The sequence below is a fragment of the Neovison vison genome, chromosome 4 (genome assembly GCF_020171115.1).
Source record: "Neovison vison isolate M4711 chromosome 4, ASM_NN_V1, whole genome shotgun sequence".
Lineage (NCBI taxonomy): Eukaryota > Metazoa > Chordata > Mammalia > Carnivora > Mustelidae > Neogale > Neogale vison.
In genome coordinates, this window is record NC_058094.1 from 69,304,618 (window position 1) to 69,448,796 (window position 144,179).

General features: G+C 38.1%; 1 protein-coding gene across 1 annotated transcript; it reads right to left on the reverse strand.

The window, feature by feature from the left end:
- Positions 1-14,555: 14,555 nt before the first annotated feature.
- Positions 14,556-115,188, reverse strand: DNAJC5B (DnaJ heat shock protein family (Hsp40) member C5 beta). The gene is made up of 5 exons (XM_044244476.1): positions 115,074-115,188; positions 71,065-71,192; positions 33,038-33,251; positions 27,978-28,149; positions 14,556-15,218 (listed from the first exon to the last, which is right to left on the reverse strand). The coding sequence occupies exons 1-5, from the start codon at positions 115,092-115,094 to the stop codon at positions 15,124-15,126; spliced, it is 630 nt and encodes a 209-aa protein (XP_044100411.1). The 5' UTR covers positions 115,095-115,188; the 3' UTR covers positions 14,556-15,123.
- Positions 115,189-144,179: the final 28,991 nt, after the last annotated feature.

Below are 144,179 nucleotides of genomic sequence, written 5' to 3' on the forward strand. Positions count from 1 at the left end.
CCAGAACCTGATCATCCTGGCACTCTGGTCTTGGATTTCCAGCCTCCAAAACTGTGAGAAACAAAATATCTATTGTTTAACCGCTACCCAGTCTGTGGTATATTGTTACAGCAGCCTAAACAGACTAAACTGTCTATCAACCAGAGACTCACTTCTCTTTCTCAATCCTGACAGCAAAACGCTTCACTGTTCTGGTCTGTTAGATGCTCACTCTTTACCCCTGAACTGTGTCCGGGGGTCAGGAATACACGCACCCCTCAGGGTTGACTCACCTGTAGCCATATAGCTGGGCACATAATGCTTTCCTCCTTCCTGGGATCCCAATGAAAAGCTAATAAAGATAAAAAGAAAAAGTCTATGGATGGAAGACAACAGTAGTTGCAATGAGCAAACCTGAGATTTTAAATAATTTCTGGGATGTGGAATGCAAATGAGGTTATGTAGACACATAACCCAGAATGGAGAAAAACACAGCTCAAAGTACATATTTTAGAAACTGGCAGACAAAACTGTTCTCTCCGTGGAGCTCACAAGAGGCTCCAGGCACAGAGGCAACAGCACAAAGGTCAGAGGCCCACAATATTTTGCAGCTGCTGCTGCATTTGCCCCAGGTGGAGTTGCCTGGGGAACTGCCTAAGCAGAGTAGATTTGCCTAGGGAGAGCCCAGGGGGTGAATACAGGGCTGGAGAGAGAGGAAGAGCAGAGCCTAATAACAGACATGCAGAGAAAGAAAGGCCACCCACCCCACTCCCAGAGAATAACTCTTCTTGAGTTAGTAGTTTGGTGGGGTTGAGGGCAGCATGGCTGTTTTCTTCCAGGCACCAGTAATGTAAAAGCCTGCATGTCCCCAGGACCAGTCATTTTACAGACACAAATCAGTGTAGTCCTTTATTCATGAATGTGAACAAATGTCTACCAGACATATGAGATGAAACAACTTAAAGAAAGTCCAAAATAAACACACAACTGATTCAAGAGGAAACTGATAATGCAAGGAATATAGTACAGAACTGTTTTTTGAATTGCTAATTGATATCCTTAGGGACATCTAAGGGGCTATTGCAGTAACAAAAACCAGTAGGAGGTAATATTTAAAAAGGAGCAATGAGGGATGCCTGGGTGGCTCAGGTGGTTGGGCATCTGCCTTCCACTCAGGTCATGATCCTGGAGTCACAGGATCAGGTCCCACATCAGACTCCCTGCTTGGCTGGGGGTCTGCTTCTCCCTCTGTCTCTGCCCACCCCACCCCACCCCCACCCCGCCGCTTTCTCTCTCACTCAAATAAATAAAATCTTAAAAAAGAAAAAAAAAAAGGAGCAATGAGAAAATAGTTGAGTTCTTGCAAACTGAAAGAGTTTGCCAAAGTGAAAAATAACCTATTGGTCATGGCTAAAGATTAAATTTGGAGATACAGAAAATAGAATGGAAAATACCTCCTAGGAAACAAAATTATAGAGAGCAGAAAATAGAAAAGCCTGGGGGATAGGCCCAGAAGACACAAGGCTTTAGAGTTCCAGAAAGGTAAAGTAGAGAAAATGCATGGCAAGGCGTGGAAGAAAGACATTAGTCATCAGATCAAAAGTGCCATCCAGATATAATGAATGAAAAACAACCAGACCTGGACAGCCTGGTGAAATGTAAAAGTATTGAGGAAAGATGAAATCCTTAAAGCTTTCAGATTTGGGGAGAACAACAAACAAAAAACTGGCTAGCTACAAGAGAATGAGAAGCAGCACAGAGGCTGCTTCTATATATACCCAGTAGTACTGGATGTTGGAACACAGTAGAGCAAGACCCTTTAATTTCTGTGGGGAAATAATTTTGAACCCAGTGATGAAATCTTAGAATATAAGTGAAGTTCTGTGGGGTGAGGTCTGGAGCTGATGACCAAGAAAGAATTTCTTGAGACATCTTTGGTGCAAAATGGTGGTTTATTAAAGCACGGGGACAGGACCGTGGGTGGAAAGATCTGCTGCCCTGGGGTTGTGAGGAGTGGTCCATTATACACTTGCAAGTTGGGAGGGGGTCAGGATGACAGAAGTCTCTAAGAAATTTTGGAACCAAGGTTTCCAGGACCTTGAGGGGCTAGCTGTTGTTGGAAAAAGGTTATTCATTACTGGTAATAAAACCTTTGTCCTGAGACCCTTTAGATGTATATCAGTGGTCCATATGCTTGGAAATGATTGTCAACACGATCTTGGAAGGTTTAGAGATAAAGGAAGTTTCCAAAGGAATTGTTAGTAGACTTACAGGATCCTGGTTGGCGGTGGGGGTCTGTCAAACTAGAATTGCCCTTTGTCATTAGCAAAGTGTTAAGGTGGAAGCAGCAGAGTCCCTAGATGAAAGTCACTCTGCCTGTTTCAAGGGCTTGTCAGTGGATAAGGAAATTTAATAATTTTTCTTCTGCCTCTGTTTCCCACATCACCGGAATTATATAATCAAAGTTGCAATCACTTATGAGAACAGGTCACACTTGTGAGGCATCATAAAATTTAAATCCTATGATTCTTTTCTGAAACAAAAAAATAAACATTAATTGAAGATGTTATACTGATGATGTTCTTTAGGAAGCAAAAGCTGACACAGCTGGAATACAGAATTATAGTGGGGAGTAATGTCTTATGAATGGGAAAGTGGGGGGATGACACAATATTACATAGTATTAGGGCACAGCAATGCAGACCCAATAGTCTCTGCCTTGGTACCTGCAGAGCAAAGATTTTCTGAGTTGGGTAGGAATAACCAGGTTTTCATATAGTCACTTTGCTCAGTCATTGGTCAAAGGCTGAAAACCTCCTCTGGAAAGCTGAGGTGAACCCTAAAGGAGTTAACACCCGGAGGCTCTCAATTAACCATCCTCCTTGAAGATGGGCAGTCTCGAAAGGCAATCTAGCAATCTAGCAGCAAATCTCTGACTACCACAGATGTACTTCAGCACAACAGCAACGATGACGACAACGATGACCACAATGATGACAAAATGGGGGAGGGGGAGGGCATAGAAAATACAAGAAAGAGGAAAACCTAGAACTTAAGAAAAAAGGGAACCAACCAAGGAACTCAAATCCCAAGTTGGCAGTGATTCAGTAGGCCAAGAAAGAAATCAAGAAAAATTAAGAAAAAAAAAAAAAAAAAGGTCAAAAGGTTCTACAAAGATGATCTTTCAAAAAGAAACTGGATTCTTTCACAGTAATAATGTCATTAAGGACCAGGAAGACTGTAGAGATACTGTCAAGCATGTCACTTTTGCAAACCAAAGATAATTAGAAATTTCTGGAAAAAAAAAAAAAAAGGAAAGCACTTTATAAAGAATTCATTTTCCAAATATAAAGCAAACTAAAATATGGTACAATTTTGAGAGATTGATGGCATGTATTATGGACTAATTTTCCCCTATTCCTCTCCAAATTCTAATACTAAAGCCCTAAGCCCCAGTATCTCAGAATGTAACTATATTTGGAGATAGGGGCCTTTGAAAAGGTAATTAGATTTTAATGAGGTCATTAGGGTGGGCCCTTACCCAGAATGACTCTCGTTCTTATAGGAAGAGACTAGGACACAGAAACACCAGACATGTGCATTAATAGAGACAACCATGTGAACACACAGTAAGAAGGTGGCCATCTGCAAGCCAAGGAGAGAGTCCTTAGAAGAAATCAAACCTACTGAAACTTTGATCTTGGACTTCTAGCCTCCACAACTGTGAGAAAATTCATTTTATTTAAGCCACCCAGTCTATGGTATTTTTTGAGAAAACCCTAGGAAACTAAGATAGTATTGGTGAGGAAAAAGAAATTTGCTTTCTTTTTTGCTTTCTTTGGTATTATTTGCATTTTTTGTTTCACTATATGCAAGTTATTTTATATAAGTTTATGAAACAAACAGTTTCATAATTATCATCTAATAAAAATTGCTTAGAAGTGAAGGAACTGATGACCAAAGATATGAAATGACTTACCTTCAGGAACAGAGTTGAGTAATGGCAGATGAGAGCTCAGTCACCAGCCAGGATTCTCCTTAGCATTAGTTGGTTTCCCTGTCGTCAAATGGACATTTGAACTAGAGAGACTGGACTGCTGGACTGCTTCCCAGGAGGAAGGAGGTCGAAAGGCAGTTTCTGGTGTTAGGTAAGGTTAGACAACAACCGGGACATTCTGGGACTACCACTGTTCCATTTATTAAAGGGAACTCTCTTCTTACTTCTAGAATTCAAAGATCAAATCCCTAAGATTTGTTAATTAGCATGAATAACAAGTTATTCATGATACCCTGAGATCTGAAGGAAATAAACATTGTTCAACTTGAAAAATACCTTACGCATATGCACATGAAAGAACTTTCAAGTTCTTCTTTTCAGCTGAGGAACCCATTTCACAGTTCAGAAAGCTCTACTGAGAAATGTTAAGTAATTTCTTCAGGATGATTCTCAGATTGGGTGACCAGGGCTGAATTCAGGTTTACTCAGTGCTCATCCATGACTTTCTGTAAATGTGTACCATCTCCAAGGATTCCACAAGATTGGAATGAGAACATTTGCTTGTTGTGAGAAACCACAGAGATAGAGTTTCCAAAGTCAGAAAGGGAACCATTCCAGAGAACTCCAGGGGAGATACAATGTATTTATGTTATTCGTGGTGGTTATGTTCTATATAGTCACCACAAACAGTGGTTTAGTGAATACAGAACCATTGCTCCTATGGGAAATACAAGGTTAAGTTCCTTTGGGCCTCTGTTCACAACATTTTTCTGAAGTGATCAGTATGTGTTTTATGTGTTACTGTTTAGGAAACTTATTTAACATATATTATTGTGAATGACCATGAAATAAATTTTAGCAAGTAGGGAAATTTGCAAAATATGGAATCTGTGAATAATAATAATCTGTGAAAATTAATAGTATTATCAGGCCAAACTAAATGTTGAATTATATGATGAATCACTGTGTCAAAAGATCTCAGTGAGACAAGCCTGCAGCCCCTACCTCCATTAAGGAGGTTAACAGGAACCATTTGTACTACAGGGAGATTGCAAGACTGACCCATCCAATTCCAAGGCTCCATAAAACTTCAGGTTCATCTGCAGTCTTTCACACTCAGGAAAAGAAGAACTGTCATGTTGTTCATACAGTCTTTCCCAAAGGTATGATTTGGGAAGAGGGGGGCTGGGGCTGGGAAAAGATATTGCAGGGAGGTTTTCTTCAGAGATTCATATTTATTCCTTTACCAAACATTTATTCAGTCTCTACTATGTGCCATGTACCTATGTTCTAGTGCTGGGGAGCAATAGTAAGCAAAACAACACAAACTTCTGCTCTTATGGAATACACATTTTGAAGGACAGACAATAAGTTATTAATAATATAGATATCAATAAATGGTATCTATAGTAGGCTCATCTGTGGTGAGTGCCAAAGGAAAAATAAAAGCACAGGTAGATCTCCAGAGTATGGAGGGTACATGCTTTTCACAATGGCAGACTGACAAAGACTACCAGAAACAAAATAAATTGCTGCAAAACACACACACACACACACACACATTTATTTTATAGGGATTTTTTTAAAGATTTTATTTATATATTTGACAGAGAAAGATCACAAGTAGGCAGAGAGGCAGGCAGAGAGAGAGAGAGGGAAGCAGACTCCCTGCTGAGCAGAGAGCCTGATGTGGGACTCAATCCCAGGACCCTGAGACCATGACCTGAGCCAAAGGCAGGGGCTCAACCCACTGAGCCACCCAGGTGCCCCACACACACATTTATTTTAAATGGTGGGAGACAAAGTTCCAGTTCCTTTAGAAAAATTTGTTTACCAAGTTGTATTTCCTATATAGAAGTAATAAAGTATTTCTAGTTTAGACATCTAACTTAAATAATGGTACATTTTTACTAATAGGAACTTCATAATTTGTACCTTATTTTGTACAATGGAGAAAAATGGAGTATAATATCACTCTTATTATGAATAGATAATTAAAGTCATGAAAAGATCACACATCCTATTTTATGAGTGATATTGAGATGCCTTGTTTTTAGATATAATAGCAAATGTTCTCATCCCAATCTTATGGAATCAGAGAAATGAAATGGAATGTATTAACTTGGATTTATAGACCTATAGTATTCACTTTTAGTAGGGGAGAGACAAATTCAAGCATATTGAGTATAAGGACTGTTTTAATATTAAATAAGTAGCTGTAGCTAACTTTACAGAATTCAAATGTCATATAGTGCCAGGGTGGTATAATAATTAAGCAGATAGACCCTAGAGCTAGACTACCTGAGTCCAAATGCTGTTTCTCTTATTATTAAAGTTACAGGTTAATTAACAGCTCCAATTTTCTCATCTGCAAAATGAGAAATAATAGTACCAACTTCATAGGTTTGCTGTGAGGCTTGAATGAATTAACCTATACTTAGCACTTAGAAAGTGTCTGACACATAGTAAGTGCCCTATATATGTTTGCTATTTATAAATGTATTAAAAGTTTTCTTAACACTGTCTATAATTTTGGAAAATTATGGCAGGAACTTTACCAGAATTTTTAGTCAGGATTGTAATATCAACTATTCTAGAATCACTATAAATATATAGATATAAATATATAAATAAGACCAAAAAAGGTCTTATTTATTCATTTGAGAGAGAGAGGCAGAGCACAAGCAGGGGGAGAGGGAGAAGCAGGCTCCCTGCTGAGCTCAATTCCAGAACCTGGAGATCAGGACCCAAGCCAAAGGCAGACACTTACCCATCTAAGCCACCCAGGTGCCCCTGACTTTTAAAGTGAAAATCCAGCTTTTCACTCACTTGACCAACATTGCAGTTATTCATTGGTCAGACCAGGGAACGTGACAGACTGCTACCAAGGCCACATAGGTTTTCCAAGTAAAGAAATGCTGCAGGGAGGAGGAAGAGGTGAAGGGAAGAGGAAGAGGAAGCAGCAACAGAGGAAGTGTTGGGGAATTTGCTCTTTCAGATTCAGGGGTTTTGAGTCTAAGGATTTGCTTTTGAAGAAGGCACTGAGAATTAAGAACGGGTGATTACGTAGGGGAATCATAAGCTACAAAAGGCAGTTAAGGAGAAAGGTACAAAATAAACAGAGTGAATATTTTCTGAAAATAAGAGAACTCTGGAAAAGAGTTGGGCAGGAAGGTGGAAAGAGTTAATTTTCAGGAAGGATAAACATAGTTGGAAATATTAGACCATGGTGGAGAGGCAATATAGTGCAGCTATTAACACCATGGATTTGAGGACTGGCCTGTTCTACCCTTTAGTAGCTGGGTGATCTTGGTGGAGTTACTTAAACTTTCTGTGGTTTTGTTTGTCAGTCTGGAAATGGGGAATGGTAATGCTGATAGTGATTGTCCCTTAGATAGTGTATTTTTGTTTAAGATTTTATTTATTTATTTGACAGAGATTACAAGTAGGCAGAGAGAGAGGAGGAAGCAGGCTCCCCGCTGAGCAGAGAGCCCAATGTGGGGGCTTGATCCCAGGACACTGGGATCATGACCTGAGCCGAAGGCAGAGGTCATGCCTCCAGAAGACTGGAGCCACCCAGGTGCCCCCTTAGATAGTGTATTAAGTGCATATATAAATTTAATATATATAAAGTGAATAAAAAGCTCTTAGGGCAATGTCAAGTACTAAGTACTATGACTGTTATTATTGTTCATTTGACATATTTATTTTTAATTATGAAAGAATAAATCATCTTGCTCGAATACAAATGCTCCTGTGATCCTAAAAGCCACCGCTTCCCACCTCCTTTTAAATCCTTTAGTTTAGGGGATGGAATGTGCTAGAGAAGACTAAGCGAGAACAAAGAAAAGCAGAAGGCAAGCAGAGAAGTGAATCATTTTATTTTCTATTAAAACTTTACCCTCTTACTCAGAATAAACTGTATCTTTCAGGTTTTGGTAGCTAAAATTTTACTTTCTGAGTATGCTATATATTGAGTTTAAAAAATAAATCCCAGGAGCACCTGTATAACTCAGTTGGTTAAGCAGCTGCCTTTGGCCCAGGTCATGATGGGGAGGAGGGTGAAATCCTGGGATTGAGTTGCATGTCCTGTGTCCTACTCAGTGGGGAGTCTGCTTCTCCCTCTCCCTCTAACCCTCCTCCCTGCAAGTGTGTGCTCTCTCTCTCAAATGAATAAATAAAAAATCTTAAAAAGATAAATTCCATGCTAAATACATTAAAGAAACATTTAAAATAAAGGTATTTTATATAAAACTGTTATGCTAATGTTAATCTATATATTGATTATATGTTTCAATTCCTGATGGCTTTCATCTGGTTCTTTTAAACCTAGGTTAGATTTGAAATATTGCTTTCTGCAATTATAATACATAATCCTGAAAAATGCCAGTTTAATAAATAGCTAATGTATACATGCCTGAATAGATCATTCTAAGAAAAACAATGTCAGAATTTCATAACCAAAGTGAAAATCTGCACTAAAAATTTTCCCCCAATTATTTTTCACCAGAAAATTAAGTGCATTGTAGCTCTCTGAGAAGAGATGAATCTGGACACCATTTTAGGAGTGGAGATTACCTAGGTACCAGACCAGCTTCCTCAGAAGGATAAAACCTTCACCAGGTAGGATGCCTTCTTCCTGGACCTGGCAATGAGGATGTGCCTGAGGGGCTCTCAGGCCTTGGGGAAGTTGATAACAACATTTTCAGCTATTAGGAAACTGGGTCGGCAGCCCCAGCAACAAGCAGAATGTGTTAACAGCTGTCCTATTACTGTTGATTTGATTCTGGGAATTTAGTTTTGCTTCTTGGGGACAGCTCTGAACAGCATGAAAATTTCAGAAAGTTCTGTCACTCCCATTTATTTGACACTGAGCATGGTTAGGTCACTTTTTGGAGAAAGATTTTTCCTAGAAATGGCACATGTTGTAAGAATTAACCCATCGGGGCACCTGGGTGGCTCAGTGGGTTAAAGCCTCTGCCTTCGGCTCAGGTTGTGATCCCAGGGTCCTGGGATTGAGCCCTGCATCAGGCTCTCTGCTCTGCAGGGAGCCTGCTTCCACCTCTCTCTCTCTGCCTGCCTCTCTGCTTACTTGTGATCTCTGTCTGTCAAATAAATAAATAAAATCTTTAAAGAAAAAAAAAAAAGAATTAACCCATCAAACAATAGGCATTTGTTAGTTCCTATTTTGTTTTTAGTGCTGCGTAAAATAGAGGTAAACTCTTGCCTGTAAGTTGTCATTCTGCAAATCACTGCTAATTTGAGCCATCTACAGTCTAGAAATGGCTTCATTATACAGAAACTGGTTATACATGATATAATCTAAATTGCTGGCCCTTTGTAGTCTAGAACTGCTCAGAATGAATATACAGGTCAATGTTATTTAGTTGCTTAAGAGAGAGGGGTTTTGGAGAGGAGAACTTTGTTTCTCAAATAAAGGTTTTTCTTGAAAGAGGACTTTGCTCTGGAGGTAGATTTGCCTTCATATTAATGAGGAGTAAGGGAGGGCAGGTGCTGAAATTTTTTAGAAAGATAACACTGGAACTGGGTCAGATGCTTGATAGGGTGCCAAGCTACCATTAATTTTATATTGATTGAATTATTCATATTAATATGCCAAAAAAAAACCCACTAAACCTCTCTAAAAACTAAAGCTTTAGCAGCTTTTTCATTTCTAGCAGGTAGGAATTTCTCTATTCTATGACATAGGTTAAACATTTACTCATTTGACAACTATTCCCAGGCAGTCTATCATATGTCAGGCATTATTTTAAGCGCTAGAGATTCAGCAGGACATAAAAACAGCCAAAAATCTTTGTTTTCATGGTGTGGGAGACAGAAAATAAGCAAGATTAAAAAGTATGTTAGTGAAAGGTACTAAGTAAAAAAGTATAGAATAGGAAGCATGAGGTGGGGTACAGTTCTAGACAGGGTGGTCTGGGGAAGCCTATGAAGAAGTGACATTTGAGAAAAGATCTTGGGGAAGTCTCTTCATAGTCTAAATACATGACATGTTCTAAATTAATTCTCAGCTGAAGTTTAACAAGGTAATGAGAAATTTTACCTCAGTCATGTTTTTATTTATTTAACAGACAGAGATCACAAGTAAACAGATAGGCAGGCAGAGAGAAGTGGTGGGGGGGTGGGGGGGAAGCAGGCTCCCTGTTGAACAGAGAGCCTGAGGCAGGGCTCAATCCCAGGGCCCTGAGATCATGACCTGAGCTGAAGGAAGAGGCTTAACCCACTGAGCCACTCAAGTGCCCCCTCAGTCACGTTTTGAGAGTCTCCCCCTGACCCCCAATCCCTAGGGATGTATGGGATCCCCGTATTTCTGTCTTCCTCCGAGTATGTTTCTAGTCCCTCATCTTACTCGAGCCTGGTTGCTCTTGAGGTCTCTGTGTTCAACCCTACATGGTTTCTTTGAGGGGCCAGGTGTGGGTACAGGAATCCTTTGTTATGGTTAAGAAGCCAAGATTTAATTTTGTCACCCAGGCATCTAAGTGTTATCTCATCAAAGGAGCTCTCCCCTGTGGTCATGTTCACAGTGAACTGGGGAGACCCTGGCCCCTAAAGCCTTGATCCAGTCCATCACAAAGATGATGCTGACTGTTCTTAGCCTCCTCCTGAGGAAGAATTCAAGGACAGACACAGCACAGTAGGTGAGTGACACAGTGGGAAAGTTTATTAAAGCTCAAGTATATTCTCCAGATGTTAGAGCAGGCTACCCGAAGAGAGCACTGTGCACCCTGGGGGTTGGGTTTCTATCCTTTATTGACCCTTGCAAACTACAGGGTGGAATATTCCTTACTTGGGGAGGAATTTCTTGGAAGCAGGGTTTTGGCCTTTTCTTCCTTATTTGGTCAGGAGTTTCTTGTCCTGGCACCCACCATCTTGGGCCTGTATGGTTTGATATGACTTCTTGTGGAGTGCTGCTGGGACAGGCCTCTTACTTTCCTGATAGCTGGCCATGAATTCCCCATTGCTGGGCTCCATGTATTCTGTTAGAATCTAATAACTGCCTACTCTAACATACCCAGATATGGGGTACTCTGGGAATTCCCCCCAAACTCCCAAACCCATCTTTAGAGGACCCTCATGATAGGGCTCCTTCTCTTCCTCAGTTTCAGCATATTTCTTTCTAAAAGCCCTTCTCACAGTCCAAGCACCCAAAGCAACCAAGCAAAAGCCTGGGTGGTGGTTTTTCAGGTGTCTCTCTACCTTTGTTTTTAACCTCCAAGGTCACTGTAGCAAGGAAGTGACCTTTTTAAGAAGAATCTCAGAAGGAGAGCCCTCATTCCTTTGAGTCTTACTGAGGACAAAACAAAACAATGTCTCAAATTACCTGGTCATGCATTCAAATAATGAATGTGGTCAATATAAATTATTTCTATTTGTTAATATACTCGGAACTGTTTGAAAAATACTTGTTTCCCTCTGGTCTATTAGCATTAAGATTGTTTGGCTTGAATTTGGAGCCAGGGGTTGGGGGGTGGGGGAGTGGAGACATTCCTTTATAAGAATATTGTTTGCTCTCTCTCCCTGCCCCACTGGTTAGGGATAAATTTACAATAATTCAATTTTTGTAAAAGACCAGTAAATATGGAGATGTACTTGATAGCGGCCAGCAGAGAGATTAGGAGACTAAAACGGAGGGGGTAAGTGTCAAACCGAAGAAAGGTAGGAGTGGAAGAAGAGAGAACAGGAAAGGAGATGGAGTACTGAGGAACAGGGAATGGAAGGGACAGAGGAGAAAATGAAGCTGGACTCTCAGGATGAAGGAATGAAAAAAATAAATCTAGAATAAGGAACGAGGACAATAAAGAAACAAGTGAGAAGCATTGACTCAGTGTTGAACTCATACAATCTGAAGGTCAGAAGTTTGACATGGCTGTTACTGGGCAAAAATCAAGGTGGTAGCAGGACTTTTTTTTTTTTTTGGAGGCTCCAGAGCAGAATCCATATATTTTTTTTTAAATATTTTATTTATTTGACAGAGATCACAAGTAGGCAGAGAGGCAGGCAGAGAAAGAGAGGAGGAAGCAGGCTCCCCGCTGAGCAGAAAGCCTGATACGGGGCTCGATCCCAGGATCCTGGGATCATGACCTGAGCTGAAGGCAGAGGCTTAACCCACTGAGCCACCCAGGTGCCCCCAAAATCCATATCTTTAAGCTGATTTTCCAGCTTTTAGAGGTTGCCTGGTTACCTTGATTTATGGCCCCTTTCCTTCTCTAACTTCAAAGCTTAACTCTGATCATTCTTTTTTTTTTTTTTTAAGGGTTTTATTTATTTATTTGAGATAGAGAATGAGAGTTGGGAGACAGAGGGAGAAGCAGATTCCCCAGTGAGCAAGGAGCCCAGTGCAGGGCTCGATCCCAGGACTCTAAGATCTGAGCTACTCAGGCACCCTTCTAGAGTCCCATCTCTCTCATAACCAGGAAATATTCTCCATTTTTGAGAGCTATGTGATTAGACTGTGCCCACTTGGACAATTCAGGATAATCTCCCTATCTCGGAATCCTTGACAATGACTTCTTCTGCAAAGTGTCTTTTTCCATAAAAGGTGATATAGTCACTAGTTCTGGGAATTAGGATAAGTACATCTTGGAGGGGGCATCATTGTGCCAGCTACAAAGATTATGTAGCCCTAAGTGGAACCCTCTGTGTAGATAAAAAAAATCAAGCAGTGCACTATCAGGTGGGTGTATTTCCAGGCTAGGAAACATCAAATGTGATTTAACATTCATACCATTTAAAATGTAGAACTAGAATGTCATTTATTCTCAAAGAATTAAGACATATGTACTTTGGTAAAGAGAAATGCATACTTTAAAAAATTATGTTCTTATGTAAAACAGCAAAAAAAATAAATGGAGGAACTTTGAAAACTTACACAAATTTTTTTACCTGATAACCGGAAGCCCAGGACTAGGTGGTAAGCCATTGAAGTGCTTGTTCATAACGAGCATGTTTCTTCTTGGTGCTTCTCTGCTAAGATGCTTATGGATTCAGAATAACCGGTGACTCTGGGTGACAGCTTCTGATGACGCCCACATGATACTAAGTGGCCTCTCCTCAGATGAAGGGTTGATCCTCGTTTCTATGTAGCTAAGGGACATTCTGTAGATGCGTTTCCTCATTCATACACATTCATGTCCTTAACATTTACCACACATCGTTGTAACCAGTAATTAGCCCTTTGTGGGGAACATTAACAAGAACCCCTTTATGAATTTAATTCCACCATCTGACTCTGATTCTGATTCATGCCCTGTTCTCATCTTTCTACGCTTGTACCAGTGCTCTAGACAAACTGGGAATAGCAGTAAAAAATTCCACTTAAGAAAAATGATGTCTGGGAGAGAAAAAGGACCTTTGTGATTTACAGGTTGCAATTCAAAAATAGTCCTGACCTTTTTGCTTAAAAAGACTCCAGGAAGGAAATGTAGTGGCTCAAATTACCACAGACAGGGCTATTTATCCCATGTTCCCTTCAAATGGAAAGTAGCACTTGTTTGTTGAATACAGAGTTCCAAGCTCTTGCCAGTCACTGTTAGTACTACGCATCTTCATGAGTTTTTCTGGGTAAGAGTTTATCTGCATAAGAAGTCACATTATATTTGTCTGTGTATAAACTTATACAAATTCATGTAAAACCACCTCATATTTGTCAAACACTTGACTTTGTAGAGTTCTTTTACCTCAGACATTTCATCCTGTCTTACAGCAACTTGGAAGGTGGTCAGAGCAAGTAACGGAGTCATAAAGCCATATAATTAGCCATATAATTCTCATCTCACTTAGTCACGGGGCTAGGTAGTGAGAGTTTAGATTAGAACCGGGTTTCCTAACTTTCCAGCTAGGGCTTTTTGTACTTGATTGTCGATTAAAAAAAATTCCAGTAACTCAAGAGTTAAAGTAGAGGTTTAATGACTTCAGAATTGTCAGAGCTGTAACACCAGTTTTCACTTACAATGTATATTTTAGGCTCAGTTGACTGTAATTTGGTGGTGGTGGTGGGAAAAAGAAACAAAAAAGAAAATGGCATTTCATGCAATATTATATAAAAACATGACAAGATCTTGAAAGCTGCAATATTATATAAAAGACTGAGAAAAAAACAAACACTTTCTATACTATTTTAAAACATGGTTTAAGGACATGACTTTGACCACGTAATGAATATAAGGATCAAAGAGTAAATGCAGGCATGACCTTTGAGCTTCATTGTTCAACATGCACAGAACTGAGCATTTTCTGGTCAATGTAATTATTCTCACCAAAAATGGTATAAATGAAATGCCTTTAAATCTAAAGTTAGGCTGTAGAGTTTAGAATTCTACTTTTTACCCTACATGTTTCTTTTCCTGACTCTGTTTAATCTAGGTCAGTTGTGTAGTAATTGTTTTTACTTAAAAATGGTCAACATATTTTGGGCAGCTGTTTTGGTCTCGGTATGGTTTCCTGGGTCATTTATAACATTTGACCAGGTTGAAATTTTGTTTTTGTTTTTTATGCCAGTCTAAAAGTATACAAAACCTGTTTCTTCCTGGTTTTACTCATCAGTTTTCAGTAAATGACAACTTTTAATCTTTCAAAGATATACTTTAAAATTAAGTGATTTGTCTTTTTTACCTAATAATTTCTTCCTGCCTCTTGAAATATTTCTGTAGCCATATTAGATATCGACAGGGGAAAATCTCCACACACACAAAATTCCTTTTAAGTTTCCATGTATATTTTGCTGATATTTGTGGCAGATAGGAATATTGCATTCAGTTAAATAGATAAATTGTGGCTTCTGTTTGGAATGCTACTTTAGTCTGTAAGGAATTAGATCTGGGTCACAGAAAGGGCTGGCTCAGATGGCCTGTCCAGTGCCACCATCTTACCTCATGCAAGGAGCATAAAACAATTCTTCAGGCTTTTATTCATCAAAATGGAATGTGTTTCATTAGGAATTCTACTCAAAGAGTGAGACTGCATACTGAGAAAATTATGTAGCAATCATCTTTTCCTAACCTAAAAAATAAAATATGAATGTGGGAAAGTTCACAGCATTTCATGTCCCCTACCCTGCTCCACCCATGACCACCTGGAGACATGGCTGAATCAAGAGGGGATACTGTGGACCCCCAATGGTCTCAATATTAAGAGTCTGTGCAATAACTTCGAGGTCCTTCTCTGATTAGCTGTGTTTTCTCATTTGCATTTGTAGGCTGGAGAACAACTGGAAAGTCCACATCTAAAAATAAACAAAGCAAAGCAATAAACACCCTCTGATCATATTACATTTCCCTTAATGGGGCAAGTGGTGGATATTTTTGTTGAAATGATTATTGGCAAACTAATTCATTTCTTAAGATATTGAGGATGCCTGCCTTTTAAAGAGCTTCAAAAGGGAGAAGACACTTGTCTTTACTCTTAAGTTCTGTCCGTTATAGAATTATAAAATTAAAGCACTAAACCCTGCTTTCAACTTGAGGCAATTGCTGAACCAGGTGAACTGGAGCTTTAGTTTTCACCATATTGTGGGGGATAAGGACAGGTCCACCACATAGGTCATATAGACCCCAGTATATATCTGTATGAAAAATGCCCCCTAAAGTTGTTCAGTGTACAATTACATATGTGGTCCTGTTTGGGACAGAGGTCAAAGCCCAGAGCTTGCTTAGATGACAGTCTAATAGGAAGCTCCCCACATAGAGCTGGTATCCAAAATGGCATGCACTATCTAAATCACCATACCCCTTTATCTACAAGGAAATTTGTTAGTCTTGAGCTTTTTTGCTCAAGTGAAAGAGAAAAGAGCTTCCTTACAAATATTTAATGGTTAGACAATGAGCACACATATTGGCAGAACAAATTTAAATATCTATATGTACTAAGAAACCTCAGTTGATAGTTTAATTTTAAATGGTCCAATATAAGATGTAATCCCAAGTACCTACCAGAAAAGAATGGCCCCATCTTCAACCCAGACCTCAGAGAATCACTGAAGTATTCCTCACACACATGAACTCAAGATAAAAATGAATAGAAAGGGGAGATAGAGATAGAAAGAATTAGAGAAATAGAAACCCTCAAAAAATAACAAAAAAATTATAAGAAACATGAATTGAGTAAAAGACAGAAAGATTTAAATATTGAGAAGGAAAGAGTAAAAGATTACACACAAAAACAATGTACACTAAGAGCTAGTAGAAACAATGGAAGGCCAGATGAGACCCAAAAGGACTTCAAATCCTGCACTTTTAAGACACAGAATTTTTTTAAAAATTAGGTGAATTTCAGTGATCAAGTGGATTTTGAAACTAATGCAAAAGAACTTGAGTTCAAAATATCTGAAAATTTTAAACCTGATTAATGGGTTTAACAGCTAAAGAGACAATTAATGAAGGAGAGGACAGATCTGAGGAGATTAATCAGAATGTCACACAGAGAAACATTAAAAAAAATATGAGAGAGATTGACATGAAGAATAGAATGATATAGTCTAACATATCTGATAAAACTTCCATAAAGAAAGTAAAAGAAAAGATTACAGGCAATATTTAAAGATTTAGTGGCTGAGAATTTTCTAGAAAGGCAAAATCCACAGACTCAAGAATCAGGGTAAATTAAAGAAGAACTCATATTTATTTATTTGTTTATTTTAAAGATTTTATTTATTTATTTGACAGAGATCACAAGTAGGCAGAGAGGCAGACAGAGAGAGGAAGGGAAGCAGACTCCCTGCTGATCAGAGAGCCCGATGTGGGGCTCGACCCCAGGACTCTGGGATTATGACCTGAGCCGAAGGCAGAAGCTTTAACCCACTGAGCCACCCAGGTGCCCCAAGAACTCACATTTAAAACATCTTAGTGACTTTGAAAAACACTAAAGACAATTTTTTTTTTTTTTTTTGAGAGAGAGAGAGAGTGAGTGGGGAGAAGCAGAGAGATAGAATCTTAAGCAGGCTCCATGTCCCGCACAGATCCTTATGTGGAGCTCAGTGTGGGGCTCCACAGGGGGCTCTGTCTTACAACCCTGAGATCATGACCTGAGCCTAAATCCGTGAACCAAAATCAAGAGTTGGGTGCTTAACTGACACCCCTCAAAGACAATGGTTTTAACAGCAATCTTACTTCTCAATAGCAAATATGAAAGCCCAAAAACTATGGAATAATTTTAATATGCTAAAAGAAGATATCAACTTAAATTTGTTTACAAACTGTCTTATTGTTACTTTTTTAAAAACCATAATATAAAGGCATTTTCAGACAATAGATATGGAAATTGTGGCACCAACAGACTCAATTTAAAAGATGTAATTCAGGCACAAAGAAAGTGTTAGTAGATGGAAAATTTGTGTTGTAAAAGGAATGATTAGTAAAAAAATGTTGGATATATGAATAAAAATAAGTGATTGTTGACTATGTACAGCAATAATAATTAAAATTAAGATAAAACTAGAATACAAGAATAGTATATAACTCAAAAAGGAAGTGATCAGAGTTAAAATGCTACAAATTTCTTGTATTGTTCAGGAGGGGGGTGAAGATAAGAATTAATTTTGAACTTTGATAACAAGTATGCTTAATGAATGTTTAGGGTAACCCTAAAAGAACAGGGCAGAGAAAATAATTTCCAAACTAGAGGAGGGAAAGGAATTAAATATGAATTGTTATAAAAGAAAAAAGGAAAAAAAGTCAATTTAAAGTGATAATTAAATAATAAAGTAATAACTAATATAACTAATTATAAGTATCTAGACCTAGTTACTCAGGTAGTCAGTAATAGAGCTGGTATTCAAACCTAAACAGTATTTCTTAGAGTCTGTTCTCTTAAAAACTATGCTATACTAGCTCTCATAAAAGAGTAAGTTAGCAGGAAAAAAGTATCATTAATTATAATAAATACAAAAGGATTAATTATAATAAATACCTTATTTAAAAGAAAAATGTTCTCAAACTGAAATCCCACCCCCACCATATGTTGTTTATAAAATACACAACAAAAAACAGGGCAAAAAAAAAAAAGTTGAAAGTAAAAAGATGTAAACGTCTTTATCATACAAACACTACTAAAAAGAAAGCTAATCTAACTATACTTTAACAGACAAAAGACAGAACATTGATAGAGCTAAAGAGTAATATAAAATATAAATTCAATTCACCAAATAGCTATTAAAGTTCTAGGCTTGTATACACTAATATAGCCTCAAAATACATGAACCAAAATGGACAGAACCTTATAGAAAAATCGAGAAATTCATCATCACAGTGGAAGATTTGAACACTTCTTTCAGTAACTGATGAAACAAACAAATACTTAAGAATATAAAACATTTGAAAAGGATAATGTTGTGAACTAAATTGTGTTAAACACTCTGCCTCCCCACTCTAGTTCATATGTTGAAGTTCTAACCCCCAGTACCTCTAATGTGAATCATTATTTGGAGAGATGGTCTTTAAAGAGGTAATTAAGTTAAAAAGAGGTTCAGGGTAGGCATTCATTCAATATCACTGATGTCATCATAAGATGAGGATATTAAGACACAGATACAGGGAAGACTATGTGAAGACATGAGGAGAAAATGGCCATCTAATGTCAAGAAGAGTGGCCTCAGAGGGAGTCAACCCTGTTGACACCTTACTTTTTTTTTAAGATTTTATTTATTTGACAGAGATCACAAGTAGGCAGAGAGGCAGGCAGAGAGAGAGTGGGGGAAAAGGCTCCTCACCAAGCAGAGAGCCCAATGTGGGGCTCAATCCCATTACCTGAGCAACCCGATCATTACCTGAGCAACCCGAGCCAAAGGCAGAGGCTTAATTGACTGAGCCACCCAGGCACCCTGCCCCCGTGACACCTTAAAGTTTGACTTCTAACCTTGAGAATTATGAGAAAATAAATTTCTGTTGTTCAAGCCACCCTCTCTATGGTACTTTGTAAACAGCAGCCCTAGTGAACTAGTACATATAAAAATTGGGTTTATTTAATAGTTATAAATGGAACAGTGAACCTTAAAAAATGCAGAATGTATTATTTTGGAGCCATGTGGAACATTTATAAAAATTAAGTTCTAAGATGTAAAGCAAGCCTCAAGATATTTTCAAATATTGCATCATGTTTCCCATAATTTCTGATCACAATGCAGTTAAATTAGATATAAACAACAATAAAGAACCTGAAAAATCCCCATATGTTTACAAGTTAAGACCCATATAGGCCTAGGAGCACATGGGTGGCTCAGGGGGTTAAAGCCTCTGCCTTCAGCTAGGGTCCTGGGATTGAGCCCTGCATTTGGCTCTCTGCTTAGCGGGGAGACTGCTTTCTCTCCTCTCTCTCTGCCTGCCTCTCTGTTTACCTGTGATCTCTGTTAAATAAATAAATAAAATATTAAAAAAAAAAAAAGACACATATCGGCCCAATGTATATATCAAGGAAAAAATTATAATGGAAATTAGAAAATATTTAGAACTCATATTTTAAGAACAATATAAAAACACATGTGACACTAAAATGGTACTTATAGGAAAAATTACAACTGTAAATGCTTACTATCCTAAAAGGATGTTTGGAAATTAAGTAGTATAAAAATTAACAAGTTAGAAAACTAACAATAAATTAAGAGAAATAATAAAGAATAAAAATTAAAAAAATATATATATATATAAAAGAGAACCAAACCCAAAAGTTATTTGGGAAAACCAGTTAAATTTTCAAAAATCTGATAGAATGGCTAAAAAACAAAAAGCAGAAATAAGCAATATAAGGGATGAAAAATGGGATAGTAATACAGATCCTATAGATGCATGAAAGGTTATAAGAAATTTTGAAGAACTAATTTTTAAGTAAAGATAGCAAATCTAAATGGCCTATAAACATTAAATACATTGAATCAGTAATCTAAAGTTTGTACAACTGCACATTAGCCCAGAAAGTCCTACAAAATCCTGTAGAAAGAAAGAAATCCAGTAATATACAAACTCTTTAAGAAAAGTTTAAAAAGAAGGAATAGGTTCTAATTTATTTCATGAGGCATAATCTTGGTATAGAACTTTATAAAGAAAGTTCAAGAAAGGAAAATTGTAGAGCAATCTCAATCATTAACATAGATACAAAAATCTAAAGACATCAGCAAACCCATTTCATTAAAAAATAAAATAGTTTAAAAATTATGACTGCATTGGGTTATACTCAAGAGTATAAGACTTAACATTGGAAAAATAATTTATATAATTCTTCACATTAATAGATTAAGGGAGAAAAATCATGATCGTCTTAATTGAAGAAAAAATGTCTAAAAATATGAAGTGCTCAATTTATGTTTGCTGTGGAAAAGCTAGGTGGATAAGCCTGTCTAGTAAATTTGCTCACTGAACCTTGGTAGCCAAAACTTGAAGAAATGCCTCCACTTTGAGCCACTTTTGGGGTCACATTCTGAGCAGACTCACTCGTCCTGATCCCTGATGATGATGCTTACTGGTTGGTAAACAAAAGGAAGGTGAATTTAATCTCTTTCTTGTGCCCTTTTCCTGGGCAGCAATATGTGATGGATGCTGAAGAGGAAATGTAATAAATGTCTCAGTATCTTGGCTGAGAGCAAGAGTCTAATTACAAGCCATATGGCCTTTTCAACTCAGTGGCTGTGAATTTATTTGGGTTTTATCCAGGTGAGTATCAAGAACAGTTAAGTAATCAATTTTTTTTTCTATCACTGTATTTCATATTTTTAGATCCAAGGTTAACACTATAAATTATCCTCTTTACGTATCTTATTCCCTCTCCTTCAAAAAAAAAAGTGGGGGGGAATCATGATTGCCCCAAATCTTTAGGATTTAAATGGAAGTTTTCAGTCCATTGCCTTCAGTTTGGGGGGAAAAACAAACAAACCAACACCTGAATTTAGCTATTGTATTCTTGGTTTGTTTTCACCAGGGTGTTTAGAAATAACCGGTTCTCATTTATGCTCTTGCTACTGTATCTTGTTACACTATCTGTCTGTCTGTCTCTCTCACACACACAGACACAGAGTCCCAGGAAACAGGGTACCTCAAGATGGTTTACAAAGTTCTCTTGGCTAGGGAAATCAGCTGGTGTCCATAACCTTTAGTTTTCAAGTTTCAAATTTTCCAAGATAAAAAAAAGAGGGTGATGATCTCCCCCTAGACACTTTTTTCTATTTAATCCTTATTGATTCATAAGAATAATAGCATTTCCCTGTGTTCCTAGGATCCCACTGGGGGTATATCTTTATTTTGAGAAAGAGGAGGATAGCCAGTTACAAGTCCCATAGTTTCCAGTGAACATTGAGGATGCCACTGAACTTCCCCCCTTTATTTCCTAAGGGTAGAAGCTGGATTATACCCTTTCACATAGTTGAAAGAGAAACCATAATTAAAGTCGGCCTAATCCTATAACAATATTCTCAAACAGAAACTGGTACTATTTTACAGCATCAAAAGGTATCTTGGACTTTAACCAGTGTTGAGGAGTAGGCATATTTGAAATATGCACTTAATTAAAAAAATCTAAGAAAAATTATAGACTTTAGATATAAAACTAGAATTATTAAATATCTCAAGGTAGGTGAAAAATATTTCTAATGTTTTTTTAATAAGTCAGTTGTTTAAAAAGTTTGATATTTTAAATTTGGATTTTCATAAATTTAGAGGCATGTACAGTGTTCTATAATGTGTCCTTAAGAGTGAAGTTTGAGCAAATCAGAAATACTTTCCTCTAGTTAGCTCCTGTTCCTTCTTCTACTTTGTTAGTATAGTTAGACATAAGGAGGCCATAAGGACAAAGCAGCTCTAACTTTTATTCTGGAGAGAGGATAATCTCATATTAGTTTTATTATAGTTTTTATCTTGGCACTTCTGGAAATTAAATTCAGAATAATGTAAGAAATGTTAACCATACTTTTTCAAAAATTAATACTCACATATGAAAAATAAATGTTCAGTCATAATCTTAATATACAGGCCAAATCTCTAAGCACAGTATAATCTGTAGCATAGCATTTAGACTGATAATATAAAACCCATGCTCCACCTACTTCTCCCCACCCCACCTTATCATCTCAGTTAGCTTCAGTCTTCCCTAAAAACAGGGTATTATGCTGTGGAGGCATTTTATCCTTTTCCTTACCAGTGAGTATCAAGCTTGAAATAAGTATCTGTAGTCCATACAGGGAAATATTTCAGCAGTACTGGCTGAACCCAAAACTGGCTGAACTACAAAACCCAATGCAAAATGAAAATGTGGCCTACCCAATTCAAAAGCTAAGAATTTCAAGATGGTGACAGCAGAACAATAAACCAAATGTTGGAAATCCTAGTCAGTGCAATAAAGCAAGAAAAAGAAATAAAAGGCATGCAGACTGGAATGGAAGAAATAAGAACATTCCTTTTTGCAGATGACATAATTGTCATCATAGAAAACCCCAAAGAATTCACACACAAAAATACAAATTAGTAAGTGAACTTAACAAGAACACAAAATACAAAGTCAATACATGAAAATGATTGTAAATATTTGTGATGAACAATTGGAAACCCAAATTAAAACTAATGCCATTTCTAATAGTCCTCCCCAAAATGAAATACTTAGGTTCCCATTTAACAAAACATATACCATCTCTGTATGCTGAAAACTATACTACACTCATAAAAGAAATCAAATGAGACCTAGAAGTATAGACACATATTGTGTTGGGATTGGAAGATTCAACATAGTAATAAAGATTTCAATTTTTTCCAAATTAATACACAAATTTAATGCAATTCTAATTTTAAAAATTGGTATTTTTCTGTGGATTTAGACAAACTCATACCAAAATTTATATGGAAAGACAAACTAGAATTTCCAAAGCAGTTTTGAAAAAGAATGAGGCAGGAGGAATCACATTAGCTGATTTTAAGACTTACTTTAAAGTTTCAGAAAGCTAGATGGTGTTTTATTGGTGAAGGGATAGACACATAGCTCAATGGAACAGAATAGTGTCCATAAATAAACCATAGAAATATGAAATACGGCCAATTGATTTTTGACAGGAGCAAAACAATTCAATGGAGAAAGGATAATCTTTTCAACAAATGGTGTTAGAACAATTAAGCTCCATGTGCAAGAAAAAAAAGCTGACCTAAGTCTCACACCATAAACAAAAATGAACTCAAAATAGGTTATAGATCAAAATATTAGACATGAAACTGTAACACTTTTAGAAAACATTGGAGAAAAATCTTCATGACTTAGGGTTAGGCTAAAAGTTCTTAGACATGACATTAAAAGCATAATCCACTTAAAAATTTGACAGCTTATTCATCAGAATTTTTGCTCTGCAAAGAAGCAGAAAATATGTGTCGACATGATAACAGTTTTGTAAAACAAAACCCCATAAATATTTACATTAAAAAATTTAAAAAGTGTTGTTATCCTTGGGGAGCTGGTACCAGGATGTTGGTGTAAATTTGCTTTTGACTCTGTATTCTTCTGCAGTTATTGAATTTTTATGAATCTCTTACTTTTATACAAGGTCCCAAACCTCCCCACCATTGGCAACTTTCAAATGAGGCTAGGCAACAGTCTGCTAGAAAAGTTTTGGGGAGGTGAGGGTTGACTATTTGGATTTCTTCCAACTCGAAATTCCTAAGATTTTATGTTTACATTCAATGTAAGATAATTAAGAATTCCCTAAGTGAGAAAATGTTTGCCATATTTTTTTAAATTTCAGAATCATTGGGGAAAAAGTCTTAAAGCCCCAGGGCTCACCAATGCCTTCTAATGAACTCAAATCTTTTATTTATTTATTTATTTGTTTGTTTGTTTGTTTATTTTTAATTTTTTATTTCTTTTCAGTGTAACAGTATTCATTGTTTTTGCACCACAACCAGTGCTCCATGCAATCCATGCCCTCTCTAATACCCACCACCTGGATGTGTGCTGCTTATCATTTGTGTTGAGTAGATTGATATCTGAATGACTAGTAACTGCTTTCAAGTATATTTTCTGTTTTCTTAAAATTCATTTTAGAGAGAGAGCATGCACAAGCAGGGTGGAGCAGAGGGAGGGAATCTTAAGCACACTCACCACTGAGCTGACTTGGGGCTCAGTCTCAGGACCTTGAGATCATGACCTGAGCTGGAACCAAGAGCTGGGCGCTCAAGTGACTGAACTACCCAGACACGCCACCTCAAGTGCATTTTCTTAAACAACTCTAAGTGGGCCCCCTTCTTTTGTAGAACAGAAGAGCCCCCATTCCATTTATTGGATCACAGTCCAGAAATTTTCCCATGGAATCTGCTTTTTCATCTTTCTAAGACCTAACTTACACTAATTCTACCTGTAAACTACATTAAGTCTTGGAATTCATGGAGTAAAAATCTGAAACTAGTGTACCTAGCTGCAAATAAAGCATAAATTTTTATAATGAAATGTTAGACTAAAGAGCGGTGGTGAATTTACAATAAGGTCAATGAAATTGAACCTCCAGGGACCTCTATTTGTGCAGAGCTCTCTGAGGGTCCTTGGGGTCCTCAGAGATATAAGCAAATATAAGCAAAGTGCTTATATTTTTGTAGATTTGCAAAAGTAAGGTGTTTTAACCATAATAAGCCAAAACAGGGTCTTTTTCCACTTTGATTTTCCCTCCATCATACATTTCTTTTTGATGAGGGGCAACAGAGGGGGGATATTTGGGGGATGAGTTGAGAGTTGAGAGATAAGCTTCATTTGAGTTTAGTGGCATATGTTTTTGTGGTTTGCAGCAAATCTGTATATAGTTAGTTTTTGCTAGCCATACTGGCATAGGAATGGCTTGAGGAATACTCCTATAGCTCCCTATGCCAGTTCACTTGCTGGGGAGACATGAAAATCCATGGCAGAGGGGATGTCACCCTATATGGTTGTGCCCAGGGGGCTCTGATATCAGAGGGGTGATGGAGGGGAAACAAAGTTGGAAATGTGCAGACTGAAAAAGTGGCCTGTGAAAAATTCTTCGCAATCTTACACCTTATAGAAGGGGCGTTAGAGAGGAGTAGGGAATTTGGGTAAATTGGAAGGGGAGGTGAACCATGAGAGACTATGGACTCTGAAAAACAGTCTGAGGGGTTTGAAGTGGCAGGGGGGTGGGAGGTTGGGGTACCAGGTGGTGGGTATTATAGAGGGCACAGCTTGCATGGAGCACTGGGTGTGGTGAAAAAATAATGAATACTGTTTTTCTGAAAATAAATAAATTGGAAAAAAAAACCTGAAAGAAAAAAAAAAAAGAAATAGACTAGTCTTCCCAAATTTAATAGCTATCCCTAAAAATTTAGACATTATTACTAATGAGTTATAAAACCATGAGAGAAAACAAATTTTGATCAAACATGCTAGAGGAAAAACAGAATTTTCTATTCTTCCTATAGAAAATGATATTCCAAAATTATTGTTAAATGAAGAGGCAGTCAAAGAATAGTGCATCCAGAAAACATAGGGGGACAGTATTACAGAGGTGTGCCTGGCAGTTAACTATTGTTATTTTTCTAGATGTTGTGATATTTACGGTATCTTCAGTTTTTAAGCTTTGCAATTTGTTGTGATTTCCTTTCCTCATTACAAATATTTGCTTTCAGACCTAATTTTGTATTTGTAACTTTGTGCTTTTTCTTTTTCTTAAGGAGCACTGCCCAAGTTGTGTTAAGTGACTGGCCCTCTAAAACTTGGATCAACTCTGCATAGAGCTTTTAAATGTTTGGGCATGGAATAAAGCTTTTCCTTTTGCTTAAGGATTCTTAGTAACACAGTCAAGTGAAATCACGCTTTGCTTAGTCTAGAATATGACCTCTGCAATGGAATTGGTTAACTCTGGGGTGTCAGAACTGAGAACAGTGAGAGGCACACAGATTTATCACCAGTCATCCTGTAGGAAGAAAACCTGGGTGGAATTTGGCACCGACTATAAATTTCTGTTCCAGAAAAGAAAACTGCAAAGGAGGTCTGCTGAAATGGCCTGGTGGAGCTTTCATCTAATTTAAAAGAGGATAGACTTTGAGACTTTTCAGAGAAGTGTGAACCAGTGATTTGGGATATCTAGGTTCAATTCACCTAGTTTTGGTTTCTGCACTATGCAGGAAAAGTTAAGATAAGGTCGACCCAGTCGATGATGATGACTGTACTTTTCTATCTCACCATCCCTTCCTAACTTCTATTAGTAACTGAATATTGTACTGGATTGATGGATGTTATGGGAGATCCTGTAGACAACAGAACCAGCTAATGTGGTCTTATAATAATTTATCTCCCTTGCAAAGGCAGATGGGATTAATGAACTGGAGTCATCATTCTTAAGCAAGCTCTGCAAGGTCACTGGCCCTTCCATGGAGAAGTGCTTACATACATATATATTTCTGTTTAACCCAATTTTAAATAGTACTGCTTCTTGCTCTTTTTGATATGTATGTCCTCATTAAAAGATTAATTGTCCTTTTAGATCCTGAATTAGGCAAAATGCAATTATAATTATATTTCACCATGAGCCCATAATTTGTTTCCAGGGGCAGTAATAAAAAATTGTTAGGGGCGCCTGGGTGGCTCAAATGGTTGAGCCTCTGCCTTCGGCTCAGGTCATGATCCCAAGGTCCTGGGATCAAGTCCAGCATCGGGCTCCTTGCTCGGTGAAGAGCCTGCTTCTCCCTCTCCCTCTGCTTCTCCCCCTGTTTGTGTGTGCTTTCTCTCCCTTTCTCTCAAATGTATATATAAAGTCTTTTTTTAAAAAATTGTTAGAGTAACTCCCCTGTTTTCCAGAATGACCACCTGGTAGTCCCCATAGAAAGGGTCACAGGTTGCAAGAAAATCCATCAGTCCTCTCTGACACCCAATTCTAAAATGGTCTGGACTAGGTGTGATACATATAATGGAAGATTTCTTCCTTCAAGCTGGACTCAGGGTGGGTAATAACACTATTACTTAGCATCACATTTGGTAGGGAATAAAAAGTATATGGCAGATTTTAAATAGTCTCTGCTGTTTGATGTCATAGAAATTCTGTTTCCTTGTGATCAAAAGAATCAGAGTCCAGTCCAGTGCAGAGAAGTGTACCATTCTTAATATCAGCCATTCTGACAACAATGGGTCCCTGTCTGAATTATCAAGTAATTCTTGTATTTGGCTGTGCAGGGTTCTTAGTGATTTAGCGATGAAGTCTGTAATACAGAATAAAGAGGCATTGTATAGGAGAAAATGATAGGAGGATTATGGCTGCAAGACAGAAAGGACAATGACACGTTTGACTCCAGCTTCTTTACACAAAGGCAGTTCCCAGAGCATATGACGTATTCCTGGTGTTGTGAATTCTGTGAGGTTTCATCTTTCTTTATATATTTTTTTTATTTATCAATTGTGGGTGGAAGGAGCTTGATGAATCAAGTACTATGTCATAGCCATGTATACAAATAGACAAACATGTGGAGGTGATTTAGCAAAGCAAATAGTCCCATTTCCACAGGACAGTCTTCTTGATGCTGGCTGAGGCTAGATCTGGATGTGTGGATTTGTAAGAGAAGAAAGATCACCCTTCATCAGTCCTACCCAAAACTACCCAAAAAGTGATCAGAAAGAAGAAAAAGTCAAGGGTTGTTGACTTTTCCTGATGTCCGTTCCCTTCTATATAAATAGAGATCCCAAGGTAACAGGCTTGGCTTGGTTCTTGTGTACGGCTGAGCATTCCCACCCAAACCTCCCTGTACCTAGAGCTTATGCTCCTGTAACGAGATCATGAATTGTACCAGCTTTGCTTTGTGATCAGCATATTTTGTGATTTCTTTTTAATTGTGTCAGGTTCTGCTTTTTTCTGCAGCTGGGAAAGGGAACCGTCCCTTCATCCTTTTCAAAAGAGGTACCCAAAGTGACCATCTTTGGGATTCCCCTCATTGTGTTGTTGGATCTCTCTTACTTTAGTGATAATTGTCATCAGGGACCTCATGCTTGGTCAGGTCTGGGAAGGGACACCATTAGCTCTACTCTCATCTTACTCCACCTTTTTCCATGTCAGTTTTGATCTGCTCCTCAAGATCCTCTGGGGACACGTAGAAGTCCTCCTCTGGCACTGATGATTTGGGCCGGCAGTGTCCACAGCAACAGTTGCAACAGCAGCATAGGCAGCAGCAGAAATAACAGCCAGTCAAGAGGCCAATGATGACAAACAGGGTCTAAGGGAGACAGAGGCAAAACAAAATAGGGTTGAAGGGTGGTGGGGTATGGGAGAATCCCAGAAATTAAGTGTGACTCCATCTATCTTCAGAGACCTGAAGATAACACGGTTCACCCTGCAGACCCCATAGTCACCCTCATCCTTATTCCATACAAAAAATAGATTTTTAGTTACCTTGGAAACAAATTCCTTATATAGTTTCTTCTAACAAGTTCACAGGAAGTGACTTGTAGACTAAGTAATGAAGGGTGATGTTTTCTTCTTTATTCATAAACTATGGTGGTCATTAGCTTCTGCACAGCAAAGGAAACAGTGAACAAAGAGGCAACCCATGGAATGGGAGAAGATATTTGAAAATGACAGTGCAGACAAATGGCTGATATCCAGGATCTATAAAGAACTTCTCAAACTCAACACACACAAAACAGATAATCATGTCAAAAAATGGGCAGAAGACATGAACAGACACTTCTCCAATGAAGACATACAAATGGCTATCAGACACATGAAAAAATGTTCATCATCACTAGCCATCAGGGAGATTCAAATTAAAACCACATTGAGATACCACCTTACACCAGTTAGAATGGCCAAAATTAGCAAGACAAGAAACGACGTATGTTGGAGAGGATGTGGAGAAAGGGGAACCCTCTTGCACTGTTGGTGGGAATGCAAGTTGGTGCAGCCACTTCGGAGAACAGTGTGGAGATTCCTTAACAAATTAAAAATAGAGCTTCCTTATGACCCTGCAATTGCACTACTGGGTATTTACCCCAAGGATACAGTTGTAGTGAAAAGAAGGGCCATTTGTAACCCAATGTTTATAGCGGCAACGGCCACAGTCGCCAAACTGTGGAAAGAACCAAGATGCCCTTCAACGGACGAATGGATAAGGAAGATGTGGTCCATATACACTATGGAGTATTATTATGCCTCCATCAGAAAGGATGAATACCCAACTTTTGCAGCAACATGGACAGGACTGGAAGAGATTATGCTGAGTGAAATAAGTCAAGCAGAGAGAGTCGATTATCATATGGTTTCACTTATTTGTGGAGCATAACAAATAACATGGAGGACATAGGGAGATGGAGAGGAGAAGAGAGTTGAGGGAAATTGGAAGGGGATGTGAATCATGAGAGAGTATGGACTCTGAAAAACAATCTGAGGGTTTTGAAGGGGCAGGGGATGGGAGGTTGGGGGAGCCAGGTGGTGGGTATTATGGAGGGCACGTATTGCATGGAACACTGGGTGTGGTGCATAAACAATGAATTCTGTTATGTTGAAAAGAAATTTTAAAAAAATAGAGCAAACAAGGGGTGCCTGGGTGGCTCAGTGGGTTAAAGCCTTTGCCTTTGGCTCAGGTCATGATCCCAGGGTCCTGGGATTGAGCCCCGCATCTGGCTCTTGCTCAGCAGGGAGCCTGTTTCCTCCTCTCTCTCTTTCTCTCTGCCTACCTCTCTGCCTACTTGTGATCTCTGTCTGTCAAATAAATAATTTTTTAAAGTCCTTAAAAAAAAAAAAAGAATAGAGCAAACAAAACAACAAAAAACCTCTACAGTTCAAATGAGCTAACCAAGGGTACTGAATCATTCTCACCAAAGAAGAGTTTTGATAGCTTTCCCTCCCACCTCCACATTTCTCTTAGTCACCAAGTCCTGCCAGTTCTTCAAGATCTCTTACTCCCGCCCTCTTTGTCTCTATTCTGACCAGTAGGACTTTAGAAAGATCTCATTATATATGCCTTTAACATTTCACTAGCCTCCTAACTGGCCTCCCTGTTTCTATTCTTGCCTCCTATTCTATTCTGCATGTTGTAGTTGGAACTTTCTGAAATACACATTCTCTTGAACCTATGTAGCAACTTTCCGGCCTCTCAGGAAAGGCTCAAGCTCCTTATTAATATTCATCTGGCTTAAAACCCTTCAGTGAATTAGCACAGCCCCGTTCCTGCTGTACCTACCCTAGCTTTGCTTTCCCTGTGGATCCATCTGCCCATAGGGCTCCTTACCATTCCCCAGCCATCTAAAAAATGCCCACTCTGTGTTCAAGGTTCATCTCAAAGATCCTCTCTCTGACATCTTTTCTGATCCCCCCCACTCAAACAGTTTCTCCCTCCTTTGTGCCCCAACTATACATATAAATTTCTCCATTTTTGTTGTTGTTGTTGTTGTTGACACTTTAGGACATTGATCACTTTATATGTCTGTCTCACATTAGACTGAGGTTCTTGAAGCCTGGAACTATATGTTAGTCATCCTTCAGTCCCTCCTAACCTAAGGATTTAGTTCATGTCCTGTGGAAGATAATACTTATTGAATTAATGAATTGTGAAGTAATGGATAGATGAACAAATGTTTTGTTCCTCCTAATGAACATCCAGCACTAGGGTTTTCCCACAAGCATATAAAAGGTTTGCTTAAGGGTCCCTGGGTAGCTCAGTTAGTTAAGCATCTGCCTTCAGCTCAGGTCCTAATCCCAGAGTCCTGGGATTGAGTCCTGTATCAGGCTCCTTGCTCATCTGCCCCTCCCCATGCTCATTTTCTCTCTCTCAAAAATAAATAAATAAAAATACTTAAAAAAGATTAAGATAAAAAGTTTGCTTTACTAAGTCTGTCATAGTTTCAAATAAAAAGAACTTCCCCAACCTCCAATTTAAGTTAAAATATGCCAACTTTTGTTAATTGAGGAAAATAAATTTGATTTTTTAAAAAAATGTTATTTAATCTAGGAAGTGCTTTATACATCTTTGAATAAGAATGCAGATTTTATCTAAAAAAGAGGAAGTGGATGAAGATCGTCTTATTCGTACGCACTTCTTCAGAAACTTAGGGTAGAAATCTTTAATATTGATGAACCTCATCTGGCTCATTCCTGCTTCCTAGACCAGCTCTCTATCCCTGACCCTGGCCCCTATGATGGCATGGAGCCTACAGTGGCTTGGAGTGAGGTAGCTTTAGTCACACTTCTCATGTCGATCATCTTTTTGCCATGTATACTCTACATTTTCATAGACTTAAATAAATTACTCTGAAAACAGAACTATAACACCCTTCACCTGACCAATTGCCTCCAAAACCCTCCTGTGCAGTATTCCTGAGTTACTGTCCCAACCAGCTCCTCCTTTCTTTACCTACCTTTGTCCTTTTTTGTCTTTACCATGCAATTCCCGTATTTTTCCCTTCTCCAAAAATTTCCTTTAATCCATATACTGTTTTGTTCTTTAATTATTCCAACTAGATTGTGTACCTTTTGCAGAAATAACCTTGCTTTGTATACTTACAGTTCTTAGCACACTACTAGGCATAAGTAGGAGTCCAATATTTTGAAATACGTATTTTCAGTGGTACTGTAAATCATTCTTGCAGTGCATACTTAATACACAGTCATTACATGCCATCCCACTCTAATGGGCACTGCACAATGAGGTTTTTGACATAAACAGAAGAAGAACGTGGATTTTTTAAATAACCTTATCTTAAAGAGCCATATTAGGAATTATTTCACATACCTCTTATACTGCTGGACAGCTTCTGCTTTTCTATATGAATTTTGGTCAGTTTTGTCAACTTCCTCAGCAAGGAAGCCTATTCTTGTTTTTATGAAGGCTAGCCCCAATATACAACAAGGTGCTAGTGTGTAAATTATCTAGAAGGCCAGATGCACCTTCCCATGGAGAGAATGTCATACCTGGAGGTTAGATTCATAGGCAAGCCCACATTGTTATATGAACACACCATCTATCCTAAGTGACATTGTCATTATGTACACTCTCACTCCAAGGTCCAATTCACTCGGTGGGAACTTGTTTCCCTCCCAGGTCTTCAACAATAGGGAAAGGGGATTTCAGTGGGAATCCCAGTTATCTCTACAAAAAGAAATTTAGGAGACTGTAGAAGACAAGTGAGCCTTCAGGTTGCAGACTCTCCATGCTTATGTATAAAAATATATTCTCTCTCCTCCTGTGTATATAAAACTCTTCAATTTGGCAAGATTTATTCTAGTGGAAGAAAATAGCAGTCCCTCTTTTTGGAAATATGTAGTTTTTAAAATTATTAATTAGTACCCACATGAATGTGAGTTCATATGCTTTCACAAAATATATGAACTGTCCAAAAAATATGCTGATGGACCATATATATGGTTCACATGTAAATACACTTTTATCAGAAGATAAGGATATTAAAATTTATAACCAAATATGTAACCATCATCAAACACTAGGTATTCCTAGGAAAACACACAATAGTTACTGTCAAAAGTCAATTCTGATTGCACTAAATCCTTAAAAACATTGTCTTCTTCTTGACCAGATACAGTTTTTTTTCCCCTCCTTCTGTGTCTCTTCAACACCCTGTCCAGCACTACTTAATTCACACTTTTTCCAGCTCATTTCCTTCTCCACTACTTGAAGTCAGGTCCCTTGTGAGCCTATGACATAATTACCACACATTCTCCCAAGTACTATGTTTGCTCAGGTAGCTTATGCTATAGATAGTACAGTACATGGCTAAATTTGTCCTATAATGATTTACTAAGCACTTGTCTCACTAATAAATTATTTTTGTTTTTGAGCAGTGAGTCAGTTCTTAATTAGTCATTACAGGGAGAGGGAGGGCAGTCAGAATTAACCTAAAGCCTCAAATTCAATTATAATGTCTGTCTAGAGGTATTTTAAGTCGTGCTGTATTTTATAATTATTTGATGAGCTAAAACAAAACAAAAAGGATCCTCAAATAACAGCTTTTGGTCGAAACGGTATCTCTTTTTATTTACAAGAGTTTAGTAATACAGTGAAGGTTAGGTTTTCTCTGAAATGGAGTCTAAAGAGTGAATAACACCATGATTTTTCTAGGATATCATTTTTAAAGAAAAAACTGCTTTACCTTTGCCCACCAGCTTGACAGCATGAAGTAGGTATTAACATTTTCATCTCCAAATTGCTCAGCCACATAGAGTCCCAGAGAGCCATACTTGTCATATATGTTTCTCTTTGACATGTCAGTAAGTATTGTGTGGGCGTTGTTGATTTCTTTAAACTTCTCAGCAGCAGCTGGGTCATCTGGATTCTTGTCTGGGTGGTGTTTCAGGGCCAATTTTCTTTTAAAATTAAAAAAAAGTGAGGAAAAGGGTTATTTGACAACAAATTGCAGTGACATTTTAGGAGGGAAGCTATTCATTTGTACATTGTGTTTACAGGCAATTACTGTGAGGTGGTAAGTTTCACAAAAATGTTGGTGTAACTGAGCAAGTTTTCATCAGATGTTGTCTCTTGTTTCTAATGTGCAGGCACAGTAGGATTGTTTCTTTCCTCACATCCTCAAAGGAATTCTCAAAGTGCTGCATAGTTGTGGAGTCCATTTTTGCTGCTGGCAAATATGTGAACTTTATTTTTACCTGGGAGCTGATCAGTGGCCCACTTCAATATGCAGAGGCCTTTAAGAGTTCTGCAATAGGGTCAGTTTATATCAAAATTCCACTTAGAACTGGAACAAGTTTCTAGAATTAACAAAACTTCATACCACGTATTCAAAAAGTTAAACTCAGCTGTCAAAAAAAATCTGATTCATATTCCCTTGGATAAATAATATGACCCTTTTCACAAATCTCACACAAATCCTTAGTCCCTTTCATTTTAATGAGCAGCTACTATGACTTCCTTTGTTTTTGAATGTATATTTGACTTATTTTCAAATAGGTCTTTCCATTTTGAATAATCTGTAGGAATTTACTTGTGTAAAAAGTGCTCTCTTCTCTGTGATCACAAGTCATTTCCTGAAGGGTATGTGTATGTGTTATGTTACAGTTTGTGAGGGGGAGGGAGATATTTGAGGGTTATTTATTCTTCAGTTATACTCAAGTATAACCCTATGAAATGAATGTAAGAACTGAGCTGTGATCATCAGGGGAGTAACTGGTGGCCATTTCCTTCACTTCCCTTTACAGACAGATTTAAATAATGATTAAAACCATGTCAAAAAACTGAGCCTGTAGTAATTTTTCCACTACACACACTCAATGAATTTTATGACTCGGTACTGGAAATTTTGTATGACTTTTTCTCTCTACTGTGACCATGATATCTATATATGTAGGAATATACCCTAAGCTTTTGTTTTGGTTTAGATTAAACCATTTCATTTTAATGCAATAATAATGGACCATAAATAGAGCAGAAAAGTAAAGTGTACTTTATAAGTCAATCTACATAGTAAATTGGGAGAAAGAAATCTCACCTATTTTAGGAATTAAATTATTGCTGGTTAGAAAGTGGATGGTTAAGCAGCTCAGCATCATCGTGCTTAAAAAATAATGTGATTTAAAAATGGGCAGAGGGGGACACCCGGATGGCTCACTGGGTTAAAGCCTCTGCCTTCAGCTCAGGTCATGATCTCAGGGTCCTGGATCAAGCTTCCCTCCTCTCTGTCTCTGCCTGCCTCTCTGCCTGCTTGTGATCTCTCTCTGTCAAATAAATTTTTTTTAAATCTTTTTAAAAAATAAATAAATAATTTTTTAAAAATGGGCAGAGGACCTGTTATTTTTCCAAGCAAGACATACAGATGGCCAACAGACATGTTAAAAGATGCTCAACATCACTAATCATCAGGGAAGTGCAAATCAAACCCACAACGAGATATAATCACACACCAATCAGAATGGCCAGTATCAAAAGACAAGAAAAAATAAATGTTGGCAAGGATATGGAGAAAAGGAAACCCTGTGCACTGTTGGTGGAATGTGAATTCTTGTTGCCTCTATAAAAATCAGTATGGAGCTTCTTCCAAAAACTAAAAATAGAAGTACCATATGATTCAGTAATTCTACTTCTGGGTACTTACCCAAGGAAAACAAAAACACTAATTGGAAAAGATATATGCATCCATATGTTTATTGCAACATCATCTACAATAGCCAAGATACGGAAGCCTAAGTGTTCATTGATAGATGAATATGGGTATGGATATGGATAATATATAGTATATATGGATAATATATAGTATATTTATAGTATATATATATATATATATATATATATATAGCATAATGGAACATTACTGAGCAATAAAAAAGAACGAAATCTTGCCATTTGCATAACATGAGTGGACCTGGAGGGTATGAGGCTAAGTGAAATAAGTCAGACAGAGAAAGACAAATACTATATGACTTCACTTATGTGTAGAATATGAAAAATGAAACCAACCAACCCATGAACAAAACCAGAAACAGACTCATAAATACAGAGAACAAATTGGTTGCCAGAATGGAGGGGGAAAAAAAATGGGCACAAAAGGTATAGGGGATTAAGAGGTACAAACTTCATTATAAAATAAATGTCATGGGGATGAAAAGTATAGCATATAGAATATAGTCAATAATATTGGCATATTGTTGTATGGTGGTGGATGGTAGCTTCACTTACTGTGGTGAGCATTGACTAATAAATATAGTTATTCAAAAAAAAAAGTACCAAAGTACTTAAAAGTATAAATCATGGTATAAAATCTATTTCAACTCTTACTCAGAATAAACAAAAGCAATGATAGTTCATTTTAAAAATTTGTTTAACCAAAACATTTCACGCTTTTTTTCTTTTAGATTTTTTAAATTTATTTATTTGACGGACAGAGATCACAAGTAGTCAGAGAGGCAGGCAGAGAGAGAGAGAGGAGGAAGCAGGCTCCCCGCTGAGTAGAGAGCCCAATGCAGGGCTTGATCCCAGGACCCTGGGATCATGACCTGAGCCCAAGGCAGAGGCCCAACACACTGAGCCACCCAGGCGCCCCCATTTCATGCTTTTTGAGAAACATTTGTATTATCTATAAATTCTTATAGATAGGACCACTGGAGATGTTTTTGATGTGCAGAATTCATGATGAAATCATGCCAATAGCATAGATGCCTATTTTGTCATTTTAAAAATCTTTTATAATCTTTGCTATATAGGAGCACTATTATAAGCATGTTACAAATATTAATTTGTTAATATTCACAACTCTATGAAATAGTTATTATAATGATCCCATTTTACAGATGAGGAAAGTTAGCCACCAGAAAGTTAAGTAACTTGCCCAATATCATACAACTAATAATTAGAACCAGGCTTTGAATACAGGCAATCTGACCCTGAACACATGCTCTTAACCATCACCATGCTGCCTGTTTTATATTTTTTAATTAAAAAAGTAAGGCACATAGAATGTTAGTACACCATTTTTAAGGACTTCGGCTTTTGGTCTAGGTGGCTTGGGAAGCCATTGGGGTTTTTTGAGAAAAAGAGTGGTATGATCTGACTTTAGTTTTAGAAGGATTATTAACTGTTGGAGAGGACAAAACCCAAAGCAGTGACACTCTTTTTAGTGAAGTTCATGGTGGTTCTGGTCAGTGTGGTAGTGGAAAATATAATGAGAAGTCGTTGGTTTCTCAATGTATTTTGAGGGCTAGCTGATGGATTGGATGTGGGATATAAAAGAAAGAGAGAAATCAGAGATGGTGCTCGAGTTTGGGGCTGAGCAAACAAAAGTTTGTAGTTACTATTTAATGAGTTGGCAAGAGATTTTGTTTGTTCTTGCAGTAGGGCATGGTTTGCTAAAATTTAGAGTTGTATTTTAGACAACTTCGAGATGCCTATTGGACTTCCAAGTGGACATGGAGGTAAAAGAGATATAGGAGTCTGGAGTTTTGGCAAGAATTATTGTGGGAGATATATGTTTGAGAGTTCTCAGTGGGTAAATGGTATTTAGAGCCATGAAACTGGAAAAGACTCCCAAGGGAGTGGGTCCAAGAGAAGTCCAAAAACTGGGCTTCAGGAAAAACAAGCAGAGGGATTAAAACAGAAAGGCCAATGATACAGAAGAAAAAAATCTGGAGAATATGGAGTCTTGGGATCAAAGTGAACAAAGCATTTTGAGGAAGATAGTGGTCATTTCTGTCAAACACCATTAACAGGTCAAATATGATGAGGATAAAGAATTGATCACTTGGGTTTAGTGATATAGAAATCTTTAGTGACCTTGACACACGCACATACACACACACACACACACACACATTGGTATATATGTCTTTATATAAGGAAAAATAAAGCAGAAAAATCAGTAGAAAGAAGAACATGGAAGTTTATAACCACAATTAACAGTGCTTATAGCTGCACATTAGGATTATAGATGATTATTTTTTTTCTTGTTACAAAAAATATACAGATTACTTTGCACAGTTTCCTTCTGTAAGCATTTCCAACTTCATTATAAATGTTGTTCTCTTTTAGTAGCTGAATGTTTAGTTCTCTTAAGTGACCTACCACCAAATTAGAAGGGGTGAAAAAGAAAGAAAGAAGTCCTCTAACTTCAATGATACAGTGATCATCAAAAACACATCAAATGGATCCTTTAAACACATTAATTTTAATGGGATGATATTCCTGGAATTCTCACACGGTGCCCTGGGATACAATTGCCACATTTTTCCCTACTAGGCCCAGAAATCATTTCCAGGCCTATCAAATACAAGAGCCATTACTTCTGCCTTGAAAAAAGAAACCCCTGGAAAGTGTCTCTTTGCATAAATTTCCTTGTTTTTAGGTTTCAGTTGTAGACTGATACACACTGCCCGAGACTTAACCAGAGAAGCCTGGCTTCCTGTCATATTTTAAGCTGCTCAGCTCTTTGTCAGCTCACAAGGGCAGATGCACTCAACCATTTATCACACTCCTCTAACAATAGCTTTGGCAAATTCAGAGGGCTGGACCATCTCCATTTGTAACAAATCCAATTCCTGGTCGTCAGCAGCATTTTGACTCCTCTTGGCAGATACTCTTGGCTCTGAGGAATCCTTGGGAAATATGGCTAGCAGAGGCAGCTGCCAAAATTACACAACTGCTCAGGAAGTAGTTGGTCAATGACCCATCTTTGGGAATTGCCTATAGAGCAAGGAAGCACGTATGGAATTTAGAGTAAAAGGGAAGTGTCTAGAGTACACTTAAATATAAAATTTACCTAATTCATTTTAAAGATCTTATAATTTCTCATTTTATACTTTAGAGTGACATAATACTCAACTAGAATGTATGCCTTTTGTTCTAAATCTCTCTATAGCTAGTCATCTATTAATCTGGTATGGCAATTACTAATGTTAGAATAATAGCATCAATTCCTCTAACTTCCACTTCAAAATCCAATGACAACTGTCAACTGAAATGCATAGTGAATTCAATGAGTGGCAGATAAGATAAACATGGGATATATTGTTGTAATTACTTAATGCCCCCTATTCTGAGGCAGTAGCATAATTCTAATAGGAATTACAGTGTTCTGCCCAGTTTTCTTCTTCTTAATATCTAATCCTCTCAACATCAGATCTACCTACCACTGTCTACCAGGCTCTAAGTTATCCGAGACCTGATTCTGACCATGTTCCCTCACCTCTAGGCCAGATATACCTCCATGGGGTTGAAATGTCACAGGAAACCTTGGGGATCTAAGCTTCTGGGAACTAAGTCCCATCCTGGCATGGCTGTGTCTGTAAGTTGCCTTTCCCTGCTCAATACATTTCCAACTGGTTTCTCCAATGACCACATATTGTTTCCTATTTCAAAATTTCTCCATTATGGGGGGTGCCTGGGTAGCTTAGTTGGTTAAGCATCCTACTCTTGACTTAGGCTCAGGTCATGATCTCAGGGTCGGGAGATGGAGGCCTGTATTCCTGCTTATGATTCTCTCTCTCCCTCTTCCTCTGCCCTTTGCACCCACCCTCCTCTTAAAAAAAAAAAATTCTGGGGTGCCTGGGTGGCTCAGTGGGTTGAGCCGCTGCCTTCAGCTCGGGTCATGATCTTAGGGTCCTGGGATCGAGTCCCGCATCGGGCTCTCTGCTCAGCGGGGAGCCTGCTTCCCTCTCTTTCTCTCTGCCTGCCTCTCCGTCTACTTGTGATTTCTCTCTGTCAAATAAATAAATAAAATCTTAAAAAAAATTTCTCCATTGTGGTGTGACTTTCTGCTAAGTTTTCTCCGCCATAAAGTTTATTGCCCCTCTTCCAGTGTCCCAGAAGAAGCTACCTGCTGCCTAAGAGGAAAGAACAGAAACGGAAGAGTGATTTTTCCCCCATATCCTAGAGCCCTTAAAACTACCCTTGTGACAGAGTCAGCATCTACTGCAAAGATAGAAAAAAGAAAAAAGGCAAAATCTGAGTTTGAAAAAGCTCAGGCTGCAAAAGAAAGCAAAATCTGAGCTGAGACATAGACTATTCATTCTAGAAAAAATTGGCTATCATGGGAAGGAGACTGGTGATAAATAGGAAAATGAACTGCTATAAACCAGAGTTGAAGGTGAAAACAAACTCTAGATTAGCAACCCCAGGTGATGGCAAGTGTTGTGATAATGGGACTTGATAGTTGTCATAATATTGGAAGTTCAGTGGAACTCCTGTGCCCTCTTGGACTAAGCTAACACCCAAGTGAAAACATAATAAACCAATATAGGAGCCCCAGTGCACATCTCCCTGACATTTGGTATTGGTGGACATTGAGTGTTTGACAGTCTGGCGATACATCACCACCTTTGTGGCTTAATTTGCATTTTCCTAATTATTAATGAGGCTGATATATATACACACATATATATGCCATTTGGATAGCATCTATTTAAGTACATAGTCTTTTGACTGTTTTTAGTTTGATGTTTAAATTGTTGTATTTAAAAAAATACGTACTATATATGTGAATCTGTTGTTATTTATTTGTATTGCATATACAGTCTCCCTTTCTGGGAACTTGTTGTTAGTTTCTTTCTGGAATCTTTTGATGAACAGAAATTCTTAATTTAGTTTATGAGTTTTATCATGAATTCAGAAAGATATTGTCCTATAAATTCTAAACTCTAAAACCTTTATAGATTTGCCTTTCACATGGAAGTCAGGAATTGATTTGTCACTGATTTTTCAATGTAGTAGAATGTAGGTGTCCAGTCTCATCTTTAAAATGTTTATACAACTGTCCCAGCACCATTTATTTAAAAAATAAAACCCCTTCCTTATATGTCTAGATTGTCCAGCTTCATTGGTCTGCTTGACTATTTCTGGGCCAATAATAGTTTGGAATATGGTACTTTAAAGTATCTCTTAGTATCTTAAAGAGAAAGTTCTTCTGGGGAGTGTCTGGATAGCTCAGTTGTTTGAGTGTCCAACTCTTGACTTCAGCTAAGGTCATAATCTCAGGGTCATGAGATCAAGCCCTGAATTAGGCTCCATGCACAGCACAGAGTCGGCTTGAGATTCTCTCGATCCCTTTCCCTCTGCACCTCCCCAAGCTCATGCTCTCTTTTTCAAATAAATAAAGATATATATCTATAGATATAGATAGATAGATATAGATATATCTCTATAGATATAATATATCATTTTAAAAAGCAAGTTCTTCTCTTTTACTATTCACTAACAGTCAATTGATGTTGAATTTTATCAAATGCTAAAAAAAAAAAAAAAAAAAACCAAATGCTTTTTCTGCATCTATTGAGGAAACACATTTTTTCTCCCTCTCTCTGTTAATGTGATTGATTGGTTTTCTAATGTTAAATGAAGTTTGTGTGGTTGGATAAACTCAACTTGCTCATTATGTATTATTTTTTAATTTATTGCTGGACACAGTTTTCTAGTATGTGTATCTAATACTATAAATTTTCCTCTAAGTACTACTTCAACTGCATTCCACAAGTTTTAATATGCAATGTTCACTTCTAGATATTTTCTCATTTTAATTGTGTTTTATTTTTTAATACATTATTTGCTATATGTATTCTTTTTTTATGATGTCCAATTAGCCAACATATAGCACATCATTAGTTTTTGATGTAGTGTTCAATGATTAATTAGTTGTGTATAACACCCAGTGCTCATCATCCCACATGCCCTCCTTAATGCCTATCACTCAGCTACCCCCATACCCCCACCCCCTCCCTTTTGCAAGCCCTCAGTTTGTTTCCCAGAGTCCAGAGTCTCTAACGGTTTATCTCCCTCTCTGATTTCTTCCCATTGTTTTCCTTACCTTCCCCTGTTGTCCTCTGCTCTATTCCTGATGTTCCACATATGAGGGAAACCATATGATAGTTGTCTCTCTTTGGTTCACTTATTTCATTTAGCATAATCTTCTTCAATTCCATCCATGTAGATCCAAATGGCAGATATTCATCCTTTCTGATGACTGAATAATATTCCACTGTATATATGAACCACATCTTCTTTATCCATTCCTCTGTTGAAGGGCATCTCATCTCCTTCCACAATTTGGCAATTATGGGCACGGCTGCTATGAACATTGGGGTGCATGTGCCCCTTCTTTTCACTAGTTTTGTACCTTTGGGGTAAATACCTAGTGATGCAATTGCTGGGTTATAGGGTAGCTCTATTTTTAGAGCTTGAGGAACCTCCATACTCTTTTCCAGAGTGACTGTACCAGTTTGCATTCCCACCAACAATGTAAGAGGGTCCCCTTTCTCCACATCCTCTCCAACACTTGTTTCCTTTCTTGTTAATTTTTGCCATTCTAACTGGTATAAGGTGGTATCTCATTGTGGTTTTGATTTGAATTTCCCTGGTGGCTAGTGATGTTGAATGCTTTTTCATGTGTCTGTTAGCCATTGGTATGTCTTCTTTGGAGAAGTGTCTATTCATGTCTTCTCCCCATTTCTTGACTGGATTATTTGTTTTTTGGGTGTTGAGTTTGAAAAGTTCTTTATAGATCTTGTATACCAGTCCTTCATCTGTAGTATCATTTGCAAATACCTTCTCCCATTCCACGGGTTGCCTCTCAGTTTTGTCGACTCTTTCCTTTGCTCACAAAAGCTTTTTATCTCAACGAAGTCCCAAAAGTTCATTTTGGCTTTTGTTTCCCTTGCCTTTAGAGACAGGTCTTGAAAGAAGTCGCTGTGGCCAATGTTGAAGAGGTTACTGCCTGTGTTCTCCTCTAGGATTTTGATGGATTCTTGTCTCACATTTAGGTCTTTTATCCATTTTGAGTTTATCTTTGTGTATGCTGTAAGAGAATGGTCCAGTTTCATTCCCCTGTATGTGGCTGCCCAATTTTCCCAACACCATTTGTTGAAGAAACTGTCTTTTTTCCATTGCATATTCTTTCCTGCTTTGTCAAAGATTAGTTGAGCATAGAGCTGAGGGTCTATTTGTGGGTTCTATATTCTGTTCCATTGATCTGATGAATTAGTTTAAATTGTGCCTCCAAATTTTCAAATATATTGGAATTTTCTAGTTATCTTTTAGTTTTTGCTCTCAAGCTTGAGGGTGCTGTAGTGAAAAATATTTTTACTTAAATCCTTCAAAATTTGAGAGATGCTTTATGTCTCTATTTATTCAATTTCTGTAAATGTTCCATGTGAACTTAAAAGAATACATAGTATTCTTTACAGAATACATTCCATACCTGTTAAGTGCTTCATTCTTGTATAAGAGCATTAGATTTTATTTGATAATTTTTTTGTTCAAATCTTCTAAATTCTTGGGCATTTTACTACTCTATCAGACAAGGTTTGTTAAACCTGCAGTCTCCCACTGTGACTGTAGGTTTACATATTTCTCCTTATAGTTGTCACTTTTTGCTGTAATTTAGGCTGTGGTTTTTGAAGCATACAAATTAAGAACTGCTAAACATTCCTAGTAAATTGAACTTTTATCACTTGAAATACTCCTCTTTATCCCTAGTAACACTTTTTATTATCACTTGATATTAATAAAGCAACACCAACTTTCTTTGGGTAGGCATCACATGGGATATATTTTTCCCTACTTTTAGTTTCAATTTTTTGGTATGTTTATAAATTAGATGTGTGTTTTGTGAACACCATATTGTTTTGGTTATTTAATTCACAATGACAATCTTTTTCTTTTAATTGAAGTATTTGATCTATGTTTATTTTTAATATAATTATTGATATATCTCAGGTTAAATCTACCACTTCCACTTTTTTGGTCACATTTAAAATATATTTTCTTTCTTCACCTTTCTTGCCTTCTTTTGGATTGGTTCTTCTTAATTTTTCTACTTTTTTCCTCTGTTGGTTTGAAAATTACACATTTTTAAAATTCCCCTTGGGATTTTCCTAGAGATTACAAAACCCATATTACAGTCCAGTGTCAAGGTGCTTCTTGCCTTTCTCCAAGACAATATAAAAATCTTAGAACATGAACACTATTACTTGCCTCCCAACTTAAATATTGTTGGTAGCATGTACTTTAATTCTTTCCATCTCTTAGTCCCTCAAGAATTGCTATTTAATATAATCATTATTTCATGATTTTCACAGCATTTATGTGCATTTACTCATGTATTTTTCAATTTTATTGCTATTGATTATATCTTGCATCTCTGACCATCCATCAAAAATTATCTTCCTTCTGCCCATGAACACCCTTTTGTATATCTGTTAGTGCAGATCTGCTGATAATTCTTGCAATTTTTGTTTAACTTAAAAATGTTTTTATTTCACCTTCATTTTTGAAGGGTATTTCCCGTGGATATAGAATTATAGGTTATTAATTATTTTCTCTTCACACTGAAAATGTCAGTCCATTGTCTTCTGAATTCCATTATTTCTGTTGAAAAATCTGTTTTAAGTCTAATTGTTGTTCTTTGAAGATAGTTTGTATTTTTTTTTTTTCTAGTTGCCATAATGGCTTTTACATCATTGGTTTTCAAGCAGTTTTCCTATGATGTGCTTTGATACAGATTTCTTTTTATTTGTTCTGCCTGGCTTTTATTGGGCTTCTGATATATATGGATTGATACTGTTTGTGAACCTGGAAAATTCACATACATTGTTTTCAAATGGCTTTCCTCTCATCATCTTTCCACTCTCCTTCTCAGACTTCAGGTGCATTTTTCTAAGACCTTCTTAATGGATCTTCTATGTATTTTACCTTCTTGCATTGTTTCCTGTCCTTTTGTAGTTTTTTTTCTTGATATTTTATTCTGGACTCTCTTCCAGTCAGCTCTCTAACTTGCTAAACACTACCCTTGAATTCTTTAGTTCGGCTGCTGTATTTTTTAGTTGTAAAATTTATGTGTTCATTTAAAAAAAATTGAAATGTCCCTTTTAATGATTTTCAGTTTTCTGTGAAAATTCTCAAACTTGTATTTTATTTTTTGATCATAGATATTTTAAAATTTATATCTGATAATTCTAATACCTGAGGCTATCTGTGGTGCTGTGTCTATTATCTCATTTCTGGTGATTCTTGTTCATATTGTCTTGACTTCTAAGCTTATCACTTTGGCCAGATATTGTATTTTTTTTTTTTCAGATATTGTATTTTAAAAAGTTTAAAGGAGGAATGACTGGGTGGCTCAGTTGGTTAAGCATCTTCCTTCAGCTCAGGATCCCAGGCTCCTGGGATTCAGTCCCACACCTGGGTCCTTGCTCTGTAGGTTGCCTGCTTCTCCCTAAGCCTGCCTCTCTCTCTCTCTCTCTCTCTCAGGAATAAATAAATAAATTATGAAAATCTTTAAAAAATAAAATTTAAAAAAATAGGAAGTTCAAAAGAATATGATATATAGGAAATTGATGAAAAAGTAAATCCTAAGAGTTCTTACTATAAGCAGAATTTTTTTTCTCTTTCCTTCTTTTGTATTTATAGGGCATAATGAATGTTAGCCAAGCCTATTGCAACAATCATTTCACATTGCATGTAAATCAAATCATCATGCCGTATACCTTAAGCTTACATGTGCTGTATGCCAATTATTTGCCAATAGAACTGGAAAAAAATTTTAAAGGAAATAATTGGACTACAAAGACAATGTTGTCTTATACCAGAGAGCAGTTTTATTTCCTACTTTCAGGTATCTGGAGGCATTTATAGAATTGGGGTCATCACAGTCCAGTGTTAGATGCTGAGATTTTTTTCAGTCACCCCCATGGCTCAAAGTTCACTTATAATCCATAAAGACTTGTGTTTACTATTATCTGTTTCTATATAATAAGTATGGTGAAATTTAACAGCTTAAAGCAAAAAACATTTTATTCATTTGCCTGCAATGTAATCAGACAGACCTTGGTGGGGAGTTTTTTCTGTGCTCTGGCTTTGGCTAGGACTGCTCTGCTGGAGCTGGCGGATTTGCTTCCAAGATGGCCTCACTGACCTGCTGTTAAGTTGGTACGGGCTCTGGTTGAGAGCTCCATGAGGGCTGTTGACTGGGATCTCTTCTCCATGTGGCTTCTCCACGTGACTGGGTGAGGAGCCCCAGTATTTGATAATCTCAGGATAGTTATATTTCTTAAGAGGTGGCTGACATAAACCAGACTGCAAAAGCAGAAACTGCTGAGCCTTTTTAGGATTTAAGATACACCATTACTATTCTGTCACATTCTTCTGTTTAAATTAGGTCTGAGAAACAGTCCAGATTCAAGAGGGCCATACAAAGACATGACTACCAGGGAATACGGTTTATGGAGGACCACAAAAGTAATAGTGAGCCACAGATGATTTACTTCCATTTTTCCCTGTGTCCTGGAGTATAGCACTGCAGAGTCTAAACAGAATTGCAGGACTCCCATACTTGTCAGGTAGCCCCCCAGATTTTTCTCCTTTCTCTGTAGAGTCCTGCTCAGCCTCTCAGCTGCCCTTCTTCCTTATCATGACCTAATCAGCAGTAATTCTTTAATCTCAATTGCTTTTTTAAGATGTATATATATAAAAATACAACTTTTTCCAGTTTTTCTAGTTTCTCTCAGTGGAAGGCAGAACCAATCAAAATTACTTTGTCGGTGATAACCAGGAACTCCTGGTTATCTTTTATGTCTCCATTACCTCCTTCATGTACAGTCGACCCTTTGAACAATGTCAGGGTAAGGGGTGCCGACCTCCCACACAGTCAAAAATCCATGTATAACTTCAATTCCCCCAAGCCTTAACAACTAATAGCCAACTGTTGACAGAAGCCTTACTGATAACATAAACAGTCAATTTTTACTGTATTTTTACAATAAAATAGAGAAAGAAAATGTTGTTAAGAAAATAAAGAGAAGATAGATTTACAGTACGGGGCTATATTTACCTAAAAAAGAAAAATCCACATAAAAGTGAACCACCAGCACAGTTCAAATGCATGTTGTTCAAGGGTCAACTGTGGATGTTAATGACATAAAAGGCTATATACCACTGTTATATAAATGGCCCCAAAATTGCCTCTATGTATTGTTTATTTCTTTATGCAAGCTGAGACCCATTAGCTCAAAAGCTGAGCAGAGTGAAACTCAAATTTTTACACATTCAATTATTTTTAAAATACCCCCAAAGAAACAGATTATCACCCTTTTAGAGCCTACTCACTTTATATCCTGCAAGACCTCACCCTACATGTGGGAGCCACTGATAAGATAGAGGCTTATGGTTCTGAGACCCCAAGCTGCCATGGCCCTCTGGAGCTGTCTGACTCAGAGATTTCCTGCTATGCTCCTGAGTGATATCGCCCAGACATGCAAGCCCCCTTTCCAATGTTCTTGCCACCCCCCTCTCTGAGTTCCCTTGTCCCCTCCCCTTCTGAGGGTAGTTCCCAAGCTGTAAGCCTCTGGATGGTCTCGTGCTGTGAGGGTCTTCCCCTCACAAGCAATCCTGTTTGAGCTACACCCAATAAATCTGGTTGTGTGTTATTGCCTCTCATGGTCATCTCGTTTCTCTTGATCAGCCCCCAAATCCCTTGAAACCTTGACAAACACTTTCATGCATTTCTACCCAGTACATTTTCCTTCCCCACAAGAAACTCAATACAGTCTGCGGCTGAAAGAAATCAGGAACAAGAGTGTTAGTGGGGCTCAAGGAAGAGAGCCACTGGGTGAGGACTAGTGCAGATTTCCTCCAAAAGGGACAGAATAGAAAATTCAGGGCGCCATTTAGCTTCAAATTGCAAATAATGATGCCAACACTGCCCTGCCATGTAATTATTTCTGGAACACCTGCTGCCATAGTATATGATTCAAGTATTCTGCCACCGAGGCACCCAGGCCCTCTGAAGGCCACATTACACAGTCCTATGATTTCCTCACATTTGCAGATGGAATAGAACAGCTCACCCCGGCAATTGTCAGGGTGTTCTCTAGTTCTCTGTGATCCACAGTCACATTCGTGATTCGAGACAGATGGCATGAGATAACAATAGGAACCATAAATGATGATCTGTTTTAGAGAATTGATCCCCCCCATATAAAACCAGATGGAGAGTCAAGTACTGACCTCTAGTGGCAGTCAAGGCAGTGATACCACTTTATGGCAAATAATCTTGAGTTTTTATCAGACTATATAATGACTTTTTGAGGTATTATGCTTGAGTATTTTTTTTAACAGGAGACTTAAAAATACTTAATATTTGAGAAGTTTAAATGCCAATCGATAACTCTTTTATATAGTTTTCTGGTTACAGTAATTTTCTAAGATTAATTTTAAGAACCAGGTTTTATCCTTCCTGATCAGGGGCAATAGACTGGAATATTTGTATAAATATTGTAGATATATGTATACAAAGTGTCTGATATTAGAAGTATTTCTTTATACCAATCATAAAAGTACTGCTTTAAGGACTAAGGACCTGATATTCTGACACTAGTCAGCCACTGCAAACCTTCAAGCCTTTAGCAGGCCACTAAGATCTCTGTGTGTTACATTTTATTAAATGTGTTTTTCTTACCAGCCTGTAGCTTGCTCAGAATCTGAGAGTTGCATACAACTTAACATCTCTATATTTGGCTCAGGTTTCCAACAAAAGTTTCTGGACCTGTAACCTAGTACTATGTTTCTTGAGAAAATTTTTGCATTCTTGTTTTTTTTGTTTTTTGTTTTTGTTTTGTTTTGTTTTGTTTTGTTTTTTTAAAGCTAGCAATCTTTACTGAATTCTGACATCAAAGGAGAAGACTGAGATGTAGAAGAAACAGCCATACAAACTCTTGTCTCCTTCTTCCAACAGCAGCGCCACCACTGACTGGTTCTAGTCAAAGCCCTCAGCAGGCACTTGCTATCTACAAGCCTTCCACCTACTGTCAGACAGCTCAAATGCTGGTGATAGCGAATTGTGTCAAGGCTGCAGACAGTTCTTGGCAATTTCCAGTGGTGGTCCAGGCTGGTAGTTCTTGTAGGTTCCCCTGTGTCTTTATCTTCTAGGTTTCTCAATGCAAAAATATATAGCATAACTCCCTGATACATCTTTGTGTTAAGCACTCACTTTCTTGTTTTCCCTAAACCTGTCTTTTAAACTTACCAGTACCTATTTTTCCAGAATGCCAGCCACACTGACTTAATTTCCTTAACTGCACGGGTCTGACCCTTGTGGTTATACACTTGAGTGCAAGACCGCTCAAATCAAATGATTCAATTCTATAAATATTTTGGATATCCTGCCATGCCCTCAAGTTAGTCTTCCATTGCTTGTACTCCCATTTCTGGGATACCCAACATTGCTCCAAAAGATTGCACAACCATGCAAACTGGGGCCAATAAAGACCTACACTTTTCTGCCTCAGCTGATCTTCTATGCTACTTGTCAGTCCTTTTGCTTGGCCTCAATAAACTCCCTCTCAAGTGGCAGTTATACCAGGTTTTACATCTTCTCTTTGATTCCTCTTCCTCATCGCTCTCAACAAGAAACCTCATTCCCTACTTCAAGATGATGAGGGAGCACGGGGCTGGCTGAAGACAAAACAAAAGCTGGCGCCTTGCACCCCCCCCCTCTCCATCCGCTCCCCCTCTGTCATATGTGTAGCATCCCTCAGGCAGCCCTGACTGCCATGAACAATAAGCAAATAGTTAACTTGCGGAGCTCACAATCCTGCTAGGGAGGAGTCTCCCTTGGCTTACAAATGTCCTAAATCTCACTAACAAAGGCGATTGATAGCAGGATTGTGACATCCCACCAAAAAGTCTCCCAGCTATCTTAATGTTAATAGCTGGTCTAAAGACAACATTGATCAAGCCGCAAGGGCAAGGCCTCCGGTAGGCCTCTGACATCCTGGCACCTTGTAGGCCCTCTTTAGCATATGAAAACTCCGTTGAAACCTCCCTTCCCCTAACCTTCCCCCAACTGCAGGATACATAATCTGCCATCCCTCACAGCCGGGGGCAGCTGCATCTCTGCCTGCCCACGGGTCCTGTCCCCGTGCTCTAATAAACCACCTTTTTGCACCAGAGACGTCTTAAGAATTCTTTCTTTAGCCGTCGGCTCCGAACCTCACCCCACCGAACCCGACCTAGGTTCGAGAACTTCATCAAAGAGAAGTTAAAAAAAAAAAGTTCATTAGAAGAAAATAATTCTGCATGATTGTGCCATCCTTCCCTCTTTTTTTTTTTTTTTTATCTGAAGAACATCTTCTCTTTAGGATTAACCTTGCCAGTGTTTTCTAGGATCTACCTGTTCATCTTCCCAAAACCTGTTCCATCAGTCACCAATCCTACCCACCACCCCCCAACTCCACTATCTTCATTAATGTCTTATTTGTCTTCAGCAAGCAAACATGCCCCATCATTTTTTTTAAAGGAAAACTATATTTATGTCCTCGCCTGTCCTTCAAATCATTGAATTATCTCCTCCTTCCCTTCTTTGTAATACTTCTTTGAAGCATAGTTTACACAAAAAGGTTGCATTCTCAGTGTCTACTGACTCTTCAACCCACTGTAATCTGATTTCTAGTTCTCTACTTGCTCTCTATTCCATCATCCTATCCATGGGCTGTTTTTAGCCCTCATTCTATTTGTCCTTTCTATAAGTTTTGTTGACCACACCTTCTTTTCCCTTGGTTTCCAGGATGACTTCCTGATTCTTGCCCTATCCTGACTGGGAGACTAGACAAGGCAGCAGACAAATGTGGGTTCCTTGGGGCCAAGATTGGCAGGAGTATTACCCAAAGGACCAGTGCTCCAAAAGCAAGCTAGTATTCAAACACCAAGTAAGGATAGGGCAGACGAAGAACTGGGAAGCCAGGAGCAGGCGCTCGAGAGTTAAGTGGACATTGTCACATACAGGATTTTATTCACTCTCAATAAACCAAAGGAGGGTCACTTCTCATAAAAAAGGACCAGAAACAGAGTAGACAGTCTGACTGTGTTGCTACAGTCATCCATGTTTATCATTTCTTCTGTGCTCCCTAGTTAAATCAGTAGTTTTCAACATTTGATGCTCAGAATCATCTGTGAATGGGATGTTTCTAAAAACTCATGTGTCAGGCTTCTACTATTAGAGGTTTTAATTCTGTAGGTCTGGGACATCTGTATGCTTGCAAAACTCCACAGTTGATTTGGCTGTGTACTAAAGTTTGGTTTTGAAGTTCTACTGTTTAACACATCTTTCTTCCTCTCCTTTCCTTTCCTTTTCTTTTTTTTTCTTTTTTCTTTTTTCTTCCTCCCTCCCTTTCTCCCTTCTTCCCTCCCTCCCTCCCTTCCCTCCTTCCATCTTCTCCTCCCCACTTCCTTTCTCTTTCTTCATTCCTTCCTTAATTGTGCTTAAAAAAATCCATAACGTGAAATTACCATTTTGAGTACAGATCAGTAGCACTAGCTGTTCACCTTGCTGTGCAACAGAGCTCTAGACCTTTTTAACCTTGCAAAGCCGAAGCTGAAACTCTGTCTGTTGAATAACTTCCCGTTTTCTCCTCCCCTCTCCCAAACCCAGGAAACCACAGTTCTAACTTTGTTTCTATGAGTTTGACTATTAGGATAGAATTTTTTTTTTTTTAATGTAATACTGAATTGCCAATTTCCAAGCTATTTAACACTTTCTTAACAACTTTTTGGAATGCTATTATTTTTTGATGCTTTTTTTTTTTTCCCATGGTAGTTTAACATATTGTGTAATACTTATGGCAAAGCATTGAGTACACATATCATCATGTTGTGGCAATTTGATCTTTACTAAAACATGTGAAGCCTGCTCCTTTTGTTTTATATATTTTGACAGAAGTTATTTATTTTACAACTGAAAGTTTATACCTTTTGATCCTCTTTCATCCATTTTACTCCCATCTTTTGGCTCTGGCAACCACCAATTTGTTCTTTGTATCTATGAGTTTTTTCTTCTCTTTTTTTTTCTTTTAGATTCCGCATATAAGTGAGATCATAAAGAATTTGTTTTCCTCTGTGTGACTTATTTCACTTAGGATAATACCCTTGACTTTCTCCATATTGTTGTAAATGATGGAATTTCCTTCTTTTTTATGGCTTGATAATGTTCCATTGTATACATGCCACATTTTCTTCATTCATCCAACAGTGGGCACTTAGGTTGTTTCCATGTCTTAGCTACGCAAATAATGTTGCGATGATTAAAGAGGTGCATGTATCTTTTCCAAATGGTTTCTTCATTTCCTTCAGATAAATACCCAGAAATGGATTTGCTGGATCATATAGTAGTTATAGTAGTTTTATTTTTTGAGGGCCCTCTATTATGTATTCCATATTGATTATATCAATTTCCATTCCCACCAACAGTGTACAGGGTTCCCTTTTCTCAATATCATTACCAACACTTATCTTTTAGATCTTTTTTGTCTTTTTGATACTAGCCATTATGACAGGCATGCAGGGACATCTCATTTGGGTTTAAAAATGTTTTAAATAAATGTTTTAAAAAAATGTTTTATTGAGGTGTATTTGACACACAGTATTAGTTTCAGGTATACAGCATAGTGATCTGACAACTTGGTTATGTTATGCTATGCTCACCACAAGTATAGCTACAGTGCTATTACAATACCATGAACAAACATGTTTCCCTATAGTATGCCTTTCATCCTCATGATTTATTCCATAGCTGGAAGCCTCTACTCTCCCCTTCACCCATTTTGCCCAATCTGCCCCTCTACCCCCCAGCAACTATCCATTTGTTTTCTGTATTTATGGGTCTTTATCTCCTTTTGGTTTTTTGTTTGTTATTTGGTTTTGTTTTTTAGAGTCCACATATAATGAAATCACAGTATTTGTATTTCTCTGTTTAACTTATTTAACTAAACATAATATCCTCTAGGTTCATCCATGCTGTTGCAAATGGCAAGATCTTATTCTTTCTTATGGCTGAGTAATATTCCATTTTACTATCATATATACATATATACATTATATAATACATGCATATATACCACAATATATATATACATATATATCACATTTTCTTTATCTATTCATCTACTGATGAATACTTAGGTTGCTTCCATATCTTGCCTATTTCACATAAGTGTAATAAATAGAGGTGCATGTCTTTTCAAATTATTGTTTTCATTTTTTTAAAATAAATACCCAGTCATGGAATTGCTGGATCATATGGTATTTCTATTTTTAATTTCTTGAGGAAACTCCATACTGTTTTCCACATTAGCTACACCAGTTTACATTCCCACCAATAGTGTACAAGGCTTTTCTTTTTTCTATATCCTCACCAATACTTGCTATTTCTTGTCTTTTGTGTTCTAGCCATTCTGACTGGTGTTAGGTGATATGTCGTTGTGGTTTTGATTTGCTAATGATTAGTGTTGCTGAGCATCTTTTCATTCATGTGTCTATTGGCCATTTCTATGTCTTCTTTGGAAAAATGTCTTTTTAGGTCCTCTGCCCATTTATTATATCTGATTATTTGTTTTTTTTGGTGTAGTGTTATATAAGTATTTATGTATTTCAGATATTAACCCCTTATCCAATATATCATTTGTACCTTCTCCAAATCAGTAGGTTGCCCTTTCATTCTGTTGATGCTTTCCTTCCCCATGCAAAAATGTATTTTTCTATAGTCTCAGTAGTTAATTTTTGCTTTTGCTTCCCATGCCTAAGGAGCCATATGTAGAAAAATGGTGCTAAGGTCCACGTTAAAAAGATTACTGTCCATGTTTTCTTTTAGGAGTTTTATGATTTCACATCTTATATTTAAGTCTTTAATTCACTTTGAGTTTATTTTTGTGTATGGCTTGAGAAGTAGTCCAGTTTCATTCTTTTTCATGTAGCTGTCCAGTTTTCCCAGGACCATTTATTGAAGAGACTGTCTTCCCCATTGTATATTTTTGCCTCCCTTGTCATAGATTAATTGACCATATAATCATGGGGTTATTTCTGGGCTCTCTATTCTCTTCTCTTGATCTATGTGTATTACTTTTGTACCAGTACCATACTGTTTTGATTACTACAGCTTTGTAGTGTATCTTGAAATCTGGGACTGTGTAACTCCAGCTCTGTTCTTTCTCAAAATTGGTTTGGCTATTGGGGGAGAGGGGACTTCCGTAGTTCATATAAATTTTAGTATTATTTGTTCTAGTTCTATAAAAAGTTCTGTTGGCATTTTGATGGGGATTGCTCTCAGTCTGTAGACTGCTTTGGGTAGTATGGACATTTTAATCTAAGTATACTAGAAGTATTAATTCTTCCAGTCCATTAACATGGTATATCATTTTCTTGTTTTTTGTTTTTTAAGTAGGCTCCACACACAGCCCAGAGCCCAACATGGGGCTTGATCAGGGTCGTGAGATCAAACCCTAAGTGGAAATCAAGAGTTGGACACAACTGAGTGAGCCACCCAGGTGGTCCCCCATGAACATGGTTTATCTTTCCATTTGTTTGTGTCATCTTTAATATTTTTCATCCATGTTTTATCATTTTTAAAGTACAGGTCTTTCACCTCCTTTGTTAGGTTCATTCCCAGATTTGGATGGGATTTTTGATTCTATTTTAAATGGGACTGTTTTCTTAATTTCTTTCTGCTTTGTTATTGGGGTATCACTGTGGTTTTGATTTGTATTTTCCCAATAATTAGTGATGAGCTTTTTTTCTTATACCTGTTGGCCATCTGTATATCTTCTTTGGAAAATTGCTTAATCAGATCTTTTGCCCATTTTAAAGTTAGATTATTTGGTTTTTTTTTTGCTATTGAGTTTCATGTTTTCTTTATGTATTTTGGGGGATATTAATCCCTTAGTAGATATTTGCAAATACCCACTCTTTCATTAGGTAAGTTGCCTTTTCATTTTGTTGATGGTTTCCTTTGCTCTACAAAAGCTTTCTAATTATACGCATCCCACTTGTTTATTTTGCTCTAGTTGCTTGTACTTTTGTTGACAAATCCAGAAAGCATCACCAAGATCCAAGTCTAAGTGTTTACCACCTAAGTTTTCTTCTAGGCATTTTATGACTTTAAGTCGTACATTCAAATCTTTAATCCAATTTGAGGTAATTTTTGTATATGGTGTAAGACAGTGGTCAAGTTTCATTCTTTTGCATGTAGCTCTGTAGTTATCCCAGCACCATTCATTGAAGAGACTGTCCATTTCTCATTGTATATTCTTTCTTTTTTTGTTGTAAGTTACAAATTGGCCATATGTACCTGGATTGATTTTAGAGAGAGAGCATGCATAAACAGTGGGGCAGGGGAGGGTGGCAGAGAGAGGGAGAGAATCTCAAGTAGGCTCCACATCCAGTGCAGAGCCTGACATGGGACCTGATCTCACAACCCTGAGATCATGACCTGAGCCAAAATCAAGTGTCAGATAATTAACTGACACCCTTACACCCCTACCCAGATTTATTTCTGAGTTCTCTATTGTGTTCCATGAATCTGTGTTTGTTTCTATGCCAATACTGTACTATTTTAATTATTATAGCTTTGTAATATGGTTTGAAATCAGGAAGCATGATATCATCAGCTTTGTTTTCTCTCAAGATTGCTCTGGCTATTCTGTGTCTCTTGTGGTTCCATACAAATTTGAGGATTCTTTGTTCTATTTATGTGAAAATGCAATTAGGATTTTTGACAGGTATTGCACTGAACCTGTAGTTTGCATTGGATAGTATGGGCATTTTAGTAATATTAAACTTCCAATCTATAAACACAGAATATGTTCCCATTTACTTGCATTTTCTTTAGTTACTTTCATCAGTGTCTTACAATTTTCAGTGCATAGGTCTCTTACTTCATTGGTTCAATTTATTTCTATTTATTCCCTTCCTTTTGATGCAGTTGTAAATAGGATTATTTTCTTAATTTGTCTTTCCACTACTTTGTTATTAGTGTATAGAAACATGACTGACTAATTTTTCTATATTGATTTTGTTTTCTGCAACTGACTGAACTTGTTTATAAGTTCTAACAGTCTTTTGGTGGAGTCTGTAGGGTTTTCCCTATAAAATGTGTCATCTGCAAATAGTGACAGTTTTATTTCTTCCTTGCCAGTTTGAATGCTTGCCCTATCCCCCAATTGCCCTGGCTAGGACTTCCAATACTATGTTGACTAAAAGTGGGGAAAGTGGACATCTTTGTCTTGTTCCTGATCTTAGAGGAAAAGCTCTTAGCTTTTCGCCATTAAGTATGACTTTAGCTGTGCTCTTGTCTTATATGGCCTTTATTATGTTGTTCCATCTCCTCTACACCCATTTTGTTGAGAGCATTTATCATAAATGGATGAATTTTGTCAAATGCTTTTTTGCATCTGTTGAGGTTATATGATTTTTATCCTTCATTTTGTTAAATTTGGCTTATTTTATGTTTGCACTCAGAGTTTATCTTCAAATTGGGTTTGTAACATAAAGCTATTTTAACCTAATATTGAGAGTTCATATGACTCGTTTTCTGTAGGGTTTAATGACATATTATTCAAATCTGAAACACACTGACCTACCTCCCTGTGCAAGTCTATGCTTGTCAACATGGTTACAAAACTCTCATAATCATATCCTGGGTTACCTTTTATCTCATGTCCTCCACACACAGCTTGTATATTATGCACTGACACGGCCTCATTATCAGTATTTTTCCAAATACCCCATGGCCTTTTTCTCCATCTTTGCTTAGTCTGTTGTCTCTGCCTTGCATACCTATCCTTGCTAACATTACATTCTTTCCCCAACTTCTATCCTTTTTTTTGTCTAACTATTCATCTTTACTCATGCTTGAATTGTTAACTCAAAGCATTAACTCCTATGGAAAGACCTACTCTGAACTTCTTGTCTTTTCTCATTGCATTTTCTTCTATTTTTTCTCTCTTGATTACACTATATTATCTGTTTTATACCTTCTTAAATTAAGGCATGTTTTAGTCTTTTGTGGATCCAAGCTTAGCATATGCCTGCCAAAAAGAAATACTTATGAAATATTTATGGAATAAATGAATAAATAAGTAAACTAGAAAAACAACTTAGCATCATGTTTCTACAATACCCTCAGTTTCCTTTCAAGATGTGCTGAAGAGGGGGAAAAATCGTGTCTTTTACTTCAGGGAAGATTTCGTATTCACAAAATCCTGGAATTATCTGAACTAAACCAGCAAAATCTACAACAAGCTTCCGTTTCCCCACCCCAAACAGAGTTAATAAGAGTATCTATTTAGGTCTAGCATTAGACATATTATAGTTTTCTGTGCTACAGAATGCTAATTCTGACTGGTTGACAATTTGCAATTCTTTGAGTTGTGTGCCTTACTCAGGAAAAAAAAAAATGATACTCATTGAACAGCATTGTTATATGGATGGCCTTTTAAAAAGATTTTATTTATTTATTTGAGAGACCACAAGCAGAGGGGGGAGGGGTAGAGGGAGGAGGACAAGCAGACTCCAAGCTGCGCATGGAGCCTGATGCAGACTGAATACCAGGACCCTGAGACCATGACCTGAGCCAATGTCAGATGCTAACCAACTTAGCCACCCAGGTGCCCTATGGATGGTTTTTTAAATTGAGTAAATATTCTAATCAAAGTAATACACTTAATTTGTTTTAAGATCATGATCAGAAATAAACATTCATCCAATAAACTATCAAGTTCTTAATTGAGAAAAAATTTACATAATGTAAACAACCATTTATATCATGCAAATTTAACTATTCTGACCACTTTAAAATGTATAATCGGTGGTTTTAATACATTAGTACATTCACAGTGGTGTGCAAACATCACAATCTAATTCCAGATTATTTTTCATCCCCTAAAAAGAAACTCTGTGCCTCCTAATTCCTGCATATCCTGATTCCCTAACAACCAGTAAACTACTTTCTAATTCTGTGGACTAGATGTATGGATATTTCATATGAATCATAAAATGTGTTGTCTTTTATATCTGGTTTCTTTTATTTAGCACATTTCCACAGTTCATCCATATTGTAACAGGTAATCAATCAGTACTTCATTTCTTTTTATGACTGAATAATATTCTATTATATGGATGTACCACATTTTGTTTATCCATCCATCAGTTAGTGGACATTTGGATTGTTTTCATTTTTGGTTGTTATGAATAATACTAGTATAATGTTCATGTACAAGGTTCTGTGTAAATATGTTTTCAGTTCTTTTGGGACTAAGGCACACAACTGTTGGGTCATATGATAACTAACTTTTTGAGAAATTGCTAGACTATTTTTCACAGTGGCTGTAACATTTTTTTTAAAGATTTTATTTATTTATTTGACAGGCAGAGATCACAAGTAGGCAGAGAGGCAGGCAGAGAGAGAGAGGTGGAAGCAGGCTCCCTGCTGAGCAGAGCCCCCCAATGCGGGGATTGATGCAGGACTCGATTCCAGAGTAACAGGATCGTGACCTGAGCTGAAGGCAGAGGCTTTAACCCACTGAGCCACCCAGGCGCCCCTGGCTGTAACATTTTACATTCCTACCAGAAATGTACAAGGGGTCCAACTTCTCTATATTCTTCTCAATATTTTTTTAATGGTAGCCAACCTACTAAGAGTGAAGAAGTGGTCTCTTATTGGGGTTTTGATGTGCATTTTCCTGATAAGTAATGATTTTAATCTAGTAATTATTGGCCATTTGTATATCTCCTTTGGAAATATGTCCATTTTAAATCTTTGCCCATTTTTTAATTGTGTTGTCTTTTTATTGTTGAGTTGTAAGTATTCTTTATATATCCTGGATATTAAACATTTGTTAGATGTCTTATTTGAATATTTTCTACAGTTCTGTGAGCTGTCTTTTTATTTTCTTGATGGTGTCCTTTGGTGCACAACAGTTTTTAATTTTTAAAAAAAATCTTAAAAAAATTTTTTTTAAGATTATTTATTTATTTATTTGACACAGAGAGAGATCACAAGTAGGCAGAGGGGCAGGCAAGAGAGAGGGATAGGCAGGCTCCCTGTTGAGCAGAGAGCCAGATGCGGGACAGATCCCAGGACCCTAAGATCATGACATGAGCTGAAGGCAGAGGCTTAACCCACTGAACCACCCATGTACCCCAACAGTTTTAAATTTTGACGAAGTCCAGTTTATCTGTTTTTTCTCTTGTGTCATATTTTTAAAAACAGTTGCTTAATCCAAGGCCTTAAAGATTTGTTCCTCTTTTGTTCTAATTTTTGTAGTTTTAGGGCTTTGATGCATTGTGAGGTAGAAGATCGAAATCATTTTTTTACATGTGGATATCTAGTTGTGCCAGCATATTTGTTGAAAAGATTTTTCTTTTTCTTATTGAATGGTTTTGACATCCTTATGAAGATTCACCTGACTATAGATGTATGGGTTAATTTCTGAACTTTTAATTCTATTCCATTGATTTATGTATCTGTCTTTAGGCCAGTACCATACTGTTTTGATTACTGCAATTTTGTGATAAGTTTTGAAATCAGAAAGCGTTGAGTCCTTCAACTTGATCCATCCTTTTCAATATTCTGTTTTGTTATTCTGGGTTCTTTACATTTCACTTCCATGTGAATTTTAGGATCAGTTTATCCAATCCTGCAGAAATGTAGTTGGAATTTTGATAAGATTGCATCAAATATGTAGATTCATCTTAATTATATTTAGTCTTACAATCTGTGAACATGGGATGTCTTTCCATGTATTTAGGCCTTTAATTTATGTCAACAACGTTTTATAGTTTTCAGTGTAAGTCTTTTACTTCCTTGGTTAATTTTTTTTCCTAAGTATTTTATTCTTTTAGATGTTATTGTGAATGAAATTCTTTTCTTAATTTTATTTTTGGATTGTGCTGGCATGTAGATTTTTGTATATTGAACTTAAGTCCTAAAACTTTGCTGAACTCATTTGTTAGTTCTAATTGTGTGTGTACATGCACACTAACATGTATTCAGTACGTTTTTCTATGTATAAGATAATGTCATCTGTGAATAGAGATAGTTTCCTTCCTTTCCTATCTGGACTCCTTTTATTTCTTATTCTTGCTGAATTGTCTTAGTATAAATTCTAATACACCATTGAAAGAAGTAATGGGAGAAGACATTCCTATATTGGTCCAGATCTTTGGGGGAAAGTTTTCAGTTTTTAACACTTAAATATGATGATAGCTATGAGTTTTTTATAGATGCCCCTTATCAAGTTGAGAAAATTCCCTTCTGTTGCTAGTTTGTTGAATATTTTTGTCATGAAAGGTATTGGGTCTTGTCAAAAGCCTTTTCTGCATCTATCAAGATGAATATGCATTTTTTCTTTTTCTTTCTTTTTTTTATGATTTCTTTGTTTAATTTAAGGAGAGAGGGAGTGAGCAGGAGGAGAGGTAGAGGAAGGAGGAGAGAGAAAATCTCCAGCAGACTCCCTGCTGAGCATGTAGCCTGATGTGGGGCTGAATCCCAGATCCCTGAGATCATGACCTGAGTGAAAATTAGGAGTTAGATGCTTAACGGACTGAGCTGCCCAGGTGCCCCATTCTCTATTAATCTGGTAAAATACATTGATTTGCATATATTGACCCAACTTTATATTCTTAGAATAAATAATACTTGTCATAGTGTATCATCTTTTTAATATGTTGTTGAATTCTGTTTTCTAGTATTTTCTTGAGGATTTCTGCATCTATATTCATAATATTTATAGTCCTGTCACTTTCTGGTAATGTCTTTAACTTTATTATGAGGGTAACCCTGGCTTTATAGAAGAAGTTAGGGTGTGTCCTCTCTCCTACTTTTTTGGAAGAATTTGAGAAAGGATTATTGTTATTTCTCCTCCTTCTCCTTGGTAGAAATCACCAGTGAAGACACCTGGATCAGGACTCTTCATTGTTGGATATTTTTTTGAATATGAACAAAGTCTTTACATTTTATAGATCTACTTAGATTTTCTATTTCTTCTTGAGTGAATTTATTAGTTTGTGTGTTTCTAAGAATTTGTTCATTTTATCTAGGTTGTCTAATTTTATTGGTAAGCAATTGCTCATAGTATTCTTTATAATTTTTTTTCTTTCAAGGTCAATTGTAATGTCCCTGTACTTTTATTCCTTATTTTAGTAATTTGAATTTTCTCTTTTTCTTGGTCAGTTTAGGTAAGATTTGTCAATCTTGTTGGTGTTTTGAAATAACCAGCTTTTGGTTTTGTGGATTTTCTCTTTCTTCTAGTCTTTATTTCATTTGTTTTCACTCTAATATTTACTAGTCTTATTTTCCCTCATGCTTTTGGTCTAATTTGTGATTCTTTTTCTAGTTTCTTAAAGTTGAAGTTTAAGTTATTTGATATCTCTGTTCCTTTTTAATGTAGGCATTTATCATTCTAAATTCCCTTCTGAGAATTACTTTCATGGCATCCCATAAGTTTTTGTTTTCATTGATCTCAGAGTATTTCCCAATTTCCCATGTGATTTCTTCTTTGATGCATTAGTTATTTAGGAGTATATTGTTTAATTTCTACATGTTTCTGATTATTCCAAATTTCCTTCTGTTATTTATTTCAAATTTTATTCCATTGTAGCCGAGAACATACTTTGATTCAAATATTTCTGAATTTATTGATACTTGTTTTGTGAACAAACATATGGTTTAACATGGAAAATATTCCATGAGCACTTCTGTTATGGGGTGGATTGTTCTGTAGATGTTCAATGGTTCTAGTTGGTTTATGGTATTGTACAAGCCTTGTGTTTCCTTGCTGATCTTCTGTCTAGTTGTTCTGTTCACTATTGAAAGTGAGTTATTGAAGTGTCCAAATATTACTGTTGAACCATCTGTCCCTCCCTTCAATTCCATCAGTTTTTTCTCATGTATTTCAGGGCTCTGTTGTTAGGCACATATATGTTTCCAATTGCTATATATTCTTGAAAGATTGACTTAAAAAAATAAATAAATTTCCTTTTTGGTTTCTGATAACTTTATCTTAAAGTTTATTTTGTCTGATACTAGTATAGCCACTACAGCTCTCTTTGGGTTACTACTTCCACATAATATTTTTTTTTTTACAACTTTCACTTTCATCCTATTTGTCTTTTAATCTAAGGTGATGTTTCTAGAGACAACATAGAATTGAATCTTTTTTTTTTTTTAAATCACTTGCCAATTGCTGTCTTTTAGTTTGAGAGTTTAATCCACTTATATTTAAAGTAATTCCTGATAAGGAAGGACTTTGGTCATTTTACTATTTGTATCTTCTTTCTTTCTTTTTTTTTTTTTTTTAAGTAGAGCCCATGCCCAGCATGGATTCCAATGCAGGGCTTTAACTCACAACCCTGAGATCCTGAGATTAAGTCCTGAGCTGAAATCAAGAGTTGAACAGTAACCGACTGAGCCACCCAGGCACTCTTCTATTTATATTCTTATATCCCTCCTGTTCAATTCTCCTATTACTATTACTAGCTTCTTTCCATTACTAGGAATTATATAATTCCTGTATCATTTCTTTTATATATTTTTAAGGCTTTTTTAGTGTATGTGGTTACCCTTCGGATTACAATTAACATCTTAATTTTTAAATTAAATTTTTAAATATCTAGTTCACATTAATATGCTTCAAAAGTACACAAAAACTTCTATATAGTTCCACCTCCTCATTAATGCTGCTATTGTTGCAAATTACATCCTTATACATTGTGTGTCATTCAACATAGATATATAATTATTGTTTTATGCAATTATCTTTTAAATTGGATAGGAAAAAAAGAGGACTTACAAACATATTTTTGTGTTCCCTAATTTTTCATGTGGATTCAGATTATGGTCCAGTGTTCATTTCACTCTGCAGGATTCCTTTTGGCATTTCTTATAGAAAAGGTCTGCCAATGACTCAGTTACTCATTTATCTAGAAATAAATTAATATCTCCCTTCATTTTATATGGATGGTTTTACTATATACAGAATTTTATGTGTGTTAGGACACATCTTCAGTGCTGAGCCAGAGAGTTTACAACTCTCCCTTAGCCTTTATTCCTGCTTGAACAGAGCTACAAGGTCAGCCAGAAGTGAGAACTTAGGGCTTTCTCAAGTCTTTCCCAAGTGTGTGTACAACTGTGGGCAGGTGAGTAGCTTCTAGATTCCCAGGGATATGTCAAAACTGATTTCTTTATAGAAACTAGCATAGTTTCTAGGACAGGAATAAGTGATGGAATGAAGCATTTTTTCATTTAAATGATTAATATGAATTCTATGCTCAAGTCAATCTATTCTTCTTACCACAGTCTCCCTTATTTTGCTTGTCCTTCTATATGTATCTTTCAACCTTACTAAATCTAACTCTTTATGAGGTGAGAGTATAATATAAATAAATAAGTATCCAAAAGTAAATAGGATGAGTGAATGAGTGGGTGGGGAAAAAATGTCATTGGTCATAACAATTTTAGTGCCCAGGAACAAATGAAGTAGTGTGGAGAACTAAAAGGACCAAGAATATTTGCCATGGGACAAAGGGAGTTATACCACTGACCTGAAAGATAACTCTGAGATAGCCTCATATACTCTTCTTTTTAGTGGAAGGTTTTAGAATTCAGGAAACAAATTAGTACTGATAGAGATTAATTTCAATTTATCTTGTGAGCTTGAATCATCACTTTGCCTTGTAAATATTTACAATTCTTCTATTAGCTATGCATTCCCCTGACATTTACACCTTATTCATAAGCAGCCTCTGTTATGACCTATAATTGCTAATAAAGATGGGTAAAAGCACCACAGATTGGGGTTGCCACAGATCACTATGGAAATGACACTCTTTCCTGCTTCTTGTGAGAATAGCATTTGCCTCATGTTGGTCTACTCTGTGCAAACTCACCTTTTCAGAGATGGAGGATTATTTCCAGAAAATTCCATGTGAAATTTAATGAAATAGAAAAATAGAGTCCCTGTGCCCTGTGAACCAAGATATTTGGTACCTCATCAACAAGCTCATCCATGAGGCACAGAAACCCAGGTGCTAATGTACAAAACTAGTTCACTCTGATTTTTTTTTTCTGAGGAGCTAAGGAAGGGCTACATCTTTGTCTCATTTCTCCTCAAGTAGGCCAGCATTTTGCTAGGTCCCTGTACCCAAAACACTAGAAAAACCTGCTGACTTTCCTTTGGGTATCTTACTCTTGTTTCTATCTAAATTTAAAAACGTACACATCAGTGTAAAAAAAAACTAACATTTAAGTTGCATGTGAGACTTTGAATACTCGATACTCACATTTTCTATATTACAAAACTGGCTCTATTTTCTCAGAGTTTTCTACTCCTTATCCCCTAACTACATTTTACTTGAGGATCTCAAGCCATAAAAAAGTGCACTGTGTCCCAGTCTGAAACTGTAGTCTTTCCTTGCTGAGCTGTCCCTCTCTTTACTGGGTCAGTGAATGACTCTTTGCTCAACTATGTGGCAAAACATTTGAGACAAGGTCCTGACAAAGCTAAAAATGTAAGTATGGAGAAAGAGACATACACCCACAGGCAAAATCTATCTGTTGACCAATTCATTTTTGAATTTAGTAAATATTAGCTAGAACTAATGGAAGTGCAATGGAAGACAAAACATAATGCTTGGCCTGAGGGAATTGATGGAATGGGAAAGGCAGAAAAGAAGAGTGAATTACAACCTGTGAGACTTTTATGCTCTCATAACAGCAAAGTGAGTTATGGAATATATAATATGCTACAGGGAAGGCCCCCATCGCCTTTCTCTCCCAATCAACCTAAATGGCTCCTCATAATCACTTTGGGTATGATGTTTAGGTTTCCATCTTTCTCTTTCTCTCTCCCTCTCTCAATTAGATTCTAATTTTTTGCTTATATGCTCCTTAAAATAAATTTGAGAAATTGTCCTCTCAATTTCTCAAATTTAAACTTTGCATCTAAATTTTTTGTAAGTTAAAGCAGATGCAAACGGTGTAATTTTCAGCATATTATAGACATTGACATGTTAAAATAAAAGTTTTAACACTCCTTTAAATTTATCAACAGAATTTAAATATCACAGAAACTATACACACAGTCACACACACACACACACACACACACACACACACTCACTCTCACACGTACATGCGTAGGCATGCATACACACACATATTTCTTGGACAGTCTTCTTACACCCATGCCGTAGCCAACATTGAAGAACGCCATTCTATAGGCTTCTTTCTCTGATGCCTTATGTATTCTTTGTGGTACACAGTAACTGTGTGTCAGAACTTGGCTAAACACTTTACATATATTACTTCTTTTAATCCTTAGCAACCCTCTGCAATCAGTACTGTTTTCTCCATTTTTTTTTTTTTTTTTTTTGATAGAGAGAGATCACAAGTAGGCAGAGAGAGGACATGAACAGACATTTCTTCAAAGAAGACATCCAGATGGCCAACAGACACATGAAAAAGGTTCCATATCACTCGGCATCAGGGAAATACAAATCAAAACCACAATGAGACACCACCTCACACCAGTCAGAATGGCTAAAATCAACAAGTCAGGAAATGACAAATGCTGGCGAGGATGTGGAGAAAGGGGAACCCTCCTACACTGTTGGTGGGAATGCAAGCTGGTGCAACCACTCTGGAAAACAGCATGGAGGTTCCTCAGAATGTTGAAAATAGAACTGCCCTATGACCCAGCAATTGCACTACTGGGTATTTACCCTAAAGATACAAACGTAGTGATCCAAAGGGTCACGTGCACCCGAATGTTTATAGCAGCAATGTCCACAATAGCCAAACTATGGAAAGAACCTAGATGTCCATCAACAGATGAACGGATCAAGAAGATGTGGTATATATACACAATGGAATACTATGCAGCCATCAAAAGAAATGAAATCTTGCCATTTGCGACAACATGGATGGAACTAGAGCGTATCATGCTTAGCAAAATAAGTCAAGCAGAGAAAGACAACTACCATATGATCTCCCTGATATGAGGAAGTGGTGATGCAACATGGGGGCTTAAGTGGGTAGGAGAAGAATAAATGAAACAAGATGGGACTGGGAGGGAGACAAACCATAAGTGACTCTTAATCTCACAAAACAAACTGTGGGTTGCTGGGGGAAGCGGGGTTGGTAGAAGGAGGGTGGGGTTATGGACATTGGGGAGGGTATGTGCTTTGGTGAGTGCTGTGAAGTGTGTAAACCTGGCGATTCACAGACCTGTACCCCTGGGGATAAAAATATATGTTTATAAAAAATAAAAAATTTAAAAAACAACAACAACAACAAAAAAAACAAGTAGGCAGAGAGGCAGGCAGAGAGAGGGGAGAAGCAGGCTCCCTGCTGAGCAGAGAGCCCAATGTGGGGCTCGATCCCAGGACCCTGAGATCATGACCTGAGCCGAAGGCAGAGGCCTAAACCACTGAGCCACCCAGGTGCCCCTGTTTTCTCCATTTTAATCATGAAGAAAATGAGCCTAAGAGAAGAGGTTTGAATCCAGGTCCTTCTGACTTCATACCCTCTACTCTTAACTGCTGCTACTTTATACTTAAAATTCACTGCAACTGAGGGAGTTTAGTGTTAAAATCAACTTGGAACACCTCAAAGAGAATATGTGACTTCAAGCACCACTCCTAGCACTCCCCAACATCTTACTTGCTTTGCTTTTCTCACAGCTCTTACCAATATCTGATAGACTGTATACTTTATTACTAAGCTCCTCTTCTCCCCCAGCCTAGAATATAGGCTTCAGCAAAGTAGGGGTTTCATCTCTTTTGTTCAATGCAATTTTCTCAGTGCTCAAAACAGTACTCAAGAAATATTTGTTGAATAATGATCAAGCCTTGTTATAAAGCCGTTAGGATTCTAAGAGATTCTAGACATACTACATGCTACATGCCCTGATCAGCCTTCCTAGCTTCATTATAATTAGGCAGCAGTGTAAGGTATAGATCAACAATCTACTGGGTTTGGAGTGAAGGATTTTTATGTGCCAGTCAGTGTCAACAATAGAGACATACCCTATAACAGGCCTAAAGTGGTTGGTGAACTGTATTTGCCTCATTCATGTTACCAAGGGGAACACAGAATTAGGTAGCATTTGTTGTAGGGCTATGGTAGGGATGCCATCTTTGAGCCATCTCAGTCTACTGTTAAGGGCTAGGAATCTGGGCAATTCATGGCATGCTTGGAAGTTTGGTGCCTAGGGCCTCCCAGAAATCTCCCAGGGCTGAAGAGCTTTATTGTAGTGTTTGGGAGTACATTACTTTGTACAGTTTTCTTAGTGGTTGAGTATGTATATATAATTTATCACAGTCTACTGATATCAGTGTTTTACCAATCTAAGTACAGAACATTTTCATTTCATTTCTTGTCCTCCCCACTTTTAAATATCATTGTCTTGAGTATCAGATGGTTTTAGAATTTTTGTGTCAGTTGTCATATATAATTTAGAAAATTCATGAAGATGATAGTATGTTGTATTTACCCATATTTCTATATTTTCCATTGTTCTTTCTTCCTTCCTTAAAAATGTAGGAATTATTATTATTTTTTATTATTTGTTTTATAATATGTCCTTCAGCTATTCTGTAAAAGCATATCTGGCTAAGAGACAAAAATCTTTCAGTTTTCCTTCATGTAGGAATTTTTAAATTTCCCCTTAATTCCCTAGGTATAGTTTCATCAGATTTGGAATTTTCAGTTTACAGTAATTCTCTTTCTTTTCTTTCTTGAAAAGTGCTGTGCTACTTCTTCTGGCCTCTCTTGTTTTAGGTGAGAAATTTGTTGCCTTTTGAATTGGTGTCCCTCTATCAATAATGCATGGTTTCTCTCTGGCTGCTTTCAAGGTATTTTCTTTGTCTTTAGTTTTCTGAAGTATAATTATGATGTGTCTGGGCATGGATTTCTTTGGATTTATCCTTTCTGGAATTCACTTAGTTGCTTGATCTGTGAATTTATATGTTTTGTTATATTTGGGAAATTTCCAGTCATTATTTCTTTGAATACTCCTTCAGTCTTTCCCCCCTCCTATGACACCAGTTCTATGATGTTGGATCTTTTGTTATGGTCTTATAGGTTCCTGAGGCTCTGTTTGTTTTCAGTTTATTTTCTCTCATTTGTTCCAATTGGGTAAATTCTATGGATCTGTCCTCAACTTCACTGATTCTGTCGTCTGTTAGTTGTACTCTACGACTGAACCCAAGTTATTTTTATTATTTCTGTTATTTTTAAGTTCTTTAATTTCCATTGGTTCCATTTTATAATTCCTATTTCTCTGCTGAAATTTTCTGATGCTTTTATTTTCACTTGTTTCAAGAGAATTTGTAATTGTTTGTGGAATTTTTTTTATGATAGTTACTTGTCAGATAATTCTAATGTCTGGTTCATCTCAGTATGAGACGCTGAGGATTATCTTTTTTCATTCAAGTTACAATTCTCTTGGTGGTTTTTTTTTTAGTATGATAACTGATTTTAATTGTATCTGGAAATTTTTGCTATTATGTTAGGAGACTCTGGGTCTTACTTAAATTTTTTATTTTAACAGGCATTGACTGTTTAGATTTAGCGTGTTGGTCATAGCCTACTTTTATGGGCGGTGGCTCCAATGACAGTTTGATTTTCAGAGCCTTGATGGTACTATGTTTGTCTTCTTTGTCTCCTGCCTCTGAGACCGCACTGGTACTTGTTGGTACTAGCTGAGGAAGTGAAAGGAGCTTCCCAGGCTGAGTGGCTTGGTGCCATTATGTGGAGAAAGGGAATCTCCAGGCTGTAGAGACAGAAAACACTTTTTGGGCTGGGTGCTGGTGAAAGAATCCTACCTGCTAATCTCTCCTGTCAGGTGAAGTCCCTGGGTAGGAGAAGGGAGTCTCAGATGGTGGGTAAGTTCTCTGGTAGTTTACTGTTTGGGGAACATTCAGTTTGTTCTCCTTGCTATTTCTCCTGGGCTTATCTAGAGTTGTTGCCAGGACTCCTGCTCAGTTTGGAGGAAGAATAAGGCTATCTGTCTGCTTTCTCTTGCTAGATTGGGTATCAGGAAAGGCTGGGCCTGGGTTATAGTCTCTTGGATGGAGAATCAGAGCATGCCCTGCCACTGTGTTGTTCCCTTGGTCCTCTGGTCCCTAACTAATTCATCTTCCTGTTTCTACTTTTTAGGGTTCTTCTTTAGTTGTCACTTGTGTTATTTCCAAGGCTTTTAGGTATGCTTGACAGGAAGGAGCAGAGAGAAAGAAGTCTACACCATTTTGCTCAGATCAGAAGATCTCTATATAAGCTTATATAGGCCTAAAATCTCTCTAGACGGTACACAAAGAATTGCGTTTCCTGAGGAGGGAACCTAGGGAATATGAAGTAGAAGGGAAAGTTTTTTTGTATATGTGTTTGCATGTTCTTATTTTAATCAGGTGAATATATTATCTGTTCGAAAATAAAAATTAAATGTAGAAGAAGAAATCTAATTCAGCCTTGCTTTCAAGAGCACAACCAAGCATTGCAACATTGGTCAAGCAGAGTATGGATTCAACAGTTAGTAATTTTATTAAATTTCACTAACTTTTAATTTCACTATATTGTGACTGCTTTGATCAAGATCTCTGAATATAAGAATAATGTTCTCAGTGGGTTTTCAGCCTGCTCATACATTTTGAATAATAGCTTGCAGAATACAAATGTGTAATTTAGATAGAAGTAGCTGCTTTTGGCAGCATACTAGCACCCTAATCAGCTGGAAAAAAAGATATTTGTATGACATTAAAACAAAATTAATAGCAGGACACTGATTACATGAAAAGATTTTAGATTGTAATTATTAAACTTGCAAACAACTCAGCATAATTAGTGCCTTAATTAGGATATGACCTGAAATTTTAGCTTACAAAATTAATTGAGGCAATTAAAAGTCACATTTGTAAAGTAAAGTGGGTTTTAAGGCTTACAAGGTAGTTAGGTATCACTCTTTTTCTCATTTGGGGGAGCATCTTTATAGGTAATAAGCTTGCAGTGTAATTACTTTGATTCCAAACCCCCACTTCCAGCATGGTGTCTCAGCCTGAAGCCTCAAAAGACAAGTCTAATAACTTTCAGCCAAGGGTATCTATCCACAGGAGGTTAAACAGCTCCCAGGTACACTTCTAAATAACTCTGGGGAGCAATGAAATGGCAAAGACTTTCTGTCCCCAGTACCTTAAGTGAAACATAAACTGGAAGATTGATAGTGACTTTGGATCAAGCTCCTTGACCATTTTCACAGAACTGTTTGGGTCCAAATGGCAATTTTCACCTCTGTCATTCATTCTTCACATGCTTCTTAAAGGCATTTCAGGTCCCACAGTTTACCACATGGTGAGGGTTACAATCCAAAGTCAAAGAATTTCCCATTCGTACATAGAAATGGAGAAGTCAATAAATATTTGTGGGCTAGTGATTTGGGAAAAAACAAATCTAGACTCTCACCTTCATACCATATGTCATAATAAACTCCAAATGGATCAAAGAGTTAATGTGAAAATAAATTATAAATGTACTGAAAGAAGACACGGGTTAATATTTTTATAATATTATAATGAAGAGTAGCTTTTTAAACATCACAGATAAAATCCACAAAGAAAATTACTAGCAAATTTGTCTTCATAATTCTAAACTCCCATATGTCAAAAAATATATACACTCTAAGTTTTAAAAAACCAAGTTCAAGGTCAAATCAAGAAGTAACCAATTAAAATCTGAAAGTTTCATTTATATTTTGATTTAGTTTTTCCTCTAAAGGCACAGCTTTATTCCTTGATAAGGAAATAAGGGGGATCTGAGTGGATCAGTCGATTGAATGTCCAACTTTTGATTTTGGCTTAGGTCATGATCTCAGGATTGTGAGATAGAGCCCTGTAGGGGGTTCTGTGGTAACAGGGAGTCTACTTAGGATTCCCACTCTCCCTTTCCCTCATCATCTCCTCCCCACTCCTACTTGCATGCTATAATTCATTCAATAAATAAGTAATCTTTAAATAATCTTTAAAAAGAAAATAATGAAATATTTGGAAATATGCATCATGATTTGCATGTAGGAATATCAAGTATAGGAGGAAATTAAAAGAACTTAAACTTAAAAAAAAATAGCTCAAAGTGATGATACTACAGGATGACTGTAAGCTTCATTAAAAAATTCAGTATTTAATAATACCAAGATATTTACATGTTAAAAAATAAGGGGTATTGACAAATCCAATTCGATTTTTAAATGTCTTATCTAGACAGAAAAAAAGACTAGAAGAAAACAAAATATCAATAATTACTGATAGAGATATTATTATGAAAAAATGTTGTTGTCTTCATTTTGAGCAATTTCAAATTTTATACAGTATTTCCTGCTCAATGCTTTTTTAATTTCTTGGAGCTCTAAAGAAAAATATATTTGAGTTTTTCCCAATTATATCTAACTCTGAACTAGATCAGATATGAAAAATCAAAATTGAAGACTTGAAAAGCATAGCATAAAATATGACAATTGTGACAATCCACCCTCCACTTTTAAAATCCCTCTACCAGATTCCATGATGCTATATCATTTAAGTTAAATTAAACTCCTGGTCATTCTCAGTGATCTCTGTCTTTCTCTCACACTGAAGGCCTAGAACACAGGCTTCCTTTTTATAAGGCCCCAAATCATGAGAGTATTCTTTTAAAAAGTGAGTTTCATACTTGTCTATTTCTAACAGTCTATGTTGTAGAACAGGGGACATGAGGTTCAAGACTCTGATTACTTGGTCTTGCAAGAAGCTTTTGTCTTTAATTGGGGGCCTACCACAATTTGCCTATCAAAAAATAACTATTGCTAGTAGTAGAATGATGTCATCATTGAACTTTCTCTGTACCTGTAGGTTTTCTTAATTTCTTCATTTGATGCTCCCTTATGCAGACCAAGAATTTCATATAGAGCTTCTCCAGATGTAGACAAAGTCCTCTGTCTTTGGTTAGGTATGTTACATGCCATTTTCTCAAGCTGTGAAAGCGAAGAGGGGAAATAGCCATGAAGGTTATGGATACTGGGTCCCACTATCTAAAGAGAAAGACAGTCTATCTCTAACCTTTTGCAAAATGACAATCTAAAGTACATTTGTGTGCCAGCCACACAAGGAGAGGAGAAAAGGGTTAAGAGAGCCAAAAGAAGAGCTTCAAGTCAGGTTGTTAAAGGCTACAGGCAGTCATGTAAATGGAATATGGCTTTGTCCACATGGTTAAATAGAAGTGAAATGTTATCTAAATACCCAGCTAATTCAGAATTGTTGGAAATAAATGCTCACTGGTCAGCCTATGTCAATTCTTTTTTGCCAGAATTTGAACAGCTTTTTTTGTATATTTTCCAAATTTAGCTAGCAGTGGAAATAATCTTCCATTTTACTTTGATTCTATTGGCCTTGCCATTGTTAGAGCAAGACTTTTAAAAAGAAATAAAAAAAAAAAATAAAGAAAGAAAACTTTTTGAAGTATCAGAGGGAAAAAATCATCTGGGAGCCAGGATAGAACTTCTCGTCTACACCTATAGGATGTCAGAATCCCCCAGAGTGCTCATGGGTTTTGCACCTGAGATTGATCATTTCCCTATGGTCTATCCAGAAGGAATGGGGCTACCCCTAAGACCCAGATAAAATCTGCCTTCCATGCTCTGGCTCTAGGGCAGCAAAGATAAGCAAGCATACCTGGGGGCATTCCCGCATCCACCACTCAACCTCTCTCTAAGGCTTAAGGGCTTTATTTATAATAAAAGGATAATAAAATCCACGTCACAAGGATATCTTAGGGATTTAGAAATAATGTATATAATATATGCAGGACATAATGGTTCAAAGAATAAGATAATTATTTTTTATTAAAGGCAGCACCATATGTAATTTAGAGACTGCACCGTAGTCAAGTTTTTCAGAATATTGGCCTTGCCATGACCAGCTGAATGACCTTCCCTATCTGTGAACTAGAGATTGAAATGTGCTTAGAATCCTGAGGCTATTATAAGAATTAAACATATTTATATATTAAAGAAGAGAAAACATACACCAGTGCTCATACACCAATGTTCACCATTATTTATAACAGCCAAAAGGTAGAAACAACCCAAATGTCCATGACCAGATGAAAGAAAATGTGGTATGTAGAGACAATGAAATATTATTCAGCCATAAAAAGAAATGGAATTTTGATACATGCTAAGGTATAGATGAACCCTAATATTATGCTAAGTGAAATAAACTAGTCACAAAAGGACAAATATTATAGAATTCCTCTTACATGAGATGCCTTGAATAAATAAATTGTCAAGACAAAAAGTTGAGTAGAGGTTATCAAGGACTGTGGGGCATGGGGAATGATGAATTATTATTTAATGGGCACAGAGTTTCTGTTTTGGATGATGAAAAAAATCTAGAAATAGTGGTGATGATTAGAAAGCATTGTGATTGTACTTGGTATCACTGAATTGTACCCTTAAAAATAGTTCAAAGAGTAAATGTTAAATTTTGCCACAAATACAAAACAAGGGGGGAAAATTTACTTAGATAGCAAAGTCCTTAGATTACAAGGGCTGGAAGTTCCTTGAAAATCACAGTGCGTTACTTAGCTTTGAGCCTTGTACAGCAGTGCTATAAGGATGAATGAATGAATATGCCAGGACTCAGGAGATGGTCTTAGGACTGTGGAGACACTCACGTCCAACATAGGAAATCCCTGGTGACAACAGTGACAACAGCTGAACTGGACATCCCAGTGGTGGATGGGGTTGAATGGAGCTGACCTCCCAACTCTGTTCTCACCAGACTAATCACCAACCAAACCAACATATGCAAGAGCAGAGCCCCTAGATGTCAACTAGTGGGTCAGGGTGGCCTTAGGGGTCCCTGAGGCCCCAGTGTTGTACCGTGAGTGTTTGTGTTCTTAAAGAAGTCAATGAACAACAATATGAGGAATTCCAAAATATTTTTGTGAGCTTTGAAGAATACTGAAAAAAGTCAGACCTGGGCAAAAATCTTGCCTAAAGGCACCAAGGATGAGGGCTTATTTTGTGGCGTGGCTGCATCATCCCTTCCTCAATCAGCTTCTTGTGAAACTAGTATCCATGGAGGCCAGAAGGACCCCAGTCCCAAGTTCCTGGTTCACACAAGGATAAGAGGAGAAGGAATCTGATTTTGCGTGCCACAAAACAAAGTCTAATGTCCATACTGACCAGCAGCCATTCAGTAAATTGTGCACTTACTTTCATTACTGCTCTTACATTTCTTGCCTACCCATCACAACTTCCCTAGGGAGTAAGCAATTCAAGGCTTGGGGTATGTCATTCATCTCTGTGTTTCAGTCCTACAGGTCAGCCCTTAGAATCACAGCCCAGTTGATTATTCACAATTGAAGGAAGAAGTACCCAAATGTCTGACACCCTCTCTAGTTGCTTCCCTGTTCCCTCTGTCCTACTACCACCACACAAAAAAAAGGTCGAGATACTGATGCTCTCCACCATACACTCACCCAGGTTCCCAGGAATGGAGGCGACCAGCTGGTCTCTCACAAGTAATACTAAATGCCACAAATGAGTGGGATTTGGAAGATAGGTATTTCTGTGTGGCTTTGTGGACAAGGAGTAGGGCCACAGGATCCCCAGAGTCACAAACTAAGACGATATCAACATAATAATTCAAATTTTGGACTGTAAGATAGGGACTTAGGGGTTATATAAGCCAGCTTAACAAATGCCTTTTGGGAAATTTGGGCCATAGATCATTGTAGCAGACAACTTTACTATTAGTCTATTAGATCTCCTTTTTCTGGGCGATGCTCAGATTCCCACTGCAACATATGCCGTTCCTGACACCTGCTTCAGTCTTACTCGATCTCAGTTGAGGAAAATGAGAGTAGGTACCAAGGCAGACCAATAGAAGTTCTTCCCTAGCATTTTTTTAATATACAGGAAGTTCTTGCAGATGGTAAAACCAGTAAAATGTAAAATTTAGGTATTACTGGCTGGCCTGAAATGAGAGATTCAAACTGATCCGCAGAAGGAGGGTCATGGCTGAAAGATGGAAAGAGAGACCCAGTAGAGTTCAGTCTTCTGGTTCCAGTTGTTTCAGAGTACACTTCAGAGTGCACAACTCTTCCCCTCCTACAGCTTGCCAATCAACTTTTCCTTGGATTTAACCAATAAAATTCCTCTCCATACACAAATATACACACATTTTTTTTCTTTTGAGCATATTTTAGCTAGGTTTTGTACACTGTTAACCCAAACTCCTGTCATGTACTCTCTCAATTAAACACCACCAGTGGTTCCCCATGGACTTCCAAGCCAGGCTAATCTTAAATTATTGCGTCTACTCATCCTTTAAGTTGAATGTGGCTTCCTGGTACTTGGAAATAAATACTTTGGGGAAATAACAACATCTACTAAGATATTCAAACAGATTCATTCAGATGTATTGTTTAGACATTACCAGTACAGATAAAAGGAGCAGTGATAAATCTGGGTTAAGACCCTTTCATAGCAAGACAATTATCATATGATCTCTCTGATATGAGGAATTTGAGAGGCAGAGCAGAGGATTGTGGGAGGTAAGGAGGGAAAATAATGAAACAAGATGGGACCAGGGAGGGAGACAAACCATAAGAGATTCTTAATCTCAGGAAACAAACTGAGGGTTGCTGGGGGGTGTGTGGGAGGGACAGGGTGGCTGGGTGATGGACATTGGGGAGGATATGTGCTATGGTAAGTGCTGTGAATTAAGTAAGACTGATGATTCACAGACCTGTACCCCTGATAAATAATACATTATATGTTAATTTTAAAAAATGAAAATAAATAAATAAATAAATGTAAAAATTAAAAAAAAAACACTTTCACAGCAAAAGTTTATGGATAGCTATTAGGGAGAACTAAGAAGAAATGAAAGTATGATAAGTAGTTATCTTTGCTTTTTTATTTATGTCTATATTCAGCACTCCAAAGAAACAATTTGGATTTGAGGGAATAAATGTATTCACTCTTCATCTATTTCATGAAATAAGAGATATCATGGCTCCCATTAATCAACAGATGTCCTGAAATTAATCTTAACAAGACACAGACATGCACAATTTCCACAATTGTGAGCATCATGCCCCATGACCAGCTTGGATTCTTTCCTACTTGGATCTTGTCACTAATCCAGGAGAAGGATTTATACTTACTGAAGATCATCTGCTAAACAGATTATGGTAATACCCACAGCAGAAAATTCAATTATTTATTCAAGTCCTGCAATGCAGGCCAAGTCTTTTAGGAGATTTCAGACTAATATGAAATACAAAACTGTAAGCTAATAAGGAAACTAGTGTTTAGAGGTTAAACAAGTACTGAGGATAGAACAAGAAGGAATTTTCTGGAAGGCAGGGCTTCTGCTTTGTGCCCCCAGAGGCCCAACATTGTGCCTGGGATGTATTAGGTGTGTGATAAATGTCTGTTGGGTAATTAAATCAAAACTGACTGGTTCACTTGAATGGAAAAATTAGGGAGAACATCACAGAAAAGATGAAATTTAGGCTGATAATAATACAACCACTTATTTCTGAAGAAATTGGCACAAATTTCTACTACAGCGCCTGTATCTAAGCCTAATATTGGATCTGCATTGATGTGTAACCAGTGACTCTCTTGATCATTTATTTGTATAACTGAAAAGGAAAGAGGATTTCTGGGCTTAGGGTCTGAAAGAGAAGGGAGGACATTCTCACGTTGTGACTGGGACTTTTTTAGGATTTATCGTTCCTTACCCCATGGCTATCCCTCTACACATTCCTCTTCCTGATAGAAAAAAGGAAGGCAGATTCCATCTCTCAAATAGTTTCACATGTAGAAACTCACACCCAGGAAAACATGGTAGGTAACTTGGTATTACTTTGATTTATGTATTTTTTCAAATTCCCTCTTTTAGAAATCCAATCATACTGTAATCCATTCCTACTGAAAAAAAAAAAAAAATCCAGTAGCTGATTTGTTTTTTGGTGTGGATTAAACAATATGTAGAGTGAGTTGCTATAAAGACTTTGGAAATTACTATGTTTCATCTACTTTGCTCTATTCTCAAAAGATTTCCTTTCAAAGAGATAAAGTCTGTTAAGATACTTAAAAAAAAAAAAGAGCCCTTTTATATCACCATTGGAACATAAGATAAAGACAGTTGGTCAATAGTTGGTCCATGTGGTTAGTTGTTGGCTAATTCTACAGAGAGAAACATAAAGGGACCAAAAAACTGTAGAATTGCTCTCTATACATCAAACAGCAATAACGTGCTTCCTTTTCTGTCTCCTTACTGATATAGAAACCAGACTCTTCATACATTATTGATGTAGATGACATTTAGTTTCAAATTCAGTGGTATAATACATTGAAACTTTCAGTCGTTTTAATATATAAAAATAGATATGTGCCCTGAGAACATACTAATTACAGAGTAATAGTTAAAATGTCTTGTAAAACCTCTCCTTAAGTAACCTTAAACTAAATACTAAATAATGAAGCCATACTCTTCTTTAATTCCTTATATAAAATATAATTTTTATGAATTCTTTTTCTGTAGACTTTTGAATTCTAATATTCCTATGTAAAATTCAAGTCTTTATTATTTATTCATAGTCCCTCATCTATATAAGCCATCCAATGAAGAAAAAATGTTGTCATGCAAAATTTTAAGTAATTTAATTTTGATCATCCAGTACATGATACTTAATCTTCTGAACTTAAATTACTTTTTTGGTACATTACAATGCCATTAACATCATAATTTCTTAAAGCATTGACAACTGTATGGTTACTACTAAAACACCTACCGCTCACCTGTCTTTGATAAGAGATATAATCAAAAGAAGGTTTAGTAGTCCAATGATGATGGGCAACCAATTCAAAATAAACACTGATTTTAAAGATTCTAAATCCAGGATTCTTACAAATGCTGTTTTAAATTCTTCATGTTAACATAAAATGTTCCTTTCAAAGCAAAAAAAAAATTTTTTTTCACCTATATCTATTATGTGAATTCTCAAAAATGGAAAAAAATCTAACTATACCTTTCTTGAAAGGTTTTCTTCAAGACTCAGAAAATAAATGTGGGCAAGGGAAATTAGATCATCAAACAGAGCAAAAACACTTCCAGTGGCTGTCATTGGGGAAACTAACATGCTTTACCATTTTATTATTCCTTCTGTGATTCCTCCATTGAAATCTACTTAGTGAAGCAAAACTTCCTTATTCAAATAACATTGTATCTTAAAGCTAAGCACACATCCAAAATGCTAATATTATGTTTAAAAGTAATAATTCTCCCTAGCATAATTACTTATTATAGAAAAATAATTATCTCTTAATTGCATTGGCACTTATAGAAATAGCAACTTGAAGATGGGAAAACTTGGAAATGTTACAAATAACCCACAGTACCTGTTCCTATAACTCCGATTCAGTGTTCTCAAAACAGGAGCAACTTGCTGTTTTTAACTGGTCTGGAAATAGATGTGCAAAGAAATAAAGGGAGGCAACAAAGAAAGGAGTAATTCTGTACCTGTTCCACTGTTTCAAAGCAAAAGGCTACTCCTTTCCATTGTTCTCATCCAGAGTTAAGCAGGTCAGTGGAGTCAGATTACTTTTCATTTGTTACTCTATCAGCCAATTCGTTATCCCTCTGGAAAACATAACAAAGGGAGAATAAAACATGCATGACAGTAAAGGTTGCCATTACAAGGTACCAGGTGATACCAAATGTTACATTAACTGTTGATCATGAGTCAGCTGGTGCTTGGATCAACCAAATGCTACCATGGAACTGCCTCCACGTTTCTATCAGAACAGCTAATTAAGAAAATATCCAGGAATAAAAAGTGTTGATGAGGATATAGAAGGTAGGGAACTGTTGGTGGGAATGTAAATTGATGCAGTCATGGAAAACAGTACAGAGTTTCCTCAAAAATTTAAAAATAGAAACATAATCCAATTATTCTACTTCTTGGTATTTACTCAAAGAAAACAAAAATATTGATTCAAAAAGATGCATCCCATGCTTACTGCAGCATTATTTACAATTACTAAGATGTGGAAGCAATGTAAGTGTTCACCAGGAGATGAATGGACAAAGAAGATCTGAATGGAATATTACTTAGCCATAAAAAGGTAACAAAATTTTGCCATTCGTGACTACGTAGGTGGACCTAAAGGGTATTATGTTACGTAGAATAAATCAGAGAAAGACAAATACCATATGATTTCACTTATATGTGGAATCTAAAAAACAAAACTTAAACCAGAAACAGATTCATAAATACAAAGGGGTTGTCAAAGGGGTGGAGAGTTCAGTGAAACAGGGAAACGGAATTAATGGATACAAACTTCCAAATGTAAAATAAGCCACAGTATGAATTATAGCATAGGAAATACAGTCAATAATATTGCAATAACATCTTATGGAGACAGATAGTAACTACATTTACCATTATGACCACTTCATAATGTATGTAATTGTTAATTCATTGTGTTGTACATCTGAAATTAATATAGCATTTTATGACAACTATACTTCAACAATTAGAAAAATACTGGAAAGACCATGTAACATTAATAAAGAGGAGAGTTTAATTGCTCATTACATTAATCATTAATTGGTAATTAATTTTCATATCTAAACATTTTACTCGAATCTTGGTCAAGAGGCACCGAGTCCTAGGGATAAATGCAGTGATTTTAAGAATGAAGGAACCTCTTGTTAAAACAATGTCCTAACTTTTATATACAACAGAAAGTCACATGAAAGGGCAATTCTTATGATTTTGAGTAAGATTCTATAACTGAAAATGTCTTAAATCAAATGAGATAGATGTTATTCTCAATTTGGCACAATGGGATCTGGTTCCTGAGGCTGAAGGCAGAATTTAAGTTATGCTGCTTAGCACAACAGGTAGCAAGCGTAGGTTATTTTATGTGAACATTTTGGAGCAGTTTTGTCTCTAGATAGCATTGGGGTTTTTTTGTTTGTTTGTTTGTTTTTGTTTTTGTTTTGTTTTAGATACATAGGAATAAAAAGCTGTATCTCATAGACCCTGATTTCTAGCCAGAGTTTAGCAAGCAACCTATCATCATGCAGAGAAGTGGGTGGGGGAGGAGAGCTAAAAACATTTAGAACGAAAATAGTATCAGCTTAAAGACAACATCCTTTGATGAAATGAAAAAGCTGCTATAATAATATGAAATTATGGCCGACTTTTTAAAAAATTATAGCTTATGCTTCAAATTCAGTTTAATATTTTTAGGAACATTCATTATTTTTATATAATGAACCACTTCTTAAATCTTCTTAATCATTACTTTCTAATCTTTAAATGTGTTGCATAAGCCATGAGTTTGACAATTGTCTAAGTATTGCAATACTTCTATGTGAAGTAGAAGTGTATCTGTGTCTCAAAGAGAAAACACACAGCTTCTTATTCATCTAGTCATTCAGCTATTAGTCACCTACTAGGTCCGGGCACTGAGCTCAAGGCTAGAAATATACTGGTAAACAAAATCAAATGTAAACTTTCAGTTTGTGGTCAGAATTGCAGTCTACCAAGAAAGGCAGGTATTAATCAAATGATCACTCAGTTAAATATATAAATGAAGCTTAGGAGAGGTGTTCCAAGACCATGTACAACAGTGTAACAGAGTAAAGAAAGCTTCCCTGAACAAAAATAACTAAGCAGAGGGGCGCCTGGGTGGCTCAGTCGGTTAAAGCCTCTGCTTTCCGCTCAGGTCATGATCCCAGGGTCCTGGGATGGAGCCCTGCATTGCGCTCTCTGCTCAGCTGGGAGCCTGCTTCCTCCTCTCTCTGCCTGCCTCTCTGCCTACTTGCGATTTCTGTCTCTGTCAATAAATAAATAAATGAATAAAATCTTAAAAAAAAAAAAAGCAGAGCTCTGAAAAGAGCTAGAGGAAGGGGTTGCTGGTAGAAGCAAAACATATTCTGAGCAGTGAGCAGTTGGAAGAGTACATTCCATTGAACATACCTGTCCCATGGTGCTTAAATTGGAGAAATAAAAGAAATATGCAGGCTATGCTCTCATACATAGGATTTCAGCACATGCCTATGCATATATGGCTTCTCGTGTATCATTTAAAGATAGAGCCAGAGATTGATGGGATCATATTCCACTTAACTAGGTGAGACTTTCCAGAAGCCATGTATTTCAAGTGATATTTATAAAAGGAAAGAAGTAATGGCAAGCACACAAATAATTCCTCAATATGAAATGCACTAAGTGAACTGTAAAAGCATTGCCAATTGAATCATTCAAGTTTAAAGAGGAGAGCTTAGGAGATATTCCAAGATTGAGCAAAAGTTGCTCTCTCTGGGAGACAGAAAATTGGAGAAAGAACCATATATGGTGGGGAGGGAGTCGTTTACATGCCAGTTTTCCCTGTTTTCTGTTTATGAGGTCTTTGCCATTCCCTTAGGCGATCCTAGGGACCTTTTATGCTCCTCTCTCTGTTGCTGCATAGAGTTAGGCTTATTATAAGAAATGACTAGTATCGCAGCACAGAAGCTGGAGCATGTATAAGAGGAATTTGGATATTCAACCAAAATAGTCTATCAATCATGAAAATCAGAGTAAACGGTTTCATTTAAATTTCATATCTTGGCAGGTGCAGCTATCACTCATCTTTGAACATACAATATGGAAGAGCATGTAGTCCCCCACAAATCCTATTCAAAACAGCCTAACAGGATGAATAGAGGCAATATTAGCAACATTGTTACTATTTTTACTACCTCTCTACATTGTGTTAGTATTACAATGTATGGAGTTTGGGTTATCCTTCTGTAAATTTCAAAGGGAAGAGTCTTTTGGGCAAGAGCTTCCTTCTGTTAAGTGAATTTAGAAAGGAAAAAAAGCAGGTGCTTTCTTGATTGTGTAAAATGAAGAGGCTATTGGCTACCACACCAGTGACATTTCAGACAGAGCAATCATGGCATTTCTCTGTAAAATCAGATTTTTATATATGGTCTAGAAGAATAAGTTATTTAATTCCTATCATGTTTCATATTTTTCCAAAGTTAAAAAATGTCCCTTTTAAAGAGAAGTTACAAAGGGATGGTATTTTAATGTGCTAAATCTATAAGTACGTAGAAAGTGTGAGACTATAGAATCATAGAAGGCTAAAGACGAAGAAGAGAGGAACTCTTTCTAGAATTGCTCAGAAAGATTTTTAAGAATTCTGTTGCCCAGGCCCTACTAGATTATCCCAAAGCAAAATCTCTTGAGTTATCCTGAAGTAAAATCTCAGGGTGGGGCGAGGCTCAGGCATTTTTAGGATTCCAGGTGGTTCAAAAGAGCTGAGCAGGTTGAGAGCCACTGTTCATCACTTCTTTTATTCACTAGATCTCATGGACAGAGATGTCTCGCTTAAGTCACATAGTAAATGTCTGCCAGCCAAGTAGCTCTCTGGAGGAATTTTTCACTACTTGGGTTTCCTAAGAAAACATTCACTAAAGATAATTGCATCTGTGTTATTAAACACAAAATAGAATTTGACTTTGCCTAATTTAACTTAGGAAAGACTATCCAAAAACAACATTCCTGTTTCTTAGACTAGAAGGCATTATAAGCCTGTGTCTTCTCTGTAAAATGAAATAGGAACCTTTCTATTTCTCAGACCTTTAATCAAAGTCTGCTACGGCATGCCAAGATTACACCAGGAATTTTTATAAACAAAGATCTAATGATTGTCTTTTCGGGTTGGTATTTAGGCAACTGTTAAAAAGTTACTCTCTTCCTACCCGCTAAAATAAGAGCAGAGTAATCTGAAAGTCTCCAAGAATTTGAATGGGCATTCCTGGAAGATTTCATCTGAAATCTCTTAATTCATTAGTAGGTAGAGTCAGTTGCACCGCAAAGGGAAATTGCTCCCCTGTTATCACATTGTGCAGAGCACTACAGTGGAAATTGTGAGGCTCAGAGGTGGTGATGATGATGATGACATCATGATGATAGTAACTAACACATGTTAAATAGATTAGCTCATTGAAATCCTACAAAAGTATAAGGTGGTTCTTTCACATCCTTATTTTATAGAGGAGGAGTGTAAAATTATTTTAGAGAGGAGAGGTTAAATGAATTGCCCAAGGTCGCCAACCAGTAAGCAGTAGACCCAGGTTTTGAAACTGGCTGGCCGTTCCCTAGTCTAAGCTCGCACTTCAGAGTTTTGCTTCAGAAGCTTACCGCCTAATTGCAGGGGACTGCTGCCTGCGGTAGTCCCTTGCTTATTAACCTGTGACTGAGCCAGATAGTGTATGTGGGAAAGCTCAAGAAAAAAAAAATTGTTGGAATAATGACAAACAAGGAACTACCACAAGCACATTCATTCATGAGGTCTACCTTGTAGTTTGGGGTCAAGGACAGTATCTAGTTAAGTAAGCTCTGAGTCCGAGACCTGTGTTACTGGGGGGAAAAAAAAAAAATTGACCAAGACTTGTCCCTTGATCAGGAAACGCAGTATATATTTCACAGGTGTGAAGCTTAAACACCTTGTCACTTACTTACAGTAAGCCATTGCTGTAATAATCAAGAAGGTTTCCCATCCAACAGAAGTGTTTCTTTGACAAAATGTCTGTAATCCGACCCTTGATCCTTGTTTTTACCAATAGTTTTTCTCTGTTCGTAGTAGCCCAAGGTGTTCCTTATGTTAATTAGCTAAAAAAAAAAAAAAAAAACCCGTAGAAGGCAAAAACTTTTGCTCAAGGCAAAAGACCTTCAAGACAGAGTTTCCAGTACAAAGGGATTGTTCTACAAATTGTCGTCTGAATGTAGCTAAACTGCCTATGAAAACAGTACATGGAAAGCAATATAGTTTTCATCCCTATTTGTTTGGCATTTAAGTGGTAGTTTAATAACAGTACTGACCTAACATATATCTTTACCTTAACTCTAATGAAGCCCCCTTTCAAGAGAAGCCTTACCCAGGAATGCAAGCTGGTGCAACCACTCTGGAAAACAGCATGGAGGTTCCTCAAAAAGTTGAAAATAGAGCTACCCTATGATCCAGCAATTGCACTACTGGGTATTTACCCTAAAGATACAAATGTAGTGATCCGAAAGGGCATGTGCACCTGAAGGTTTATAGCAGCAATCTCCACAATAGGCAAACTAAGGAAAGAACCAAGATGTCCATCAACAGATGAATGGATAAAGAAGAGGTGGTATATATATATATATACTATGCAGCCATCAAAAGAAATGAAATCTTGCCATTTGCGACGACGTGGATGGAACTAGAGGGTATTATGCTTAGCAAAATAAGTCAATTGGAGAAAGACAACTATCATATGATCTCCCTGATACGAGGAGATGCAACGTGGAGGGTTGGGGGGTAGGAAAAGAATAAATGAAACAAGATGGGATTGGGAGGGAGACAAACCATAAGAGACTCTTAATGTCACAAAACAAACTGAGGGTGGCTGGGGGTAGATGGGTAGGGAGAGGGTGGAGGGGTAATGGACATTGGGGAGGGTATGTGCTATGGTGTGTGCTGTGAAGTGTATAAACCCGGCAATTCACAGACCTGTACCCCTGGGGCTAATAATACATTATGTTTATAAAAAATTAAAAAATTTAATAAAAAAAATTTTTAAAAGAAAGAAAAAAGAAGCCTCACCCATCCCAGGGAAAAGACAAATATTTGAAAGAGAAGGAATTGCTAAGGATGCCCTCTAGAGACCAGTAACTGCACTTATGTCCCACCTGGTAATTTCCTAAGTATTTTCACTGGTCCTTCCAGCGTTTGATACTCAATGCTCATTTTTGGAAAGAGATAACAGGCTAAGTGTGGTCATGTGACTTCCCCAAGCATGACCATCAATGATGAGGGACAAAAAGCTGGAACTGAAGTGAACTCTAAGTGCCCTGCTTCCAAATTCTGTTGTTTTATATCCTTAAGTAGAAAGGCTGTATTGAGCAATATAATTGTAAATGACAAAGAGAATCTTTTCTTATTGGTGTACACAGCTAGACAGCCCCTGTGATGATCACAGGCCTGGGAAGCAAAGCAGTCCTCTGTGCCTTCTGGGTCCACCGCGCCAAGATTTTTGCACCAATTTCTACTGTCCAAAGTGAATCTTCTCATTGGTATATTTCATCTTATTCATCTGAAAAATGACAGTTACCTTGTACCTTCTATTTTAGATATACACTCTTTCCTCATTTTGTCAAAGTTTTCCCTTTCAGCTGGCCCACTAAATTGCAACCAACCCATTATCACTACTTCTGATCTACAAGACCTTCTTGTATCTTAGATGGTAAATGGTACTTTGCTATTGACGACATACCAGACAAAACATGCCATTGCTGAGAACAATCTTGATCTCTCTTGAGTGCCAGTGGAAGGTGCTCAGAAATGAATGACTAAAGCTTAGCTGCCTCTCCCAGGGGGTGAATGTGGTCAAATCCCTTTCTGGATGAGTCATGTAATTGGGTGCAGATGTTTCTATAATTGCGCACACACATCCATGGGTTCCAGACATGCAAGGTTAGATGAGCACTGCTGGTGGTATCTCCTCCCTCCTGCCACCGATGCAAGCACCTTCTGGGTTCTCCCTTCAGGCCTCAGAGCTCCAAAGCCAAGTCCTCACCTAGATGTCGACCCAGTCACCGTTTCCCAGGGCTCTCACCACCACTCCCATAGGCAAGCCTCCCAGCTTCCCCAGTTCCTCCTCTACTCTGCAGCCTACTCCTGCTCCTTCCAGACTCTTCAGTGAACTATACAGTTTTCTGTGTTGTTCCAGAAATGATGCACATTCTGCCGGACGTCCTATCAGAGGGCATTGCTGGGAGCTTGTATAAGACCACAGACACAGACTGGTCAGTGGTCACCATCGTCAGAGCCCTACTTCTGTCTGGGTAAGAACTGTTACGATCTCTGCCTTCCCTCGATCCTCCCCACAGCATCTCCTCTCTGTCTTCTCCATTCTCTCAGGGCCAGACCTCACCTCCAGATACTAAGTAGAGTAACCCCATGGAACCAGTTTAAAAATGACTAGCCCTGGAAGTGACAAGCTGGGTCTCTATACAAGGTAGCTCTTACTGGGACACAGTCTAAACCCTCCCACAAAACTCACCAGAACGAGACAATCTCTGGATGGAGTAAGAGTGTGAGTGACAAGTGCTTGCCCACAAAGGAAGCAGCAACCTTGCCCAGCACCCATCTGCGGGTCTCCCTGCCCCAAGTCCCCGGGCTTGGACACCCAGTAAGTGGCTCAAAAGCCTTCTCTGTAACTTTATCAGAGGTCTAAACAAAATAGCCAAACGACCAAATATTCAGCTCAGCATTTGTTCTCACATTAGAAAGAAAGAAAGAAAGAAAGAAAGAAAGAAAGAAAGAAAGAAAGAAAGAAAGAAAGAAAGAAAGAAAAAGAAATTTCATGGGTTCCCAGGATTTCAGTCCTGAAGCAAGACACTGGCTGTTCAGTGTGGATGTATCGCCCTCTGGTGTTGGAAGGGCAATGGACTTTAAACAACTTTCAACTTTGAAATATTCCTCACCTCAAATCACCCTTGATTTTCAGTATCCCTGATGCCTCCCCATCGGCCACCTGAGATTCCCAGAATTATGAGAAAAGTACTCAGGGAAGCATCGGGGTGGGGCAAGCCATGTGTAGGGGGGCACCGCCCTTTTACTGCGTTCTTCCAAAGCCGAAGTTTTGCAATAGTGTCAAGTAGTCAGTTGGTGGATTTCAATCACAAGCTTACAAAAATTTGTGTTGAAGCTTCAGTCTAAAGGCAGAAACTTCAGGACAGTTGTTGAACTTCTAAGGTCCCGGGCCCATCTACTGATTGGCTGGGCCGGACAGAAGATTTAAGAGATGCAGGCAGCAAATTCATGCTGAATAAATGCCTGCCAGCTTGGGTGGGGGGGTGGAGGAGGCAAAGGCCAAGAGACATTCTCTCTCCCTTGGGTATATTGAGGAAGTCCCCAGATGGCAGCTTTTAGTCAAGTTTTCCTTGGCCAGCAAGATGGGGTGTTTTTATTTAAAGGCAAACACACAAAAATTCAATTAAAAAACAATAAAGTGCACAAGAAATTTTTAAAAAATAAATAAAGGCAGACACACATACCAAAATGGTTCTCCCAGCATCACATTTAGCAACTTTGATCCACAAGGCATGAGTTTACAACCTCTGGTTACCACCTAGAAGAGTAGGAGGCAACATGTCTCCACTTGAAAGCATAATACACAACACAAGGCGCCCAACAAGAAGGACAAGAGGATGGTACAGAAAATACATGCTGGAGGAGTAGGAGGGGAGGATCCCCCTGGGAACCAGAGCACAGGGACCAGGGACCTTCCCTTTGTGGTTCACACTGGGGAACTTCCACTTGCTTTGTGCCCAAACTTGATAGCATAACAGATACCTCACTTTCCGAGCACTGCTGTAACGAGGCAGCGCAAACAGGGTGACTTCGAAAAACCAAAGTGTATTCCCTCGCAGTCCTAGAGGCTGGAAGTCTGAAATCAAGGTGTCGGCAGGTGGTGGTTCCTTTGGCAGCTCTGAGGGAGAATCTGGATCACAACTTCCTCTTAGCTTCTGGAGTTGCAGACCATCTTTGAGGTACCTCCATTTCTGCTTCCATAGTGTCGTTCTTCCCCGTGTCTGCATCTCAACACGGTGTTCTGTGTGTCTGTCTCTGAGTCTCCTCTTCTTATAAAGATGGCAGTCAAATTGGAATAAGGACCCATCCTACTCCAGCAGACCTCATGTTAACATATCTTAACTACATCTGCGAAGACCCTGCTTGCAAACAAGATCACAGTCCCAGGTCTGAGGGGTTGAACCATATGTCTGTTAGTGAGGCAGCTAGACCTACAGCAACAGGACTATAAAGTTGGGCAGATTTGGAGTGTGTATTTAGGCCTCTTCAGTGGTGTCTTGGGAAATGTTTAACAACCAGAGAGATTTTCAGGGGAGAAGCAGCCCTAGCTCATAGTGTTTGTGGATTTTCATGGTGTAACTATTCCCTCCAGGCCGATTGCAAGCTGCCAACATGACACTCAGCTCGTAAAATTCCAGAGAATTGACCAATGTGTGGCTCTCATCCACTGGTACTAACTGGCTCCAGCATGCCACTGGGCCTGTTATAAAAAAATGTCACAGGTTAAAAGGAGTTTTCCATTATAATTTGTTTTAAATATTTGCATATTGAGGCCAAGATGCCCCTACAGCTTTTGATTATCAAAATGTAAAATGGTTGATTTATATATAACTCATACCAAATTTTAAATCAAGCATGCCTCTGGGTCATTCTGTTCTCTGAGCCTCATTTACCCTGAAAGAGCTTCAGCATTCTCCTCACAGCCCTTCCACACGCACTGCCCCCTACCTTGGATGTGTCTACCATCCATGTTTCTGTGTCCTCCCCCTACCCATTCCCAGATCTGACACCTCACATATTCTCTCAGGACTCTGGCACTCAGCTCTGACCCCACGCCAAATCCTGTCACCAACTTGGGGCCCTTCAGCTCCCAGGTGGTTTTCCAAGCCGCACCCTTTCCCTCATGGCTCCTTGCCCTACTAGAATAGAATATCCTCCAGCTCTCAAACCTTGAACTCCAAACTCACACTCCAAGCCCATCACTGTCTACCTCACCAGCTAACTCCTCTCAGTACGTAACATTTACATTTCACTCATACCTCCAGCTCCCCAAATCTATCAACCAAGTCCCTTTCTTCAACCCTTTCCCCGTTCAACTTAGATTCTGGCATCACCTTTGTAACTATTCCCTTGTCAACACCCCTAATTTCTTCCACCACTACAGTCGAGAGTCGATTGCCCACTCACTGGTGAGGCAGATGTTGCCACCATAGGCCCATGGTCTCCAAACCCAGCTGCATCCCTGTCCCACATGCTTCTCTGTGTCCCAGAGGGCCCTAGCCTTTTTACTATGCTCCACCACCTTCCTCCAATCTCCTGCTTCACTTTCAGCAAAAGACATTATGAGCGCATCATAGGAAAAAGCTTAGAGAGCACTCTGTTGTTTACAGAGTATTTTCACATAGGTTCATTTAACCCACAGTGATTGGTACAGGTAGGCAGGGTGTATGTTATTATTTCCATTTTACAAATTAAGAAACTGAGGTGCAGAGAACGTTCACATCAACATCAGATGATTATTAGCAGAACCTGATAGAAACACAGGTCTTCCAATTCTGAGAATCCCAGGTCAAGCAGAAAAGTCGGTGATTTGTCCAAGGGTGCCAATGAGTCCTTGGCAGCTGGGATGAGCACCCATGTCTCTGGGTACCTTCCAACGTCTTTATGCCCCTCTAGAATATGCTGCCTTCTCGGCTGCCTTATTGCTCTCAAAGTACCTAGAGTTCATTTACCCTCTTTTTAAAAATAAAAAGTAGATGACCTTGAATAAAACAAAAGTTTTATTTTTCTTTCTTTTGTGAGTTGTTACCACCAATGACTGTTTCCTTGTGTTAGTGTTTTTCTGGTAGAGAGTTCTCAGAGTCTTTGGTGAAACAAACCTGTTTACTCTCAACTTCTGTCATATGGTTCACAAGCTCTGGAAACAACCAGTGATGAGATGGAGGCAGAACAGTGCTCTGATCTAGAAATGTCATCCCACAGACCCCAGATGCTTCCCTGTTGGCCTACACAGGTGGATCATGGGTGGATCCATGCAGACTTACAAGCTGATTTTCTGTAAACACATGCTACAAGCCAAAGCCTCTTCCATTGGGAATTGGGGCCATAGTGAGTCACTTCCTGCAATTCCAGACAGATAAGAATCTTAGCTCTTTCCTGGGCCTTCCAGGGAAGCATGAAAACCAAAGGCAATTTACTTCTGTTGATAAAAAAAAGGACCACCTTGTCCCAGTTTTTCTGCTGATGCTTGCTTTGTTCACGCTGCACCTACGTCATTGTGCATTGTTGTAAACAGAGGCAGACGTGCAAAAGAAGGGCTGACACCCCTTGTCACCTGGTATAGACTGCATGTCTGCCCCTCATATGTTGCCTTGGAGATATGTTGCTTCCACTGTATTGGACTGAACCCCACTCCCATCAGAACTGATGTCTACATGGTATGCCAGAAACAGTGAACTGGGAGATGGATGATTTGGCTTCTAATTCTGATTCTGGGTAAGACATGCCTTACTGATAGTCATTCCTGCTCTCTCAGACTAGGGGTTTGCTGTGGCTGAAGCTGACTCAGCAGCACTGTAGAAACTGCTTATGCTGTTAGCACGAAGAGCACTTCTGGAGAGCTCAGAATCCAGAAAGTGCTATAGGAAGACAGGATGGAGAAGTCGCCTTTGAAGGAGATTGATTTAGAGACGTACAGTAAGTTTGTCAATGGACAATGTTTCCTAAAAGGGCTAGAAGAGATGGAAAGTGAGGAGCAGCAACATGTCAGGCCATGAGGAACAAACCAAATGAAGGGAAAGCCCAGGCCTGTTCCATCGGTGAATCAGCAGACAGCACACAGCTGTAGAATTATTCATTCATGCATGTTGTAAGCTGTTTTTATGGGCAAATTTGGGGGAGCGTTATAGGATTTTGCTGGTTCATGGGAACCTTGAAGACAATGTGGGGCACTCTTGGTGGCTCCAAAGACGGTGGTTTAAGAGGGATATCTCACAGTCCCTGCCCTTGGCAGTCTACAGTGACCACGTCATCCTAGCCCTTCCATGGGAGAGTGGACTGGTGGGAAGAACACAGGGTCATTGCAAACATTAAATGAAGTCATTCATGCAAAGTCCAAGAACGTAGCTTTCAGTAAAGGACAGCAACTGTTAATGTTCTGTGGATTACCTCAAAGGCAAAGGAACGTGGAGAACCTCCTGGTAGCTCCGAGTGGCACTCAAGTTTGGTATGTTCAGACATGTGGGGGGAAAAAAAACCCTGCTGCTGCTGCCCCTGAGCTTGGCTCAACAGCTCATGCCTTCAGACATGTCCCACTGCTAAGGAGGGAGCACCTCCGGACTTATGGGGAATGTAGCAACAGTACTGGGAGGCAGCTACCACACAGGCTAAGCATACCAGATGGAATCATTTAGACCTAGGTTAGAATCATGGCTCTGCCACCTTACAGAACTTATTTCAACCCTCTGAACCACAGTTTTCTCATCTCTAAAATGGGCAAACATTTGTTAAATAAACTTCTTTTGATCAAATGTAAGTGACACTACTTTCTACATGGCTCTTTATGGCAATTACATAATTCCTAAGCCTGCTGGTGGCATAAAAGATGTGATGGCTGATTTTATGTGTCAGCTAGACTAGGCCATGGAGTGCCAAAAACAATATCCCAGATATATCTGTGAGGGTGTTTTTGGATGAAATTAACATTTGAATCTGAGTAAAACAGATTACTCTCCCTAGGTGGGTGGGCCTCACTAATCAGTTGAAGGCTTGGATAAAAGAGAGGGCTGACCCTCCTGCAAGGAAGAGGAGATTTCCTTCTGCCAGCCTGTCATGTGCTAGGACATTGGTTCTTTCCTGCCCTCATACTGTAACTAAACCTTGGTGTTTCCTGGGTCTCTATCCTGCTGGCATTTGGACTAGAAATATACTATTGGCTCTCGTGGGTCTCTAGCATGCCAAATGAAGGTCTTAGGACTTGTCAGGCTCTATGATTGTGTGAGCCAGTTCCTTATAATAAACCATGGATATAGATATGGATACAGATATAAACATAGCTAGATATCTCCTATTTGCTCGGCTTCTCTGGAGCACCCTAATACAGTAGGCGCTAAATACAAAAAAATTGTTTTTATGATTGCTATTTCTGTTAGTTTAGAACTTGGCAAGAAATGTTGTCTTTATGTAAATCTGACTGAAATTATGTTTGAGAGATGGGGAAAATAGCAATAATGGCCTAAATAGCACTATTTGTGTGCTGTTCAGAAGGTGTATTCAATCTAAAGCAAGCACTTATTATAACATGTATATAGGTATGTATCAAGATATAGATACATTTTATATTATAATATAAATAAGGCTTCTGGGGGCACTTTATCTTTTCTGGTATAGGCAATGACTTTGAGAAAGAAAAATGTAGGGCTCAGACAGCTATCTCAGAATACTGTCAAAGGACACAATTTGGGTTTCCGGTGATAACCCCAGTTACCAGACATTACACACCCTGAAAAGGACCCACTGAAGCCTTTGAGGGTTATCAGTGACCTGGCAGGTAGGAAACTTGTCTTCAAATCAAGACTTTCATCTAAAATCTGAGTTGGAGAGAAGGAAAGGGTCAAATTAAAATTTATGCTGTGAAGAGTAATAGAGGATAAAATGCCCAATAATTCTTAGGGAAAAATAGTATGGAGACTATCAGGAACAATACTTAGACGTACAGACATCTATTTACCAAGGTTTATTGAATACCTAGGTGACCTGCCAACTTTAACAGAGAGAGAGGGAGACGTATGCATAATACATACTTACACATGTTCATATATGCATGGAATATTTCTGGAGAGCATGTGAAATCTGTCTCAAGTTCCATGGAGGGAAAGGACTGGGGACTGGGAGAAGAGGAAGAATTGTTTTTCATAACATAAAGTTTCATGATGTTTAAATTTGTACTATATGCACGTATAACTTTTTAATTAAAACTCTATTTCCATTAAACTCTGCTTGGGGCAGGATCACAGATTCTGAGAGGCCCACTTGCTTTGAGCAGCTGGGCACTGTCAATATTTAATAGCCTACCTCAGCTGCCTTGCCTTTCTGTCTGTCCTACTGCAACCAGTCTTCCCCTTCTAGCAATCTTCTACCCCATCTCCGGTGTTCTCTTTGAAAAGTGTTAATTTACCTGAGCCAAGAAATCCTTGTTGCCCTTGTTTCCTACAATAGAAAGTCTGATCTGCTTAGTACGGCATTAGTGGGAAGTGATACTGCACGTAGTACTACTAGTATCATTCCTGGGCCTTCCAGAAGTCCACTGCCTTCCTCTTTCCCACTGTCACTATCCTAAACCAGACTCATCATCTTCCTGGTTTACCATGCCCTCCTGACAGTCCTTTTTACCATGCCCTCCTGACAGTCCTTTCTGCGGTTTTTCTCCAATCCCACCTGTTCTCCATACACTACATTGTTTTAAAATGCAAATAGTATCCTAACTCTCCCCTGCTTGTAAACTTGTAACTTGTAAACACTGTGGATGCCTGGCTGGCTCAGTTGGAAGAGCACACAACTCTTAATGTTGGGATTGTGAGTTCAAGCCCTGTATTGAATGTAGAGATTACTAAAAAACACATAAACTTTATTTAAAGAGAAAAAAAAAACTGCACTGATCTTAAGCTAAAATCCCAGCTCCTTAGCAGGGCAACCTTCTGCTTCCTTCTCTACTGCCATCTCTCTCCAATTCCTTATTCTCTCCTCAGATTCTATTTCTACTAATTACTATATACTGTTTAGTTCCTTGAAGGTACCATTCTCTCTTTTCTCTGAGTCTTTGCACATGCTATTTCCTATCGTAAGAAACTCTTCTACTCTTGGGGCGCCTGGGTGGTTCAGTTGCTTAAGCATCTGCTTTTGGCTTAGGTCATGATCCCAGCGTCCTGGGATCAAGTCCCACAGCAGCCTCCCTGTTCAGTGCGGAGACTGCTTCTCCCTCTATCTCTGTGATTCCACTCATTTTCATTCTCTCTCAAATAAATAATAAAATCAAAAGAAAGAAAGAAAGAAAAAGAGAGAGAATGAAAAACTCTTCTACACTCTCCTCACTGGTCTTCCAACCCCACCTTGCTCACTCCTTCAGCATAAAGGGTCGTAAAAATAAGAGTGTCCTAAGAAAATCAGAAATAACTGAGGAAGAAAAAGTCACCCATTTAGGAGGAATCCTGTAGGAGTTCAGCTATCAGAAGGGAGATGTATGGAGTGCCTGGGTGGTACAGTTGGTTAAGCATCCTGACTCTTGGTTTTGGCTCAGATTGTGATCTCAGGGTTGTAAGGCCAAGCCCTGTGTCAGCCTTCACGCTCAGTGCAGAGTCCACTGGAGACTCTATCTCCCTCTCCCTCTGCCCCTCCCCCCCCCCAAAAAAAAATCTTAAGGAGGAGGAGGAGCAGAAGGAAGAGGGGAGAGCTGTATGAGTAACACCATTGATGAAAGAAAGGGCTGGGCAGGCTGGAGAATGGAAAGAATAGAGGTCCGTCTAAAGCATAAAGTGGGGAGGGCTGAGTGAATGGGTGACAGAAGGGAGAGAATAGAGAAGGTGAAAGACCTTGAAAGCCAAGATAGAGTTTGATCTTCATTTTTTAAACAATGGGAAAACTTGAACTGTTTTTAAACTGGCAAATGACTACCTCCAGTTCTTATATTAGGAAGTTGTGAACAACAGAGTGCAGAGGAACGAAGCTGGGGAGATGGGTGATCTTAGGGAAAGAGGATGAGTGTGTGCCCCAGGGCAGCAGCAGGCAGAACTAGAAGGAAGCGATGGTTTTGAGAGAGACGTGGAGATAACATCCTGGGCTTAAAGACAAATTAAAGGAGAGGAGAGACCCAGGAATCAGAGCGCACTCACGATGCTAGCCAGAGTTAACTGGGAATAGGATGAGGTCATTGGCTGAGATGGAAATCACAAAAGGAGAGCAGATTTGGAGGAAGATAATGAATTAAGTTTGGAACATGTTGGACTTTGGGGTATAAGGTCAAGAAGCCCATGTCCATAATTAAAATCAGACACAGCCCAGGGTACAGTGTGTGGAGCCTTTCACAGAAACCACCTGTTAGGGTTGGTTTCATGTTTTCTGGTGTGGCATATTTCCATGTCTCCTGTTTTCCATATCCTGACGAGGTCATGTGAATTGTTAGCCTTGCATGCAGGGAAGGGGTTGTAAAAACACAGGGCAAGTGGAGATAAAGTCTGTAAGTGAGAGGAGATCTGTTGGGCCAGGACTGAAATTTGCACTGGAAAATTGTTCTTCTCTCCAAGCTTGTGTCAGTCACTACTCTTTCTCTTCAAGTCCCAACTCTGCTGTGATGAGCAAACTGAACTCTCAGGACAATTTCACTTCTACTCTGCACTCAGCTCCTGGGGCACTCGGAAGCCACAATGCAAACATTTTTCAAGTTATGCAGTTCCTTTTTTTGCTTTTGAACTCTTCACAGGTGTATATCAGGTCTCCCAAGTCTTTTAATTCTTTAAAAGCCGAATTTATTCCCAACATGTAGTTTTTTAAATTGTCACATATTGTTTTAAAAAACACAAAGTGGATTGAAACTGACACTGAATTCATTTGGGGAAGAAAGGAGGAAGGACAGTAACCACCTTAACAGGACAGAGTATGTCAAGAGATAATGTGTTGGTTAGAGGTGTGAGATAGTATCAGTTCCTAACCTAGAAAGGAACCTATTCGAACACAAAAGACATGCTCTCCCCCTCTTCTAAGAATAATGACTTTGCATTCTAAATATGCTAAAAGGAAGAGAGGAATACTGGTATTCTAATTGTCAAGTAAGTTGTCTTCTCAACTGGCTAAAAAGTGTTTTCTTCAGGTGCCACCTTTGGCTTATGAGCAATATTGATAAAATACAGGACTTGTCCTTTATGGTTAATTATATTTAGTTGCACTAAACAGTGCAAGACTGAGGGTTAAGTCTTTGACTTCTTTTTAGTTCTTCCTTTTAGTTATAGGTCCACTTGTGTGGCCATTGTGATGTTTGGGCAACTTAAAAGAAGGGTCTTCGTGACTCAGCTCATTACATAATTCCTCTGGGCAGAGGAATGGAGGTGGGCTAACCCTAGGTATTGCCAGTGAGCAGACTGTGCACTTGTCATTGATGGAGGAAGATGTATGTGGGGGCAGTGGGGAGAAGAGATTTTTGTTGATAGCCGATGAGTACCAGTAGGCTTCAGATCACAAAGATTTCTCTAGCTGCCTTGCCAGAAGCATCTGTCAGTCTACCATCAACATCACTATTTAATATGGAACACCCCCTCCCCGTTAGGATCGATCACCCTTCAGCATGTATGGGAGCACTGGAAGAATGAGAACTACAACTCAGAGCTTTCAACAGGGAGTGCAGTTAGCAGTAGGCAAGGAAAGTGCTTCCAAAATGGATGGGAGACTACTCTTGGGAACAGCATGAAACATGACTCTGGAGGTTGGCAAAGACAAGGAGAAAAAGACACCGGAGTGATTGCCTCACAGTCTTGCCAAGGGCTCCATTCCCACTCCTTTTTAGAGCATACACCTTTCCCCTTCTGAGATTGCCCCAGGCACCAGGTGAACAGCAGGAAATCTCCTTCTTTGCTCTGGTGGCAGCAATGTCTGTTGGCTCTGTGTCACATTCCTTTCCAGACTTCACAGGCCTCAGGTTACAAAGGTCTTATTGCACAATTCTTAGGAGAATAGGCAGGGAGGCTGGGCTGGGATAAAGAAAAGTCCTGTGCATGTCAGAGACCCAGGTGTGGCCAGATGCCAAAGCACTCCAGGTGGTAGCAGCAAGAGAAAGAATCAAATGTCTTGATCTCTAGCGAGATAGCTTTCTTTTATTTTTTCTTCCAAGGCTGTTAAATAAGACTTATCAAGATGAAACTTTTGGGGGAATTTGATGGAAAACATTTCAAAAGTTCATTTGGCATACCTGCATTTCGGTTTACTGGAGAGATTTGGGAATTTAAAACTCACAATGAAGAATCTGAAACTAAAGCTCTTTTTATCCCTCCATTTCTCATAACCAAATTTCTCCTAGAGTTTTATGCTACGTATATATGCAATTACACAATATATTACACAGCCTTTGAAAAATTAATATGGAAGCTGAAAGAACACTACCGCAGCCCTATTTAAACCCTATGCCATGATGGAATGTTCTTTTCCCTCGGTGATCACTTAATAATACTTTTATTAAAGAGATCTGTGTGGATAGCTAGAAACATATGGAAGATCCTTAAGTTAAAAACAACCTAGTGACCTAGAAAATATTCATCAGACCTCTGCAGCCGATGACTATGAGAATGAGATCTATATATATATTTAGCAATTCTTCATTTCATTTTCTTTCAGATTTGAGGGTTTCAGACATATATTAATACATTTGCAATGAACTGAATTAGAAAAGACTCTGAGTGTCTATATCCAGGGAATGCCTGGGCTCAAACTTACAAATTAGAGATGCAAGACCTGTGCAGCTCTACATAAAACAAATAAATCTAAGGGAGTACTTAAGATATCAAGGTAACTCCAAATAAAATATTAATTTGCGGCATAAGTTAGGAAAGGCTCATAAAGGAGACATATTAGACAATAAGGATAGGCCAGTTACCACAGATGGTATGACAGCCATACCTGCCAGATGAAGTGTCCATTCATACATACATTTATGGAGTACACATGTGTATCACAGAGTAGGCACACACACATACACATAAACAAAGCGATCTACCTAAACTGGAAAGACAAGGCCACAGAAAGTGTGCATGCTTATTATAAAGCAAAAAGGCCATTAATGGCATAAATGTCTCCCCGCCCCCCCAGCAAACTACTCCTATTAGGCCTCAAGGCAGAGTAACCTGTGGATTTCCCTGGATTTATTTTCATTGTTATTTCAGCCTGTTCAGTGGGGTCTTGGGTGCCTTTTCTTGACCTTGACCAAAGCTGATTCTTATGTGGAGTGGTAAAGGCTAGGAGAGATTTGTGACTAGTGTCACTCACCACAGAGTACTTGAATTGACCAACAAACACATCAAGGGAATAAAATGAGATTTCCTCCGTTAGGATACTCTAAAATAGCTGAAATAAGAACGAAGAAATTCATTCAGCATGAATTAAGGGCAGGGAGTATTGAAGAAGCCACCAGGCTAATAGTAAGAGGCTTTAAGCTATGGTTCCCAAGCTAGCAATCCCTAGCTTAATGATCTAAGTCAAGACACAACCTCTCTATGCTGGTTTCTTCTTCTGGAAATGAGGACATTGGAATGGATGATCTCTCAGTTCCCTTCCAACTCTAAAATTCTGTGGTATATGACTAACACAATGGTCAGAGAACATAATAGTCAATATATATGTATAGATAAGTTAGGACATTCTGTGTTTTTTGGATATTATTTCAGGTTAAACCTAATCTTAGTTGTCACTAACTATGAATGAACTCTAAAAATTGAATCAGTGAAGTTTTAATTTTCAAGGACCTAAGATGTTGGCTCATAATATAATTTTAAAAATTATGGTGGCTTCTCTAGAGGGAAGTTGGATATATACTAGAGTTAATGTGAAAGTACGTTTTGTTTTTATCTGGACCTCAGGATATATCAACATACTTTGGGTTATTATTACTTTTATAGTATATACAGTGTTGGAATTACTTCTGGGATATATTTATTCCTGATGTGTTGGAGACCAAAGACTGTTAAAAATTGTGTCCTGTGGTTAGAGATTGTGTCTCCCTTCTCCTTGTCTATTGCTGGTGGGGTCCCCTATGGGCAACTAATCTACCTGTCAGAAACTAGACTGCTGCTTCTACTGAGGGAATGTGGCAATAAACTTAGCTCTTGCAGGCAAATCTCAGCGTGCCTGCCTGAACAGTCCTGTACTCAGCTCTGGGGTCGCAGTGTGCTGAGACACAGAGGGAGGCCAATGGAGATGAGTCAGGACCTGGCACCCACCCCACGCTCCGCCCTACTGGTAAACAGAACAGCTATTTGCCCGTCACTGGAGCCTCTCAGGGCCCCAAGACTGCAGGAAGAAACAAATACTTTAGAAGCCAAAACCCCAAGGCAAGGTAAAGAAAACAGAAATGTCCGCATCCCCAGCTATGATTTCACTGGCGTGAGTTCTTTAGAGGGGGAGGAGTTGTAAATGGTTCCAGCTGAACTGTTTTACCTACTTCTCAACCATAAGGCCCTTCTCTTTCACTCTTTATAGGGGATGATGGCCTTTTTGCCTTTTAAGCCTTGAAATCTCAAAACCAGGCTTTAGAATTAATTTTGATTGTAACAAATAATAAATTTATTTCTCTTATTACTTTTGTTTCTATTTTTATGCTATATTCTATTAAAATGCCTCTTTCAGTTAACTTTTTGTTTAGTTTATTTTTCCCTGTCATTATGGGGAGAAGCTATTAAAAGAATAAACATTACCAGGTAATGAATGTAAACTACTTTACAAAGTAATTTTACACTGACTTCTTGAGGTAATTGTTTCTTTTGCATTTTGACATTGGTTGGGGAGAGAACAATAAGGGGCTGACAGTCTTGGGAATGTCCTCATCCGGCTTCATGACAATAAGTAGGTCTGGCTATTGGGAGAATACTCCTCAGCTCTCTTTCTCGTAGGACTACCTTCGGCCTTTTTTCTGCCCACTGTAAAGTGTCCGGTGCGTAGTCTCTGTGCTTATACTATTATTCCTAAGCCTGATGATACACTCGTCTTATGGTCTTCTCCTGTTTTTTTAGATACTAGCAATTTCTGTTCTAAACTTAGCAATTGTTACATACCTGAACTGGAGGCATGGCTGGCTGATTCCTTCTAGCTCTGTCAGGTAGCGTCCCACCTCTAATATATCAATAGCTGAACCTTCTGTTACCTTCTACTCAGTCGCCACAGCTGAGCCTGGGCTGGATATTGTGATGTCACAGAGTAGAATACTTGCTCCTCCCAAAGGCCCAGCTGAGACCCTCTGGCTTCAGCATTTTCTGTCTGGTGCATGATGGGAGGTGGGGAAGGTTAATCCTTTTATTTCTTAACTGAGCCCTAGGATCATAGGATCTTACTATGGGTGGAGACCTTGGAGACCTAGTGACTAGATTTTAAAACTAACTCCCTTATTTTACAGATGGGGAAATTCAGATTCCAGGTAGGTAAGCGGCAGAGCTAAATCTAAACCCACGTGCCCCCCTTGTCAGCCCCCTGTTCTTCTGAACACACTGCACCCCTGCTGGGTCCTACTCTGTGAAGTTTGTCAACATCATTGTTCTCTGATAGATAGCTTGTTGGATGAGTTTTATCTGAATCCACCCATGACAAGAAACCATTCAGATAATGTGCATCGTGGGAAGAGAACAAGAGTCTTAGGGAAGATCATTAGGTTTTCTGACAATCTATAGGTACTAGAAATAGCTAATTTTGGTCCTGGCCAACACTCAAGAAATCCCGAGCCACCAGACCTATTCTAGATTAACAAGTAATGGGACTTCTGAGTAACTGATGTTTTCGATGAGATTTAATGATAAGAATGCCTAACCCGGGATTAGCGATGGCTGCAATGCCATACAAGGTTCTAGTGTTTGTTTAGAGAATGGGAAAGAATAACTGGTAAAGGGGCGCCTGGGTGGCTCAGTGGGTTAAGCCGCTGCCTTCGGCTCAGGTCATGATCTCAGGGTCCTGGGATCAAGTTCCACATCGGGCTCTCTGGTCAGCAGGGAGCCTGCTTCCCTCTCTCTCTCTGCCTGCCTCTCCATCTACTTGTGATTTCTCTCTGTCAAATAAATACATAAAATATTTAAAAAAAAAAAAAAGAATAACTGGTAAAGCAATAGATTTTCACTGGAATTTAACTCTCTTTCATACCATTCGCTTTTTCTAGATACTGTCCCCATATGGCATTAAAAAATTATATGCATTGCATGAGATGACTTGTATCTTGAAGCCAGAGACTTGTACTTACAAAATTTCTCAAGAGGGGAACATATATTGCACTTTCATAACACCAACAACTAACATTTTACATCATGTTTTAGCATTTACAAGCTATTTTCACATATATCATTTCATTTAATCTTCACAGCTCAGTGAAGTAAACATTGTATTATTTTTAGTACAATTTTATGAGTGAGAAAATTATAACTTAGAGAGGTTGTTACTTGCACAAGATCACAAAGCTAATTAAGTGGAAAGGGTAACATCAGCTACAAACCAGATCTTCCAACCAAGCATTTTCCCCACCACAGGGCTTCCCTGGGGTGGGAGGAATTGTCATGTGGTCTGGGAACACACTTGAAGGCAATTACATTAGGCAACCTTTTGATTAACAAAGAAGAAAGTATTCCTCTGGGTCATAAATACTGCTTTACTAACCTCCTACATGTCTCAGTAAAAACTTAGAGAAATGGTTAGTGAACACTAATTTCAAACTTCAAAATAATATAATCATTGCCCTTCAACCTGACAATTCCACGTCTGTGAATTCTCCTAAGGGAATTATCATAGATATGAATAATATTTAGCTACAAGAGGTTCATTCTCTGAAGCATTGTTTATAATAGAAAACAAATATCTACTTAATATCTTCTTTAAATTAACTCTTACACTTTACTGAAATAAGAGAATTTAAAAGTAATTTTTTTGTCACTACATAAATAAAAATGTAGTATAGTTACCTTAAGTGTCAAATAACCATAAAAACAGATATAACAAAGTCAGGCTCTGGGCCAGTCCTATCCACCACTATACTCACAACAGTCATGACCCCACTACAACAGGAAGGTGAATGCAGCCCCCACACAGGACACCCCTGGAACACCTGGTTCTGGTGACCAGTGGGACTGCACTTCTCTGCCCCCACAGGACATCCCTATACAAGGCCACTTATTTAAGACTGGGAGATGTAGCTGAATCATCTAATATAGAGAAACAGAGTTAGGCAAAATGAGGAGAGTGAAGAATATGTTCCAAGTGAAAAAACAAAACGAAATCTCAGGAAAAGAACTGAACAAAGCAGACTACCCAATTGAGTTCAAAGTAATTGTCATAAAGACATTTACTTTATGAGCTCACGAGAGATTGGATGAATACAGAACTTCAATAAAGAGGCAGAATGTAAGAAAGTACCCATCAGAGATATGGGATACAATAACAGAAACCAACAATACACTAGAGGGAATATACAGATTAAGTGATACAAAATAATGGATCGGCAATCTTGAAGACCAGGTAGAGAAATCACCAAAACTGAAAAGAGAATTTTTTTTAAAGATTTTATTTACTTGACAGACAGAGACCACAAGTAGGCAGAGAGGCAGGTAGAGAGAGAGAGGAGGAAGCAGGCTCCCCGCTAAGCAGAGAGCCCAATGTGGGACTCGATCCCAGGACCCTGAGATCATGACCTGAGGCAAAGGCAGAGGCTTTAACCCACTGAGCCACCCAGGCGCCCCTGAAAAGAGAATTTTTAAAAATATGAAGATAGTTAAAGGGGACCTGTAGGACAATATCAAGCATACTAACATTAATATTTTAGAGGTCCCAGAGAGAAAAGAGAGAGAGAGAGAAAGGGGCAGAAACTTTATTTGAAGAAATAATAGCTGAACACTTCACTAACTTGACAAAAGAGACAGATATCCAGGTCCAGGAATCCCAGAAAGTCCCAAGCAAGTTAAACACCAAGATAAATTGTAATTAGAATGTCAAAAACTAAAGACAAAGAGAGAATCTTAAAAGCAGCAAAAGAAGAGCAGTTACTTATGTATAGGGAACTGCTGGAAGACCAACAGCTGATCTTTCAAGTGGAAACACTGCATGCTAGAAAGCAGTGACATAATATATTTAAAGTGCTGAGAGGGAAAAAAAGAAAAAACAAACCTACAACCAGGAATACTGGGCAAGGTTATCATTCAAAATTGAAAGGAAGATAAAAAGTTTCTCAGATAAACAAAAGCTAAAGGAGTTCATTATCACTAAATAGGCTTTATTATAAGAAATATCAAAGGATGGGGTGTCTGGGTAGCTCAGTCAGTTAAGTGTCCAACTCTTGATTTCACTCAGGTCATGATCTCAGGGTTGTCAGATGGAGCCCCATTTTGGCCTCCTTGCTGAGTGTGGAGCCTGCTGAAGATTCTCTCCCTCCCTCCCCTTCTACCTCTCTCTCAAGGTTGGGGGTGGGGAATCAAAGGATTTCTTTAATTGGAAAAGGCCAAAACTAGAAAGAAGAAAATATATGAAAGAAAAAAAATCTCATCAGTAAGGCAAACACATAGTAAAAATAGTGGACCAACTACTTATAAAGCTAATATAAAGGTTAAAAAACAAAAGTAGTAAAAACAACTCTACAATAATGATACACACAAAAAATGTAAATATGAAATCAAAAACATAAAACATGGTGGATAGGGAATAAAAAAGTAGTGCTTTTATAAAGTGTTCCAACTTAAGCCACCAGCAACTTAAAAGAGTACTAAATACATAGGTTGTTACATATGAAATATATATATATATATGTGTGTGTGTGTGTGTGTGTGTGTGTATGTGTATAAACTACAAGCCAAAAAGCTATAATAGATACACAGAAAATAAAGAGAAAGAAACCCAAACATAACACTAAAGAAAATCATCAAATCACCAGGGAAGAGACAAGGCAAGAAGAAAGGAACAGAAAAGATCTATAGCTCTTTTGATCAGGACTGTGGTGCTGGCAGGATGAGTAAGTGTCGTGGTCTTCATACTTCCAGGAAGCTCCATACCCACCAAGAAGATTGGAAGTGGCATGATAAACCATACAAGAAAGCCCATTTGAGCACAGCCCTGGGCTAACCCTTTTGGAAGTATTTTCCATACGAAGAGAATTGTGCTAGAAAAAGTAGGGGATGAAGCCAAACAACCAAATTCTGCCATCAGGAAGTGTGTCAGGTCCAGCTGATCAAGAATGGCCTAAATAGTAAATGGAATCGATTCTCTAATTTCTCTTTCTGTATTTTCATTGTTAGTGTATAAGAAAGCCACTGATTTCTGCACATTGACTTTGTATCCTGCCACGTTGCTGAATTGCTGTATGAGTTCTAGTAGTTTGGGGGTGGAGTCTTTTGGGTTTTCCATACGAAGAATCATGTCATCTGTGAAGAGAGAGAGTTTGACTTCTTCATTGCCAATTTTATTTCTCTTTGTTGTCTGATTGCTGTTGCTAGGACTTCTAATACTATGTTGAACAAGAGTGGTGAAAGTGGGCATCCTTGTCTTGTTCCTGATCTCAACGGGAAGGCTGAAAGCTTTTTCCCATTGAGGATGATATTTGCTGTGGGTCTTTCATAGATAGATTTGATGAGGTTCAGGAATGTTCCCTCCATCCCTATACTTTGAAGCGTTTTAATCAGGAACGGATGCTGGAATTTGTCAAATGCTTCTTCTGCATCAATTGAGAGGACCATGTGGTTCTCCTCTCTTCTCATATTAATTTGTTGTATCACATTGATTGATTTGCGAATGTTGAACCATCCTTGTAGCCCAGGGATGAATCCCACCTGGTCATGGTTGATAATCTTTTTAATGTGCTGTTGGATCCTGTTGGCTAGGATCTTGTTGAGAATCTTAGCATCCATATTCATCAGTGATATTGGTCTGAAATTCTTTTTTTTGGTAGGGTCTTTGCCTGGTTTGGGGATCAGGGTAATGCTGGCTTCATAGAAAGAGTCTGGAAGTTTTCCTTCTGCTTCAATTTTTTGAAACAGCTTCAGGAGAATAGGTGTTATTTCTTCTTTGAAAGTTTGGTAGAATTCCCCAGGGAATCCGTCAGGTCCTGGGCTCTTGTTTTGTGGGAGGTTTTTGATCAGTGCTTCAATCTCATTAATAGATATCGGTCTATTCAGGTTGTCGATTTCTTCCTGGTTAAATTTTGGGAGTTTATAGTTTTCCAGGAATGCATCCATTTCATCTAGGTTGCTTAGTTTATTGGCATATAACTGTTGATAGTAACTTCTGATGATTGTTTCAATCGACTCCATTTACTATAGCACAAAGAACCATAAGATACCTGGGAATAAACCTAACAAAAGAGGTAAAGGATCTGTACTTGAGGAACTACAGAACACTCATGAAAGAAATTGAAGAAGACACAAAAAGATGAAAGACCATTCCATGCTCTTGGAGCGGAAGAATAAACATTGTTAAAATGTCTATACTGCCTAGAGCAACATATATTTTTAATGCCATTCTGATCAAAATTCCACCGGTATTCTTCAAAGAGCTGGAGCAAATAATCCTAAAATTTGTATGGAATCAGAAGAGACCCCGAATTGCTAAGGAAATGTTGAAAAACCAAAATAAAGCTGGGGCATCACGTTACCTGATTTCAAGCTTTATTACAAAGCTGTGATCACCAAGACAGCATGGTACTGGCATAAAAACAGACACATAGACCAGTGGAACAGAGTAGACAGCCCAGATTTGGACCCTCAACTCTATGGTCAATTAATCTTCGACAAAACAGGAAAAAATATACAGTGGAAAAAAGACAGTCTCTTCAATAAATGGTGCTGGGAAAACTGGACAGCTATAAGTAGAAGAATGAAATTCGACCATTTTCTTACACCGTACACAAAGATAAACTCAAAATGGATAAAAGACCTCAACGTGAGACAGGAATCCATCAGAATCCTAGAGGAGAACATAGGCAGTAATCTCTTCGATATCAGCCACAGCAACTTCTTTCAAGATATGTCTCCAAAGGCAAAGGAAACAAAAGCGAAAATAAACTTTTGGGACTTCATCAAAATAAAAAGCATCTGCACAGCCAAGGAAACAGTCAAAAAAACAAAGAGACAACCCACGGAATGGGAGAAGATATTTGCAAATGACAGTACAGACAAAAGGTTGATATCCAGGATCTATAATGAACTCCTCAGACTCAACACACACGAAACAGGAAAACATATCAAAAAATGGGCAGAAGATATGAACAGACACTTCTCCAATCAAGACATACAAATGGCTATCAGACACATGAAAAAATGTTCATCATCACTAGCCCTCAGGGAGATTCAAATTAAAACCACATTGAGATATCACCTTACACCAGTTAGAATGGCCAAAATTAACAAAACAGGAAACAACATGTGTTGGAGAGGATGTGGAGAAAGGGGAACCCTCTTACACTGTTGGTGGGAATGCAGGTTGGTGCAGCCTCTTTGGAGAACAGTGTGGAGATTCCTCAAGAAATTAAAAATAGAGCTTCCCTATGACCCTGCCATTGCACTCCTGGGTACTTACCCCAAAGATACAGATGTTGTGAAAAGAAGGACCATCTGTACCCCAATGTTTATAGCAGCAATGGCCACGGTCGCCAAACTGTGGAAAGAACCAAGATGCCCTTCAACGGATGAATGGATAAGGAAGATGTGGTCCATATACACTATGGAGTATTATGCCTCCATCAGAAAGGATGAATACCCAACTTTTGTAGCAACATGGACGGGACTGGAAGAGATTATGCTGAGTGAAATAAGTCAAGCAGAGAGAGTCAACTATCATATGGCTTCACTTATTTGTGGAGTATAACAAATATCGTGGAGGACAAGGGGTGTTAGAGAGGAGAAGGGAGTTGCGGTAAATTGGAAGGGGTGGTGAATCACGAGAGACTATGGACTCTGAAAAACAACTGAGGGGTTTGAAGTGGCAGGGGGGTGGGAGGTTGGGGTACCAGGTGGTGGGTATTATAGAGGGCACGGATTGCATGGAGCACTGCTGTGGTGAAAAAATAATGAATACTGTTTTTCTGAAAATAAATAAATTAATTTTTTTTAAATGTCTTAAATAAATAAATAAATCATAGCCTTTGTAATCATAGTTGTTTGAAATTTATTGAGGAAAATGATGAGGTTCTCGTTGATTGATTTGATCACAAAGGTCATGCTGTCAGTGACATTCCTGGCATTTGCTTTATGGTTGTCAAAGTAGCCAATGTCTCTCTTTTGGCTTTAAACGAAGGCAAGAAAGAAAGACCAAGATCATAAGTTTTAAAGGTGAAAACATGACAGTATTAAATTTTCATATACCAAAAAAAAAAAAAGAAAGAAAGAAAACCATAAAACAATCAGAAAAAAATTTACAAGCTAGAAATAAATACATACCTATAAATAGTAATTTAAATGTAAATGGATTAAGTACTCTAATCAAGGAGCGCCTGGGTCGCTCAGTGGGTTAAAGCCTCTGCCTTCAGCTCAGGTCATGATCCCAGAGTCTGGGATTGAGCCCCGCATCGGGCTCTCTGCTTGGCAGGGAGCCTGCTTCCCCCTCTCTCTCTGCCTGCTTCTCTGCCTACTTGTGATCTCTGTCTGTCAAATAAATAAATAAAATCTTAAAAAAAAAAAAAAAAGAAAGAAAGGGTGGGTGGGTGAATGGATTAAAATAAGAAGACAAGACCCATCTATGTGCTGCCTACAAGTGGCTCAGATCTCACTTCAGACCTAAAGACATACAGACTTAAAGTGAAGGGATAGAAGAAGATATTCTATGCAAATAGAAACAAAAAGAAAACAATATGTATATCAAACAAAAAGGCATTATTTTTTTATTTTTTAAGATTTTATTTTAAGAGAGAGAGTGAGCATGAGCAGGGGGAGGAACAGAGGGAGAGGGAGAAGCAGACTCCCCACTGAGCAGGGAGCCCACAATGGGGCTTGATCCCAGTACCCCAGGATCATGACCTGAGCCAGAAGGCAGACCCCCAACAGACTGAGCCACCCAGGTGCCCCAAAATAGACTTTAAAACAAAAGCTGTAAGAAGAGACAAGGGGAGTAATACAACAAGCAGATAAAATAGTTATAAATATTTATGCACACAACATAGGAGCACCTAAATATATAAAGCAAATATTAACAGACACAGAGGTAGAAATTAACAATAATACAATAATAATAGGGGACTTTAACACTCCACTTACATCAATGGCTATATCATCTAGATGAAAATTAAGAAACATTGGCCCTAAATGACACATTAGACTAGAAGGATGTAATAGATATATACAGAACATTGCATTGAAGACAGCACATGTGCTCAGGTGTACATGAAACATTCTTCAGTATAGATTACATTTCAGGCCACAAAACAAGTCTCATTAGATTCAAGATTGAAATCATATCAAGCATATATTTTTTATCACAATGGTATAGAAATCAATTACAAGAAGAAAACTGGGAATACAAATGTGGAGACTAAACAACATGCTACTAAACAATCAATGGGTCAATGAAAGAAATCAAATAGGAAATTAAAAAAATATTATGTGACAAATGAAAATAAAAACGCAACATTCCAAAATCTGCAGGACACAAAAGCAATTTTAAGAGGAAATTTTATTAGTGATACAGGCCAACCTCAAGAAAAAGAACAGTTTCAAATAAACAATCTTACCTTAAACCTAAAAAGAACTAGAGAAAGAAGAACAAAGTTAGTAGAAGGAAGGAAGTAATAAAGATTAGAGTGGAAATAAATGAAATAGAGACTAAAAGAACAGTAGGTAAGATCAATGAAATTAAAAACTGGTTCTTTAAAAAAATAAAATTGAGAAAACTTTAGCCAAATTCATCAACAGAAATAGAGAAAGGACTCAAGTAAATGAAGTCAGAAATGAAAGCAGAGAAGTTGCAATTGATAGCATAGATATGTCAAAGCTCATAAGAGATTACTAAAACAATTATATGCCAACAAATTGGACAGCCTAGAAGAAATGGATAAATTACCAGAAACAGAACCTTCTGAGACTGAATCAGGAAGAAGTAGAAAATATGAACAGACTGGAAAATATGAATAGACATGAAATTGAATCAGTTATTAAAAGCCCAGGATCAAACAGCTTCATTGGTGAAATCTACCTAATATTTAAAGAAGAGTTAATACCTATTCTCAAACTGTTCCAAATAATGGAAGAGAAAGGAATGCTTCCAAACACATGTACAAGACCAGCATTACCCTGATACCTAAATCAGGCAAAGACACTATAAGAAAATTACAGGCCAAGATCCCTTATGTTCATAGAGGCAAGAATTCTCAAAAAAGATTAGCAAACCAAATTCAACACTATATTGAAGGGATCATACACCATGATCGAGTGGGATCTATTCCAGTGAGTCAAGGGTGGTTAAACATCTGCAAGTCGATGTCATACACCACATTAACAAAACAAAAGGATAAGAATCATGATCATCTCAACAGAAGCAGAATGCTTCTAAACATCCATTAATTATGAAAACTGTCAACAAAGTGGGAGTGGGGGGAATATACCTCAACACAATAAAGACCAACCATATATGAAAAACCCACAGCTAGCATCACACTCGTTGGAGAAAAACTGAAAGCTTTTCCTCAAACATCAGAAACGAGACAAGGATGTTCACGCTTCCACTTTTATTCAACATGGTATTGGAAGTCTTAGCCACAGCAGTTCAGCGAGGAAAAGAAATAAAAGGCATCCAAATTGGAAAGGAAGAAGGAAAACTATTCACAATAGCATGATACTATATATAGAAAACCCTCAAGACTCCTTTAAAAAGAAACTATTAGAACTAATAAACGAAATTCAGTAAAGTTGCAGGATATAAATCAGTATACAAAATATGTTGCATTTCTAATACACGAATAACCATCAAAAAGAGAAGTTAAGAAAGCAACCCCATTTGCAGTTGCATCAAAAAGAAGATCTAGGAATAAGTTTAACCAAGAAGGTGAAAGACTGTGAGACATTGATGAAAGAAATTAAAGATGATAGAAATAAATGGAAAGATATTCCATGCTCATGGGGTGGAAGACTTTATAAATTTATATTATATATAATATTTGTTTGATTTAATAATAATATATAAATCATATATAATATTCATATACATATGAATATTGCTTATCCATAAAAAAAGAATGAAATATTTCTACTCATAATAACATGGATAGACCTAGATGGTATTACACCAAGGGAAATAAGTGAGACTGAAAAATACAAATACTGGATGATTTCACTTACATATGCAATACAAAAAGCAAAACCAATGAACAAACAAAACAGAAAGTTATAGATACAGAGAATAAGTTGAAGGTAACCAGCAGGGAGGCAGACAGGTGATGGATAATGAGGTTCAGTCATCCAGACAGGGTTATATTATACAGGATAGGGAATATAGTCAGTAATATTGCAACAACTTTGCATGGTGTTAGAAGGTAACTAGACTTATTGTGGTGACCATTTTGTGATGTATATATCTACGAAATCACTATGTTGTACACTTGAAACAAATTCAATATCGTATGTCAATTATTTTTTGATTAAAAAAAGAATACAAAGTAATGCTATTAATGCATTGATTTTGTTGCTAATACCTGGCAAAAACTGTGACTAATTTAATCAAATCACAATTAATACCCTTTATTCCTGTCATGATTAGACACCTTTCTGCATTAGATATCTTTTTTCACCACCATTGTACAACAGGTTCTGTGAGGAAAAGAAACGTAGTACATATCTGATTCCAAAAGGCAATTATGTATATTTCTACATACCTGGGACACTAAACGCCTGGGATACTAAATGCCAAAGTGACCTTTTGATGCACTTCAGAAAAGAGCACAGCTGTCACATGGGCAGTCAGTATGCGAGAATCCACCCTAGCCCTCTGTGTGATTTTCACTAATGGCTCTCAGGAACCGTGCTACAGCCTGGAAAGCATTTCAGAAATTTGTGAGTGTTTTTGGTTGTTGCAATCATTACGCGTTGGAGGTACTCCTGGCTTTGTGAAGCAGAGGCTAGAGATGTTAGCCTGCAATGTCAGGCATGTTCCCATGTGAACAAGAATTGACTGATAATTCCCAGTGACTTTATATATCTCTCAGAATATCCAAGTCAGTGAAAAAACTAGTGAACCAGACCTAAATATTATTCATAATTTATAATTACCTAAGCCAGACCTGAATCCTTCTAATACATAAATGCAAAATTTTTGCACAGTTTTAATATACACTGATTTTTCCAGAATGCAGCAGCTTTGTACATCAGGTAAGACCATATTCTCGTTTCTTTACAACTTTACCAAACAATGTTCACAATTTTGAAAAAACCAGCCCATCCGATGTTCATGGTGCCCTGAAGTCACCCTGAAACTCACCTGTATCTGTCTACACTAGCATCTTCAGCAAATCTCCCATTATCTTCTCCACCATAGTTAAGCTCAAGCATTTAACTACTAAAATGTATATTTGTTTATATGAATTATTTTCTTTAGTTTCTCCTTTTATCCAGGGTAGGGGATTACATTGACTTTTATCAAATTTTAAATTTTTAAAATTTAAAATTTTACAATTTTTAAATTTTATTAAATTTTTATTAAATTATGCACATAGGCAGGCTATCTGTGACTATCATTTCAGAATTTGACATGAGGAGATAAAGCATTGTCATTAAAAGGGAACAGTGGCCCTGACAGTGTTGAGCACCACTCAGTTCTAAGAAGTCATCTGAGATATTCATGGGCATAACTGGGGATCTCACTGTGATCCACACATTTTTTCAACAAGTCGATTATCACTGTGCTTCCTTCCTTGACCTTGTTACAGTATTGGCAGAAACAACAGTATCTGCAAAATTGCAGGCTCAATATCCTATGTTTTTCGATTACTCAAAAAAATGTAAGCACTGAAAATGTTTCAAACGCATTCATGCAATACCAAAAAATAATCTCATACATGAGTTGTGGCACATATTACATATCATGCTTTAGGAAACACAGGTCTTTCCATTCTCATGATATAGAAGAATGCTCACAGATATTAGTGCAAAAGTTGGTACCAATATTTCTTTTAAGATTTTATTTATTTATTTGAGAGAGAGAGAGAGAGCACAAGCAGGGGGACCAGCAGAGGGAGAGAGGGAGATGGAGAAGCAGGCTCCCTGCTGAACAGGGACCCGGATGTAGAGCTTGATCCCAGGACCCTGGGATCACTACCTGAGATGAAGGCAGACACCTAACCAACTAAGCCACCCAGGTGCCCCAAGTAGGTACCATTTTTAATAAATACACATACTGGGGAAAATTCGAAAGGTCCACACCAAATTATCAACAGTGGTTATCTCAGAATGGGAGACGATGTGTGATTCAATTCTTACTTGTTTACCTTTTCTAAATGTTTTAGAATGGATGTATGTTCTTAAATGAAGAAAAAAGGCTATTTGAAGTATACATATATAGTAGATAAAATTGGAGGGAGCTATGGAACATTTATATTCATATATACATCTCTGTAGTGTTGCTTCTATAGTGAAATCAGTGTACAACATACATTTTTCTATTTCTTTTTATTTATTACCCATTTACATTATCAAATTCCTCTTATTGCACAAAGTGGAAAGCCCTATAGAGCTAGCAGGGATTCATTAGAAGAATCATAAAGTGAACCAACAATTTCCCTACTTTCATTAGTATTTTTAGTAGTGTCCATAAATTAAATTAATAATTTCCAAAACTTAGTTTAAAAGTCACCTTTTTTAGAACAAAGGATTCTCATGGTAGGATCTGGATTGAGTTTCTTTTTCTTGAACTGATCTCCTTTCAGTTATCTTAGGAGATAAAAATCACATCCTAACTTGTGTTTTATGTTGTCTGAGCATATAGTTAATACTTTACATTCTGCAAACGTAAGGACTACATCAGTTCTTTTGTGTAGGGTTCTATAATGAAACACACGCGACAACTCCAGTTGAGGTAAGCAAAGGCCTCAGAGACAGAGCCCACAAAGGTTTCAGGTCCCTCAGACAGGTGGGGGAATGAAAGAAAACCTCTGCAAGCAGGTGTTCTTCAGACAAAATAAATATAGATGGAAGTCAGAGTTCAAAGTTTCTTTTTTTTGTTCATTTATTTTTAATTTTCATTTTTTATTATGTTCAATTAGCCAACATATAGCACATCATTAGTTTTTTTGTTTATTTATTTATTATTTTTTGAGTTCAAAGTTTCTTGCTCAGTTGTGGAGGAGAATTTTGTGGGAAGTGGGGTGGGAAATACTCCTTTTGTCAACACTTAAATTCCACTTTAAGCCAGAAGTTTTCAAATTGTGGGCTACAGACCACCTAGATCAGAACGACCTGCTTTATTTTTTCAAAAAATTAGTAGATTCCCACGTAACTCCCTGGTTTTACTGCCACTGAATTTTAAGAGCTGGATTAGGGAACCCAGGCTGAAGCAAACCCTCCAGGCGATTCTACCGTGCAGAAGTGTTTGAGAACAATTGCTGTAGGCCAGAGGCTCCCAAACTTCAGAGCAGAACATCAGAGTGTCTGGAGGATTTGTTAAAACACAGATTGCTTACCCCACCTTCAGGTTTCTGGTTCTGGAGGCTTAGGAGAGGACCAGGATTTTATATTTTAACAAGTTCCCACGTAATGATGGAGCAAATGGTTGGGACTACACTTTGAAAACCCTTGTGCTCGGCCCAAGAAACCAGGGAGATTCTACAAGCATTTCCAAAGACCTGGGAAATGCAATTTAAGACTTGAGTATTTTTATTAAAGACTTGGAAAAGAATTTGGTGAGGAAGTTTGTCCTTACTCTGGTTTTTATTTTCTTTAGTATTTTTTTCCACAAATAATTCTTTTTCCACTGAAATGCTTGCAATCTATGTCCATCCATTCAGGATTCTCCAAGTAATAATAAACAGCATCAATTCCCTTCATTTTGCACCTCTTATATTTGAGAATTTTGAAGAATTAGTACAAATGATGCTTGATTTTTCAGATGCCTGCATTAATTTGATTTCAGCGACCCACGGAACACTGATGTTAGCATATCAACAATTACCAGAGTTAAAGCTACAAAATAGGGAAGGGATATGAGCAGTCTATGTGCGATTTTAAATAAATCTTCGTGGACTGTCCTTTAAAGGATATTATGAGAATTCAACATAAACTCACAAAAGCAAATCTAAAGCTATGCCTTTTCCCAAGCCAAGGCCCTTATGCTAAATAAAAATATAAGCATGCCTAGAAAATCAGAAAGCTATATATTGCTAATGTTTGTTCCCATGAGACCCACCTCATGTACTCATAGAATCATAATATTTTTTCAAAACAAAGGTAGTACTGTACACCCTAACATAATTCATTTTTAAGCAGTGCTGATGACATTTGTAAAAGAAAATGTCAGCCAAACTGCAATAAAACATTTCCTGCCCAATAAAAGTAGTTTGGGTTGAGTGCTTTAAAATTTTTGGCTTTGGAAGGTTAAAATAATAAGTGAATCACAGATCCAAAAAGTACAATGCTAACTTTATTACCAGATAGAGTTTATTCTGCATTGTAACTGAAGTCTCAGGGACTTCTCAGTTTAAGTAATAGAAGGTCGGCTCCTCCCTGAAGAACAGAAAGTTTTATAGAGGGCCAATGAGAAACATTTTAGGAAATTAAAAAAAAAAAACAAAAAAAAAACCTTGTATTTCCAGCAGAGTTATTAACACTATCATTTTAGGAGTTAAATCCTGAATTCAGATTCTTTCCTAGTTTCCTCATCTATAAAGTGGAAATAATGATACATGCTTTGCAGGAGTGTTGCAAAGAAGAAATTAGATGGTGAATAATTTACTTAGCATGGTCAAAGCACGTTGGAAGTTCTCAATGATAAATCAGTTTGATTTAGATTCTTATTAGCTTTGTTATTAGAGAGGAAAACTACACACTGTGGATTTAAAGGAAAAAGAGATCAGATATGCTTGGGAGACTAAAGAAAGACTTTAGTCAGTATGTGGGCTTTGTGAAGAGCCTTAAAGAATGCATCGTATTTATTTAGGGCAAGATGGAGGAGCTGTCTTTCTATAATCCTGGCATACAGACCTTTATCCTGCCAGTGTAACTTCCTTAAGGGACATGGGCAGAGATGGAAACTTTGTATACGTTAAAATTTACAATTTGCATTACAATTTAATTTATAATTCACAATACTTATTGTACTTAGTCAACTCAGTTATTCAATAAATTCTTATTTCTCTCTTTGATTTGAAACAAGGCAATACTTGTTGAGGTGCCCTGATTTAATAGTCAAAAAAACAAGTAAAGGATATTTTGAGTAAGTGTTATTGTGAAATAATTTCAAAAGAGCATACTTGTTATTAATGACAAGCAATGTATTATGCACTTTTTGGCTTGTCATCCTGACTATGGAGTACATGTTGTAAGGAAGAAAAGTGGGTAATTATATTTCACATGAACATCAAATTGAGTGTTCCTTCCTTGTAGTTTTGTAAAGTAGAATTGTGGCAAGATTGTCCCTAGTTAATGCCAGGAAAAATGGAAAATAAATGTCTTTTTAAAAAATGTCTCTTATATAAACAAGTAAAACCTGCTAAAGTGGTTTGCAGTCATTGAACATAGGTCAGTTCCCATTAAACAAACTTCATGGGGAAGTCTGGATTATTTTGTTGTGTTGGTATTTTGTTGTATCAAATATTGTTTAGCATGAAATTAAATATATAAAGCTTATATCAGAGCAAAATAATTATCAATGTTATTATTATTAAACCATTATTGGCAAACAATTTTTGCAGTTAAAAAGTTTTAATTCTACTTTTGTTCATCTTACAGGTGCAAACTTATAGCTCAAAAGATGAACAAGTGCTTTTGAAATCTTATTCTATATAGTAGTTAATTTTTCCCTTAGATGCCTATTTTAATAATTGCTTTCAAGATATCTATCAGAAAACCACAATTGAGATTGTGTCATTAAGATTTGTGTATTCTGCATTAAAATGATCTAAGAGGTTCTAATATTCGTTAGCATTCTGTATCTCAATCTCATTCCCAAGGAATTTCTATATTATAGGACATTGTTTGGGACTATAGTTATTATCTGGATTTTAATGGTATCACTATTATTAAAGTTTGATATAGAATGCTGGACTCTAGTCATTGGAGAAACTTCTAGAATCTCCCGTGAATGTGATGTTTGGAATACTCTACCCTGATTTTGGAGATAAAGTAGATCATTATCTGGAAACTCCCTACAACTCTCTCTTCCACCTACTCCCTTACCTTAATTATGTGCAAATCCCATCTAGAGCCATTCCTCAGTCCCTTGGGAACCTTTGCTGTATGTATTAATCAGCTTTCATTGTGTACCAAAAATTCTCACTGATTTCCAATAGCAAAACTTTTTTGTCTTACTTACAGGTTGGTTGGGCAGCGACATCAGTCCTGCTCTGAGCTTCAGGTCATGTTCAGTCAGGTATGTTCCATGAGTCTTTCATTCTAGGAGGGAGGTCAAACGAACAGTGGCTCCTAGGCAAATTCTTCTTAACGTAGAGGGTGGGAACATAAAAGGCAAAATGGTCAAGCCAAATGGTGCAAATGCTTACAAAGCTTCTGCTCACGTTCATTGGCCAAAACAGCTAAGGCGATTAACATCAATGGAGAAGGTAGGATAGTCTTTATGTAAGTGAAAAAGGAGAGACAGAAGCGATAATTTGCTGGAGAGCAATCCCACTCAACATACCATACAGGACAGTCACAGCGTAGCCAAAAATAGCCCATCGCAGAAGGGGAAGCTGTCACTGGTCTGTAGCAATTCTGAAATCTCACTGGGCAAATGTTGCCAGGTTCCCAACCTGAAGGTGGGAAATGTTCTTTGATTAGACTCCAAGTCTGTTCCCTGGGAATAGCTTTTCTTTTCATTGTTCTCATGACTCTTGGCTCCACCTTCTGAGAGGTAATTTTCCATTGTCCTTCTTGGCCACTTCTGAAGGAAAATATGTACCCCCTGACAGCTGAGCAGCTTCCTTATCCTGCTACCCGCCTGCAGAATGTTGGGGACCCTAAGGTCTTTAATTTTGCATGGTTCATTTCTTTTTATTATTGAAGTATAGTTGACATACAATGTTTTCTTAGTTTCAGGTGTATGGCCCACTGAGGATTCAACAATTCTGTGGCTTACACAATGTTCACCATGATAAGAGCAGTTACCATCTGTCACCATGAATGATACTACAGTATTATTGACTATATTACCAGTTCTGTACTTTTCATCTCCCTAACTTATTTATTTTATGACTGGAAGCTTGCGCCTCAATCTCATTCACTTATTTCACCCTTTCCCTAACCCCCCTCCCCCTTGGCAACCATGGGTTGTTCACTGTATTTATGAGACTGTTTCTGTTATTCTTTATTTGTTTTGATTTTTAGATTCCACTTGTAAGTGAAATCAAATGGTATTTGCTTTTCTTTGTCTGACTTATTCACTGAACGTAAATACTCTCTAGGTCCATCCATGTTGTCACATGTGGCAAGATCTCATTCATTTTTATGTTGGTTCAATAATACTCCTGTGTGTGTGCGTGTGTATGTGTATCACATCTTTTTTATCCATCTATCGATGGGCATTTAGGTTTCTTCCATATCTTGGCTATTATTAATAATGCTGCAATAAACAAAGGGCTGCATGTATTCTTTTGAATTAGCATTGTCATTTTCTTTGGTTAAATACCCAGTAGTAGAATTATAGATTATATGGTATGTCAATTTTTAATTTTGGGAAGAACTCCTTACTGTCCCACAATGACTGCACCAATTTCCATTCCCAGCAACAAGGGTTATTTTTTCTCCAGGTCTTCACCAGCACTTCTTATTTTTTGTCTTTTTGATACTAGCCATTCTTACTGGTATGAGGTAATATCTCATCATAGTTTTCATTTGCATTTCCCTGATGGTTATTGATTTTGAGCATCTTTTCATGTGACTGTTGGCCATCTGAATGTCTTCTTTGGAAAAATGTCTATTTCAGGTCCTCTGCCCATTTTTTAATCCAACTCTTTGGTTTTTTGCTGCGGAGTTGTATAAGTTCTTTTTATATTTTGCATATTAACTTATCAGATATATTATTTGCAATTATTCTCTCCCATTCAGTGGGTTAATTTTTCCATTTTGTTGATGGTTTTCTTCACTGTACAAAAGCTTTTTACTCTGATGTAATCACAGTAGTTTACTTTTGCTTTTGTTGTCCTTGCCTGAGGAGATATATCCAGAAAAGCATTGCCAAGGCCGATGTTCATAACATGACTAGCCCTTTTTTTTTTTTTTTTTAGGATTTTTATGGTTTCAGGTCTCACATTTTGGCCTTAATCTATTTCAATTTATTTTTTCGATATGTTGTAAGTGGTCCAATTTCATTCTTTTGTATGAATTGGATAACATGTAGCTATTTCGTTTTTCCAACACCATTTATTGAAGAAACTGTTCTTTTCCCATTGTATATTCTTGTCTCCTTTGTCATAGATTAATTGACCATATAAGCATGGATTTATTCCAGGGCTCTCTGTTCTGTTCTGTCCATTGATCTATGTATTTGTTTTTGTGTCAACACAATACTGTTTTGATTACAGCTTTATGGCATAATTTGCAACCAGGAGTGTAATATCTCCGGTTTTGTTCTTTCTCAAGATTGCTGTGGCCATTTGGCAGACTTAAAATTCCAGATGACTTTTAGGATTCATTTTTCTGAAAATACTACTCGTATTTTGATAGCAATTGCATTAAATTTGCAGATTGTTTGGAGTAGTATGGATATTTTAACAATATTAATTCTTCCAATCCATGAACATTGTATCTTTCCATTTGTTTATGTCATCTTCAGTTCTTTCATCATATCTTAAAGTTTTCAGAGTACAGGTCTTTCACTTCCTTGGTTAAATTTCTTTCTACATATTTTCTTGCTTTTTTTTTTTGATGCAATTGTAAATAGAATTTTTTTCTTAATTTCTCTTTCTGCCACTTTGTTATTAATGTGTAAAACTACAACAGACTTCTGTTTATTAATTCCATATGCTGCAAATTTCCTGAATTCATTTGTTAGTTCTAATAAGCTTTTGGTGGAGTCTTTAGGATTTTCTTTGTATAGTATCATGGCATCTGTAAATAGTGAGTTTTGCTTCTTCCTTGGCAATTTAAATGTCTTTTATTTCTTTTTCTTCTCTGACTGCTGCTGCAAAGGATTCCAGTACTGCATTGAACAAAAGTGGCAAGAGTCAACATCCTTGTCTTGCTCTTGATCTTAGATGAAAAACTTTTAGTCTTTCAGCTTTTTATATAAAATTTTAATTGAAAATAATTTTAGGGGAGCCTGAGTGGCTCAGTGGCTTAAGCCTCTGTTTTTGGCTCAGGTCATGATCTCAGGGTCCTGGGATCGAGCCCCTTGTCGGGCTCTTTGCTCAGCGGGGAGCCTGCTTCCCCCTCTCTCTCTGCCTGCCTCTCTGCCTACTTGTGATCTCTCTTTCTCTGTCAAATAAATAAATAAATAAATAATCTTTTAAAAAATAATTTTAGATTTACACAGAAGTTACTAAGATAATACAGAGAGTTCCATGTACCCAACACTTAGCTCTCACTATTATTAAAATTTTACATTAGTATGGTATAGTTGTTACAATTAATGAACCAATTTTGATATCTTATTATTCTAAGGTCTTTTTCATGGCTTAAAGAGTCACATTCTCTTTTAATCCAGGCAATAGTGTTTTTGGAGTTATATTTCTCCCCAAAAACTATTTTTAATTTTTGTATGTGATAAAATTAGCTCCATGAAACAACTGTATCTACAGTAATTTTCAAGCCGTGTCTCTCTCTCTCTAGGCTTAATTATAGAGTTTGAGCTTATTAAGTTAGTGGAACCTAGTCCATATCTCTTTTCTACGAGCTATTTAGTCTAGATAAGAGAATTGGATACCACCTTAATCCATTAACACATTTAAGGAAGAATATGAGAGTGCTATTTATTTGATCTTTGTCTTGAGACTTGGTTGTAATTAGCATTAATCAGAGTTTGTGGTTTTTGGTGTTTTTCAGTTTTTCCTTTTTTTATTTGAAGATGAGAAACAGTTCTATTTTTTAGACTTGCAAGTCCTGGAATTTCTGGAGTCACTCTTTACTCTTACATGCAGGTCAATTCTTAAAAGACCGTAATCAAAGGCAACAACCAACTTATGCTAGTAACAGGCTGTCTTGAAGTCTTATCACCCCAAACCACTCATTCTTGAGGTATATTTTCTGTCTTCAAGTCATTGCTTTACCAAATATTTGCTATGACATAATCTTGTTCTACAAGATCATCATCTTTCTGGTCTTCAACACTTTCTTGCTATCTGCTGTTCAGTACCAAGGGAAGAACAAGTATTTTAAGTTCTTATCACAGTAGCACCATACTTTTAGGGACTAATTTCTATATTAGTAAGCTTTTGCTATAACAATACTGTGTAATTTAAAAAAAAACCCACATATTTCTATGACCTATAAAATGAAGGTATCTTGCTCATGGTCTGAGGCTGCCTGCAGTGGCTCTACTGCAGCCTGTGGATGGTTTCTATACTCACTCACCCTGGGACACAGGCTGAAGGAGAGTGCTTTTCCTATGACAGAGGGCAAGAATGCTGAAGGCCAAACCAAGTCACAGGAGCATGTTTTAACGCATCTACCCACATTTTGCTGGTCAAAGCAAGCCACATGACCAGACCTAATGTCAATGGAGGGAGGAGAAGAAATGCAATTACTTAGTGACAATAATACAATTTACCTCACCAGACCAATGTCTGGCCTCTGTTATTCATCATTCAGATGGTCACTAAAATGTATGGGGAGCTGGAAGAGGAGGGATGCAAACGTGGTTAGGGGAAAAGAAATGTTTAATATGCAGCCACTTAAAACTCAAATCCCCTTTTCCTCCCCCTTAAGTAGCTCCTTTCCTTAAAAGACCAGTTAGGGCTGGGCTGCATCAGTACAGCCCAGACATTAATCTGACTCCAGTTCCATGGCTAGATGCTCCTTCATGTTCTCCAAGGGCTGTTGTTCTGTTCTTCACCAGTTAATCCAGCTCCAAATGATCTAGGAATTTTTCTTTCCAACCCCACTACTTCTGCTGCAGATGACAGAGCTAATCCTTTTGTCTTTTAAAAGAATTTACAATGTCCTGATGGGTCTCCAAGTTCTTTCCTTGCTTTAAGCAGAGAGAAAAACTGAAAGCAGAGTTCTTTGGGCATGGTCCTAATCATCCCATCCCTTTCGTCAACGCCAAAACCAAGGAGCCTAGCATAGTAGATGTACCTGCTCTACTGCTCCTCCTTACACCTGCTCCTCCAGGGGTACTGGGCATTAGGCTCTAGCCACACTCATAATCCCTCCATTTTTCTCAGGGCTTTCCTCTTTGCATCCCCACTGGCTCCAACTCATTTGGGCCATCATCACCTCTAGTTTGGCTTCCTCCCTCTGAGCCTGGATCTACTTCTAGCCTGCCTATCTCCCAACCACTTTCCATTCAAAGTGATTCAGAGTAGTGCTTCTGGGATGAAAATTGATCTTGTGGCCCTCTTGTCTTAAATCTTTCAGTGTTTTTACATTTTGTCTCTCAAATGTGGCTTTCCAAGTATGCCCCATCTTGTCCCAAAATATTCAGCCTTATTTAAATATCAAGCTTCTCCCACACACTCAAAGTCTCACACTTCCAGAATTTTGGATACAAGTGAAATGGCCCTGGCCATTCTGATGGAGGGGCCTACTGGGCAGCAGAGTAGGCCTGAAAGCTGAAGTTGCCCCAAAGGTTGACCTTGCCCCAGCCCAGTACCTCCATGTGCAACCCCTGACCTCTCCAAAGGGAGAAATAACTGCGGACAGAAATGTAATAATACTGCTGGACACTATTTTAATCAAGGCTTTTTTTTTTTTTTTCAAGTAACAAACACATCAAAGTCAAGCACAACAGTGTAGTTATTGTAAAGATTTTAGGGTGTCTCATAAGACTCAAAGTCAAGACAGTGGGCCTTGTGAGTAACTGAGATGAGGAATTGGCTATTATAGTAAAAATTGAAGCCAGATCTGAGCTGTATGTGTTGGTGTTGATGTTTTCATCAAATTATTAATGCCACTAGCCCAGGAAACCAAATGCTGGACTTACCAAATGTCAACTGTATCCAGCCTCTCTTTGTCCCTGAAACTGACCCTCCTTCTACCACTTTCTATACAGAGAACCACCATATAATTGTTCCCTATACATGGTAGCCACTGGTGGAACCAGACAAGGCCATATGATCCAAATGCAGCTTACCCGTTGCTGGTTAGAAATTCATGAGGTGGGTTAGTGCAAAGGTCTCACCCTAGTAGTAGCAGGGGTATTTAGCCAAATCAATTAGTTTAGGATTCTTTGGACTGGGAAATATGGATGGATTAGTGAGTTAAATAAGTAAATGGAACCAATTTACAGAGAGACACAGATAAACCAAGAGACCATGTTGACTTAGAGACCTGGAGAGAGTTGTTGGCCTCTAGAAGTATCGTTCCCAGTTATAGTTTACAGGTGCCTGCATTAGTTTACTGGGACTGCTATCACAAAGTATCAAAGGCTAAGAGGCTTAAACAATAAAAATTTATTTTCTAACAATTCTGATATCAAGATATTGGCAGGGTTGATTTCTCCTTGGCTTATAGACGGCTATCTTCTTCCTCTGTCTCTTCATAGTATCTTCCCTCTATACATGTCTGTGTCCTAAACTCCTCTTTTCATAAGGATACATGTCAGATTGAATTAGGGCCCATGCTAATGATCTTATTTTAATTTTATTACCTCTTTAAAGAACTCACCTGCAAATCAGAATCACATTCCGAAATATTGGGGGTTAGAACTTCAACATACGAATTTGGGATTCAATTCAGTCCTTTAGAGCATCCTCTCCTTTTTATAGAAGTGTTCTGTGTGAATCTATGCATTCAAAACAACCTGACAAACTATATTAGAATTCTCTGTTGTAAGAAGCAGAAAATCCAATTGAAACAACTTTAGGAAAAAGGGAATTTATTGACTCAACTAACTGAAAAGAGCTTTTCTTGCCCAAGTTTTTCTAATAAAACCACAGAGTTTAGTCTCATTGGCCTGGATTTTATCACCAAATTCAACTCTACTTTAATCTGTATACCCATCTTTAAATTAGTCATTCTGGTCAAAGGACAACAGCACAGGTCATGATTACCTGAATATTTTCGGAACTAGCAAGGTGGGGTCAATCCCACAGAAACACATAGCATGAAATGGGAGAGAATGGGTCCCCACAGGGAAAATTCAGGTGTTGTTAACAGAAGAAGGGGGAATACACAGAGGCTGACAGACAAAAACAGCATATGTACATTATATTACCCAGACTACTCATAGTCCAGTCCTTGGTAAATATGCAATGATTGATTGCATTGACTGGATAGAGTATGTTTTGAGAACTTTCATTGCACATAGTTGGAGGGGAATAAATGTTTACAAAAATTTGTTGGAATGTAAATGTTAATAATCTATAGGCAGAATTATTTTGCAATTGACTAGGAAATGTTTCTGAATACAGAGGATATTTTTCCACTTCCAATCTTTATAGTGATCCTTGTGGATATTGACTTATGATTATTAATTTCTTATTTCTAGAAATCTATACTTATACTTCAAACACTGTCTCTTTCAGTGTTCTGAATTATTTTGTAAACCATGTTTATTTGCTTTCATTAGACCACGGTCTTGAGAATTTCTGGCTTCTTTACACACATCACCAAGTATTTTGTTTAGACTCAGTTAGCAAAAGATCATCATGAAAGAGGCAATAAACTGAAGTAAGATTAGTGAACAATTTAAGTTTTACTGCTAATAAGGTTTCTTTGTTCCTTCCCAGTAAAGATGACTATCAATATTGCTAAGAGATGTTTATTAAACTGATAAAAATGAATATTGTCTTTAAAGACTTAAGCTGCCTTTATTTGATCTCAAAGATAAACTTATAAAATTAATCCTTCTGATGTTTGCTTATTATTCAAGCATAAGTTTTCTTCTACACATAGTGAATAGGTTTTTTGTTGTTGTTGTTCAGCTCCAGCAAATTTTTGGCAGAAGTTCTGTCAATGGCTCTTTGGATAAGAAGCCCTGCCAATAGGGCTTAAGCAACATTTTGCAAGGTGTAGGAGCAGGGAGTCAGAATGGGCTGACATTGAAAATTAAAGAATTTCCAAAGTATAAGAATCACTGTTTTTAATGGTTTAATCCCTTGAAGTTTTCACTTGGGGAAGCTTCCCTTTATGTTTCCCATATTCTGGTGACTAATGATTTCATCAATTTATTACATGAATATTTATATAGCAGACAAGAGAAGCATGGATCCCATCTTAATGGAACTTAGTTTCCTATGGGGGGGATTCCCTAATGCATGGATGATGGGGGTTGCCCTGGTGTTTGAAGGTATCCGTGTGTAAATGTGTGAAAGGTAGTACAACTACTGTCCATTAATCTTTGCACAGAACATGCCGATAAAATAGGAGAGAAAACCTGAAGTTATGAAGCATCCACTTTTTTATCATCTGTGCCAACAAAGGCAAGTAGCAATGTAAAGAGCTGCCCAAATCTCACCAAATCTCATTGTGGAATAAATGATGCATAGTAAGAGTGGTAGATTTAACTTCTTTCTCATCTTTTACATAGACATCCCATCTATCTGAATCCCTACCTCCTCTATTAAGACTTTCTGATCATTCCAGCTCAGAATGATCTTATTCTTCCCTTTTTCTCAACTCCCATAGTGCTTCGACTTAAATAGTCCCCAATAGTAGTACCTGATTTTTAGATGTCTTGCTGTGTTCCTTGAGGGCACGAACCAGATTTAATGCTCTTTTATTATTCCCTAAAGCCTACGGTCTGGGGTAGAGCAGGAGCTCTATAACCACTGGCTAAAAGAACAAGAATGCTTTGCTCAGATTAATATTAAACTTAGTTTGTTTTCTCAGGCTGTAAACCACCCAGTAATTAGAGGTCTATTTGTGTAGGAACCATCTTGAATGTAACTGTAATGGAATAGATCCTGTCTGGTAGCTGGATAAGATGGACCAGGCCTAATAAAAAGCTAATAAATTAAGTCAAAACTGACCCAGAGAACATCAGGGCTGGAAGAGTTTGTACCAAAATCATTTGATACACAGCTCCTTATTTTATAGAAAGGAAACTTTTGTAGAAGTTTCTGGCTTGCTCAAGGTCACATTGAATTAGGGAGAAAATCCAGACCAGTAACTACAGTTCTTGACCAAATTGTTGGGTAAAGAGTCAGGTTGGGAGTCAGGTTCGAAGCCAACTAGACTCAACCTGTGTTTGCCAAGTCATCATAATAGTAACTACCATTTTCCAAACTCTTTTTAGTGTTTCTGACACCATGTCGGGTACTTGCTGGACAGTCATACATTACTTCATTTAATCTGCATGACCCACCAGAGGGAGGTGCTGTGTCAGCCAAGATTCCTATTGAAAAACAGAATCTGTAAAAGGCCCATATATACTAAGAGATTTGTTGCAATCAGTTTATGTGATTGCGTGGGCTGACAAGGAAAGTCCAAAATCTGTAGAGAAGCGTACTCTGGGATTTGGGACAGAGTGAAGCTGCTGTCTGCAGGTAGAATTTCTTCTTGAAGGAAACCTCAGCATACTTTTAAATATTTTCAACTGATTGAATCAGGCCAGTGAAGATTATCCAGGATAATCTCCCTTGCTTAAAGTCAACTGATCATGGACTTGAATACACCTGCAAAACACCTTTATAGCAACACCTAGAATAGTGATTGAATAACTGGAGACTGTAACCGAGATAAGTTTACCCCCAAAAAACTCATCATCACAGGTACTCTTTTGTTTAACTAGTTCCCCAAGTCACAGGGGTGGTTAGTGGCAGAGCCAAGTCCTCGGGCCCTTTCTGCCTGTCTCCATGACTCATGTCTGAGCCATGCAGTGTGCAATCTGTAAAGACAAATTGAGCAAGTTCTTATACCACACTGAGCCCCAGATTCTTTCCTCTGTGAAATAAAGAAAATCACATCTATGGCACAGGGTTGATATGTGAATTATATGAGGAAAAGTGCAGTGCTAGCACATGGTCAGGATCCAGTAAATGTTAGTTTCCTTTCCTTCTGCTTTGTTCTGCATACATTCACACATACACGCATGAGCCGCCTTCCCAGATCATACCGAAACTAATGCCACAAGACAGGCTCTGGTTCAGGTACAGGTTTCTCTCTAAAATATTACACAAATGTTGCCATTTCAGGGGGCATAGCCATGACCTCCGTGAATCCTTGGGCATTCCTGATTCATTCCATCTCTCTTGCCAGCTTTGACTCCTATCTGCTGGAAGAGTAGGTTTACTTTCTTGACTGGATAAAAAAGGACAAGTTGGTTGCTCCTGGTTCTTGCTCTTTTGCATTTTCTTCTGCCTTATCTGAGTTCAGATTTCTTTTCCAAGAAAGAAATATTTCTGCCTTTATGCAGTAATTGTAAGAAATGATCTCATGTGTGCAGATACTTGGTGAGCATGTTCCCCAAAGTCACTGTTCTGCTACTTCCTGGTATGTTAGAGGTTGTCCGCAAGGGCAAGGGGATTAGACCTGTTGGAATTCTTTTGTCTCCCTTGACTTGGGTGGGGCAAAAAGGTAATTGATTACTCCTGTTGTGTCCTCAAGATAGCGGCAGTCACAACCTGAGGTCCAGTAACCAACTGGCACTCCCTGATATTTTGCACTTTATCTACCCAAAGTTAAAACCAACAATTTTAGAAGACCTTCACGGCCATGACTAAATGGCATGATTAGACTTCACTTGACTGAAGTTCACTAAGTGAAAACATTTCTTCCTGCTAGAAAGTCACAGCTGCATGTTGTCTATACTACTAACCTGTACTTCTTTAGTGTACTTCACCTCCCTCAAACTGCCATCCTTGAATACATCTAATGATGTCATCTCTACACCTCATGAAGCTGTAGCTGGGAAAAATATCCTAGGAGTCTCAAATAGGCTAGGTTGAGACTACTCTAGTCTCAACATGTGGATACCATCATGTGAACAATATCAAAAATACAAACCCTTTGTGCTATTTAGCTTGTTTCCCTCTCCCATCTCTACTGTCACTATTCCATACCCCTGCTTCCCCCTACCCAACTCTTTCCTCCTTATACCTTACTTGCAGTGGATGACTTTGCCAACTCCCTGGCAGAGAACTCCAAGGCTAGCAGAGAGAAACTCCTTCAGCTTCCTGATTGATGACCTCCTACTTTCCTACTAAAACTTTCCTTCCCTTTATTCTCAGAGGAAAGCATATTCCTTCTTCTATTATTCCTGGTGAATCCTTCAATCTAACCTGTACTCCCCCCACCTCCTTCTCTATGATTTCCAATCTGAACTTCTAAACTCTTTTTCACAAGATCCTACCCAACAGCCTTTAAACAGATTCAAGTCTTGCCCATCAGGAAGGAAGAAAGGGAGGGAGAGAGGAAGAAGAGAGAAAGGGGAGAGAGAGACGGGAAGGGGACAGACAGGCTTCTCCGGATGGTTGTCCCCATGCCTCCAGTTCTTCATTTTTCACGATGAATGTACTGCAATTTGCCTTTTTCCCTCTACTATTTCACTGAAGATGTTCTTGCTAAGGTTGTCAGTGACCTCTCAATTGTCAAATCCAGTGATTACTTTGATTCTGTATCAAATTTGGGACATTTGGCACTGTCTTCTTGGGGAAAAAAAAAAGGCAACCTAATTTCCAAGGCACCACGTACTCCTAGTAATCTTCCACCTCCTGACAGGTTCTCATCAGTATCCTGCACTGACTTTCTCCATCAAAATGCTTCCTAAGCTTCTGTGATGACTCTTATTTTCTTCTCACTCTGTATCTTCTTCCAGTGATATCTAGGCCCTAGCAGAAATTTAATGGCTTCTTTCTCCTGTACCAGGGATCACTATAACATATACACTTTGCTGCAGCAGTTGCCCAATGCCCAGGGAATTTCTCTAGGAAACACCTTTTGCCTGTGACTTAGAACCTTCTTTTCTTCTTGGTTTCCATCCCATTCCCTGGAACAAGGAACCTTGCTCTCTGCTAGGCTTCTCTGCATGCATAACTTATTTAGATGATCAGCCTGGCTTTTGAGTCTACTGTAACAAGAAGAAAATTATTAATTCATGAGTCCTTCCAACCTTTCTCCTCTTCCTGGCCTCTAAAAGGATCCTGACTTTGCCGGTTTCATTTTTTTCTCCTCCCTTACCCTCCAAAGAAGCCTCTTCCTGCCTTATTGGGCTCATCTGTGGGGATTTTAGTGATACAGGATAAGGAGAAAGTGGGAGGGATATAGGAATAGGAGATGTGGGGGCTAGGAGTAGGGGAAGGCTTTTCTGGACATGTAGGAGGGTTGGAGGAGCAGTTTGTGATGAAAGGGAAGAAATGAGAAAGAGACAGGGGTTTTAAGAAGCATTGATATGGTCTTTGTATTCATTCAAGATGCTTTTAAAAATGTAAGCCAATAAAATACTTTATATAATTTTGACAGTACTTTCTGATTTATGGCATATTTTCCTTTATGGAAGTTCTGCTGTACGGATGGACCACAGGGTTTCCCAAGCATACGGCTCTTCCCCACAAAGACTCTGAACCAAAGTGTGGATTTCCCCTTGGACACCACCCCTACACCCAGACTTCTTCATTTGCCTTGAGGCTAGCCTATGTGGAGGAAAGATCCAAGTGCTCGCTGATCTTACATATGTGGCTCTGGGTTCTGAACCTGAATCTCCAGGTCTGCTCTCTTTCCTGAGCTCCAAACAGTACACTGGACTGCTTACAAGACATTTCATTTAGATGTTTCATAGAACCCTCACACAGTCAACTTGTCCCTAAATTGCCTCTTTCTCTATGTCATCCCTTCTTCTTAATATCCCTTCTCTGTGGCCCCAATAAAGGAATTCCATATCAACTGAGTCTCTTATAAAGAAGGCTCGGTACACCCTTCTCTTTGCTAAGCCTTTTTATTCAGCTGGTCACCAATCCTCTCCTACTTCTTAAATATATTGACAAGTTGAGCCACTTGATGTTTCTTGAACTCTTGAAGTTTCTAAATTTTTCACATCATGCCACTGGCCACTCTGCTGTTTTTGCTGGGGAAGACTTTCCATTTCCTATCTCTGCTCATCTGTTAAACATTACCTGATACTTAAACTCCCTCTTTTCTTTGAAGCCTTCCTTGATTGCCCTAAGGGGACCCAATCACTTTTACCTTTTGCTTTTTCCTTTTTTTTTTTTTTTTAAGATTTAATTTATTTATTTGACAGAGACACAGCAAGAAAGGGAACACGAGCAGGGGGAATGGGAGAGGGAGAAGTGGTTCTCCCGCTAAGCGGGGAGCCAGACATGGGGGGCTCGGTCCCAGGACTCTGGGATCATGACCTGAGCTGAAGGCAGAGGCTTAACAACTGAGCCACCCAAGTGGCTTTTATCTTTGTACTACCTTGTACACCCCTCACTTTTACCTTTGTACTATCTTGAATTAACCAGTATTAAGGCAGTTGTCACCATGTATTGTAATTCTTTTATTTATTCATCTATCTCTGCTCCTAGATAATGAAATCCGTTCATCCTATCCTATTGTTGAATCTCTATCACCCAGCATGGTATCTGGTTTCTAGTAATTGCTCAAAAATTAAACATTTATCAATTACTTGAGTGAATGAACAATAAATTTGTAAAGCAGTTAGGAATCTAAATTAAAAATAAGAGAGGTAGATTTCATGAGATTAAGTAATTTGTCCAATGTTATACAGTTACTGTGTGAGAGAGCAGAGTTTGAACCTGGTCTGTTACTACAAAGTCTATTTTTTTGTTTTGTTTTGTTTTGTTTTTTACAACTGCATTGCCTCCTATCCGGTCAAAGCTCTTCTTATACTATAGAAGTTTATGCATTTACTTTCTTCACTAATAGTGATAATGTTGTCTCTCTTTCTGGTGACATTTTTAGGGCATTTTCTTGGAGGTATCTCAGGGATGCAAGAAACATTTCAACTGTTCTGTTTTCATTGCATATTTTTATGCTCATCTTTGAGGTTTTCCCAGAAAATTCAAGATTTTAATGCCTTTTGTTCTACATTTATTTTACAAACCCTAGGTGATGATATCGTTGGAAAGTAGATCAGAGTTGGAATCTTCAAGCTCTACCTATTGTCGTTTATGGAAGGCCAGTCATCAATGCCAAGGGCACCCTGAAGCAAAGGTAGGTAGAAGAGTTTATTCTGAAAAACATTAAGGGACGTAGTAGAACTAGATGTTTGGGAGTGGAGGGTTTTGTGTTCAATAAACTCTCACTATTACTCAGCAAAGATCTCTCTGTGGATTTCTCAGAAGCCAAGTAGAGGAGCCACCAATGCCCAGTGAATATTTTTCTTGGATTCATATCTGAATCTGTGTCCTACCCATCTTCTTTAATTGCTGCCTATGGCAATGTGGCATATGATGTCTGGACATATTATCTCAGGAAAAAAAAACAGAAACATTTGGCAGTCCACACTCTTCTTTAAAACAACAACAAAAACAATATTGGTTTTCCTCAATTGGAGCGTAGAGAGTATATGAATCAAATCAATGATTGTTTGGGGTTTTGTTGTTGTTGTCGTTGTTGTTTGCTCATTTAAAATACCTCTTTTATTTCATCTCACAAAAATGTTGAGTAATAGTCATTTTTAGTGTTTTAAAAAATCGTACCACTTTCTTAAGTAATTTGGGACACCTGATTTCTCTATAAGCAGAACACAAGGAGAAAGGTGACAATAACCATGGATAGAAGTTATTACTGGGGAAAAAAAAAGTTGTTACTGAATTTTAAAATTTGTATGGCCCCTTTCCTCCAAGGAACTTAAGGCTCCTCACTAAATTTTTGTTGCCAAATAGGTATTAATCTTTTTAACACCAAAGTAGACAGGTGAAAGTGTACACTTTTCAACGCTATTTTACTGAACTATTTAGCAGTCAGCAGCTCACCTGCAGATGGAGTATGGAGAGGAATGTAATTCGGATTCTTATTCATTTGTTCCCCCAACATTTACTAATCACTTTCTAAGCATCAGGAACTGTCCTATGTACACATAGTATGTACTATGTACCAAGGACACAGAGATTAAACAAATAAACATGGTCTGTACTATGGAGACGCTTCCAGAAGACTGAATAGTCATGACAGTTACATACTGACTGACTGATGAGAGCCACCATGGTTACAGACACAGAGACCATGGGAACATGCTGAGGCACACCTTGTAAGATGGGATGAAGAAAGACTGTTGGGAAGTGAACTTGGGCTAGGTCTTGAAAAATAAAAGACAGGCCAAGAAGTGCCTTAATAAAGGCAGAGGAAGCCTCTCTTTAATAAGCAAAGGGGAGAAGACAAGGCTCCTTCACGAAACTGTCAAAATTTCAGAATGGCTAGCATAGAAATTTGAAAGCTGGGAGCAGTAGTTCTGCGAAGGGGATGGAAAGAGTAGGGAGAGAGATCAGGTAAGACAAAGGTATAAGCAAGGAAAGCACAGAGAAGGGTCCATGAAACAACTTTCACTGCTGTCTACCCAGCTGTAGTGGAGCCAGTGTTTCTGATGGGACTCACCCTTTTTCTAGATAGGCCTGCCCCTCAGAAATATCCTGAGAGAGTCATGCCCCAGAGTTCACAGAGGCTGTTCTACTGAGCTCAGGGACTCTAGGAGGCAGGGAAATGAGCCCCTTTCACTCTCCATCCCAGGAAGCACTTACCCAGACACTTCTTGTTCCCAAATGGGAGCGGGCTTCTTAAGAATCCAAACATTTCAGGTCTTTCTTCTCAGTCTGTCAGGCCAGCCACCATGATCAATCCAACAGCAATTCTGTCCCAAGCTGAGTTAACAGCCTGCATTTCATTGCTGTGTGATTGTGTACCCAACCAGGCAGAGACCACACACATAGCCTCTCCCGGACTGTTGCTTCTGGGAGTTTTGAGTACATCCTCACATACATATTGACTCTTCTGAACTATTGTTTAAAGGTAATTGATTGATGCTCAATAAATATTTACAAATAATAATTAAAGTTGGGCTCTGTGGTGAAGGAAAAACACAAGGAAAGGAAATGGAACAGAGAAAAAGTAAGGACGTAGAAAGAATGTGGAAGAAATAATCATTAATATTAATTATTAATAATTAATTAATTAATTAATAATTAATTAATTAATATTAATTAATTAATTAATAATTAATTAATTAATATTAACTTATTGAGTGCTTACTAAATCACAAGTCTCAAGTTTAGCACATATCATCTCATTTAATATTTATAATGACCACTGATATACATTATTATTATCTCTGCTTAACAAATGGGGAGGCTTGGAGAAATTGAGTAACTTTTGTAATGCCAGGGAAGTGTTTTTCTGATTCCAGACCAGGCTTCTTATTTGTTAATCTAGCTTCTAGAAGAGTGGGAGAGGCCTCAAGTCTTCCCTATAGAAATTTTATAGTTTGTACTTTTACTAACAGTTTGTACTTGAAAAAGAGCAGCAGAAGATTCTACCTTATGTTTCAATAACTAAAGAATAAAGTTTTAATCTTGCTTGACAGGCTTAAAAAGAAATCTGTTTGACCACCCACACAATATTTTCTGGGCATTCAAGATCACCACTGTAACCTCCCTTCTTGCCCTCTCTGCACCGTGATTATCCTGATTTTTGTTTATAATCCCTTTGTATCCATTTTGATCATTAACTCCCTAGGAATGACAAGTGTATGTATATTTTTCTGGGTGCTCTGACTTAGTAGGGAAGCCAGAGGTTAGGTTCTGGTGTCGACCATATGATATCATGACAAATGCCCACATTTGATTTATCCTTTCCCATGGCATGAATTTGGGACTTACCTTTAGATGTGACAAAAAAATTTTTTTTCAATAGAATTACCCACAAATGAGTAGTGGGTACCCTTAAAAGCATTATTTCATAAATGCACTCTGGCTCTCAGATTGTCAGAAGCCCCACAGAAAATCCATTTGAAGATTAAACCTGAGTGTTTTTTAAAAAGGTCTGTTTTTACTATTCCTAACATGAGTCTGTATGTACTATTTGTACTTTTATGATCTATTATATGTAATCTAGGAGACAGATGTTCTGTCTTATTTAGCCTGAAGATGAAATACTGTTGAGTAAGCAGTGACATATTTTAGAATAGGTTAATGAGGCTCAATAGGGTAAATAAAAATGAGGAAAATATACCTCAAGTCACAATACTTATAAATATAAGCATAGTCTGTAGTTGAATGCAATAGAATTAAATACAATAGACTATTTTCTTTTACGATTTCTTATATGTTCCAATAATAATGATTACTCAGTTGAACTGCAGTACTGATTAAGAATGTAGCTTTTTTTTTTAAATTTATTTTTTTTCAGAAAAACATTATTCATTATTTTTTCACCACACCCAGTGCTCCATGCAAGCCGTGCCCTCTATAATACCCACCACCTGGTACCCCAACCTCCCACCCCCCCACCACTTCAAACCCCTCAGATTGTTTTTCAGAGTCCATAGTCTCTCATGGTTCACCTCCCCTTCCAATTTACCCAAATTCCCTACTCCTCTCTAATGCCCCTTGTCCTCCATGCTATTTGTTATGCTCCACAAATAAGTGAAACCATATGATAATAGATTATGCTTAGTGAAATAAGTCAAGCAGAGAGAGTCAATTATCAGATGATTAAGAATGTAGTTTTAAAGGACGCCTGGGTGGCTCAGTCGGTTAAGCATCTGCCTTCAGCTCAGGTCATGATCCCAGGACCCTGGGATCGAGTCCTGCATTTGAGCTCCATGCTCAGTGGGGAGCCTGCTTCTCCCTCAGTCTCTGCTGCTCTCCTGCCTCCTCCCCCTGCTTGCGTGCATGTTCTCTCTCTCTCCTGCTCTCTCTGTCTCTGACAAATAAATGAATAAAATGTTAAAAGGCAAAAAGAATGTAGTTTTAAGCATCAGATTAAGAAGCACATATTTAAGTTCCTACCTTGAATTGCCCATTCAATGAAATAGTGAGTACTTGTTTCCAGTGAGTGAGAATACAGCAGTAGAGAAAACAAAGGTATTCGCTCGTGGAACTTAGAGATTCTAGTAGGAGTAGACAGAAATGGACCCATGAACGTATGATGTGTCAGGTGAGGGAAAATAAAGCAAAGCAAAAGATTTAGAAAGTGGAAGGGTGTTATTTTAGCTGGGGAGTTAGGGAAAGGCCTCCCTTCTGTGGTGACATTTGAGCAGAGACATGGAGGAAGTGAACATATGAGTCGTTCAAGAAACAGAGAAAAAAAAAAAACATTCCAGGATTATTGAGCCATGCAGGAACTAAGAGAAGAAGATTTCTGGCAGAGAAATATCAAATACAAAGGCCCTAAAGCAGGATGCTACTTCCTGTAATTGGGGGGCAGTGAGGAGGCCAAGGTAAAAGACTTAACTAGGATTTAAATCTCAACTATAAGCATATAAATTTTCTCCTTTTTTTTTTTTAATTTTTCTTATGAACTGCTGATTAAGCAGAACACATTTTTGTTTTAACCTTATTAAAAATCTTAAGTTTGGGGTCAGTAGTACATTATCGACTTATTTTAATTTTTATTCTTTCTTTTGTGTCTATTGTATGCCAAGCATATGTAGGTGAGGTGTTGGGCAAGTAGCAGTGAACATCACAGATATGTTCCGGCTTGGACCAAGTGGAGAGTGGAAGAATTTGGATTCCTTGAGATCCTAATTTTCATGATACAGTATAGAAAGGCTTAGGGACCAGGATTGGGAATTCAACGAGAAGAGGAATGGGAGAGTGCTGAGAAGCAACAATAGAGAGGATCAAGGAAGGTCTGTGAGCAGACAAGTTCCAGGCTCTGAGAGGAGAAAGAAGAATCAGATGAGGGACCCTAACAGCCAGGAAGTCAAGTGACCCACCAGGCAAACGGTTTGGCTATCAAGATGTAGGAGTCTTAGCCAAGTACTGCAGTGAGCTACAAGAGATACATGAAAAGCAGAAGGCACCCACCACAAGAAAGGAGCTGAGACAGCCTGTTCATTAATAGGACTCAAGGTTTGGCATGAGGAGTTTTCAAGCATTTTTGTTGGGTCCAAAGGACAAGGTCTTAATTTTCCTGTTGAGCTTAGACCACAAGTTGAACAAGTGAAAGCGGGGATTTGATTGTATTTTTTCAACACAGTTAGAGTTGATGCATGTTTGCTAAGTTGAATTGCCTAGTTGCTGACTTATTCCTTGCAGTGGACCCGTCTGCTTTCCAGCATTGGTGTCCTCTGGACCCTCGGGGGTCTCTTGGCCCACCACTGTGAGTAGTCTATGCCCTCTTTCCCAGCTGTCTCTCCTCTCTCACGCCCCTAACAGGGACTCCCACTGTAGAAAGTGCCAGAGCACAAAACAATGGCATTTTCAAGATATCTGAGATCAACTGGACTTTTTTGCATGTCTGTTTTTTCTAGGGGAAAAAAAAAGCCAGAAAACTTAGCCTTTTTTTTTTTTTTTTTTTAAAGATTTTATTTATTTATTTGAGAGAGACAGTGAGAGAGAGCATGAGCCAGGAGAAGGTCAGAGAGCGAAGCAGACTCCCCATGGAGCTGGGAGCCTGATGTGGGACTCGATCCCGGGACTCCAGGATCACGCCCTGAGCCGAAGGCAGTCGTCCAACCAACTGCGCCACCCAGGCGTCCCGAAAACTTAGCCTTTAATTTTAATTCATATATGGATAGTCAAGACATTTTGTTGTTATTATTTGTTCTTCGGGATTTTTTTTTTTCAGTAACTTTTACCCCATTTAAATTTTTTAAAACAGGCACACATACTTTCTTCCCCATACATGATACATATGTCCTACATCTTTTACATAAACAGTGTATCATGTAAAGGCACATATGATTATATCTTGTACACATTCATCACCATCCTTATCTACAAAAAGAAAACAGGCTTCAAAAGATAAACTGCAATAGAATGTGAATGCGGGGCTCTGGGCCTTACGTAACACAAAGTAAAAGAAGTCTGGTAGCTGGCATTCATAAAAAATAATTTAGGTGTTTGAGTCCTGCTGGATGTTTCTTGGTTGCCTTGGCAACCCAGTGTACAGATAAACTAGAGAAGATGAAAACTCTGGAAGGAAGTTGAAATACTCACACTGACTTTCCAAAACAACACCGTTGTAAGGATGATTCCACTCACCTTGTTCTATCTTCTCAAAAAAAAAAAAAAAAGTTTTAAGACTATTCTAATTTGGGGGTCTCAGAAGTTTTTCTTATTAATAACTTTTTTCTAAGTAAAAAGGTAATCCCACTTCTTATAGAAAATTTGATGAATACACGTTATTTCCTCTACCTCTTTTTTTTTTTAAGATTCTATTTATTTATTGGGAGGGGGGAGCATGAGCAGGGGGAAGGGCTGAGGGAGAGGGAGAAGCAGGCTCCCCGCTGAGCAGGGAGCACAATGTGGGGCTCAATCCCAGGACCCTGTGATCATGAGCTGAGCTTAAGGCAGATGCTTAGCTGACTGAGCCACCTGGTGCCCCTCCTCTGCAATGTAACTGAATCCACTCAACCTCAAGCCAAATGACTGTGTGCAGGGAGATGACCTTTAGCCCAGCTCAAGCTTCTGAGAGCAGCAACTCTGCAGCAAGAGGCACAGGCAGACCAAAATAGGGACCTGGCAGACACAGCATTCTTGGGGTGTCTGTTCTGGGCGTGTCAAGTCTGGCAGAACATCTTGGCTGTATTGGTTAGTTCCCGTCTACCGAGATTAGTTATCTACCTGTAACAATTTAATGCAGAGGTTCCTTAACTTAGGGGTCTGTCAAAGGGTCTTGTTGGAATGACAGCACCTTTTTAGAAAGAGAACTACACCTGAAGTTTACTAAACAAGTAGCTTAGATGTAAAAATCCAGGCGATTCTGAATACTCAGGTTCTTTCTCACTCAGAACTTGTTGACAACAATTAGTCCCTGTGGTTGTGGCAATTGTCTCAGCTCTTATACAGTCTGGATTCTCCTCTCCCAGATTTTAGTCTACACTTCTGAATATTTCATCCATGAAATATTCCACTGCCATGAAATGTCCACTTCTTGTTTTGAGGGGCATTAATACTCATCTCAAAAAGATTTCAGGCTTCCCCTTGTACCAAGTACAAACAATATAGGGAATTTTTGGCCTTTCTCTGAAATGCTCTGTAAACTCTCCTCTAGGAAACCCCACTGCACTTCCTGTGCCAAACATATCCTGGGGAGCAGCACCAGAGATGGCATTATTCTTAATTTCCAATATCTTGTGGGCTGTGCCTTTTATACATTTCCATTGCACAGTCTGCTGTCTCTGCTTTAAACTCAACATCTCAACTTGAACTAATCTTCTTAAGACCAGCTCCCTTCTTATGTCCTACTTCTATTGCATGTCTTCCCAGTGATCCAAGCTTAAAGCTGCAAAGTCATCTTTGATGCCCCTCTTCTTGGTCCTCTATTAGTCAACAAGTCCTGACCATTCATATTTTATGATCTATGGAAGCATAGTCATAATTTCTTCCATACCATTCATGTCCATCTCATGGAGGGCCCACTGCAGTGGTCTCCTAGTCTCCTCCTTCAGTATATTCAATGCTCTGGCCAGATTATTGGCGCTCAAACACTGTTAAGCATATCACTCTTTCACTCAGATTTCCAATGGATCCCTGTTGCTAAAAGGATGAATTCCAAACTCTTCATTCAGCAGGTAGGGTCTGAGTGCCCAGTTATCTTCACTGATCTCATCTCTTAATTCTCAGGTACACTCAACTCTAATGAGATGTTATCTACTTGCCCTTCCTCCAACAAACCTTACGCATTCCACCTGCAAGCCATGTCTTTTCACCTGGTTGGCTAATCTAGTTGTTATTCCCAATTTCCTTTTTTCTCTTGTCATCTTCTACTATAGAAGCTGGAAACAGTAAGTATCCTCTTTCTCACCCTCCCTTTCAACATGGATCATTTTTATGTCACAGCTGAACACTTTGAATGTCATCACAATCGTTGTACTACCGTTCTGTTTTATTCTAGAAAAATTGTAGTAATTAACATAGAAATATAGATTCAATAAAATGTCATGATAGGGGTTTAGAGCCAAAAGAGGAGTAGTGTTACAGCTTCTAGTTTGTTCAGCTAAATGAAAGATGTTCATCTAAGAAATACAGTACCTATTCTTGAGACATTGTTAAATTTTTACTGGTTTGATTGTTGACAGCTTTTGCATTTTTTTGTTTCCTTCCTCCCTTCCTCCCTGCTACCCTCCCTCCATCGTTCTTCCTCTCTCTTTCCCTCCCTCCCTCCTTTCCTTCCTTCCTTTCTCCGCCTTTAGTTTTTTTTTTTATTAAATTGATTTATTTATTTTCAGAAAAACAGTATTCATTATTTTTTCACCACACCCAGTGCCCCATGCAATCCGTGCCCTCTATATTACCCACCACCTGGTACCCCAACCTCCCACCCCCCCCACCACTTCAAACCCCTCAGATTGTTTTTCAGAGTCCATAGTCTCTCATGGTTCACCTCCCCTTCCAATTTACCCCAACTCCCTTCTCCTCTCTAACTCCCCATGTCCTCCATGTTATTTGTTATGCTCCACAAGTAAGTGAAACCATATGATAATTGACTCTCTCTGCTTGACTTATTTCACTCAGCATAATCTCTTCCAGTCCCATCCATGTTGCTACAAAAGTTGGGTATTCGTCCTTTCTGATGGAGGCATAATACTCCATAGTGTATATGGACCACATCTTCCTTATCCATTCATCCGTTGAAGGGCATCTTGGTTCTTTCCATAGTTTGGCGACCATGGCCATTGCTGCTATAAACATTGGGGTACAGATGGCTTTAGTTTGATGGAGAAAAGAGGAAGAAGATGGGATTGTTTCTTTGGTGTCCTAGAAGTAACAAAAAAGTTTAAGTCCTCTCCTTTACCTCCTTTGATAATTCTGTTAAGTGGCAACTTTAATAGATAGAGGCCACGTTTTATTTAATTGGTTACTATGGCCTGGCACAGATGGACTATTTACTAGTAGCCAAAAAACTGAAGACTTCTTATTTACTTGAATTTCATCAGATCTCTTCACAGAGATATTAAGTTGTTTTGTTTTCAGATTCTGCTTAGGGGATTATCAAGTTAAATTGTCGAATCCACAAACTGTTGAACTTTAGTTAGAAACCAAAAGGGTCATTTGGAAAGGCTATGTACAGTTAAAGACATCTGTGGTTAATACCAAAAAAGAAAGAAGGGAAGTCCATTGACCTTCAGTCCACTCAATGAACAGTCTTACTTCTCTTTCTTAATAGTAAAGTATAAACACATTTGGGGGTGAAATGTCTGAATACAAGAGTTATAATAGACTAATGGCTGCAAAGATCAGATCAAGTTTTCTATTTGGTTAAGCAAATGGTGTTTGATGCTTTTGCACATTTGTCAACCAATTAGGATTAACGATCAGTACTTTTCTAAAATTTCTTGTAAAAATACTCCCTAAAGGATTTCTACCCTGGCTTTCATGAGGCACCACAGCTTCTAAAAGGAAACTCATCACATGTTTAACCATGGTAGAGTTGGAGTTCAGTGTTTTAGGCAGCACATGCTTTTAAAAGCCAGGCTCTATCTCCCACTCCCAGTTAGGGAATGAATAAGCCATGGGAAAGAAAGACACAGCATACAGAACTTAGTCAATGATACTGTAATGGTGCTGTATGGTGACAGATGGTAGCCACCGTTGTTGGGAGCATAGCATAACATATAGATAAGTTGAATCCCTATGTTGTACACTTGAAACTAATGTAACATTGCATGTCAGTTATACTCAAAGAAAAAAAATTAAGTTCGAATCCTCATTCCTTCCCACTTCTCCTGTGATTCTTTCAACAATTCCAAAATATACAGTCCTTGCTGTTATCAAGTTAAATATCAAGTTAAGTTGTGCAGACACGTGTGTGGGGGTTGGGGAGGATGATCCCTTCTTTTTAGGGTCTCACCATCTGGTAAGGAAGGTAGACCTAGATAAAGAAGTCTAATGGAGAGCTGGCCTTGATAAATATTTAAAATAGCTTTCTGATGGTAACAGAAGAATACAGAACAGAAAGCTTCCTTCCTGTGGGGGGGGGAACAGAGATGTTCACAACAGCAGTATTTGAGCAGGCTTTTGAACGATGAGCAAGATCATAAAAGGTGGAGATACAGGAAAAGCAGTCAGCCAGGTATGGCTGTGTGGGTCATTCCTGGAGAACAGCAAATATGCTGTCACATTGGACCCTAACTTGCATGAGAGCGATGGAGATCCAATGAGAAAGTCAGGCTTGGGTCAAACATTAGGCTGAGAATTTCATCCTTTTTGTCCTCCTGAAAGGTGGGGAGGTGTCTGCCATCACAGCAAGAAGGGGAATAACTCAAGCAAAGGTTACAGCTTCTGATTAAAGCCTGACCAGAATGCCCCTCCACCTGCTCAATTTCCCCATTGAGAAAGTGGCTCACTGTCATTTTCATGTTCTTCCTACAGTGGACGCCTAGTCTCTTTTTCTGACCAGGACCCTCCCCTCTTTTTTTTCTGGGATTGCCAACTTTTCTTGGGGGATTTCTTCTGCCACCTCTCCAAGCACAGGGATCTAGTGGGGTTCAGTCAGTCCCAGCACCCCAAAGTGCTGGGTACAGCTGGTTTGTTAGAACTCAGCAGATGTGAGCCAGGTCAGTCCTGAGATTTTTCACACTGGACACAAGCAAAGGGATTTAGGCTCTCTTTGGTGTTAAAGGTATAAAGGTAGAAGATGCTGATGAATGAAACTGATTTAAGAGCATAAAGCAGAAATGGGGTGAGGGGGGAGTAGAGCTGAGAACCCAAAGTGACAATGTGTCAGTCCCCCGAGATTCAAATGCATTCGTGCACTTTCCACGGATACTTTCACTAAATCTCAGTTAGATTAGAATGAGGTTCTTCACTTGCAGTCAGAAGGGCCCTGACTAAAAGACGTCTGTGTTTGGCAGTCTCTCTATCCATGGCCTCAGCCTCCTCTGTGCCCCCAAAGGCTGGATATGTGGCTTGCATCCTTGGGCTTCTTTACCCTCTTGCTTCCAATGGGAGTCGCTAACAGGAGATCTGAAGCTTGGGTTTGCCTGCAACCTCTCCTGAATGCACAGGTTCTACTGGGAGCCATGTTCACACAGCAATCTCCCAGTTTGGGTAACTGCCCTCTTCCACATAGCTTCCCACATGTAGAAATGGTTCCCGGCTCTGACTAGCATCAAGTAAGCCATCTCCTTTGTTTTTCTCTTTCTAAACCTTTTGCAAATAGTCCTTTTACTAAACTCACCTCAAGGGGTACCTGAGTGGCTCAGCAGGTTAAGCCTCTGCTTTTGGCTCAGGTCGTGATCTCAGGGTCCTGGGATCGAGCCCCATGTCTGGCTCTCTCTCTGCCTGCCTCTCTGCCTACTTGTGATCTCTCTCTCTCTCTCTCTATCAAATAAATAAGTGAAATCTTTAAAAAAGAGAGAGAGGAAAAAGAAAAAAGCTTCCTGCTTAAAAAAATTATAAAATTAGATAAAAGCACCTCAATTACTCAGCTAGAGTCCTTTCTCTCAGGATTCTGACTGCTGCAAGTTCTCAGGTGACTGGTGAGGGTTGTGAATCTCCCCTAGACCAGGACTCTTAGGATCTAAATCCTAAACTAACTGCTAAACTTCCTGGATTATTCAGCTTTGAAACAAGAATTCTCAATCTTCCATTTTGGCCCAAGAGACCCGCCTTAGCCCAGGGTCAGCAAATTCAAGACAACTCCTCATTCCCGTACTCTGGTATGAGTTCCCTAGTGAGAGGGCATTAATCCCAGCTCTGTCCACAAGCTCTGTCCACAATGCTGGCCCAGCATCAGAGCCCTTTCCAGCACAACCCAGGCTTTAGCAGTCAGCCTTGGCCCACTGTGCGCCTCTCCAGCATTAACCCCAAACAGAACCAAACTGCATCCTGCGCTTTGTCCTGATGTCTGCCATGCTCCAGACAGAGTCTCACAATCTAGGAACAGCCAAGCATCCCAAGGCCACACCCAGGCCCCACTTCTGAGAATCTTTAGGCCAGAGCTAAGACATTTCCCTACAAGGGCCCAATCTTGATTTCCTATGAGCATTTTCTGGAGGCAGACCCCCGGCTCTAGCCCTGGTAATCAAAGCACGAGTGCCTGAGGCACTCTGGTCATTTATCCCATCTTAAACAATCTTAATCAAGACATGATTACAGGGCTGAGACACTGGGATCTTCCGTGAAGATTCCTAATATCTAGCCAGTCACAAAATTTTATAGTCAACAACCCTAAACTTCAATATAGTTTTGAAAAAAAATAGATTTTTTTTTCTTTTCTCCATTCTCTTTGTTCAGAAGAGGTATCTCATACCTGATAATAAATGACACTCACCCAAACACCAGCCTAACTCTACAGTTCATTGATCTTCTGGGGCATTCATAACAAAGTAGCATATATTCAGGGGCTTAAAACAATAGAAATTCTTTTTTTTTTTTTTTAAGATTTTTGTTTATTTATTTTACAGACAGAGATCACAAGTAGGCAGAGAAGAAGAAGCAGGCTCCCTGGTGAGCAGAGAGCCCGATGTGGGGCTCGATTCCAGGACCCTGAGATTATGACCTGAGCCGAAGGCAGAGGCTTTAACCCACTGAGCCACCCAGGCGCCCCCAAAACAATAGAAATTTATGATCTCACGGTTCCGGAGGCTAGAAGTTGAAATTAAGGTATCGGCAGGACCAGGCTCCGCCCGAGGATCTTTCCTTGCCTCTTCCTAGCTTCCAATAGCCCCAGGCATTCCGAGTTGTGTGGCTACACAGTTCAGTCTCTGCCTCTGTCTTGATGCAGCCTCTTTCTTTGTGCACAATGTTTTGTAACTTTACAAAAATGTACTTGGTTGTTTGGGTTTTGTTTTGTTTTTTTAAGATTTTATTATTTATTTATTTCAGATAGAGAGAACATGCGTTCATGCATGAGAGGGGCGGGGCAAAGGGAAAGGGAGAGTGAAAAGCAGACTCCCTGCTGAGCAGGAAACCCCACTCAGGGCTCATCTCAGGACCCTGAAATCAGGACCTGAGCTGAAGACAGATGCTCAACAGACTGAGCCACCTAGTCACCCCCTGGAGACTTATTTTTAAGGACTAACTTCTCCACTACCAAAGTTGACTTTTATTACAAGTTGTCTTTTATTATTACTATTTATTATTAATAGTAATACTTACTATTTATTATTTTTTATTTTAAAAATACTCCTTTGTACAAAACTAAACTCCACATGTCATCCTCTTTAGTTTACAGGTGATTTGCAAAGTCATTCTCAAATTTTTGCCCCCAAAGCTAAATTACATTGGAGGAAATTCTTTTATGTCTCTAAAAAGCAGAATAAGAAAAACTATTCTATTTTACTTCCCCTAGGATGAGACTTTTCAGTGCTCCATTATTAGGTTTTATAGAAAATAAAAACCAAGACAAAGAGACAATCTGAGAGCAAGTGTGTGCTTCGACAAAATGATGAAATTCCTCTGTCGATCCGCTCATTATTTATTGCGAACTTTATATCATAGGAAATCACATTTTGAGGGTTGGTAACATTTTCTTTCAACTCTTCAGAAAAGCAGGAACTTCAAGAAAGCCTAGATCTCCTTTTTGTTTTCATGAGTCATTCTTCAGGGCGGACAAATCTTAGCCCAGTCTTGAAGAACCATTTCCCAGGTAAGAATGGGTAGCAATCTGACCAGCATACACACACCCAACCCCGCATAAGGCCTGCCTTCCACATTGTAGACAGTAGCCAGCTCATTTCTGCTGAAGTACAAAAAGAAAGAAACTACCTCCTTCAATCATTATAGCAAAGTTCTTTGTAATATGTTTTAATCCATACCTGGAAGGTGTGAATTAAACTAGAAGACGTTCAGTGTATCCAATAGCTTTCAATTTGTGTCAACCTGATTCTCCCTTCGATCTTTCTCAATGAATAAATTCTTACCAGTAGAATACTGTACTGCTCTGCACTTTCCTCTGATACGATCTTTGGTGGCCATGAGGGTAACCACGGCTGGCTTGTTTGCACTTGTCTCAGGGGCTAGGTAGAGGAAATTGGACACAATAATTAATTCAGATTCAATGCCCAGGGGTGCGTCAAGAAACCTGAACTTGAAGCTCAGGTTGCAAAAACGCAATTCAAAGAGAACATGATATTCCTTCTCCCCTGGCGTTTTGCTGATAGAATTGTAAAGCTAAATGGAAGATTACCCCCTACTGTATTACATTCATTTTAAACATCCTCCACTCTAAGAACAGCAAAGCTACAAGTAAAATGATACCGCCAATGTACTTCCTTGATTTAAAATACTATCAGCATAAATCCAACTTCAACTTTTTAAATGATCTTTGAAAAACAAACAAACAAAAAAAGGATCCTTCTATCAGTTGGCTCCTACTTTAAAAACACACTGTATGGGATGCCTGGGTGGCGCAGTTGGCTGGACGACTGCCTTCGGCTCAGGGCGTGATCCTGGAGTCCCGGGATCGAGTCCCACATCAGGCTCCCAGCTCCATGGGGAGTCTGCTTCGCTCTCTGACCTTCTCGCTCATTCTCTCTCTCACTGTCTCTCTCTCTCTCAAATAAATAAAAATAAAAATCTTTATAAAAAAAAAAAACACACTGTATGGTGAGACTGCTGATTTTTATTTTCTTCCAAGAGCAATTTTATAACGGAAAAACACTGTGACCTTAACCTTATGAGAAGTTGAAAAATACAGACACACTTTATGTTGAGCATAAACAAAAATACCTAACTACCAGATTTATTTCCTGGCCAGTGAGCATTTGATGTGTTTATGAAGCCTTGTAAAGTATTATAGCAGCTATGACTATATGGAAAGTCTCCTTGAACAGGTTAGTACATGACCTCAGCCTTATTAGGGTTGCCATCAGCTTCTTGTCGGATTCTGGCTTTTTACAGTGGTCTGTGATCCGGTTATGCTTTCCTGAGTGTAGTCACTGGCATCTGTATGATTATTTCAGGGGCTTACAGAGATGCTTATTGAATAATTGTATAGGAAAAACTTCTCATTTGACTACAAACATGGAACATAGAACATAGTCTTTCCCCTCTTCTCTCTTCTCCTTTCTTTCCTTTTTAAATTTTTTTTTTAATTCTCACTTTTTTAGAGTAATCTCTATACCTAACATGGGACTCAAACTTACAACCCCAAGATCAAGAGTCACATGCTCTACCAACTGAGCCAGCCAGGTTACCTCTCCTCCCTCCTTCTTTTGCTTTGTTTTAATTACAAAGGCAATGTATGTTCTTTTTTAATTTAGAAAAACAGAGAAAAGATTTTTTTAAAGCAACTTTTATGACCTCATCACTGCTTCCCT

Bases quoted from the DNA above. Each gene is read 5' to 3' on its own strand.
- DNAJC5B (XM_044244476.1), bottom strand. From the start codon at position 115,094: ATGTCGCTGCCCAACCAACCT. The intron at 71,193-115,073 runs GTAAGTAAGACA...TCGCTTTCACAG, and splicing joins TGTCGCTGCCCAACCAACCT to CTTGAGAAAATGGCATGTAA. The intron at 28,150-33,037 runs GTAAAGCAGTTT...TGTCTCCCTTAG, and splicing joins TGTCAAGCTGGTGGGCAAAG to ACCCTGTTTGTCATCATTGG.